Consider the following 121,896-nt stretch of genomic DNA (forward strand, 5'->3'; position numbering starts at 1 on the left):
TATTTATTGAGTGGATTTTTGCTCTGCTATGACTATATTTTAGCAGTACCGCGCCATTAAAGAAAACTACTTAAATTTCACACTTCTCCATTACTTACGGAAGAAAACAATCCATGCTGTCTGTGAAAACAGAACATAATAAGCCTTATTAGCACAAGTATGGTACTACAGGTGGATGGTAAGATGTAAGCTTTTTTACATTTTCATAATACCTTCATAAAAGCACATCACAGCAGTAGTTTCTTTTGATGGAATTTATTCAGTAGTGAGAAACTTTTTAATTCCAATGAGGGAATAAAGATTGTCTGAATCTTTTTGAGATTTAAGTCCCCTCAAAGGGTGTGCTTCAGTGCTGATTATAAAATACTTTTTAGTGCTTTGTATTGTGAAACCAGGACATACAGTAGGGATTTTGACTTCCCAGTGAATGTGTTGAGTATCTCTATGGGTGTTTTCTTAATAGCCAAAAAATCTCCATTTGCATTAAATGTCAAGGAAGCCCTGAAATACACCCCAAAGAGAAATGAGATTGTCTCCACACACAGGGGGATTTTGGAGGAATTGCAGGATTCTGGATATCTTTTAAGGGTGGAGTGAGGTCACTTAAAACAGTGTTTTCAGCGCATGCTCTAGTGTCAATGTATTTGTACTATTGAACTCCTAACTGCACTAAATGGTTCATTCAGCTGTACATTCTTTTCTGTTGAGTACTCTGCATTTCAGAGTTATCTTAAGTTGGCCTCAATGCAATTTGCTTTCAACACAAAGATGCGCTTTTGTGTCAAAGGGGTGAAATGTGTTTTTGCTTCTCATACCGAGTGACCCACCTCCGTTTTCTTCTCATCTGGTGCCAGACAACTTTCAGAACCCTTCAGACATGACTGAAAAGCTCGGGGATCTGTCAATGGTGTTAGTTCCTTCCTTGGCAGTCTCCATGGCATTCAGCAACAGTATTGGAACCAATCTTTCCAGAAAGCCATCTGTTCTGCCCTGATAATGCAAAAACACGAGACTGACTCTTTCACTTTCTCTCTCCTCTCTCTCTCCTTACAGTGCATGGTTTCACACTTCTGCTGAAACAGAGGGTGCTCAAGGAAGAAGCCATGAAATTGACAGGTTTTTTTCCCACGGCAGCGCAGTGATCTGATGGAACGTTCCTTATTCTCTGTGAAACCCTGTGCTTATAAACAGAGAGAGAGGGGGAAAGTGAGAGGAGAGTCATTTTAATCTTTGCATGATCAGGTCAGAGCAGATGGATGCCAAGGAATATAAGAACATACAACGTGTTGCAGATAAGAAGGCTTTACGGCTTGTCTAGCTCATTTGATTACTAATAGCTAAATGTGACGAGGATGTGATACAGCACCAGGGTGCCATGTTCATCAACAGGTCAGAAAGTTTATTCCAGACTCCTACAATCTTCTGTGTAAACCTGTGCCTCAAGTACTCAGTTTTAGATTTTTTCCCCAATATTTCCCATTTGCATCACCCATTTTTATGCATTCCTTCAGTTTTCACTTACTTTTTTATTTTGGCACATCTTTTACCTTGCGTATTTTTCATCAGCATCAATCCTTCTTTAAGGGCGGGAGTATAAGTGATATGCTAAGTGATTTGAACAGGAATGGGCCTAAATGGCCTGACATGCAGTTTGAGTCAATGACAAAGACATGTAGTCTGAAAAATAAAAAAAACAGTTCCACACCTGTTGGGAGAAGCATTGAACAGAAACCCTCCTGAGGTCCTGAGTACTTGGTCATGAGAGGTTCTTCCATGGCACTTTTTGAAGGAGTCTTAAACCTAGTGTCCTGGCTAGATTCCAGTCTGGGTTTGTACAGTCCAGCTTTCCAGACCCCATTGTTCCCCATTGCTTCAGAGGTAGAAGCAGCTTCTCACTTTTCTAACTGAACTACTATGTATTGGGGTTGCTGGTGCATTTCTGGGGTGCTCCTCATTACCCATGTTTTGGGTTGGGTTAGTGGGTCCTGCACTTCAATAGTGGATGAAGTGTGTCTTCTCCTATGTGTAAAATATTTTGACTACTTTCAGGATGAAAACTGCTGTATAAATGCAAGGATGTCTTATTATTCAGGTGAAAAAGGTGATGTTCAGTACATTTGGATGTACATTTCAGGGTGTTACATTACCAAAAATAAAACTTGAGGGCTACAAGTCTCCCAGCACCAGTTCTATGTACGGATGCTGTTTTTAATGAATAACTGTTCACAGATTTATGTTTTTCATTTGTAACTAAGTGAGGGACTCCATAATTGCAGGGCTGAGTGGGCGGCATGCTGCAATGTTTTGACTGTGTTAGAAGACAGAAACAGCGCTGCTATCTCATGCTGTCAGTTTATAGAGTAATAGTGTCTTTTGATGTGTCCACATATGTAGACCAACCATTAACAAATGTTTCGCTCTGGGCCTTTATCCAGACTAGAATGTGTAATTCGGCAGTGTATATTGTATACTTTCTACTTTCCTTCAGCACCACAAGTAAATAAATATTAAAGCAAGACACTGCAGCAATAGCTCTCTCCTCATTTTTATTTTTTTAATTGCAGTCGTTTTCTTATTGGGCAAGAGAACAAGTCCATGTGATTTTGAAGTGTGTGGCTTAGTCATTACTGACTTCAACAGGTCTGTTGTGTGAGTTCTTCTCTCCTCTACCCTTCATTGCAGTATTTTTTTTATTTGAGCATGTACAAAACCTTGTGTTTATTTAATGGAGATAGATTCTGAGCTTAACTCTGTTAGAGTTAAAAGTGTGTTTCATTTCCTAATTGGAGTCCTCTTCCAAGGTATGCTACAGCTTCCCCCCCATAACCTATTTCCCACTCTGATGTAGTCCACAAAGTTAGCTACTAAGCATTAAGAGTAATATGTTTTTTGTCATCATAATTTTGTCATAATTGTGTCAATAAAATAATGATGGTGGAAACTACTACTGCTACTGTATGCTATCGCACTAACTTTATTACAACACGCCTGGCAGACAGTAGTCTATTTTTCATTTTCTCAAAAATATAGACTTAAGGGGTTACTTGCCTACCATGGTACTCAATTTGTACTCAATTTTTACTGTACAATGATGCAGAGTAGCATTAGTTCAAACTGTACTGGAACTGTTAATGAAATATGAGCATTTTAGCACTTGAAAAAGTGCACTGTGACTAGCTATTATTAACTCTCCCCTTGTGCACTAAAGCCTGATAATGAGACCTAATACTGGCAGGTCTCTTGCACCATTGCACTCTGTTACAGCCTAAATCCAGACATGCAGGTTACAAATCCAAATGCATCTGAAGAGAAGCTTTCTGCAGCTCAGAGAACTGTGCACAACTCTGATTATACTGTATTCCAAACAAAAAATAGTTTTTTTTTTCAGGTGGTGTCTGTGTGAGAAGTTAGGTTGTAAGGTATTTTTTAAAAAATCACGTTTGTGAATTTCTAGATATAGAACATTTGGGTATTTACAAAAAATCAGCTGGGTTTTTACAAAAAATGACAACTTGTTTGTGTCAGTTTTTCCACTTCAAAATTTATTGACTCTTCTGGACCCTATCACAAATATTAACCTAGTGCACATAAGCACATAAATTTAAAGATCTATGGCCTCATTTCCAGCCTCTATTGTCCTTAATTCTGAGAGTCTGAATGGCTCATTTCTTCAAAATGAACCGGTTTGCTAGTGAGTGCTAAAATGAAGTTTCAGTGCACTGATAGTTATTGAAATGGCTATAAAGAGGTTCTAAAGAATGAGACTGAAAATGGATATATGCACAAATGCTATAAGAATATAAATGTTGAAATAAGTTTAGGTTAAGCACTGAATGAATCTTGGATATTGAAACAAAAGTGCAATGAATCTTAATTATCTAACGGATCAAACTTCTACATTTTTTAATTTTACCATTTGTTTTCTGAAACTGAAAATACAAAGTAAATCACGGCAATGGAGCTGAATCTGGGGCGGACTATAGGTGGTATAAGTCTTGGAGAAGCTCCGAAAGGAGAGGTCCAGATTTCAAACTGCTTCACCTGGACTTACACTGGAGAACATCACAGTCGGAACAGTTCTGCAAAGATGTTCTGAAAAAGAAGAGATTGTTTTTCACTTTCCTTGGGTTTTAGTTTTCTAGAGCTATCTGCAAGAGAAAATTAAATTCTGAAATTTAATATGTTAACAACATACAGTATGTCCTAAGTGCTGAGTATAAAGTAAATTGGAACTGAGGGGGAGATTTACAGTAAATGTATGTATTACAGTAAATGTATCTGATAATTTAGTTTATGAAACCTTGCCAGATTAATCATTTTATTTTCCATTGAACATGAAGAATATTTTTTAAAATTTGAGTTTGTTTATAAAAATTGAACAACAAACAGCTTGCTGAGAGGTCTTTTTGAATGTACATAAGAATAATATTGACTCTTGTGACCATCGTTTCATTTTTTTTATTTTCAGGATGAGAGTTAAATTTGTCATGCCCAGCTTTTCCACAGGATTTCCTAAATTGATTTCTTTCCAGTTCAGCAAACATCAGCTCAGTAAAATCTCAAGAGCTGCTGCTTCTGACAGACTTTCACAGAAATAAAATGTTCTCTTTTGAAGCAGTCAAGCCAGATAAAGAAACTGATTAGAAAATGTTTATGAGTCTTTGGCAGGCATAGAAATGGCTCATGTAGCCTGGTTCCATAAGTAAGCCTTATTGCTCTGGGACACAGTAGCAGTGGACCCTGCTGTGGTCCACAAAGCTGTCAATTTTCCCTTTACATTGCATTTGTAAACTGTTTGATTTACATTTCTGGGTGTTATTAACTGAAAACGGTTATAATTACAGGATTGTTTGAGCTCATTTTTTATAAAGGTAAACAAAGTTGCAACATAGTAATGCATACTGAGAGGCATGAAAAATGCAACAACTGCTATTGGTCCTAATACTCATTTGTTGTTTCAGTGCCCCTCATAATAATATTAAAAACACCTCTCTCCTTCCCCTTAGAGAGGGGAACAAAACCCTCCATCATACAACACTTTTTAGGGGCATGTCAACAACAATTTGCCACTCACCTCCATGGTTACATTTCAAAGACTACAGTACATTACTTTAAGGCCCACTGTGGGATTTATCGTATAATAACAAAAATTCTGCCATTTACATCAGGACATTGTAAAGGGGGAGAGCACTTGCTTTTCTGAGACATTTTTCACTCTGGAGAGGTAGTTATTCAAGGCTCAATTTGAAGTGATTACCTCATGTCAGCATCAGTCTATGTGGATTGCCCTAGAGAAGATTATTATAATAGAGGGTTCAGGCTGTCACTTAAATTTAGCATCACCCATCATTGTAAGTACACTTGCTTTGTCACTTTATCTTGGCTCAACAATTTAGAGCTGATTAGGGATTGCAGTGCCTGAGAATTCCTAGTGTTTGTATTAATTTATCTAGTTTAATATGGCTGCCTTCTAACAGATTTAGAGCTTGTGCAGCTCTTTAACTTTAACTTAATATAACTAACGCATTAATCATAGTTGAGTTATTTTTGCTTATCAATTTGAATATACTGAGGATTATGAACTCGGGGAAAAAATATTTCTTTTAAAAAAGCTTTGTGCAGCTTCCTTTTGCCATAATCATCATTTAAAAAAAAATGTCCTTATCCCTAGTAGTTACTGTTCCTAGCCAGGGTTTTAAAAAATATGACTATACTTCACATTTGTGACAAACTGAACAGATGTACAGCTGCAAATGGAAAAAAATGGTTTAACTGTTGTGCTAGCAGTCCTGTGCTAGTGTAAACCTGAAAAGGGGTATTTTGACATTTTCAGTTCCTAGCTCACGTTTAATAAAAACATAGTGACATACTGTATCAGTGTTGATGAATATGTGTACACTTGAAGTACACTGAGACGTTTGTTACTGTATTTCTACCCTGCAGTATGATGTTAAAAACTTGAATTCACTGAGAACCTCCATAAGTACGGTATGTTGAGGGGACAGGAGGTTAGAACATACAATGCAGTTGAACTACAGTATATTCATTTTTATAGTTTAATATGACTGCCTGTTAATATATTTTGAAAAGATGCAGATTTTTAAGTAGAACTTTATACTTACATAAAAGTGACTTAAAATATACCTCAATTAACAAGATCATGATCTTCAGAATGAATAGAATTAAATGAAGATTTTTTTAATTTGTACTTCATTAATCGCATGATTACTGATTTTCTCAATTAGAACATGCCATTTTCTTTTATCGTTAAGTCCACTTCTTTACGCTTTATGCCTGTCTTTAATTAGTCAAAGCAGCTTTGGTACATGCTGTAGTACATCTCTCTGCTTTAATTACTGGAACTGCTCCTACTATCTCATTAAACTGCAGTAACTGAAAAGTAGTTCAATAAATTAACTACAAACTCTCTTCAGGTCACTGTAGGCCTTCGAAAACAAAGATTCAGATCCCTCAACTGAACTTTTGGAGCAGGGGTGGCCAGTTCTAAAAGTAGTTTAGAGATTTAATTTCTATAATATTGATTCAATGACAATTATAATGTATTTACTACATTGGTCAAAATGCAATACTTAAGGGTGACTTAAGGGTGACCATGGTCCTCCAGGAACAGGCTGTGTCACTCCTGCTCCACTACCTCATTTCCAGAACCTCTTGTTTAAGTCCTGTTACAGTGGTATCATTCTCTTCTTGATGGTAAATATTATACTACCCTGTAAAAAGATACATGTGTACTTGCTTGAGGTATTGGACGAATTCTGACCTTTGTTTAGTCCATCGCAAGTCCACAGATGTATTTTGTCCATTACCAGTTAGAAACACTGTATTCCAGTCATTGTGGTCCAGACTCTGACTCTGGATTTAAAGTACACTTACGAAGTGTCCCAAGCTCTCCAGAGCATGCGTACCTAACCATGGTCCAGGAGGGCCAGAGTGTCTGTCTGCAGACTTTCTAATGTCTTAAATGTAAAAGCACCTGAAGATCCAGCAGAAGCTGTTTAACTGGTCCCATTAAGCCTAGTTAGACAGAAAACCTATCTATGGCTACACTGTTTTTCCAGGGCCAAGTCTGCAAACCAATCCCTTGTTACAGGAGTGTGAAGGCTGTTCAAGGGTCTAGGAAAATGACATGACTGTAATCTACTCTCATCCTATATGTACACAATATTATCATACTGTATTATTGCTGGTGACAGTGTTAAAAAGATAGGCACTAACCATTAAGCAAAATCAAATGGTAAGCTATCCATGTCTTATTATTTTTGCTTACATTTATAAACACCACTGTCTTTAAAAATTAATGAATATCTATTCATATATTATAATAATACTAACAATTCTACAACAAATATAAATATATCATACATATACAAATTGGAAGGCAACATGAAATAAAAAGTGGTCAAAAGGATTGAATTGGATAAATATTTGAAGACAAGGGAAAGCATCCAACCACACTGTCACATTTTGGACTGTCGACTTCCCATCAAGGAATCTAGTTATATTAAGAAATTAAATATACTGTATATTTTTTTTATAGGTCATACAGATCAAAGTAAAAAAGTAGGATCAAACTCATATATGGTTTTGGGTGCAACAGATTTTTAAAGAGCAACACTACTGTTGTGCAGTATTCTTCACTTTTAGAATTTTTATTTTATTACAGCACACCTCAAAGTAAAAGGAAATTAGCAGTCATTGCATATTCATTAGGTCCCAGTTGAGAAAAAATATTAATTGCCCTCTGGATATAGGATGTTTATTTATCATGATTTTTCATAATTATTTAAACTGATACTGCTGTTTCGCTTATTATACTGTACATTACATGCGTATCCATTCTGTTGAAAGGAAATGTGCAAACATACATTATACACACAATTGACAAACTGCAGGACAGAAAGTTAAAGTTAAATGAGCTCTGGAACTGATCACTGTTGCATGTAAATTGTGCTTAAGGGATAGATTATAAAATATTCACAACAGTTGCAATGTTAAGTGGAGGGGAGTCCCCATTACCTGTAAAGCGCTTTGAGTGGAGAATCCAGAAAAGCGCTATACTGTATAGGTGTAATGAATAATAGTTATTATTAATCTTTACTGCAGTCTACACTCCTTTGCTTCTCATAATATCTCCTCTCACCCCTTATCAAACATCATTATTGTAGGTCAGTTCTTTAAACCTAAGATACCGTAACTACATGAATGAAAATACAGAAATATAGATTTTTAGAATAAAGAATACATAGAAAATTAACCTTTTTTAAGTTTACCTTAAAATACCTAGGTCTGATGAAACAAAATTTGCTTCTACTTTCCTTGTGTTTTAAATGATTTACTCTACCTTTTAAAAACTCTGGCATGTCTACTACCCCCGAAAAAAAGGGCATCTTCCACACCAAAGGAAAGTGTAGAAAGTGTAGACCCCTGGTTAAAAACAAATTATTTAACCAAAGAGCTAAGATGCAATACACACCAGCAGATATGTGGACTAGGATTGGGAACTACTGATTTACTTTTGTTTCCTGCTAAGAAATTTACCATGATTCTGTGAACAGAGACCATTCCTGTCTCAGACAAACATCCACCAGTTCACCAAGGCAGTGTCTCCGCAGTGTAGTGCAGAAATCCCCCGTGATCCTTTTCAGACAAGTTGCCAATCACAGAGAGAACTGAAGAGATGCTCTCTTCTGTACTCAGAGGAGCCTGGAAGCACAGCAAATAACAAATACCCAAGAGCTGGCCCATTTCAGATAAGAAAAGTTTTGATACATTTTTTAAATTTAATTTCTGTAAGTGTACTGTATGTCCACTAAAAGGTATCATTTAAATCCATTCAATGGGGCTGAATGGAATTGCACTCACACCATTTTATCATGAGCAAAACTGAAATGCAATGTCCTAACAGATTGAACTTGAATTTCTATCCCACATTTTTTTTTTTAAATTTAAAAAGGCACAGAGCACATTAACTGTACCAGAAAGCAGCTATTCAAAACGCTACAAGTTCCATGGGTTTTAAGAAGAGAAACTCAAAGATTTGGAGCAGCTTTAGTTTTTTTTTAAATACTTGGTACAGGCGTCCCAGCTTTTTTTAAATGAAACTTGACGTGAGAATTTTATTAATTTCTTTTTTCCGTAAATGGGTGCAGAAAAGGCACAGATCAGACCCCGGAAAAGCCGAGACTAAAAGTCATTACGACAAAAGAAAAGTTAAAAAACGCCGCCATATAAATCACCAAATGTCTACTGTAGGTGACAGAATCACTTGCCTCTGCCCCCCCCATATCAGTGCGGACCCAGCCCGGGTGGATGGCTGTGCACAGGATACCGTCTGCTTCTAAATCAACAGCCAGACAGCGAGTCACCATGTTCAGAGCCGCCTGAAGGACAAAATGAACAAAACTTTTTTTAACACACAGGTGACAGGACACCTGCTAATGTGAATTGTTTGTACATAAAAACGCACTGGTGTTTGCATGTGTGGAGTAAGCTTGGGTTTCAGTTACTCTATGCGCAAGTTAACAATTGCGAAGTGTACAGTAACTGCAGACTCTGTCAAGACAATGAAAATTGAAGTAAAAATAGATACAGCTGTTCCAAACTTGTGGCAATATTTTCTGTAAGACTACCTGCACTCACTTAAAGAGTACTTAAATTCTCTCTTGCAGGTTGAAATGAGAAGTGGACTTTTTAAATTAGTTATATATTGGTCACACTCTTGTGTGGAGGTGGATCATAATGTCTTTTGAGGCAATTAATGCGTACGTCCTGTATCCCAAGCTTCATCAGAAAGGTTTAGGGTTTCTGAGTTCCTGAAGATACTATCCTAGCCTTTCTAGATCCTGCTCTTCATCGTAGACTGGCAGTTCAAAAAGTCACCCCAAAATACACTATAAACATAGACATCACATAAGAACCTTTTCTTCAGTTGTCAAGACAGTGCTCAGTAATTCATCCGCAACTCGAATTCAAGCTCCAATTCATCCGCAAGTCCTAAACTGAAAAAAAAATCTGTATCTAACAAAACATTTGCTGTCATTCGATAACCAAACTTTTTTCTAAGTACAGTATGTGGTGGATGAAGGCTTCTGTCAATGTACTCAGACATGAATACAATTTGTCAGTCATGTTTTCCTATGAACAAGGCATTTACTGTACCTTTTTGCCATGCTGCAATATTCTGACTTTTCAGTAACCTGCTGTTTTTTTTTCTCCCAGAACCACAACAAAACCATAATATCGTGCCTTTGTAACAACAAGAAACACGTACTTTTGATGTTCTGTATGGGTACCACTTAAAGTTATTTGCGTTAGCACCCCAGTTGAGTTCAACAGATCCCAGGAGGGAGGTCATGTTAATGACAGCAGCTCTGTGAATTCCCATTTCAGTGCCGTGAGCTGCAGCTTTCTTCAACAGTGGCAAAAACGTCTGTTAGAAAGAACAGATGTTTTCATGTGGTAAAGCAGTTATTTCTGAAAAGATCAGTTCTACACCATTTTCAAATATTCCTTTATTTGCACGTTAAAATTTAAAGTACAGCTCTAAATTATCATGTAAATAGGCTGGCTGGCTTTTAAATTATGTGTATCTCAAAACCAAAATGAATAATTAATAACAGTGAAATATCTTATTGGGATTAGTGAACACCCCCTTACAATTGCATTTGTAAACTTGCTCAGGTATAACCAATCACCTTACAGATCACACAACAAACAGAACATAACATTCAAGCTATATTTAGTAATCCCGAAACTTGAGGAAAAGCATTAATTCTGCAAGAAATACAGACATTTCTGGATGAAATGTAACAAAGTAAAGGAAAAAATATTTGTGTAGTCTGGAAATGGACAGACACTACCTTGGTGATCATGAGGGGGGCTACAGAGTTGGTTTCGAAATTTTGCATCATCTGCTCTGCCGTCACCTTCTCCAAATTTGCGACGACATTAATTCCAGCGTTATTAATCAGGCAGCTCAGTCCCTCCTCGCCCACAAGAGCTTCCACCTCTTTGGCAGCGTTAGCAATGCTTTCCTGATTTACCACATCTAAAGAGACAAAACCGCCCTTCCTTAAAACAAATAACTTGCAAATGGAATTTCCATTGGCTTGCTGTGTAGCTACTAACACTGTAGCAGAGCACATGGAAAAGTCCTGCCCAGGACTGGGCAGACACTGGTTGAAGTAATTTTCATGTTGACAAATGCTACACAAGTGCTGACAAAAGGGCACATGTTCTGTGCTTCACATGTTCATGTGCAAAGTTATGTCTTTACAAATGGCGGGGAAGCAGGAAAATGTCCACAAAATGCTTTGTCAAAACTGTAGACTTAAAATTAAAATGAAGTCATGTTAATATCGCAGGTGCATTGGAAAGACTTCACTTCAAACTATATGTTCAATTTCTTCACCATATAACAAGAGTAACATAGGTGGAAGGTAACAGGGGAAGAGGCAGGCCTAGAAAGAGATGGATAGATTGTGTGAGAAAAGATATGGAGGTATGTGAAGTGAGTGAGGAAGATGTGCTCGACAGAGACAAGTGGAGAAGGGCAACAAAAGCAGCTGACCCCAGGACAGTCTGGGACTAAGGCTGTGAAAAAGAAGAAGAAGAAGATAACAAGAGTAACATACTGTGAGAGCAGGCCTTCAACAGCGTGGCTGGCTAGCATGTTCCATATTCCCACAACCCTTTAAGAATTGCTTCCTGCTCTCAGTTTGAACTGCACCTCCATGTAGCTTCTGCTTGTCTTCCATTTCAGGGTTCACTGCACATTCGGAAGAAATCTGCTGGGCTGATTTTGTCAATGCTTTTGAGGATTTTGAAGCATTGAATCAGCTCCAATCATAATCTTCCCTGTTCGGGATTAAATTGGTTCACTTCCTTCAGCCTGTTAGTGCAGGACACTCCATTAAGCCCTGGAATCTGTTTTCTGTTCGCAGACTTTTTCCAGACCAGCAATATCTTTTCTATAACCATGTGACCAAAATTCCACATAATATTCTAAAAGAGTACAGCAATATTTCGTTAATCTTCAAAAGATTAACTCTGCAACAACCACTCCTATTCAGTTTAAATTATTGTTTAGTACAAAGTATTACTTTTTTTATTGAAACTTGTCGGGAGACTTACCGAGTGTCACAATATGGATATTTGGGTATTTCTCAACCAAGCACCGCAATTCCTATGGAAGAGACACGTGAGAAATCTGTAGCATACCGTACTGTATGTCTGCATTTGTCGGTAATATACTGTAACGCAACGGGGGCTCAGGCGGGCGCCCTTGCCGCATCTGGTCGGCCCCATCCCGACTGAGGCTCGAACCCGGGACTCCCGCGTCTCTCTGCAGCGATCTAGCCCCGTGAGCTAAAGAGAGAGATCTCGCCCCAGCCCAGTAGCTGTAGTCCTGCTATCACAGGGAAGGGCGGTGACATCACCTGCTCTGGTACGCCAGCTCTTACACAGTGCCTGTCGGCCGTAAGCGTTACAATACTGTACTTTCTATTTCTGTATACCTTAAGAAAATATGGATTATTATGAGTGGAGAAGAGTTCAAATATTAAATCAACAGATTTTTTTGTCCACATTTTCCGCACCGTTTCTAACAACTTTAGAAATACAACTGTTCTGTTTTTTCAGGTTGGTGGTGACATAACGTCTTATAGCACAGTAAAAAGAGGCACATAGTTTGTTCAGAAAAGGCTGTGATAATTTACGTGCCATGCACTCACTACATGAGCTCATGGCCTTTTGACACCACTGCATACTGTACAGCTTTACCTTGGCTCTGCTTGGCTCTCTGGCTGTAGCAATCACTTTTCCCGGACAGTGGCAGCTCTTTGCCAGGCTCTCCACTATTTGCAGACCTAAGCCTCGGCTAGCACCGGTGACCATAACTGAGCGGCAGTTCTGAAAAGCGCTAAACATAGCGAAAAGTTGCCAAAAAAAATCGTTCTGCTAAGCGCGAGTGTGAAATGCGGTTTTCTGTAGCCGTTTATTCGACCCACTTCCTGCGCTAAGAAGGTACAGTCAAGACTTTGAGCCGCTCTGACGTACTCTGAAATAAGCCTGTCACATGAGTTTCAAAGCGTCTGCCACTAACCTGGCTGTAGGTGGTGAAACACAGCCCAGAAATGCGTTCTCTTCAATTTCTAATTATGTAGGTACATCAAATAGATGAGCTCTGTGATGTTTTAACTTTATTACAAGTCTTTCACTTATTTTTTTTTCATACTCCCTTTTGTATTTTTACTAAACCCCATTACAGTATTAATCAGCATAAAACTGAAGTATTAAACGTTCTTGTTAAAATCCAACATCTGAACAAAATAAATTGCATCCTTTTTATGGTATTCCTCCTTCTTTAACCGCCTTGCCTTCATATGACTGCGGAGAAGGCAGGAATATCTTTTACTGAATCTGCCCCAAGCATGAGCTGGCATTTCTATTGCCAGAGTTTCTGGTTTTCTGACTGTTCTCTGGTGACAATTTTTATTTCGCGCCTCTGAAAACACGGGCCTGGGGCTTTGAAAGAAACTCGGGAAAAAAAATAATGGGAAAGTCTTTTGGTGGGGGTTTTGTGTAGTACAGGGTGAATTTATTAACATTTGCTCACGGTGGTACAACTGATTGCAACACTGGGGGTTGGCTTAGCTCTGGCAGGAGGCAGCAGGCACCTTATACAGTAGCTCTCAGCAGGAGCAAAGGTCGATACTTTGGCAGTTACGTAACGGCTCTTGATACAATTGTCCTGAACCATTGACATTATGATTGGGATTGTAATGTCTCAGAAATGCTGCAGTATAATAGTGTGTGAGGCATGTATCACAAGCTGTTAGGACATACCATCTTGAAGAAAACCTATTTATTTACAGTCATTGGATAATCATGGCATCACTGTGGACTGTTCTGACAGACTGTTCTGATTTTTAGGTGGACTGAGTTGTCATCTTTAATAGTAGTTGGCATTGAAGCAAGTGTTATAAATATACTCAGTTCACACATTGCACGGTTACCTTCAGGAATTTGTGCCATGCTTGCAAGTTTTCTGTTGTCGCTCATTTTCACGTGAATTATGTGGTTGCAGTGAATGCAATGTGTGAATCGCAGAAATGTTATGCTGTTTCTTTTTTGGTGGACAGCACACTTCATTTTCTGAGCACAGAATAGCTGTCTCCAGGAAATTTACCACACTATTTTTTTCCCTTATCTGCCCACCTTAAACAATCTCTGTAATTCTCAACTTTTCTCTTACACATTTAGTGAAATAAAAATAAAATAAAGGACACACATCCTTTAAATAGGATGAAAAATGCAAGAAGTGGTGAAAATACCATCGGTGTATACTGTATACTGATCTCCACCTGGGCTGGTAAATCCTTATGTCACCCATACTCAGTTCTAATAAAATGTGACATACACTACTGTATTAGAACAGTAACTCTTCAGTAGCTCTTGGCTACAATTTACATGTGATAAAAGTGCCTACTAAATGCCTATTTTGTGTTTTTTTTTTAAATCTGAGGTGGTGCTTTTTTTGTCAATGTAGACACCAACTTTCAATACACTGTGGCATTCAAAGGGCACCACTCTGTTTGGGACTCTGATGGTACTGTACATGATACGTTTAGACCAAACTTGAACACTCCATGTATTATGTCCTTACATACTATACGTGGTATGCAAGCATGAAAAATGGGGCTTTGAATCATTAAAGTATTTTAAATTCTTTATTTTTTGAGCTTTTGTTTACAGTGAGCCTTGTTACTGTTCTTTCAGTGATATACTTTCTAACCTAACCAAAACTAAAGAGGTTTATTCATGTTTATCATCACCAGGAGTCACCCAAACACAGAATGGTGAAAAATATACCTCTCAAGTTATGAACTCTTGAAAGACAACAGAATCGATTGACAAGACCAAGCATTGGAGTCCACTGTTGACATTAGTGACATTATTTCATTTTTGTTTATCGATGGTCCACAATATTAAATGCATTAAAATCTTTGTCAGTCAACTTAAAAAAATAGTATTAACTTACAAATATGTGCAGTTCCAAGAGCTTGTTGTAAGAGGAGTCTGATTCTAATGATAAGATGCTCAGTGTTCTTCAGGTGTCCAGGCTTTTTCAGCTGGAAGTTCTGGAGAGGATATTTGTGGTCTTTTTGAGCAGGGATAGATGATAGATGCAGGGACAGGGAGACATTAATGACAAGAAGGAACTTTTCTGCCATCATCATCATCATCTCATATGTCTGACAGGATCAGCCCTGGTGGAGATCTCCTTCTGATTAGTCTTCTCATTAGTACACGTCTTGGCTGTCATTTGCTATCATGGATCAAAGGACAATTTGTTCTGTTCCAGACACCAATATTTAATAACCTATTTTTAGTTTAGGGCACTATAAATATAGTAGTTGAACCGGTCCCTCTCTTTTCTAGTTTGGTTCTCATCAACGGATAACGGTATTCTTCAATGTAATTCTTAAGGCTTGAAAGAGTGCTGATCACAACTCCTAATCTTGTCTCACAAGGGCAGATCAAACATCAGGCACAGTAAATCATACACAGCGATGAATATGCATTTAACAAGATCAGTCTTTGTAGCCCATATTTTTTTACCATATTGGTAAAAGAGAGAGAAAAAAATACCTCAGTGGAGTCCGAAATAAAATCATTCATTTAATACTCCAACAGCAAAAAAACGTTTAAAGGATGTACTGTAGTAACATGCATCTGGGAAAATAATTGGAAACTTCAAGCCTTTTCTACATTTAGATTCTTCCTGTTAAGTTCTTATTGAATGAATTATTAATTTTAGCTGTGAAATTGATTGCCCTTTTCACAATTCTACTGCTTATTGTTGTTCAAAAATGCTTAATCTTTAAAAAGAACTATAATATCTTTGTTATTCAAAAAGAGTCTTCCGACTCTTGGAGATACATCTTTTGCTGAGATAAAGGTATATTCTTAGTGTTTATTGATCCAGTATTCTGCAATTGTCTCACTAATAAGACTGTTTTTGAACATGTTGAGACATTTTGCAGCTCTAGCTTGGCTATCATCTCTGAATAGCAGCATGTTGCTATCCTACAGCTTGTGTTCACAGTTTCTAAATATATTGTTTCCCATGTTTGTGGAATAATCAACAGGTCCATGTGAAAAATATTAATCAGAAAGTGTGACAGGTTTAAATATAGGGAAGCAGGCTGTCTTTGCTTGTTACTTTTTCAATGTCACATGTTTTAAAAATCCATGCCCAATGATGTTTTGTTCACTAGCTTTTCGATTTTACATTGTTCCATCTGCCATTACATTTAACCCTTTCTGTCCTCGGATTTTCTCAATTAAATGGGACATAATAAAGTAACAAGACATACAATAAATATTGCAGCAGTTCAGCTGTTCAGCTCAGTTACAGGGACCCTCAACAGAAACAGCTGGTGTGGCATTTAAAGAGTTAAAACAGTGTCACATTTACATTAGCAGGGGGTCAACAATATTGGCATGTTCTCCCTGCTATTTTACTACATTAAATTTTCATATGTGATCAATATAATACCACCACAGGAACACAACAATGTAAAGTCATTTATCCCAGCTTATGAAAGTTAAGGAGCAATGTGGCCCTGCAGGTTCTCCCTTTCTGCTGTGGTAATGAAAATATTTTCAGAACGAAATGAATAAAAATAATTTTCTTCCCGATAGCACTGCTACTGTATAACTTTTCACTGATCATGTACATTGTGATTATTTGAATTGAATATTTTAAATTGCAAATGGATTCTTTTATATCTCACTACACCATTGCTGGGAATAAACATTCCAGGCGGGAAAAGGTCAATACAATGTATGTTTCTTCTGTATTGACTTTGTCTGAAATCTGATTGCATTTTTATACAAAGATGGGTAATTTTAATACAAAGCAGGCTCCCTGTCATAATGTCTCAATAAGAAATGTGTGCAAGGTCATAAAGGGTGTTCTAGCACCATTTCCTTTCAAAAATGAAAGTGTAGACTGTCTTACTTTGCCCTTTTAGCTCAAATATAATTGAATTTAATAAACTATCGACTTTTATGTTAGGTGTGGTTATAATAGTATTAAAGCTGTGGGAGCAGTCATTAAGCATCTAGAAAGAGTGAATGATAAAGTTAAAAAGATGTCATTAGTGAAGTGACTTGGAACACTCTCCATACTTTTAATAAACAGAAGAGGCAATAAAAATGGTCTGGTTTAAAAGGATTTCTAAAGCAGTACAATTTAAGAATGTGTGTACACCAACCACAAATGCCGCGAGTCACCAACACCCCAGGGATGTGTTGAGCTCTTTTGAATTGGCACATCCCAAACTGCCTTTTTGGGTGGCAAGAAGTGTCACAAGTATTGTACATTATGCCACATGTTCCCCCCTTTAGAAATGTTTTTGTTATTTATTTTTCTTTTTTTAAACATAACCTCTTGGGAATGCAACCAAGTGAGGCTGGCTGGTTTTGATACATGCTCGGATCAGACAAGCAGTGAATTGGCTGAGACATTTTCAGACATGTTTATTGAACCCAAAAGTTAACTTTATAAAAATAACTTGGATAAATCATCTATTTTTAGCTGCCTAAACTATTACTTTATCTAAACATCCTAAAATATAATGCTTAGTCTTTCATATGTTTGTTGTAACATATGGTAGTTAGCAAAATAAACTAACAAAAACTGAACATTTGAATTTCTTTTTAATTTGTATATTGAAGATTGAAGTGAGTAATTTGAAAGTTCTTATACGGACTCCAAATTTGCACTCGCTCTATTTCACTAGAAATCTGTAAAAGTGCAGGAACCTGCTAAAATATCCTACAGCCTGAACGCAACAGAAAGTAAAAGAATACCTTTTCAGTTTACAATTTCTTAAAATGTTATGTTTAAATTTCAAAGTGAAAACCAACCCATTGGAGGTAGTACTGTACGTTCGATGCTGTTATAGGCTAAGGTAGACAGTGGAGGTCTCTCTAAGAATCTAGACACAATGGGTAATACAGTACCTACTGTACTGTAACTAGTATCAATATTTCCACTTCCTAGAGAGCTTCAAACCAAGAACAATTTTCTGGTTTACCTTAGTCAATTTAGTTCAAGTGTCAATCAACAGTCCAAAAAAGACACCATATAAGATCAGATCAAGACAGAGAAAAACAAAAGGGAAAAAAAAAACACAGGAAAGAAGGTCAGACTACAAGAGAGAGAGAAGCCAGGATCAGACAGAACTTGAAGCTTATGCCAGGCGAGAATCCCTACTTCATAATTGTCTGAAAAAACCTCATTGGAGCCAAAGCTTGAACCTACATGTATGAACCTTGCTACAGAAAGCTTGTTATTCTGTGTTTTTAGGGAACTTGGATTTCCTGAGGGAAGAATACCTTGGTTAAACATAGCCTTCTTGCTTGGGGTGCAAGGCAGTGGATCATAAATATCTGTATACTGTAGGTGGCATAGCTACATTATAGTGTGGCTGCTTCTGCAGATCCCATAGCTATGTAATTTCATGGAGATAGAAAGTAGTAAAGTGATTCAGGAGAGGATATCACTCCTTGGCAAGTTCCTACTTATTAAAAAGTTATCAGGATGCACTAGGGAAAGGTATTGGAACCCATCCAAAATGAGGTCAATTGGCTCTGCTTTTTAGAAGGATCTGATCAGAAGATATTTAGTCAGATTATCAGATCAATTGCATATAATGTAGATTGTTCTGCATTGTTACCAGTATTTTTCAGTTTCGTTTATATAATGTTTAGATAAGGTACTTTAACCGTTTGCTAAATAAATGCTATTGACTTTTGCATGGTGTCATGTGATTTCGTTATTTTTATGACACACATCCTTCCAGTTTGGTTGATTAGAGTCACTGTTCACAAGGCTCTTGGAGTATGAGAAGTGCTGGCAGGTTAATTTTAATTATCTGTAACAAATTGCAGATTTATAGGGAATCGTTCATTCTTTAAACTTGTCAAAGTATGAAACAAATTATTAGGCTCATGGTTAACCTCCAGTCTTTTGCTTTTTCAGCACTGTCAAAGGCAATACTTTAAGCAGGGTTTGCATCAGATTACAGGTGTTAAAGTGAGTAATTAAAACCATTATTCATTTTTTGTAAGAGGAGATGTAATATAATTGTTACCTCCCAACAGGAAGTCAAGTAATCAATATTCCATAAAGAAGACATAATGGCTGGTGTTAAGGAAATGATGCTCCATGCAGAATAGTGCTGCTCTTTTTTCCCCTAGCATTTTGTCTTGAGCTGTGCTCCCATTAAAGCAGGCCAGAAATAAAAGCCAGATATCCTGTGAGTGATGATACTGATCATTCAGATTGCTACTTAATCCCTTCTAGATGCCTTACTTTATCTGTGACTTCTTAATATGTCACCCTGACAGTTCCAATGGCATTTATTTTATCTCTGTTACCCATTTGCTTGTCTAATTTTCTCATTCTTTAAAATCGTGTAAAAAATTCAAATAGCCTTTTAATTTTCCAAAGGCAGAGCACACTTCCTTAGATCAAAACAGCAAACATTGAAATGTGCTATCAGATAATTACATTCAATGGTTATTATATTTTACTACTTTGTAATGTTTTTCTCTTTGGATTAAATGCATTGCCAATTTACTTTTCTGCTTCCGGGTGTTTGACAGCTGTTTTTTGTCAGGTAAAATAACTGGCTTCACCGTATTGAAAAAACAAAGGACTATGCCCAATTAACTTGCAGGTTACTTTTTGGTGATTTTTATTTTAAGACCCGTACACTTTTCTGCTATGCTGTGAAAGTCCACTGTTTTTCAACTGAAGGAAAAATAAAGTATTCTTCAAAATAATGTTTTTCAGTTGCGGTTTTGTAAGAAACAGATGTGAAAAAGTAAACCATATTGGTGTACTTGTGTATTCATTAATTACTTCTTTTACAAAAGACCTTATTGACTGGGTATTCATCCATCCATCCAGTTCAACCAATTCAGGTCTCAGGGTAGCCGGAGTCTATCCCAGTTAGAAACGAGCACGAGGCAGGAGACACCTTGGGTGGGTCTCCCGTCTATCACAGAGCACACACACCCACACCAGGGCTGATTTTCCCAGAAGCCAATTAACCTGCCAGTATGTTTTTGTACTGTGGTAGGAAGCCCACGGGAGCACATGGAGAGCATGCAAACTCTACACACACAGCACCCCGTGGTCTATAACTGACCCAGGGCCCCAGCACTGCGAGGCAGAAGTGTTCATGCCTGTGCCGTCATGCTGCCCCTGACAGGTATTAAATTGATTACATGTATTTTATGGATGGCAACGTTGCTTGGTTGTCAGTACTGCTGCCTCACATCTCCAGGGTTCTTTGAGTTTGATTTTGGAGCCAGGTGTCGGTTGAGTGAGTTTCCTTAAGCACTCCGTAAAAATACACAGGACAGGAGAATCCCAGGCAATTATTGTGATCGAGGATTTTTCCCCCTAATTGCCTTATCTGATTCAATAAAATGTTGCTAAATTAAAGTACTACAGAGTTTCATTTCAAAGTCCTGATGTTTGTGGAACATCATAGTCACAGCACTGTTTTATGTGCTTTGGATAATTATTTGTCTATGCTAGTACAAGTATAATGCAATACTTATTACAGCAGTAATTACAGCCTTCAGCCTAGAGACACAGTGCTTTGTGTTGCTATGATTAACATGGATTTAGCACCAGCAAATAAGGTGTGGCTGTCTTTGGTAGCAGTACTTTACGTATCTCTGTGAATTGGAGGTCATTTGTTGCAGAGGCTCCTTCAGAATTAGTTTTCATTACTTGCAAAATTCTACAGCTGGCATACAGGAGATAAGATAGATATTTGTGCCTTAATGTGGGTCATGTTATTACGGATTTCATAGTGTCTGTCATACAGTACATCCTATTTAATAGGGAATAAATGTACAAAGACACATTAAAAAGAAAATGATTAAAATTGCATTTAGCCATGGTTATTGGTTCTGAAGAGGATAACAGGACATGTTCAGGCTTAGTTTGTATGGCTTAAGAAGAAAATCAATGAACGGGAAATAGATGCAATTATTTTCACTCTCAAGTTCCAAAATGAAATCAAGTAATGCTAGAAAATCAGATTTTTCAGGCCATCTAGAACTTATAATCTGTTAAGCTTTGTGGTTATTGTTTCCAGTGCAAACTTAATATTATTCAGTGCAGTACAGTGCAGTGATAATTTTAAAAGAGAATCATAAAATTTCAGTCATAGAAGAATGTTGTTTTGCATTTGACTCTCAAGAAAATATAGCCAATTACCTGGACAGGAAATGTTCCAGTGCTTAGTGTAAGTAAAAGGCAGCACTCAACATTTAGATGATGGATACATATTCATAAGCACCAAAATCCTCCAATGAGCTGAGTTTAATCGCTCCGTTGGCAGGACCCATATTGCTTTCTTGGTTGATGACCGTTCACTGCAAACGTCTGTTTTCTTATGTTTCCAAGGAGACTAAAATCCTGATAGTTAAAGGAATTGACATGCTTTAGTAGCATGATGATTATAAGAGTAGAATGTTTTACAGAGCAGAAAATTAGGAAGGCCGTGCAAATCAAAAAGCGTTCGATCCAGCCTGCGTCTTCTGCATGCTTTGAGTGAGTATACAGTTGAGTATACTGTCCAAAATGGTTTGTGAAGCACATACAGTAAATGGTTTTATGGCAGTAGCAAAACAAATTTGCTTAATTCTGGATCACATTCCACCTTTTCCATACCGAGCATTCTTAGGGCACCTTACGTAAATTATACAATAGAAAACAATACAGTAAACTGAAAATACAATAACACAAATACAATAATACAGATATAATTGTGAAATTAAAAGAATTAAGGGCCATCAAAAAGGCAGCAATGCTAACACCTGCACCCCCATGCAGCCCACACTAAGTATAGACAGCTCCAATGTTTTGTCACTTTTTTTACATAGGAAGACACAGTGACAACAGCTGAATATAAACTCTGTCCAAAGGTTCTACCTGTTCTGGTGCAGATGTCACAGCCTTATTCATCATTGAACAACAATTAACGATTCCAGACTGAGACAAACTTAAAACAAAATAAAGGCCCATTCCAAACTGGAGAATATTGACAATCAAATCTTGTTTTTAATTTATATAAGAATTGTGAGAAAATTTAATTTCAGTGCTGTACAAACTTAGAATGCATCTTGCATGTTCATGAGTAAATTTAATGCTTTGCATTCAAAACGAGTGCGAATGTTTTCAAATGGCCTCTAATTTTCTTGTTTTTTTGTATTACCATTAATCTTGAATTTAATTGTGGACAAATGTCTAATGACATCCTAAAATTGTCTCAGAGGTGTCCTAGAGGTTATTAGATATCACACTGACATGTACAGTCAGGAAGATAGGATTTGTGTAACGAACAGTTCTTTCCGGACCCTATGCGGACAACACAATCCGCGGAGTGGGGAAACACTGGGGAAACGTCATGCAGGAAAACGGGGCTGAAGACAGGGGGGCGTGTCCAAGGTGCGCTGGTGCACGGGGGAGGTGTGGCCGAGGCGAACAATCCAAAAGAGAAGTCCTTAGGGAATATCCAAAACACAAGGGTAAGTCCAAAACCAGGAGATCCATCAGAACAAAGAATTAAAAACCACGAAGGCCGGGTCGGAACCGGCGGACGGGGAACGGGAACGGGAACGGGAACGGGAACGGGAACGGGAACAGAGGTTAAAACCTTAACGGGACCAGGCACTTCCAGGTCCCGGACTCGCACGATATGGAAATCAGATGCAGAGCCCGGATGAGCGTCAGCGCCTGGCTTTTAAGGTGGGCTGGGAATGGGAAACAGGTGCACAGAATAAAGTCTTGAGTGAAAGGGCTGGAGCACCCTTAAGGAGGGGGGACTATAATCGTGACAATTTGTCTTTATATGCAGTATAAATGTCTAAATGATCTGTTTATACTTTAAACATACTTTTTAATTTTTACTACCTACAAAACCGCAGTGGAGTGGGATAAAAACCAGATGAAAGTATTGAATGTTCAAAAGGTTGATGTAGCCATCCTGTTTTTATTCAAGGTGCTAAAAGGAGTCAGGTTGCTATAATAATTTTTTAAAACTCATTCATATGCTAATAGTTTTTTTTTTACCTGGTTGTCTGGCTGCAATAATAGAACCTGTCACATCCTTTGTGCCTCTTATCACATTCTGATGAGGGAGCGGGTGGCATCATTGGCAGGCCGGGACAAAGCTGCCAACTGGCACGCTGAAAAGAGAAGCCCTATAACCCACCAGGTTCAGAGTCATGATAACCTGGTCCTGCCACTCAGTCCTCCGACAAAATATTTGGATTCTACCTGTTCATGGGATCTTTATTTCCTTTTTTTTTTACTATTGACACCTTGGTTTTCTATTCTGTCTTTCACATCAACACCCCTGACTGGTGCCCACATGCAGAAAAGCTGAAATTGCAAAACAGTTAAAAAAACGTCACTTGTTTTTTGTCTCAAGCACCATTTCCATTACTGGTAACAAGTAACAAGTCTGCATTCTTAAATAAGCCAGATGTAGAGTGTGTCCAACAGTAAAGGATCTGGCATTGCTTCGTTGATTTCAGACATGTCTCTTTTTGAATTACTGTACGGTGTGTTCTTCTGAGGAGACAGGAATGCACTGTTCAGTTACAGTGTTTTAAATCATCTTGGTAATTTAACATTGTACCATTGATATTCAACCTGGCTTTTTTTCTGGGTTGCTGTGACATTACATTCGTTGCCCAGCCAGTCAAGGAGTGCTTGCCAGTTGATCGCAAGAATGTTCAGCACAAAATAAGTGGGATATTTGACTGCTTTTTTCGATAGCCTAAAAATTCATTCAGATCTGTGCGTGTAATGTCATACAATTTACTGCCCTTGTGTGTGTTTAACAGTTGTTGAATGGGTTGTAAAAGTCTCTTCCCTGAGTGCTGTCTGACACTGAAAAAAAGGCCACAGGAGCTCCGTAGTGTTGTGTGTGCTACCCAAGAACGTCTCTTGGTTGTTGCCGCATGTACCCCACATTCACTACAAAAGGGAAATATAGGGAAATAGAGAAAAACAAAGAGATTTAAAAAACAAACCTTTTTGGCAAGGTTCAGATAGCTGTTGCCTGAAATCAAAATGTTTCTCAGGTTATCTAAACATGGTGAATAAGCTCAATTAGAGGATGACCAGTGCCTTCTGGATTTAGCAATCTTCACAAACTTGGCTGAGCTGCTAAATGAGCTGAATTTCAAGCTGCAGGGACAAAATAAAAGTGCCATCGACATGATCAGCAATGTCAACACGTTCAAAAAAAAATTGCAAGTGCTCTCAAGTAAGCTTCTCAGTGCCAATGCTCACAATAAGGTAGGATATTCTTTTTTCTAAAATGGGGAAAAATACTTGTTCATTGTAGCATGAATCACTTGCTTTTATTTGCTGTTGGTTTAGCGATGGGTATCGTTATTGTATGGATGTTTTTCCTATATCAGAGCTTCACATTTACACTGGTAGATTGCACTGGACTGGCAAATGAAAAAGTAGGTCATACATTAAAAAAGGTGTACACCAATCAGAGTATCTTTTCCTTCTAAATGTTTACTATATAATTTGCATTTTACCAGCCTACTGTAATAAAACAAAATTGCTGTAAAACGGATACGGTTTTGGGTGGAAATGTACATTGGTGTTAAATACTGTAGTGAGATCTCTCAAAAGTGCACAATTACCACAAAGTTACCATGATACATTTAAATAAGCATTGTCACAGGAGATCACAAATGAAATGAATGGTCATTTATTTTCCTGCAGAGCAGTGTGGAGGTACCTTTTAAAAGTCTTTTTTTTATTGATTACCAGAGTTTAGGTCTTTTCTGACTCTTCACCTGCTGGCTGTTTTCTGGTTGCACTGGTTTCTGTTGGAACATCCTGCTTCCTCCCCCGGCTTGTCTTTGGGAAGCTCTTGGTGCGTTGTACATACAATATACTTCTGTCAGCATGGTGAGGATCATGTGCTTGTAGATGTCAAAACGTTTCACTTTGGGCTTTGTTGTGATTAGATAGCTGTGCTGGGTGCTGACCCAATATGCACATTGTATTAACAGTGTCTTGTGTAATATGTTTTTCTATTGGCTATATAAACCAGAGTGTCAGAGTATAACATCTGTGCCACATAGCTTAAAATAAATATTTGTGGGCATGTTGGCTCCCTGCAATCCACTGTTTAAATCTTCAGCAGTGGTTCTAAGACTGTTTCCTCTTTCATGTCTGAGTTTTGTAGATTAGTCCTGCAGGACTGTCTGTCCTGCAGTCAGTCTGTAGTTTCCATTTCACATTAACCTTGCGTTAACTGTAGCCCTTGACACTTGCTGTCCGGCCCCTTTGAAGGTGTTGAACGTAAATCTGTGGTTCTTTCACATTGCAGCTGTCACCTTCACTTTTCGATTTAAATGTAAAACATGATTGCAGAGGTGAATCATTTTGGTTCTGTGCCTTAAAGCATTACCTACAACATTATTATAGTCTTTTGTGTAATATCTTTTCAAATGTATTCATTTCTGTACACTACTATTTACTGTAAGTGCTTATTTGCAAGTGCAGATAAACAACTTCATGGATTTCATTTAGTACTGCATTTTGAAAAGATACACTGCTCACAGGAAAAAAACAGTGTAAAGCGATAGTGCACTACGGTTCACAGTTGTGTTTGATGGAGTTAGTATAATGCCTGCAAAAAACAGAAACATAAGATGACAAGATGAATGGTAATTTATTGAACTATTATGTTTTGTAAAGTGCCTTATGCACATGTAATCCTTCTTGTTCTTAAGACATTGAAGCCCAACCTTTACTTTTGACAGGCTTGGGAACCCTAGACTTGTGAATTAAAGAAAATTGTAATTTAAAAAAATTCTCATTCTCTTCCACTGGAAATGTTTCATGTTGTGAAATCTTGTCAGGTTCCGCATCTCTTCAATATGAGCCCCGTGCAACATCTCAGATGATACACATCACTGGTTCTACAAACAAAATAAATTATTGTTGAGCTCAAAGTTCATGACAGTGTAAACTAATATCTACTGCAGCACATTTTCCACTTCAGTGACAAAGAATTAGTACCACCAGGCAAGATAATTGAAACCTTCATAGTTTTAGAGTTCAGCTGAAGGATTTTACTAGGAAATGGTGAGAAGTAACATTGGACAAGAGTGATTTATTGAGGAAGATTTTGATTTTAAAAATGGATTCAAATATTATTACTTTTTCTAATTAAATAAAATGTAATTCCACAGTTTTGGATAAAGCCAGACAGTGGCATTATGCTTCCAAATATTTTGACCTTGAAACTATAAAGAAGCTGATGTTTCTTCTCGCAATAACATCCTTCCATCAAAGCCCAGTCACTCATGTTTACTCATGACCAAGCTGATATTCCGCTCTGAAGCAGGTTGTACTCTCAGAGAGCAATGTTCAGTTGTCTAGAACCCCACAAACAACATCACATAAGCTTGCTAGAACTATATTTAGATGCACTCATCTTCACTGACCTCCTGTATGTGCTTCTTTGATCAGCAGTAGGCAAGCTGAAGGCTGGTTCCTCAGGAAAGGACTGAAAAAATGTTTCATGTTACATAATAGACTTCATTAAGGTGCACCGCGTCATGTAGTAATTCTAAAGTTGTCTTCTCGTACGTTGACAGTTTCTGTCATTGCATAGGTACAGTGAAACCCTGTGCATATTAACAGATGTTTAGAAGGAACTCAAATGTTAATGTTGCACTTCAACTCCCTTACCTATAAATTCTGCCTTGCTGTACACAACTCTGTGCACATCTTCTCTATCTCCGTCCCTCCACCCCTGCTTCGCCAAGCATTCAAATCCTGGATATCGTTGCCCCTTGTAAATTGAGATTGGACCTACGCAAACATATCTGATTTGTACATATCTGATTCACTCATCTGTTTTAACAGGTGTTAACACAAGATTAACGTGTTTTAGCTGCAGACCCACTTACATTATTGTAATGTTGTTGTGTTGCAATTTCAGCGTGGCTACACCTCATCCTGTTCATGTGTATCATTTATTTTTTCACAAAATAGACAAAATGCTGTCACAGCAGAGCATTTAAGGGAACCTGGGGGAGTATATTCTGATTGCTTTTGTTAAATTAGCAATTTATCATCATCACCCAGGGCTGAAGGCAATTATACTATTTAAAAAACAAGCCCATACCACCTTTCCACAATAGGCTGGTACAGTATATCCCAAAGACTCTGTAGCAGCCAGTGCTCCAGGCACAGTGGGCGTGACTGCTTTTCCCGATGGGGGCGGCCTGAGTGGTTTGTCTTCATGGTATGGAATATCAAACTGCCTTGCAGTTATTATTAGCTGCACTGCTGTAGGTTAGCCAAGCGCCCCATTCGATTTTTCTTTCATGTAGATGTAATTGTACCTCTCTAATTTTGTCTAGTTGAAGCTTTTTGAATTTAAGCGGTAAGATATCTGCACAAAATGAAAAATGATGTAACCTTCAGGTCTGCATATTTTTCAATAAGATATTTATCACTGAAGTAAATCTGTTACTGTACGGTCATGTTTGTTTATTTTCTGATCCACATTTCTTAGGTGCAACATGCAAATATAAACAAATTAGCAGAAAATAGACTGAAAATAGTACAAGTCTAAAACAATATCAGCTTTTTAAATTGAAAATAACACCTGGTGTGCTTAAGTGCTATTTAACTTTCATGAAGAGAGAATCTCATCAGAATCGAAGGAAGCACTGAGGAAATGTGGTCACATGCGAGAATTCAATCAATTGCTTTGTTCTGTGCAGGCAACAGATGGAAAACTTGCTCGATTAAAACCTCAAAATAGCTCTGGGGAGAGGCTCAGAGGAGTTAGGAACTGCTGTATGAAAACCTGTTACTCTGCCATTTCTTCTCGTAGATCTTGTATTCATTTCTTATTTGTTGAAAAAACAATTAACGTGGTTTGTTAACGCAAAACATTGCTACGCTTGTTTGAACACATCCTGTGGTTTTATTGTAGATATGGCAATATTGGGTGTATTCCCAGAAAAAATGTAAAAAATCTAATCCCATACCGTTGACATACAGTATGTAAATTAAAACATTATAATTCATATGTTGCAGGCACACATTGACATTGAATATTGTTTTCAGTCATTCTCCTTTACTGGTGTTTTTCTTCCTTTCATTTATTTATTTTTTATTTATATGGACCTCTTATTGAAGCGATACATCACATGCCTTAAGACCTTTCAAACTTGTTAACAGTTTTTAACCCTCAGTTGGTTTCACATCTTCAGCCATCTGCTTCAAAACTATTGAAGCGGCAGTATACGTAAAGAATGAACCCATTTATACTATATTCCCATTTTCAATTCCTGCTTAGTCCAATACAAGATCACAGCGAGCTGGAGTCAAACCTGGAAGGCAGTGGGCAAAATGCAGGATGTATCCTGAGCAAGACACTGATCCATCACACATGCCTACAGGGAACAAATGAGAAACGTGTGTTTGGGATGTGGGTTGGAAGCTAGAGATCCTGGTAAGAGCCCATTTACAAACCTGGGAATCAGGCCTTATGAAATAGCAACGCTAACTGGCTTCCTCTACATGCCACATGAAATGTCGTGTTTTCTTTCCTCTTTTTTCAGCATGGAATAAACCTATTACTTGTTTATTTTATCTGTACTAGTTTATTATTCAGCTGCATCTTATTTGCTTTAACACATTTTTAGATACATTTTATTTCTCACCACTTTTAAATACTGCAATATTACCTGGTGTATATTTGAACTTCAGTATGTTTATAATGTTTCAGTGTATTTCTTTCCCATTCAGGTTTGTTTGATAACAAGTTATCTCCAGGATTATTTTTAATTGCTGATCAAGCAATAGAAGAGAAACTTGGTACATGCTGGCATGCTTCTTTCCTGGAGTCTCATATTTATCTGCGACATATCTTTTCATGTGTTTTACCATGACTATTTTCTTTATTTATTTCTCTAATCCTAATTCTGACACGGAAAATAAAGTAGAAATGAAGACAATGGAGAATTTTGGATGCGACTTGAATGTACAGTATTTGGACGTAATGACTATACAACGTTATAACTGTGAGATCTGAATGTTACAAATTTAAATAGAAAACGTAAATAGACTCCTTTAAATAGAAAACTGAGTATGATGCAGCAGGCTACATCTTTGCCTGTTTGCTGAACCTGAAAAGCCACTGTCTTGTCACCAAAGACAACTGGGCAATGCCAAGAATTAATAAACCTCAAAGTTGCTGCTGTCTTTAAAGGCTGTTATGAACTTTGCTAGCTATCTCAAAGGTCTGTGGTTTTGTCTGCCTGTTAAAATGTCAGATGTGGAAGATTTCCCCTTAAACATTAAGAATTGGCATTTCCGTTTGACTTTCTGACAGGATCTCTCTTTGATCCAGACAGGGAGGGATGAACTACTTAAGCCCTTTGGCATTTGACTAGTTTTGTCTGAAGTTTGAGTTGATTTTTCAAGAATATAATACCAGGTTTCCTTCAGTATACAACACTAAGAAATAAGAGAAGGAGGCATTTGGGTTTTCTGGTATTCATAAATAGAGTAGATTAAAAAAGGTTAATGGTTGATCTTGCTTTCATAGTGAGCTGTAGCCAGGAATGTTTCATGAAGGATAGAAGATGAGGAGTAAGTTTTAATCAGTATGGCAGCTATACTGAAGTTAAGGAAAATGTTTAACTTACTAAAATAAAAGTAATAATTGGTTCCCTTTATATTTTGCTTTAGTCTGTGGAATATTGAATTAGCTACATACAGTGACAACATAGGAAAATCTGTTATGAATCATGCAGCAGAGTCCTTACTGTCATTACCTTGCCTTAGAAAACACAATGTTGAAAAGGTTGTGTTGATATTTGAGTTTGTCTCTTTGTTATTGAAAAAATTAGGTGTGAATCATTGGTTTCATATAAATATTTCTTTCAGGCTTTTATGCATTACAAACCTGATTTGAAATGTATCTAATGAACCAGAGGCGATTGTTTTCTAAAATTTACAGAGATCAGATACATACAGTACTGCAAGTAATTTTTGAGAATGTGCTAGGAGCAAATGCTAATAATTTATTACCTCTGTACAGCACTTGGTCACCCACAGGTTTCAAACAGAAACCTGTTATACTGACCTCCACAAACTCCAGCTGTGCAATAATGGATTAAACTATCTTTTGCTTGACTTGTACCACTAGTATCTTGTAAACTGTCAGAATGGTATATCAGGCAGGCTAGGAGACTTTGATTCCTGTGACCCATGTCTTATGTTTGTTCTCCAAGAGCAAGAGTTTTTGGGGGCAATATGAGCATACCCCATGTGTTGTAACTGAACACTTACAGCACTGTATGTACTGTAAAACATGCACTTGTGCAACCGTGATGTATAAGTAGTCTCTCTTACGCAACAATAAAATACCGTGCATACCACATGCATACCAGAGCCATGCATACCACACTAAAGGAGAGAGCACACATTCATGAAGTGAATGCACTGATCTGACACAACTGGCAGTGTGTGTCTATCTCTTCTAAACTTGCTTTAAGAAAAGTTAAACAGGTTCAATTTATAATCTTGAACAACTTCCATAACCTAGATGGGATTTCTAACATTTACAAATATGTAATAAAGCAACGCCTTGGTTATGCAGTTCCTCATTATAGCTTGATTTTACTGACTGCCAGTGAATGCCAAAGTGATCACAATCTGTACCTGCAGCAGTATTGCCGTTATTCTCAAGAAGGATAGACATGTGAGGAATTAGAAATGAATTTGAAATCCAATTAAGCTCTGTTTAGATTTTCTAAATTTATTAATTTAATTTATCATTCACACACAGTTTAGGATTGAAGTATGATGGCATTTTATTCATGAAATCTTATTTTCACAAAGGGTGCATCACATTCTGTACCAAAATTATATAGAGTTTACACATGTAGCGTCTGTAACAACATCTTCGGGAGACATTTCTGAAATACAGCATACACGTCTTATCTCAACTGCTATAGAAATGAAGTTGTGAGAAAGGTAGGAATGAACCCACAATTGATGGCAGTGTCATTGTGTGATGAAAACCTTTAAAAGTAGGGGGGGAAACAGAAATACCACAATAAGAAATGGCAGCTTTACAATCTACAGCCAATCTTTGCTCCTCAGACCAAGACTGCATTCAATGGGGATTAAGCATTCTGTTCTGTTGCAATTGTACCAGAAATGAGGAACTACAGTATGTAGGCAAAAACTGTCAAATACTTGATTCAGTGATTAAAATCTTTCTTTAAAATGTATCTGTTCTCATTCTCTCATTCTAATGTTTAAATCTCTTTGTATTGCAATTATTTTTGTGTTGGCACAATTTTTAATTTAAATAATTTTGCTTTGACAGATTTTCGATTGGACCTATTTACTTCAATAAGGTTGGAATGTTTTGCAATATAGATGAAAATATGTTTATTCAAATTTCACTATACCTGACTTACAACACATTTTGCATCATTCTGCCAAGTATTTGTTGTGAACAGAAATCATGGAAGCATGTGTAATGCAGGAGTCCTGTAATAATGACATGTGTCATTTACAAAAATAATGTCCTGAGCTGTGCTCCTGTAGGAGGACCTCACATATGGCGAGTAATTACAGATATCTCCAACACATACAGTACAGTATATCATGTCAGAGATCTTCAATTCATTTGATTGGAGGAAGAGACTGGAGAAAGGGCTCATCAATCCACAATACAGCAGCAGGATGAAAAGTGTGTCTCATTTTTAACATGACCTTTTACGAAAAACATTATTTGGGGAACCTGTTCTCTTTTACATACAGTACAATTAGGTGGTGGAAAAAAATCTTACTTCACAGAGTGGTACATTAATAAATGCATCTTTGTGTATTGTAAGGCTATGGTTCAATAAACCAGGTGATTAACTCACAGCAGAACAAGGTAAAAATCAAGAAAAACAGTTGGAGTTTAATATTGAAAGCGGGCTTCATTACTCTGCATACTGTATATTCATTTCAGAAGACTGAAATTAAATGAGAAAATTGCAATGTGTTTGTAACCTAGGGGAGTAATTGAAGCAAGGGGAAATATTAGCAGACATTTGCATTCTTCATCAATTACAGAATTCAACCTTTCAAACTTTTCCCTCATTTTTTATCGTCTTCTGTAAAAATTCTGAGACAGAAGAAACAAGCGTGGGTGGCATTGGGGTGTCTCACAGCTCTGGGGTCCTGTGTTCAAACCTAGATTAGAACTGTTTAGAAATGTCACGCAGCTCAAGACCTTGTTTTCACAACGAGAATTTTAAAATTACAGTAATTCAGTATTCAATGGGTAGCAAATACGAAGAATATAAAACAGGAGTACAATTTCCTCTATGCTCTAAGCTATTTTCCTCTATGCTCTAAGCTATCTAAGCTCTACCGAACAGAGTATTGCAGTAATCAATCCTAAAAAAGACACTTGTTGTTTTAAAGTAATATCAAAATTTGTCCAAGAATTCAGATGGTTTATCCTTTCCACTGTGTCATAATAGAGTTTTAACATTATGATAGTATAGTTAGGTGTCAAGTTACATGATAACAGTGAAGCTCTTCCTTTGCCTTTTTCACAAAAGCTCATGTGGGATGATAGCAATTACCTGTTACAGATCAGTAATTTAAACTGCCAGATGCTAATTACTCCATATTATCAAATCACTTTATATTACACTGGTTTTTGGAGAGTTTGGTGAAGCTCTTACCTTGGGATTACTAAATCTGAAGTAAATGAGAAGACCTGTGTGGATTCATTGACCTAATCATTTTCCAGTTAAAATGCATGACATTTTACTTACCCTATAATATGTGAAGGAGTTCGGGGGGTAAATGTAAAGTAGAGAAATAAGCATGTCAGGACTTCCATGAGCTCTCCTGTTGTGTGAAAAACAATGGTTTTACCTGGCATACTATACAAAGGATTGTCAGTATAAACTCAGCACCAGGTTACTCAATTTACATCCAATCTGTTAGTTTTTACTCTCGTGTCGCAGATTAACTCCAGATTAACATTAATTAAATCCTCAATTACACTTCAGACAGCGTAATAGATTATTGCAGCATAAAAGAACACAAATGTTACGTTAAAGATGGGATGAACTTTTTTTTTAACTGCAATGTTGCTGCCCATTTTTTCTGAAAAAAAGACACAATATTACTTATTGATGCTTTCAACCTTTTGCTGTTTGCACTACTTTTAATAAAAAAATTCCAAATCTGTTCCTAACTAAAAATATAAAAACAGTCAATGTTAATTTTAATACTGTTTTACAGTCCTGTGATGCTTCCGTATGATGTTACATCTTTAGACTTTTACAATTATATTCAGAAAGTCACCACAAAACTTTGATCTGGAGCCAAAACCATTTTGAAAATCATCCTTTGAGATAAATTGGAAGAAAAAGGGAATATACTTAATCTGAAATATTCCCAGAGTATATAGAATATTTTGTTGTAAATTTAGGTTTGTACCTTTAATATTGCACTCACAACACAGTAATATTTTCTTTTGTTTTTTATTTTAACAGAAAATAGGAGAAAAGGGTTTTCTGGAAATATTCTTGTGTCTTGCATTCTCCATTTGAGCACTTAATGTAGTATTATTATGTAAGATGGGTTTCTCATTTACTTGCACTTAGAAACCAGTTATTTTTAGACCTTTTCTGCTGTATTAGATAGCTCTTGATTGATTATTTACGATCACAATATAGTCCTCAGATCCTGCTGTTTTAAAAAACATTGTTTGGGAGCTCTTACTGGACTACTGACATGAAATTCAAAACACAATAATAATAATAATTAATAATAATTGCTTACACTTATATAGCGCTTTTCTGGACACTCCACTCAAAGCGCTTTACAGGTAATGGGGACTCCCCTCCACCACCACCAATGTGTAGCATCCACCTGGATGATGCGACGGCAGCCATAGTGCGCCAGAACGCTCACCACACATCAGCTATCAGTGGGGAGGAGAGCAGAGTAATGTAGCCAATTCATAGAGGGGGAGTATTAGGAGGCCATGATTGGTAAGGGCCAATTGGAAATTTGGCCAGGACACCGGGGTTACACCCCTACTCTTTTCGAGAAGCGCCCTGGGATTTTTAATGACCACAGAGAGTCAGGACCTCGGTTTTACGTCTCATCCGAAGGACGGCGCCTGTTTACAGTATAGTGTCCCCATCACTATACTGGGGCATTAGGACCCACATGGACCACAGGGTGAGCGCCCCCTGCTGGCCCCACTAACACCTCTTCCAGCAGCAACCTTAGTTTTTCCCAGGAGGTCTCCCATCCAGGTACTGACCAGGCTCACACCTGCTTAGCTTCAGTGGGTTGCCAGTTGTGAGTTGCAGGGTGATATGGCTGCTAAAACACAAGGCATTTTGGAAGAAAGGAAAGCTTAAAAAAGAATATAAATTGCATTTGGAGAGTTTAAAATTGTCAAATGCAGAAGAGAATTGAAAAATAATACAGTAAAAAGGTGAAATAAAATACAGTTTCTGTACAGTACAGTATACCAGCATACAGAATATATCCATTTACTGTCTTCTTTTATAGAAACAAAGGACACAGGAAAAGTAAATGATAAAACAACTTTCATTTATCTTGAATACGATTGTGACAGGTCTTCAGGAAATAATTGATTGCTTTATTTATTGTTGATGACACCTTTCATCAAAAATATCTTGGAAATTATCTGTCTTTTCTTCAAGATCCTGTAAATCCTCTGAGTTGTGTGGTTCCTAAGCCCTCAGTCCCACAGCAAATAAAAAGTTTTTGACATTCTCGGCTGAACCTAGGACAATTTGTAATTGTGAACAGTTCTATGCCAGATGTATCTCGCGGACAAATGGCAGACTGTTTAGAAATAATTACACTATAAGGGCTGTTAAACAAAATGACTCTCATCCTCCATTTGATAAGAACATAATGGAGCTGCAGTTAATATCAAATGATTGGCAGTTTTATCCAGTGTTAGTTGCATATATTGATGTCAATGAAAACTTCCTGAAAGAACTGATTACAATAAAAATAAACCTCTTGAGTATTATACATTTCAAAATTGTTAGAAACACAAAAAAGAAAAAAATCATTCATGAATTCATAGTTTCCACAATCAAATGGGTTTTATACTATTCAAAGTTGTTAACACAAGGCTTAACTTATCCTGCATTAAAATGGATATATCAGTGTTTTTCCTGTGCCCAACTGAGGTTTTTACATAAATTAAGATTAAGATTTGTAATTTGCATTTTGTTGCATTCTTAAAATGTATTAAATTGTTTAATGTCTCATTCAGGGACATTAGTTGCTGTGTTATTCATAGCAGAAATATTGAGGTCTTTTCCTGAGAAAGGTGTAATTAATTCTACAGGAATTCAAGGTCTGAAGGTCTAAAGGTATTCCCTTTATACTAATCAACATATAATAATATAATAATATATCAGGCATAACACTGATATCAATAATATACTATTTCTGTGTAACCTTTTTACTCTAATATCATGCATCACAGAAAAAATCATAGAAGCCTCTTGCAAATATTGTTATTCAAAATATAGCTTGAAAGCGAAATAACTAATATTTATGATGGTACATGTATTTACAGCTTTTATAACATTTAAATCAAATGCTGAATTGCTGTTATTTGTGACTGAGGAATTTGTTTAAATTCGTCTGACTTTTTAAAGACAATAGACAATCTGTTTTTTCTTTTAAGGAATTCTGTAACATAAGGCTAAGAATAACTACAAACAACTACAAACAACTATTTCAAAGCCATTGCAAAACTTTAGATACCCTTCTCAGCCCGGTTACCATTTTCACCATATTTGGTTTTACATTATCTCTTCATCGACCAAAATAAACATTAAATGAATGCACCCAATTAACTGTCTTATGTGAGAGGAATGTAATATAGGGATGGGAATTCTGTAATACCTTAATTCCCACATTTAATTTGATGGAGTATAACCTGGCCACTGACCAAATTAAAAAAAGAATAATTGCAGTTGTCTTTAACTATGTAATTGAACTCTGGTTATCCAGCAATATATATCATTCTTATGTTGGTATTAACCCTTTTATATGTCCAGGCGTTATGAGAAAAAACTGCAAAAAATGTCAATACTATTGATTATGGCCTATCAACAGAAGGCATTCTTCTGAAGAGCTCAAAGGTGCTAGACCTTTTGACCTAAATGCTTTAAAAAGTCACAAACCAATATTAGTGCAATGGTAGTCAGAGGAATCATTTACTGCCACTGTATTACTAGTACAGAATTTGCTAGGATAACAGACAAGCTAACAAAAAAAACAAAACAACGGTTAACAATGGCTTAACATGACATAGGTCCATGATTTATCATTCCTGTTAATTCCAGAGGTGTGTGAGTCTGGGGTCAGCCACAGGGCTGTGGATTTCCAGCATGGTCTTTCCTGAATGACGGTGCTGCTCTCCCAACTTTATGACATGTTCTGCTGTTGGTAGATGTGCACACTTGACCATGCACTTGCCATGCAAGTCCATCAATGCTGACATGATATCTGAGTTGCTTCCATGCCTACAGTAGATCGTAGTGCAGGGCTACTCATCTTGTGACTCCACTCATCTATCTTATTGCCGAATATTGATACAAACAGCACCTTAATTGCAATATCGATCTTGTTGATTAGAAGCCAAATAATTAAGAAGCTATTTTAAGAAAATTCCGGAATGAAGATGAATGTACAGAAGATAGACTGACTTATCAATCTGTCCCATTGTCTTGGATCCACTCTATCTGATGCCATACATTCATTGCAGCTTTTAACAGGCATTCTTAGTAACTCATGGTATTCTGGTTTGAAGCAGAAAGCATTTACAGAGATTTTACACAGTGATTATTTACCCATTAATCAGAATACAAAATGAGATATTAAAGGTTATAACAGTTCAGTTTATTAATTATTGTAAGCGGCTATCTTTCTAGGTATGTAAAACCGAGGGGGCGTACTTTCTCTTTCGGGTGGGCAGGTGCGTTATAGCCACTCACCAGACCGCTTCGTTAGGGCAACACCTGTCCCCCGCCGGCGCCTCCTCACGCTCAGGTGTTGTTATGATGGAGAAGAATAAATGATGGACTCTCTTTCCCTCGGAGAGTAGTTATATTGTCGGCTTTGTCATACGCAGCACAATACCAGCTGCACCAGTGCTTTAAAAATATACCAGAGTTTTAAAATAATTATTTTTAAAACTACAAAATCTTAACATTTACTAAATTATGTCTTACGTTATTTAAGAAATTAAAGCCCAGATATTGAGTGATGACCCCATCAGTTGAAAAACATTGGAATCACAAAGTCGATTGAAGTGTTGAATTTCTGGTAAGAGGATCTAAGACAGATCCACTAGTACACAGGATTACCTACAGTATACTGTATATGAAACCTTGCTTTCAAGATGACCTACCATGTCTGCAAGAGAAAGCAAGCATTTGTGTTATTTGTCAGGATAACAGGCAAACTAACAAAAAAACAACCGTTGACAATGTTTGGTTGTCAGAGTCTACAACCAAAACGCAAAATGGCAAAATGTTATACCCCAGAACAAAGCAACAGGTTTGGTTTCACTCTCTCTGGAGAACTGTTGCCAAGACAAACGTACAGCATATAGTTTATCCACTGGCCTATTTTATATCTGTCAATCTGTGTAAAAGAATTATGGTATCGAGTTAAAAATATTTCATCCAGAAATCAAAATGCTTCTAATTTTGACATGACAACCACATAAAACACATACAGGGACCCCTGTCTGGTTGCAGTGCTGTGAAGGGGAATTTGAAAGTTGTTCATTCCTCTGTGAGATTAATGGTACATTTGATCCTCCTTTGTTCTCATATATGTAACAAAGTGCCTTCAAGGATGAACTGTGTATAAATCAATGGCTTTCTTTTAAGCTCCCAAATTAACAAATGAAACAGAGGAGGCCTGTTTAACTTCAATGGCCTTCTGGGTCACAGATCGATGTGACATGAGGACCTGTATTAAATTATGTAGAACCTCCCTAGGGGATAGGAGGATAGGCGAATGAATCCCACAGATAATCTGGAATAACATGAGATCTACCTTTTATCACTAAATCTATTTCTAAAAAATGATTTTTTATTGATAATGAACATCTATTGCAATTGGTTACTGTCAAGGTCGTCCAAAGGGTCTAACCGTGGGGAGCAGGAGAGCGGAAAAAGACCCATATGCGTAGCGGCGAGACGGGAAAAAGGCCCGGGCTCATTAGTGCAAAGAGTTCAGGAATGCCGTATAGAAACCTATGCCCTCGGGGAGCGGACGTGGGGCGCCCTGGTGCTAGGCGGGTCTCAGGACATCCGAACGTCAATGCTGAGCCAGGACAGAGTGCAAGACCCAGAAATATATAGCCCAAGGGAAAGAGAGGGACAGGAAGGACAGCAGACCGGAAACTAGGGACAGGACAGAGAAGGAGCGCCCTTACACCAAGGAAATTGAGAATGTCCTAAATGTCCTTTCTCCAGTTACTCCTGAGCCTAATTACACACAGATCAGATCAGTGTGTTAATATCATGAGATGCCTACTTATAGCAAACATGATCTATCACATAAATACAACCAAGCTGCAGCTGCAGACTAAAAGAATCATTTGTACATCATTTAAACTTTTTAGTTGAATGTTAAATTACTTACGGGTTGTTTCTTGCAGACAATTTAGTGTATATTAAACATTGATACAAGATCTGTATTCTAGACTAGTACTCAGTGTGTAAGCCGGCTCCCATGAAGTATAGTTCAGGACCCTATGCAGATGGTATAATCTGGAAGTAAGTGGAGAAGGACAACAGGGAAAACACGTAGAGGATCAGGACGGGCAGACAGACAGGAGGGCGTGACGACGGTGATCCGGTGCTCGGGGGGCGTGGCGAAGGCAAACGAGTCCAAACAGTCCAAGGGGGAATCTGGGGCGCAGTCCAGGGTCCAGGAACCGGGAGATCTATCCGAGACGAGACAAACAAGGTTACAATCTGGAACGGGATCCAGAACAGGGACAGGGAATGAAACCAGGATAACGAGGCCAGGTGCTCTGAGCCCCGGACTTAGATGGTCAAGACGCCGTGATGAAGCCTGTGCCATCGGGTCTCTCCTGGACCCACTGGTAGGTGGGCTTCTGGGCGTCCATCTCCCAATGCTGTGCCAGGAAGAGCTAGAGTGCCAGGCTTAAATAATGAGAGACGAACAGAGGGTAGGTGCACATAATCAACTAAATATGAAAGGATTGGAGCGCCCTTAAGAGGAGGGATGAGGATCGTGACACAGTGAGTCTCATTTACGCTCTTCTAGAACCATTTTATGTTACATTACGTCATTTACTTTTTCAGCCTCAACACACAAAGCGATAGGATGCTGTCTAGGTTCCCAGGTTATTTTTTTAAATAAAAAATATTTTAAAAAGGCCCTCTCCACACACAATCTTAGAAACTGAAATTCCTTTCCAGAGAATGTGGAATAATATTTGCAAGAAGTTGCATGCTACTGTAGGTTTTCTGAGAACAGCTTTTGAATAATGCAGTCCTGTGTATTTGAAATGCATGACTTAGTTCTGAAAAGGTGGTTCTCTCCATTATGTTTGAATATCAGGTTTTACCACATTTTTTGAGCGAAATCCCTTGTGACCTTCCCAAGAAAAAAAAATCATATTAGGCTGAGTGACAGGCTTGGACTGAAGTGTACTGTCTCCTGAAATTCACGCCATCCCCTGTCCCTCCTCTGCCTGAATCAAAAAAGTTGCCAGTCTGCAAAATTCCAGCGCTGTGTTGACAAGTCACAATATGATCAAATACAAAATCAGTAACTCTTTATTTAGAAAGCAAATGCCACAAAATGCTACCATGATTATGTAGATCTTATTTTATCTTATTCTTCTAAAATATTGAGACAGATATAGTCTAAGCCTCTGTTCAAACACAGGCAAGCATCTGCAAGATTGCTAACTTTTGTGGCTTGCAGACAGAAGGAAGTACCAGGATATGGGATTTAATCGTGAATAGCAGCCTGTGGACTTAATGTCCTCAAGCATGAGGTTAGACTTATACATGTTTGACGTGATGCTCATTTAGTTATTGGTTATTGAAAACCTGTAGATCAATTGTTGGTTGCTTCATTGAAGGTGTAATTATAGCTTGCATGGGAGGCAAAAGGCACCTATACAAGCTATACCAATGTCAGAAAGCAATTAATAATAATTTGATAAGAGTATAGTAATAACAATATAATGAACATAATAGAGATGCAGGCAAGTGCTCCAGATTGCAAGTGGTAGGCCTCACTTGTAACATCACCTCAATCGCGCCAGTGGAAACAGCAGGAAATTTACACAAGAATTCATTGGCTCTGTGTGTGGAATTTCCGTATACAGTTCAGTAGTTTGATGTGTACGGAGTATGCTATTAATAGTTTCAAATAGCCTTGGGGTTGTTCCAGCGCTTTTTAATCCGCTTAGAAAACAACAAAAGACCCAGTTTAGGAAGGCCCTTGCTACATCCTGAAAAATGTTTTTTAGATCCAATATAAAAAAAAGTTATGGTGAAGAACAGTCTGACCAGCAGAGTGGATGATCAGGTGACTGGCTGCCTTCATCTTTGTACTACTAAGAAGAACACCTTTGTGTGGCTCTACTGTTTTATTACAATACATTAAAAATAAAAAATTCATCCATTTTGTAACCGCTTCTTTCAATTCAGGGTCACGGGGGAGCTGGAGCCTGTCATAGCAAGCAACAGGCACAGGGAGGGGTACAACCAGGACAGGACGCCAGTCCACCACACAAAGATAAATATATAAACATACTGTAAATATAGGTTTTATAGCTTACACAACCCACAACCAAATTCTAGCTAATTTATTAAATTAGCTATTAAACACACAGCCCTTCTTTCTACTTTAAAAAGTGTTCTTGGTGTTAGTGCACCTTTAACAATTTGTAACAATGTTAAACAAAATGTGTGTTGTCATTAAATTCAATTTTGCTGAACATTTAATTATCCTAGATAATTTTTCACAAAATGGTGGCTGGAATTGGTTCATCTTTAAATTTAAACTTGCAGAGTCTGGAGGCCCAAATTCCTCTGGGTTGTTTTCTGGAAAACCATTGAGCTGCTCAAATTCACAGGCTGGTGCTTGAGATTGAAACATGTGCTCAGTATAAATGAGGAGCATGGTGTCTGCATGGGAGGTCCAGTAGCTAACTGTGAGAGAAATGAAGGTGGGCTGAAAAACACTTAAAGCATTTATGTAAGGCACCTTTCTGCAAATTGGTTTACCTCCAATTCAGAGCACTGTTAGCTCTAAGAGAACAAAACCAGATATGTCAGGTGGAAAAAATCACATTATGCACTGTTTATTAAATGTCAGGATGAAGACTGCTTTCTGTTTTTGCTGTATGAAATGCTCCCCAGCTACAGTATGTATGCTAACATCTGTCATGGTTGGTACCATTTTAAAATGAACTTGATTGTAATATTGCTTTGTTAGAGGTTTCCAAGTCTCTCCTGATGATGTCTTAAATGTTAGATGTAACTCACAGGGCAAATCACCTCTGCCTGTGACGTACTTTTTCATTACCTGAGGGAATCCTGCCCTTGCATGACAAGCAGCATGCGCTGTTTCCTGAGAGAACCACCAACATATTTTGCACATTCATTTGCATTTCAGATGCCATTTTCCTGCAGCAAAATTAACAAATTCACACATTTATCTATGTGCCTCTTAAAATACAGTTTATGTTTAATAACACAATCTGAACTGTCTAAAATGGTACAAAAATATCTGATTCCACATGAAGGTTCTCTTCCTTTTATTAAGCGAGACTTTTGAATATGTAACTCCAACTGGAATGATTTGTAAAGCTTTTTTCTTTTTTTAATCGTCTCTGTATCAGATTTCACCTCACCCCAGGCACATTGAATCTCTAAATAAAGACATTATTGTTTTACGCAATGCACAGTCCAAAGGAAAGACCTGTGATAAACACTGTGTAACTAATTAAATTTTATTTCCCTAAATACCTCATATGTAAATAGCTAACAAAATAGTCCAATACAGATTAGTGGTGTGACTTCATCACTTTTTAATACTGAAATGCCTTTCATACAAAGCTGATTTCCGTTTCAGAGTGAAAGGAGATTTTAAAGATTGTGTTTGAAAGAAAAGACCCATTGTAAGGGCTGTGGCTCTGCAACTAAACAGAGTATAAATTAAATCATTGGGAAAATGTTCATTCTTATCCTGCACCATAATAACCTTGAAACTATTTATGTACGTATTTTAAAGAGGCATTTGGCACTTGCATCCTTAAGGAGTCAAATGTGTGTTCTGTATATCCTTGGGAAATGCTTGAGATATTTCATAATTTCCTGCATCTTAGAACTGCAAAACAGAGAGCTGTGTTGCTCTGTCAGTAAGTGCTGCAGTCTTACAGCTCTTGGGATCTGCATTCAAAGCTGGTCTGGAGTGCTTTCTCTCTGGAGGTTGCATATTCCCCCACAGATTGTGTGCATTTTCACCAGGTACTGCCTGTGCCCTGAGATGTCTGCTTCCTACCTTGTACACACTACCTGCTGGGTTAGGCTGCACATCTACAGTAATGTACAGTATGTTGGATCAATTGGTAATTGAAAATGGATGGATAGATAAGACTATAAAATATCACGGAAGATTGTCACAGGAAAATACCACCTCAAAGAAATTAGAAGACTGGTCATATTGCAAAATGTGAGCAACTAAGGATGGGACTGAATTACTGTAAATGGCTCATGTCAGGTTTTGAAACTTTTCAATCGTGTTAAAAAAGACGTTGTTGGCGCCCCTTTGATGTAAATTCAAAATGACACTTTCCAAAGGATTTTTGCTGTTCTGTAATCTAAAGTGTGTTTTTAAAATGTTAAGTGAAAAATGTGTTGTTTCAGAGGTTAACCAGAATTATTAGAATTATTGTTCTCTGTTTGCAGCATCCCACATACCACTGGGATTCCACTGCATCCCACAGTGTTGAATCTGTAGTGCTATTTTCTACTATTGCTGCAGTTTTAATTCTGCTATGGCTTCCTAGGGTTACCATTCCACTCCACTCCACTCCACTCCGCTTTGCCAAGACCATGATTTTCAGAGGAATGCTTTCTACTGTGTACTATCGATTGTTGAATTTACCATTGTAAATGGTCATAACAAATTATACAGTGTATCAAAAGCCAAATAATATTGTATTTAGTTTAAAGACTCTTCATCAGAAAATTGTCTTTTTTTGTGATTTCCACGTTGTTGTTTTCCTTGGTATAGAGTCCCCTAGTAATAACTAGAGCACTAAGACGAATGTGCAGCAAAGACAGTGCAAGACACACATCTCAGTCAGTGGAGCATGTCCTGCTGTTCCATTCATGACAATGAATTTGGGGCATCAGAAGAGATCACACAAGGGAACTACTTGATCTTTGTCAGGAAAACTAAGCAAAATTAACAAAGAATTTCAATTTAACAAAAAACACAGAGCTATCAAGTTTGGAATTGCGAACCATGTTGCAGAAACTGTTTTCTTTCAACTTTATAACATGAAACTGTATCAGAAGACATTTCAGAAAAGAAATCTTAAAATGTAATTTCAATATGAGTGATTTTCCTTGCTTGTACAATTAACATTTACTTTGTCTTCTTCAAATGAATTTCAGGAGCTTCCTTCAGAATCTATTTACAATTGATGAAAAGGGCAATTACTAGCTTCTTAGATCTCCATACAAAATAGATCAAAATCCTGTTGGCACCAAAGTAGGACAAAGTGTGCTAAAATGTGCCAGGTTTTCTCCTAAATGATCAGGCCCCAGTGTTGCAAGGCAGCAATACTGACCACTGCGACATCTGGCTGCTCGCAAAGCCATTTCTCCAAGGCACCTATGGAGTCAGCGTCAACAGTGTAGCTAAGGATCTGAGGATCTCCTGTCTGGCTTGTGTTGCTTTAGTCAGCAGTCATGTCACCCTGCAACTCACAACTGGCAACCCACTGAAGCTAAGTATTTGTGAGCCTTGTCAGTACCTGGAGGGGAGACCTCCTGCGAAAAACTAAGGCTGCTGCTGGAAGTGGTGTTAGTGGGACCTGTAGGGGGCACTCACCCTGTGGTCTGTGTGGGTCCTAATGCCCCAATGTAGTAATTGGAACACTATACTGTAAAAAGGTGCTCCCCTTGGGATGAGATGTAACTGACTCTCTGTGATCATTAAAAATTTCAGGGTGTTCCTCAAAAAGAGTAGGGGTGTAACCCTGGCGTCCTGGCCAAATTTTCCATTGGCCTTTACCAATCATGGCCTCCTAATAATCCTCATCTATGAATTGACTTCATCACTCTTTTTCTCCCCACTTTTAGCTTGTGTGTTGGGAGCGTCCTGGTGCGCTATGGCTGCAGTATCATCATCAAGGTGGGGCTGCACACTGGTGGTGGTGGAGGGGATGCCCATTACCTGTAAAGCGCTTTGTGTGGACTGTCCAGAAAAGCGCTATATAAGTGTAAGCAATTATTATTATTATCACCTTGTCCACAGCTCTCTGTGTAAAGAAATCACTCTTGTGTTCTGTCTACAGTTCTCCTAAAATTAATTTTCACTTGTAGAACATGTTTCATGTATTATTTTTTATCCTGAACATAAGAGGTTATAACTGAGAGAGAACAATTTTATCATCTAGCTTGTCCATTAAGTGAAGATATTTCCTGGATGGGTTCAGTCAATTTTAATATCTGATTCAAATTCCCATATAATCTTCTCAGTTTGGGGGGTTAAAAAGATTCATTTCCCTTAATCTGTCTGAGACAGACATCCTCTGTGGACGGGATCTAGTCTGGCTGGTCTACTTAACAGTTCCAAGAGAGCAACAGTTTTTCTTTTATAATGAGGTGTCTAAACGGAACACGTTCCATAGGACATATGGATACAGCATTGTCTAATTTTAACATGAGGTTCCTTAATTTGCTTTCTAAACTAACTTTCATTATCATCTCCCACTGAAGTACAGACCCCTGTCTGCACCTGCCTCTCACTTGCATAGCAGAGAAAGAGGAGAACTGAGACAGTATTTAGCCAATTAAACTGCTGAGGGACATTCAGATCAGACAGAGGGAGAGAGCCTGAACTCTTTTGAATACTGCTGTGGGACCTTTATTAACCACAAGTAGTCAGGACCTTGGTTAAATGCCTCATCTGCAATTGTGGAGTTGCTGTTAAATTGATGTACTCCAAATATCATTAGCAGCTCTCAAAGAAAATTCATCACAGCAGTCTCAATTAAGAATCCTTTATTATCTAAAAATCAAGCCACACGCCAGCCTCCTATGCAGCTCTTGAGTGCTTCTAGCCAATTTGTGGTTGTGTCGAACATTATAATATTTCACTGGTGAAAGAAGTTTAATCCCAAGCATTTACATAGGAAATCAATGCAGTTTGATTTTTCAAATACAGTAGATGGCATTTTGGAGTACATGGTCTCGCGGATACAAGATTGAATGAAAACGAATGAATCTGTGGGAGGCGACAAAGCACTCAGTGAGGGAAAATAAAATATGGCTGGAGTACAAAAGTGTTGGTTTTCTCTAGAAAGCCATTATAGAAGAACTTCCGTCAAGTCAAGCTCAGACAACATCCGATCATTCTGTGAGAGGTACTGTACCTATCCCCAATTAACCCATAATGTGCAGAAAAAGTTTAGAGATATCCTTTATTTTATAGCCAATGATAATCATTTCCTGCAAACTACACGGCAATCCTTTATGTAATGAAATTGCCTTTGTTGTCTAAATTTACACAACACGCTCCGAATAGGACCTGTAAGGAAAAAAAAGCTGTGTTGTCGCAGACATGTGCCCAGGCCAGGGTGTGGTGGACACTGTGACACCAGTGTGGGGAGACTTGTGATGGTGTCAACATGTTCAAGATGGCAAAGAGGGAGGGCTTACTGAGGGAATTAAAGGCGTGGCCTCAGGGGGCAGGGGTTTTTCAGCATCAAACTCCCATGAAGAAGTATGTCCTGTGTCATCTTTTTCTGCCACTGTACGAAGTCTACAATGGGGGTCTGGTTGTCAGAGTGCTGCAAGAGTTACTTTTATCACTGTTCATTTCTGTTCAAGCACCTGCTCCGCATTAGTGCCTTGTTATCCTTGAGCCCATCCACTGTGTCTTTAACTGTGAGTTAGTCTTCTAGTTCTGACATGAGCTGTTTCACAGTGCAAGCTTTGGATTTGGCTATTTGCTTATTAGGTGGCTGAATTATATATTTTTTTTGCAGTTATATAATTCTAAATAACTATATCATTTAAAACAAATATGAAACTAACAAAAGCCAGACATGCACACTGAAAGTGCAGGCTAATACAATGTGTTACTGTGCCTAGAGTAAGCATAAGAAAATTGTGATTAAGGGCTAAATTGATGCTTGTATTTTTTATTTGAACTTTACCAAGGACCTGGTTACAGTCTTCTCTCAGAGTGCCTTTCTCTCTCTGTTCTGTGAAATCTTTTTAAATAGGTTCAACATTATAAAGTCAGATTTATGTTGGGAGGAAATTTCACTTGACTTGGTTTTATTCTACTGTTATTCTTTACCATTTCAAATGCTCTGAGTAATCTTATAAGGAGAAATACTGTATTTCTCTCATTCCAATCTTTTATGTGAATGTTAGTCATCTCAGTAGAGTAGATCATGCTCAATGTCAGGAGACAGTTGTACCTCAAAGGAAGTGGTGACAGGCAGATTCTACACTGTGCAGATAGTTTTACATACTTACTAATGTATACTGTATATAGTATGTAATAGGTATTAGATGCTTTACAATTTCCTTTTCTTCTTGCTCTATGTTTTGTTACAGGCTGAAATGCTTTGGGTAGTTTTACCTTAGGCCAACATTACTGTTATCTGTAGGAAAATGAGGAGAGAAGGTGGATTGAGAATAAATGAAAGACATTGGGCACACTTTGTGAATAGGAGGCTTGTCTCGGCACAAGCTGTGAACAGTGTGCACATAGGCTTTCTGTGCAGAGGTGAGACAGCAGTTTGCAGTCTACAGGTTTGACTTGGACAGGCACTCTTTCTTCTTCACTACCAATCCCCCACTGTGATATTTAATGTTAGTTTCAGCTGAGAGGAAACGTTTCACAGTATCCAGAAAAAACCCCAACAAACTATTATTCAAGGTGCAAACTCAATTTGAGTCTGTAGAGATGTTTGTTTTCACTGGGGATGTTTATCTTTTATTGTTTTTATATCTGATACTTAGGCAGGGAAATGTGAAAATATGAGAACATTCTGTAACATGTTCCATCTGTTTAAAAGTAGCTCTAAATCATCCTTCTTCAGCAGGGAAAAGGAAATCATGTTAAATGTGGGTGTTCTGAATTATTTTGTAAAATATGCCAGAACGATTTTCTATGGCACTTGTATACTATTACAACCTCTGTACCTCCATGCCTACTGCTGCTACTACAGTTTTTCATTTTTACATAAGAAATAAGAACTGGATTCTACACATAAAATAGATATGCTATCAGAAAATTTGCATTTTGATATTTCTGTATCTTTCCTTCTGTTTTTATAGTCATGTACAGTATGAATTAATCCAGATGGAACTGTATCTCCATCTCTTTCAGAGGTTGTTAAATGCTTCACATCCATGGCTATCCTTTTATTTTTAAATAAAAACTGGAAAGGCAGCTTAGTCTGTGTCTGAGAATCTAGATGTTGTTATTCTTACAATGTGCTCTTCTAGAAAGCACAGCCAGGAGAGACAGCTGTGTATCAAATGTGTACTATGTGAACCAGAGGCATATTTTTCTACAAAGAATGTGTCCTGTTCCTCTACACAGGATGAAAGGCCAATGTATATAAAAAGCCATTAAAAACAGGCTGGGCCACTAAGCTCTCATGCCCAGGTCAAACCTACCTAGAGGGAAAAGATCTTTGGGCCTTCTAAAAACTGAACTGTTCAATGGGAAATGAACCTCACGACCTATTAAAAATCAAGAGTGCAACTAACTAACCCAACCATAACAGCAGTGATCTTAGGAAAACAATCATTACCAATCCAGTCCAGTTTTGCTGTGAAGATGAACCCTTTTCACCACAGCAGTTTGCTTGGGAAAAAGCTGTATTATCTTTCCTCTCAGCCCATGTTGGATTTCTGCTTTCTTATTAATCACACCTAATTATATGCCATTTCGTTCATGACATCCGGAGGCCCGCATTTCAATTTGCCAGAAAGGAAATGATTCCTTTCAAGAAATGTTCATCCCTCTTTCTACAACTAGGATTGTTATTTTACTTTTAAATTGACAGACAATGTTAATAATTCCATTACTTTTTTACTTACTCTAATGGACTGTCACTGTGATGGGATAATATTGATGGACAGAGTGGAAGATGGGCTTTTCCTTTCTTCAAAAACTAAAATCATATCTCACTGAGTGATTCACGCACAAAATTAATCTCTGATAAAATTATCAATGTGTTTGCTTCCAATGTACATAACTAACTACCTTCTCTTTCCTTTCCTTCCCTCTCTCTGTATATTTTCAGGTTACAGATCATAGCATTCTTCAGACTCCCCTGAATATTTATTTTGAAGAGAAGAAGAATAACAAAAAGACAACTAAAATATTTAAACTCCTGTTAAAATTTCATTGCAACTTGTTCTTTTGCATAATTTAAAGGAGGGTTTTATATGCACTGCATGCTGGCATGCCCAGGGACTGAAAGGGATGCAGAATGCTTTAATTAGCTCCAGTATATAGGAATGTATGCAGCTATTTGTTCATGTAGTTCTGAAAGAGGTCTAGTGATGTTTTCTCTCACTCTGTGAAGCTGGAGGCTGATTGGCAATGAAGACCAGCAAAGCTGCAGGAGAAAACAGGGTGTCTGAAATGTCTGCGTGGGTGAAAATTAAGCAGGCTTCTTACTGCAGAATTAGGTACTGTTAGGCTCCAAGCTTCCTCTGAATACCATCAAAGCCATTCATTTAAACAGTTTCACCAGGATAACAAACGGCATGCTCTGGCTGTTTCTTGTGCGTGTAGTGTGAAGTCTTTTCTGATGAAAATTGTGTGGCAGTATGTCTCTATTAATGCATTGAAAGTAATGTAAAATGTCTTTCTCCCCTGTTTTTGCCTTTATACAATATTAACAGTCGCATGTCAAGCAAAAAAAAAGGTAATTTATCAAATTTAGGATCATCTTTCTAAAGATTTTGATAAGCTGCAGATTTTCTGTTAGAGTAATGATGATTCTAACCAAGCCGGTTAAATTCTCCATAAACAATCTGAACAAGTAGGCAAGGAGAAGCTACCTGTCCACTTATTTGTTTCTAATCACCAAAGCGAAGGAAAGCAACAAAGAATTTTCTTGTGAGCTGATCATCCCCTTCTATAAAAAAGACAATTGGCAATAAACAATCCCAAAATAATACTGGACAACAAATGTGGATAGTGGTAATGTGCATGCTGTGAGTCAATCCATTCCAAGTTATCAAGTATATTAATTATGATTTTAGTAGAAGTACTGTAACAGCCACGCACTGCAGCTTCTTCCTAATTCCCCATGCAGATATTTCCTGAGGAAGAGTATCCGTCAGTGATGGAAACTAAATATAATCTACCCCATATACAGTAGAATGCACAGTTTTAATGAGCAGCAATCCTATTTCAGCCTTCTTGAACAATTGTTTTTTTAGAACAGTCTTGATAGCAATGACAGTTCCTACATGTTTAGTTCCCATGGTACATTCTAAGATTTAAGATTCTGTTTTTGCAGCTGTGTTTCATTCATAAACTCAGAGTTACATGTTAGCTGAGTCCTGTGTAATAGACCTCTCTGGAATATGCTTCTTAACGTTACAGAACATAAGGGACAGAAATAAAAGGGCGTCGGAGCGCTGAAGACATATAAATGCATTGAAAAATGTTTGACAAAGGACGCCAGTAAGTCCATACTGTTTTCTGCACGTTTTATTGCTCGGCCTGTCTTATATAATATTAACAATACTGTCTTCGCGCTTTGCGTGAAAAAGGAAATGTACATTCTTACTCCGCTTCTGGGATCATGCTTTTCAACGAAAAATACAAATCGCGGCCTCATTATTGCAAAAAGAATAGTTATTCAGCGCAGTTCACTGTCCAATGTGTTATTGATAAACTGATAAACGATACGGCACGAAAACAGTTAATTTTTCGATTTAGCCTAATTGCTATTTTTAGCAAGATGCACCAATGGCCAAAATTAAAACAAAGTCTTTCTGTATAGTGCTGAGTGGTGCGTAAATGAGGTAAAGGAACTTTAAGAATGCGTATCATGGTGTGCATACTGTATGTACAATACTCAGTGGTTTCTATTTGCAAAAATGAGTTTTTTACTCTGAAGTGATGATAAAAATTGCGAAATATAACATCCATAAATACGAGAGAATGTATTGTCTTTGAAAAGTTCTAAGGACGTTGTATAGGCGATGAGTTACGGTAGTGGAGCAGTCTACTGTAGCTGTTTCATGTAAATTACGGTAAATGTGTGGGTTTTCTGTCGGATTCTCTGATGTGTTTGCTAAACCAAAGCAAAGCGATGTAAATATATGAGCCACAAGCCTTTCACTTACAGACCGAACACGCAGGAGATACAGAGAAGGCATTGGGATAGCTTGCTGTAAGCCTGTAAGTACACACTTTATCCGTTTTCAATCGTTATGCTTTTTGTAGGGTTGTGACAGTTTTTTTAAAGATGATAGCAAGTATTTTTATAGGCATGGGTAGCTCCGCCGAAGAATCTGCTTTTGATGAGCTTGATAATATTCGATATAGTTTATTTATACTGATGGTAGTGCACCTGTGTACGTTATAGTTGTACAAACGTTTGTGCGAAATTTCACCCATTTTAGCTTTCACCTTCATCTGAATGCTTCAGAGAAAACGTTTCTCCCCCAATATCATTCACTAAAGATGTAAGCATGGAACACGCTAAAAGTTGGCATTTATGTCGAGGCTGTTCCATTTGAAAACCTTGAAGACTGAATAGCAAATAAACGTAGTTTGACGGAAAATAGGAGCGGACTTAAGATGTTTTGCTTAAGGGGACGTGAATAGTTATGAAATCTTGTAATACCATTAAGCTTCAGAGAGTCACTGGATTTTTCAAAAATTACGTCTGCTTCCTTAAAACGACTCTGCAATTTCAGACGGGAATTAGCTCTTCATTTGTTACACCTGAGCTGCACAGGTTTACAAAACTTGGTTACTTAGTGTCGTGAGCGAATTTAATAACATGGGTTTGATTCAAATGCTCTATGAATGGCGCAAGCAGGCGTTTATCCGCCTTCTTGATAAATACCGATGTAGAAAGATTTGCGGACTTTCATTTCTGAACGTGCACATGATTCTCGGCTTTGACTATTCAAACCGTGTAGGTTTATATCGTTCAGTCAGGCTATAGATTTTACTTTTTTAACACTTAAGAATTGTTCCTCGTTTGAAACGCTTGCCTTTTATCTGAAGTATATTCTTTCCCCGAGAAGAGACAACAGGTTTGAGATACAGTACGTTGCTGTTTACCGGTTCCAGTGTGTAAAGCAAAGGCTTGTAAAACGAAGAGTACGAAAACAGGAAACCGATTACAGCATTATATTTCACAACCCGTGAGTCTGTTCTTTTGTTTAAAATAGTAGTTATTGGTAGAGACACTTTGCAAGTTTGTGTTCCATAGTTCTGCGCATAATACTGTCTGCGGTCTATATGTGATTTGCTGCTTTTGTGACTGATCAGTGTACGCTACTGTAGATGCTTTTTTGAAGGCTACTTCAAAGTGAAGACCGCTTGTTTTTTTTATTGCTTTCTTGTTTTCTTTCGCCCTTTATGCTTATCAATGAACCAGAGTAATGCGTCAAGCGCTGGCTTCTAGACGGATTCATAATGAATTCACAGCCCATTACAAGCCCTGCACTTTATTTCATAGCTATGCATAATGTATCAGTCCGTAACCCCAGGTTATCTTTAAAACCTAATATTTTAAAGAATTTGTATATGAATCCTGTGTGCACCCATTCAGCATGAAAAGTTTTAGAAGACCTTAAACCGACATCAAAACTGTTCTTGATAATTCCAGTTGTTTCAAGGAACCTAGCTTTCGACACTCTCTAATATTACAGTCAAGGAAACGTCTGACTCGGTGTACTAAGTCATAATAAAAGCTAATTAGCCGATATTCGCGAACGCGACCGTTTGTAGATATGTTTACAGTAAGTTTAAATTTAGATGCGAATCGGATGTTCCTTCAAACGTTGTTATTTTTTAAAGCTGTATAGTTACTCTGTTTCATACGGTACGTAGCTGTTTGTGGTTAAAATATCGCGTTTTAGGAAACACATCTATTTTTTTGTCCACATGTGTAAAGCAATGTGCACTCTGCTTGGTGGAAGCATATTGAACTCCATAGTTTTGGAAGAAGTAACTGTAAATACAGGTATCAGTCTTCAGGTGCTATTTTTTTCTCAAGCTCAGGAATATTGTTTTTGTCCTTTCAGGTTGCCAGCTATTTCAAAAGTGTCATATACACTGGGATAATTTGAACCTTTGCTTGCAGATTGATTTGAGCAGGACTAAATCTTCTTTAGAGATCTTTTCAAACCCTTGTTCCCCTGTGTTTGTGAAAGTATATCAACCTGTGAAGAACTTATTTGGCTTCCCTTCTTAACGGTAAAGACGCGTTTAAGAATTAGTGTATGTACAGAAATGTTATAGTCCATTTTTTAAAGACTGATAGAAATGGATTCTCCAACACAAAACCTTTTATTCCGCTGAAAACCAATGTTCTGAATTATGTTTTCATTGTTATCTGAACAAAATAACATGGTGCTCATAGATCCATGTGTATTCTACACTGAAAAAGCAGAATGAATAATTCCTGTTTTCCCTTTTGATTGATGTAGTCCTAGGTCCTATTACCTGTACATGCATTCCCTGTGTTAGTCTCTCCTTCATCACACACAAGTCACATCCTGGGATTCTGTGCCAGTGTTGCCTTTTCATCTTTTTATCCTCAGATCTAGTGCAATTCCTAATTATTTTCTATGAAAACCATGTGCTTTGTAGCTGTTGAGACTGCTGTATCATCTGGAAAGAACACATTTGTCAATATGAAGGATGTTATGTTGGTACGAGGGAGGTAATGACTTAATGTTGTGTGACACATACAGTATACTGGTAATCCTTCCTGTGTTTTGTGTTCTGTACTCTGAGGGTTTAGATAAAATGTACACAAAATAACAGAGTGCCAGATCTGATAAGCAATGAATCCTACAGTAAAGCACATGGGAAATTAAGTTTCCCACTGTAGGAAATGCGATAGTGCATACAATTAATATTTGTGTTTTGCTTTATACAAATATAGATCTAAATACACAATACTTTTAAAATGTATGAACACATGTTGTGTAAAATATATACTTGAATTTGACCAAATGATTTTCAAATACAATTAACCACATCCCTGTTTTCATGGTTTAAAGCAAGTATGAGTGCTAACAATATACTCAAAAATAGAGTGCAACAAATTTTATGTCAGTAGTAATTCTGTTTTGTGTAGCATGTCAAGTCATCTCAAAGCCATTTACAGTGGAGGTAACATTAGAATAATAATAATAATAATAATAATAATTGCTTACACTTATATAGCGCTTTTCTGGACACTCCACTCAAAGCGCTTTACAGGTAATGGGGTCTCCCCTCCACCACACCAAAGAATGAATACAGTATGTTGGTACACACAAAGAAAAATAGCACTTCTGTATGACAACTTGCTAGAAATGCCTTACTGAAGAAATGTTTTTTAAAATGGCCTTTGAAGACAGCATGGAAAGGCTCACACAGTCTCAGGCAGATTTAGGTGTAAATCCATGGAAAGCCCTGTCCCCCAGTCTGATGTCTTGTCATGGGGGCCCACCCCAAGTCAGAATTGTAAGAACTGTTAAGGTGTAGAGTAAAAGTGAGGTAGGAATGAGTCTTGATTGAGCTGATTTAGTGCTTTGGAGGTCAAGAGAAGGGTTTTGAAATTGGTTGTATATCAAGCTACCTAAGGAGCAGCATTGAAACACAAAGTTGTGGGACCAAAATGCCTTCTTATAAAGGAAACAGTGTGCTAGCATGTAAGATCAATAGAAATATAATATTTTTTTGCTTATTGAGTTGTGGCAGCACAGTTGAGGTTGAGTTTGTTTTCCAGCTGCATCAAATTCTTAGACAATGAAAGGTTGAGAAAACACTTCCCACAGGTCAGGCTGGGGGATATAGTTGTCTGCTCATGGCTGTGAAGACCATTTCAACAACCACAGACTCTCTTTGCAGACCCCACAAGAATTGGTTAACGAAAGGCTAGACCTTTCAGTCTCTTTTCCTCCACTTTCTGCCATTTGTCTGCCTCCAGGGCTAGAACATGATGTCACTGCCTCACATCTTAATGTTCTCTGTGATGGAGTGCATCCTTGAACCATTTCCTTTGGCCCTATTACCTCATTTCCTTATTAACCTACAGCCTGAATCTTTCTTTGAGGTAAGTTGAAGACAATGTGTTACACCTTTGCTAGCCCTAAAAACAATCTCATCTGGTTTTTGCTAAGAGCAGAACTGTAGGGGATAGATAATTTAATATTTGTATTAAAACTGTACACACTACAGCAGCTGTCCACACAATGTGGAATTGCCACTTGTGTGTTTCTCATGTCTCAGCTTATGAAATCTCACATGAAGGATAATGAGGAAGAGTAGGCAGATGTTTCTGACCCAACCATCTTTGAGCCACTTGCCATTTTATAGTGGCTGGCAGTGCATCGCTGGGCAGGAGGTTCAGAGTCGATTGGAGGTGAGGCGTGTTCCTCACCTCCAGCACCACCGGCCTGCAAGCACCCAGGGAGCTTCAGAATCGCTTTGTCACCAGGGGCCAAGAGACCCATGGAAGATACTCTCACCTCAGCTTTGTTGGCAATTTGTGTGTTGATATCGAGAGGATCCTGATCATAGCTGGCTATTGACATGACCCACACACCCCAGATCCCGCAACACCTGGATCATGGAGTTCACCCTGTGCTTGGGAGAGCACCTCAGGAGCCCACTTTACCCAGATATGACCTTTATTCAGGACAGTCCTACAGTAGATGTTCCCTTCTCCAGAACAAGTCTCTGTCTTCCCTCTTCGCAGCAAAGGTTTGTCCACCCTTCTCTTATTTCTTTTTTAAATGTGTGAATGTGTGAAGGTCGGAAGTTCTGCCTGTATTAATGTACAGTAGCTGACCCTTACAGTCTTTTTAAATTGTGACTTACAGATTTTAAATTGTGGCCACAGTGGGCAGTATACATTTGTATTCTAATCTGCCGAATGTCCTGGGGAGCTTAATGTGAAAAACATCCATCATATTGTGTGGAACCATGGAGCTAAATGGTGATAATAACTGAGCATAGTACTGGAGGGACCTGGAAAATGCTGGTTTTGTTTAGCCATGTGCCAGTGTCCTCAGAAAAACTGGATGTACCATAACTTAGCAGCTAAGTGGAGAACAAGGACTTTAATTGCTTATATGAAGGTATTTGGTGCTAGGCAGCTGAGCAGCGCTACTCTGTTCTGAGTTTCTTACTCAGCTGTAGACAGTTATGGATGTTACAGTATATGCAATAAAGTCAATTCATGTTTAATATCCTCAACATGCTAATCTCTTGATTATAAATTAATATTAAATTGCATTTATGAAGTACTTTTCATTCAAAAACATCTTAAAACTATATAATGTCATATCAGCTTTTAATCTCTTGTAATGTTGTAATGCAGTGCCAACATGAGGAGAACCACAAAGACACATTTCGTTACATGTTCTGAAAAGCAACAGAATCCTCTGCTGAATAAAAGCAGCAATGAATTGGCTATTTTTTAACCCGAAGCTCATGCTTGACTTGTGGCTGTGGCCTATAGGATTTTTTAACCCAAGGGGGTTGTGATTTGTTCTCTCTAAACCACACATTTCTTTTCTGACCTTTGTTCTACCCAAGCTCACCAGTTGCTCTTGTAGGTTACTCTGAAACACCGATTTGTTTTTAGATCGAGAACACGTGTAAGCAGCAGATAAATTAAGGCAGTAGTTTGTTCAATTAAAGGAACTATGGGCATCGGGGTCTGAATGGTTTTGAGTATTTGGTACCACTCTAAATTGGTCATCACAGTGGAGCAACGGTTAGCATTGCTGTCTAGTGGCGCTGGGGTCCTGGGTCCGATTCCTGGGTTGCTATCTGCGTGGGTTTACCATGTCCTTCCCTTGTTCATATGAGTTTCCTCCCATAGTCTAAATACATACTGTACTGGTAAGGTAATTTGACTTCTGGGAAAAATAGTGCTTGTGTGCCCTGCGTGTGTGCCCGTGTGTTCCCTGCCGGTGCCCTGCGATGGACTGGTCTGTCTGATCCAGGATCTGTCATGCTTTGTTCCCGTTGTGTGTTGAGATAGGTTCCAGCTCCTTGCAAACCTGCACTGGATAAAGTGGTTAGAACATTGATGAACTGCAAAAAAATAACCGGTTTAACAGATTAGAGTAATAATGTACCAGGTCGTTAGATATTAATGATTTAATGGCAACCTATAAAACCTGCTGGGTAGGACATTTCTGGGAGCAGGGATAGAGACAAATTAAAATAAATTTATTGCAGAATTGTAATGCTGCACTTATGACCAGATTCTGAGGTATTTACTGATAACTGGTAGCGTTATGGAAGTCACTGCTTTAAGTCAAGAAAATCTATCCTGTATTTGTCTAACTTATACAATAATTCTGTTAATTACTTAATTTACTGCTCAGCTAAAAAGGAAAATAAAGGCCTCTCAGAACAGAGACCTCTTCTCTCACCTGTAGAGCTCAGAAGAGGACAGAAAGAAGATTATTGGGTTGTCCCTTATTTTGATGTTTTCTTTGATAGTAGAGTTTATCAGACCTGACATTGTTCTCGTCAATACTGCTGACTAGTTTAGCCTAAAAGCATACAGTTGTTGCACAAATGCCCTGAAATAGTGATATTTCTATTATTTTTTTTTATTTCAGTCTTCGCTGTTACTTTTACCATGAAAAGACTAAATGAAATATTTATTCTCAGTATATTATTTGTTAAACAAATCTTATTAATTTGGTCCTGATGTTACAGATAACTACAGAAATTGGCCCTGCTTTTGCTGGATGCTCAGGTTATTGTTCCCTAAAATGCATTATTTATATTTTATTTTCCTGACAAAATGCAATGTTCCAGAAGAAGTCTGTGAACAGAATAATAAATCTTGTGACTGCTGTATTGATCTGAAAGGTTGCCCTGCTGTTTTAGATCCTGGAAAATATCATCGACGAACAGAGACACTGTCTATGCAGTATGACTGCTGGATAAGTGCAGGGCTCTTCATGTATTCTCACTGGACCCACTGCTTTGTCTTGACAGATGGCTCTGCAGAGTTCTTGGAAGTGTGCTGTGACTATATTGTTTTGCACCTAATTTAAAAGAGATGGCTGTCACCCTTGACTGGAAGAGATGTGAAATTAGTACTACTGCCTGGAGGGTTTTACTTAGAGACCACTTGTTTCCAAAGAAAAACAGTCTTGTAATTGCTGAGACTTCGTGTAATCTGCTAAACCCAGTTGAATTGTTTGTTTTGTTCATGGTCAATAGTGATGGAGGGAAGGTGATGGAGCAGTTTATTGGGATACAATATGTTTTTAGAAGGTACAGTGCTAATGATATTTTCTGTCATACCATGAAAATATATCCAGTAGACTATGATTTATCTTAAAACCAGAGTATTGAAATACAGTATACCTGTATCTTATCAATGCCTTAGATATCAGTGTTTCATTTCCAATAATCTATATTTATTCCACTGTCTATCATTGTATATTTAAGTTTAAAATATGCAGTGATTTGAGGGTTGCGAAATCAATCATGAGTGATCATTGGGCTTTCAGGTCTTAGAGTACAAGGAAAGAGAGACAAGCTGTTTTTCATTGTTGCATTGGTGATCTCTGAACTTTAATGATCATCTTGTATCTTGAGCAATAATTAGCACAGTACCTTCCCTCCTAATCCAAGAATTAAATACATTTTGTGGCTTAAAGTCGGAGCCCTCTAGAGTTTCTTTTAGTGATTCAGAGCATTCCCACAAAGTTCTTTCCCAATAATCTAATGCACCTTTATTTAATATTAATGAAGTACAGTAGGTACATTTTATGCAGAATAATAAGTCTTCTGTGGACTGTGCTCATGATGGAATCCATTAAGAGTTTTTGTCGTAATGTACTGTGTACATTTTCAGAAAAGGTTTTATCAAGGCAATTGTAATTCCAGTTATTCCACTTGCCAGCAAACAGGTTATAATTAAAGTTATCACTATACAGGTGACTAAGGACATCCTTCGGAAACCACATTGGAATGGGATCTAAACCATAATAACTGATCTGTTTTATAATCATGATAAGATCTTCTGCAACAATATTGACACTTTGGTTGACTGCTTTCATGCTTCTAGGTTTATTATTTCTCTGTGGATGAATTCATTAATAATTTCTAGTTCACATGGCACAGGCACTGCATGTCTGATGCATTGGCTTTCTGGATTTAAGGGGTGTTGTCTTGGGGGTCCTTAGAGAAGACACAGCAGGTTGTGATGGATTCTCGCAGTTAAAGCAGATGGTGGCCTACTTATTGTTATTATTTTTTAATCAGTAATCTATCATGAGAAATGTCTCTATGAATAAAGTACCCCATATTCATCCTCCAGATTGTCCTGTTTTTCACAGTTGAACCGATACGTACTGTATGGAGGTTTGCAAATTACATGGACAAGACTACATCATAGGGGAACTTCCTTTCACTAAATGAAGTCTTCATCCAGAATGGCTTTTTTATGTTTTTTGAATTTTTCTATAATAGGAAGCTTTGTGTTTGATAAACCCTGCCTTAAAAAGAAGTGTGTGCACTTCAATTTCAATTTTCTGCATAGCTATTGACAGAGAGGGAGAAAAAAATTAATTCGATGAATTGTATTAAAATAAACAATCTGGCATGAGGTTGAAATTTTGTACGGTTTTATATAAATATTGTATACTGTGAAGAGAAAACACGCGAACACATACATCTTCAAAGGGAGGCAGCCAGTGAAAAGTTATATACTCTTGACTTTCTCTCGAAAAAGTTCAGAAAATAACTGGAAAATGTGTGTTTGGGGCATGGCTGTTCATTTTGGTATTGGTATTGGCTACCTCGATGTTTCCGCTGGAAATCTCTCCATGGATGGTGTTAGCTCCTCACAGCATCGAAGGAGTGTTTATGGAAATCTTTGTGATTTAATGATTTAATGTTCAAGGCGGTTATTTTGTAGATTTATATGCCGTAGGTGGGAGAGTATGTAATGTGCTGCCGTTTCCCTCTTTTAGAACTGACTTGAACATGCAATGCCAAAATGGAGTGATATCACAGAAATGACAGCTAGTTAGATTCTGAAAGAAATTTATCAGACAGTGTAAAAGAGTCTTACACGTGTAATGTATTTCCAAAAGGCAGATCAGCATTGTGATGCTCTCATTTCAGTTTCAAACTTCGAAGAGAATGAAGTGTCTTCAATATAGCTCTTACGCTTATTGCTCTGTGGTATACACTATGTAATTTTCCCTAATTTCATTACAGTTGATCGCTGATTATGAAGAACTGTAAAAGGGGGTATTTACTGTACATGCCTGATTCCTTCAATTAAAGAACCTTGACCATACAAATGTCCATTGGGTTGGCATGTGTTCCAAAACCCCAAAAGAGTCCAAAGCCTTGATCAGAACTGTCTTTTGTAACTCACTGGCCATCAGTGGCTGCTTGAATTTTTTAAAAAAGAAACACTTTAATCTGCAGTTTGCAGTTGTCAGCACATAGTGGTTTGGCAGTGCAAGATTAAATTGCTTATCTGTAATGGGGGTTTCTTCTAAGATCAGAAACATTGAGCATTTGCATTCTATTTATCATATTGAATGTATTGGCCATTTTGTGTGGGTTGATATGTTACTTTTTTATAGAAGGAAAAGTTAAAGTACAATAAATCAGAATGAATGAAGGTCTTTGTTGCTGCCATCTGATCTTGAAATTGTATGATTGCTGGAGTAGTGAATGGGATTTGGTTGGATTTGAACATTATTTTAAAACAGGCCAGACTTTCTTTTCTGTGATGGTAGTTTATGGCCTCTCAAACAATATCCATACATGGTCCTGTAACGGGGCAAAACAACCTGCTATAAAACATTTCCTCACCAAGTTAGTGTTATAACGTTCAAGAAGAGTGCCTTTCCTTATGCAAGTCGGTAATCTCTTTTCTTCCTGCTCTGTTGAAGTCTCATTGTCTTAAATTTAAGACCTTATTTTGTTTTGCATTTCTTGTTAATCCTGTATGAAATGAACATTGTACAATAACAAGTGCATGATAGTCACAGAAAAATGAATAGTTTTTAAATATTTTGGTATTGTTTAATGGGAAAAAAATAAGACTAGAAGTTGAAAAATAATTAATTGAAAGCTATGTATGAAATACAAGAAAATAGTTTTTGTAAATGTGATCATGACATGATTCTAAAGTCCAAAATCTTTAAATCGGAAAATAAATCTAAGAATTAATGTAAAAGAATTACATTCCTGGTTACTGTTGGTATTCCTTTGTAAATCTTTTTATCTTTGTAAAATTACAAATTGCCCTTCAGTTAAATATACTGTTACAATGGATTTTCCCCATTGTTATGACTTTCGTACATGACTGCTGACTTTCAAAGACAAGGCACATATTGTGTAGCTCCTGAATTCAGTGTAGTCTAAATAAGAATAAGTTAGACATATTCTCCAAATTTATTTCCACTGATGAAATAAGAAGGGTGAGCATCAATGTAGTCTGGAAAATTATAGTACCGTCCAGATTTATTTATTCACTTGATGATATAGGAACAAATGCTATTATGTTTAAATTATAACACTATTAGAATTTATAATTAGGATTAGTGAGACAATTTATCCGATTTTGTCCTCATTCTGCTAAATGGTGTGTTTTGTTCCTGGTTCTTTGGGAGCATGATTAAATCTGGAGGACACTGTAAATGTGTCGAGGAACTGGTGATGCCCAAAAAAGGTCATTGAACGCCTTTCACTGTCTGACTACATTGCATGGCCTCTTCCAATAAATACATAAATAAAAGATGTTTTGTTCCTCTTTCTCTGGGATTATGATTAAGCCTGGAGGACACTGTAAATGTCTCATCTTGTGTCCTGTGCTCCCAGATATAAGTTACCGTGCCTCCTCCCAGACAAGGTAAGAAAGGATGCTCTCTTTCACTTAAAGAACTTTAATATTTTTAATTGTTCGTTTAAAAATATCACACTAATATTTACCAAAGATGAAACAGCTAATTGCCCTCTCAAAGGGCTACGATCATTTGGAGGACTCCCGAGTGGCTAAAACCGTAAAGGTGCTCACTTGAAGCACCGGCTGAGCTCTCTAATCCACACACCGAGAGTTGGAGGTCACTGTCTGACTGGGATTCCCTCAGTGGCAGCCAGACGCCACCATGCTAGTGTTCGGATTAGCTGGCCAGCACTCTTGGCTTGCTGACAATCGGTGACTCCTGTGATGGAAACAGGTGGCTTCAGGCTTGCAGTAATGTTGGGAAAAGATGTAATGGTCCTCTGTGTGGTGCTAGATCTCCTGTCAGGCACTGGGGATCTTGTAGCTACACTGAAGTGAGGAGGTGAATGACTGAAGAAGGCGGGTATAAAATCAGATCAGAATTTTCTGTGGGTGTCGTTCTCATAGAGTTAAAACAGTGGGCAAATGCATTTTGGGTGAGTATAAAGTCTATATTGTGTATATAAAGTAAAAAGGAACAAAATGGTTATTAAACGCCTTCCATTGTGTGATTAAATTAGATGACCTCTTGCAATAAATACTGACTAGAGGGAACTTTATTCTGCATAAATTATGTAGGGAAAAATTATTGAAGATCTTCATGTAGCTCACACTTAAACATGTACCAATGACAGTAATAGCTACAAGCAAATTAAACAAAAGACCAAAGAACCTTTGGTGTGCTTTCTCTTAGGTTAGGTAACCTTTTTTTTTTCTATAAAACATTCCTGATTTGTTTTAGTACCATAGCCCAAGGAAGCCATTTCCGAAATTCAGGACATAAGAGTACCATGGTCCTACTCTATATTAAAGAATATGTGCAAACAGTTGGTTTGATACGTTAGCACATATTCCAAAACAGATCTTTCAAGGATATTGGCACTATAATAAAGAAGGTTTTTTTATTGCTGCATTATGAGATGATCAGTTCTTTCCAGTGTGTCTGTAATGCCTCATGCCTCCAGAAATGAAGAACTGACCTTTTGGAGTGGGTTAGTCCCTGACCAAATTACTTTATAGCAGCCTCTTTCTGTAACTCTTTTCTGTTGTGCAGTTGTTCTCTGAATTATTCACTACTGCTTTTCTTCTGCCTGTTATTGGCCAATCTTACTGATTCCTCCTTCAAAGTATATATGTTTTATAAATAAAAAATGCTTGTCAGAGCTGAAGAAGAAAAGAATGGGCTGCCAAATAAAACCACGGCTACTTATCCCCTAATATTACTACATGGATTTCCAAAGACCATTTTTTTTTTAATACGCCTCCTGGAATTTGTTTTTTGTTCTCTCCCCGAATTGCTGGCTAAAATGTCAAACCGAAATCAAATCAGAAATGGCAATTCCTGCTATGTAACAGAGTGTATCTACAGCAATGATTAATTTAAAATCAATGTAATTTGCATTGCTAGAACCCATCCCCAAGATCTAAGAAAGCTGTTGTACTCCTCTTGCTCATTTATTTGCAAAGATAAATTAAAATGGGAGATACGTTTAAAAAAAAAACAGAAGAAATGTATGCTTTCTCCCCTGTATCCTGTCTTTTATGGAGTGTTTCAATTCTAATGATACTTTGTGGGAAAACTGAAGCCATACACACAATAGTACATTGTGTGTGTTGGACATTTTTAGACATGACGTTATATGTCCACTAGTAAAGAGGACCTTTCTTTTCAATATACTGTAAATTCCCTTTCACATTCGCAAACAATATGCACAGTATATTCATTGTGATAGGATTGTCATGCCAATTTCTTTCTGAAGTCAAACAAAATTATTTTAGGCTTCTTTTTTATTACATTTTAAACTCAACCTAATCATACACATAGTACAACAAAATGAAATGATTCTTCCTCTGAATTGCTTCTTGCATAATACTGTATATTCCTGAGGGCTTTTCTGTAAGGATGGCAGGGTTGCATGTTATGCTGTGCACTGTGAAATAACATTAAAGAAGCAATCATAGACATCCAAAGGCATTTTGAGTGCAAACACTACGTTCAGCAAGGTTAAATTACTACAGTAAGGAATTCATGCATAACATCTCAAACGGTTATTCCCGGACAGGCTGAAAGATTTATTTGTAAGGTTTTGGACCATAACCCTTGAGTATTTTAAAATCCAGTTGTGAACTCATTTATCCCCTTAGATGTTCCATTTTAAAAAGCTTTTATTCTAATGCTAGTTGTAGATTTTGTCAGGGGCTTTCCCTGCCTCCCCACTAATTTTTAATCTTATTGATCAAAACGAAGTATCTGGGAGAGACTCTTATTTTGACCTCACATGAGCGCGTTTATTCCTCTTAGGAAATAGGAATTGTGAAAATAAACCTGTACTGTACATACTGTATGTGTAGTATACTGTGATAATGTTATGCTGTTGGTTTGTGCAATGTGGTGTTCTGATTGCTTTAAGATTCCCGTTTCACGTTCTTAATACTTTGCTGTTTTCAGACAAAGACTGATTGCTACTGCAAACTGCACTGCAACTTTTCGAACTGTATCGGTTATTGACTTACTGTATGATATGTTGCAGAATGCTCGTAGGGTTAGCACTTTGGTGTACTATAACTGTTGCAACTTGAACAATGATGCTTTTGAAGAACCATTGTTAATATACAGTATACAGTATGGTTGCTTTTTCCTGATTTAATGCTGTTTTGTCTTTCTTTTGTAAACTGTTCCTTGGTTTGACAGTACTAAAGGCCTGCTTTGTAAACCAGAAGGTGCCTGTCCTTTAGAGTATAGTTCCCCTGTCTGTTTCTCCAGCAGGGAAATGTGCAGTATGTCTATGTTGAGTATGAAAAGCTTGCTTCATGTCTGTCTGAGAGAACGATACAAATCGTTCCCATTCTCAGATAGCATTGACAGTATTCTTTATTCCTTATTGTATTTTGAATTTACCTACTCATGGTAAACACCTATACTTTATTGACCATTGCTTTTTACTTTTAATTGTTAACATAAATTATGCCAATGGTAATATTTTGTGTGCCTAAATGGTACGAACAGTCACAAAGTCAGATTAGGTGGTTTTATAAAAATGCAGTTAAGGCACTTAAGCAATTAACAGACCAAATTAAAAGGGATGAATGTGCTCCAGTTTTCCCAGTGGATTTAAACTTTGACACTTAGATTTTTGTGGCAATTAAAGAGCGGTTAATTCATTTCCGATGCATACTGTCTCGTAACAGTTTAATTAAAATGCTGTTACTTCTGTCTAGAAATACTCATTATCTTGTCGTGCACTTAACATAGCCAATCCCACACACTCTGGGTTTTACTCTTTTCTAAATTTAATTAAAAGTTTTTAGAATTTCATGATAATAATTGGCACAGGATAACCCAAGAATGCCCTTTAAGAAACAAGAGCAACCTGTATAATCACATGTTACTGCACGAAGCAGTAGTTAATACATTTACATTTGTATCTTTAATTTTATCATGGCTTTTTCCTAACTGAATGTCTAGTTATGTGTACTCTGTGGATTTTTTTTTCTCTTGAGGATTAAAACATCTTTAAATTGCCTTGGTGAACCCACGTTCCAGTAAAAACACAATGAACTGCATAGACCCAGTTACGCTGAGTGCAGTTTTCCAGTTAAGTGCGCCTACAGTACAAGAACAGTTTAATGTGGTATCTGATTCCCTTCCTTATATGTAGAGAAGTTTGCTAAAAAAAAACCTTGCACATGTTTTGATCTTGTTCATGTTGGTTATACACAATTGCAGTCCTTAATGGGCTGAACGTCTTGACCAAGCACAGTGTAAAGAAGTAATATCAGGATAACAAATAGACAGTTTAGTGCTCTGGCACTCAATGGCGGAGTATTGTGCAGCAAAACGTAAATGACACAAATTTTTCCCTACCTCATTTCATCATGTGTACCCTTAAGGAATCATTTTTATGACTAAATGAATTAGAATTTGTCATCATAATAGCAGAAAAAGCAAAAGAGAAACCCTAAAGACAATTTTAGACAATGCAATAAACATGATTTCCCTGTGTGTTGCTCTGTGTCTTGCTTCACAAAGGCTTTTCTGAAAGTATACTGGGAAGGTATTCCTATAAAGTTAGTTTTGCGTTTATGTTCAATATCCCATTGAATACCACATTAACATTTATGGTACATCATAAAGTGAATTAAAGGTTTGATAAAACCTAAAGATTTGTTTTCTGGTCGAGTAGTGAGCTACAATAATATGTTCTTGGATGCATGCTGTGCAGAAGGCCTATGCTTTTGTGATCACTCATTCCATAGTGCTTACTATTCTGTTCTTTAATGCAAATCAATACTTTTGAAGTGCAATAATGAAAATACAGTTCCTGCCTAGTTCTGTTGTTTAGCCTTTATCCACAAAATATGTGCTATTAAAGATCTGTATTTCTTGTTGTTCATTATGCTAAGTAATCAGTCCTTCTTATATATCTAACAAACATTCATTCTCACTACTTTGCTGTGATGTGCACCGTCTGTGAATTTGTGAGGCAGATTAGGTTGCTTTTTAATGTGGCTGTTTGATTTTTAGCTATGAATGTGTTTGTTTGATGGTCTGCCAGAATGACTTTCAGCAAAAGCTTGTCATTTGTTCTCTATTTCTAGATAAGTTTATTTCATGAAAGACTAAGTAATGTATTTTTTAAATTTAGCAAGTTTAAGCCTCAGTATAGCACATTTACACTAAATATATGGAAAGTACCAACCTATTTTTGTTATCCATAAAACTGTGACTATTATAACCATATTGCCTTGGAATATCAACTACTCATACTGGTAAGCTTGTTGACAATTTTTTATGTATAGCACACTGAGATTCATAACTATATGAAATGTTTATTGTTGTTGTGATTGTTATTAAAGTGATCTAGGTATTTTTAATTAAATATACACATTTTGTTTGTGTATATTCTCCTAAAATATTTTAAATACTAAGATAAGGGGACTTAATTGTCATAAAGAGCAATAATTAAGTTTACAGAGTTCTCCAAAATTAGATGCAAAGTTATCCAGAAACTGATTATTTCTTCACTGTGTAATCTACTTTTTGGTCCTCTGTTGTACTTAATTTCTTAGAGTAGCAATTTATTTTTCTTTCAAACTTTTGACATTTTACAGTCTTATCTTCATCACAATTCTCAGTTTTGATTGTAAATATTGTCTTTATCTTCCCACAAAAATTCACAGGTATGTATTACCATCAGTCTGCTTCATGGTATCCGCCTCTGTGCTCACACCCAGCAGAAAACACTGTAAATCATTGTCCTGGTGAAGTCATGATCCTAATTCCAGATTCTGTCAGGTTATTCCTAAGAAAATCTTAGGATTTCCAAGACCGAAGACCTATTCTGCATGCGGTATATGCAGAATAGATGATACAGTCCTAGTGAGACTCTGCAAATTTACCTTAAGCTCTTCAGGACCATTTAAAAAATTGGTGCCAGTCTAGCCCATTGGAAATAAATGTGACCAAGACTAAAGAGCTTCTCTTCAGTGTTTAAACTGACTGTGTGTACAGATGGCTTATAACAGCCTTGTTGAGAGTGTTTTGGCATTTAATATGACAGTGTGCTTTGAACATCTGGGGTTGAAAGGTAAAATCTATCTATATAGAATTGTGAGAATGGCAGGAAACATAAACGAGAAACAGCAGACCCAGGCTGGTGATTTATACCACAATTCAGCAGCATAGCCTATCCCACCCATCCATCAGGGACGTGGTTTAGGGGACCGAAGTCAAGTCCTTTGTTCCCTGTGTAAAAACTACTGAAGGAAGGTAATTAAATTGGTTCTCCCCACTTCACCCAATTTATTTGCTGATTTATCTGTCCTGTGCTGTTATGATTTTATGCATCTGTGTGTGATTTTATGTGACTATTTTGTGATTTTTATGTTTTCCTTTGTGTGCACCTAATGTTTAAAGTACTTCTTAGGGAGAACCAAAGACACATTTCCTCAAGAGTGTAAATTAAGCACTTCATCTAGCTATATGGTGCTTTTTTGTGGTGTGTTGAGTGCTATTATAGGTTGAAAGTTGATTAATTCATAATGCTTAGCTCCTACAGAGATTCAGTTTGTTGTAGTAATTTGCGTGCTCAGCAGGGATGTTTTCCACATGAGATGTCTTAGCAGTTCTCTTGACTTTACAAGTCAAGGCCATGCCAAATGTTCTGTATGCACACCTGTAAGGAATGATATACAGTTATTCCCCTCAGAGCTGTTTTCCTCTGTACGCTATCATCAGGTTGACATACTAGAATCCTGCCTCTTGTTGTCTTGTGGCTGACAGATCTCCACCAGAAAAAACATATGTTCTTTTGATTATTTTGATTCCAGAATGTTTTGCAAAAGGAGAAGATAGCAGTACTCTGTGCATTGAGTGCAGAACAGTGGTAAAATAGAACATTTGGCAATATGAAGGAAATAATGGCTAATAAACAATGAGTAATTTGTAAAATGAGAGAGAAAAGTCTGGATTGCAGAATAATTCCAATCCATTAAATACCCCTCTTCAAGTGTGCAGTAATCCATCTCTTCCCCTGGACAGATCAGTGTCCTCTAGCAAAACGTTTTGATTTTTTTGAAAGACTAGATCTTAAAGAATAAATATGTAAGGCATCACGGTGGCAGTAAAGGAGTCTTGTTAATTAATATTTATGTGATACATGTATATTTATACGGGTGGCATAATAAAAGTGTTGAAGCTGCAAGGGATAGCATTGACAAGTGTTTAATTTCAGAATTGCTGTCATAGGAGCGGTCCAATTTGAAAGTCTTATTTTTGTCTTTGAAATATGTGCAGGTGATAAAATTACATTAAGCACAGAGTTCATAAATAAGTGTGTTAAAAAATGCAGATAAAATGTCTAATATAAACAGAACTTCTATCTCAATAACAAACTACGTTAACAGAATTTTCATTCATTATTCAATCATATTTTATGTACTTTTTTTGTAGTTGGCAGTCAATTCTTGTGCAAGACTCAGAGAATTCTTTGGGTTTGCGAATGTGTGTAGTAATGTAAGGATCCGGATCTTCTGGGTTGACATTATTCTTTTAAGACAGCGCCTTTCTGAGCACAGTCATTTGCCCTAATAGTTACCTATCTGCTTATTATCATCTGCTGCAGCATTTTGCAAATTACTTTTACACCAGAAACAAGCAGCATACTAGACTTTCTTCAGCAGCAGAAGAGGAGATATTAAATCGGAGTGGGATGTGAATGAAATGAAAACATCAGTCCCGTTTTTAACTAAATTAGATTTTAATTGTTACATCAATCCGCACCTGACATTTAGGACCTGGTGATGGCAAATTCATAATGCCTTTTGAGTGCCATCATGAATTTGGCCAGCAGGGTACCAGTGAGAATTTATTTGCATCATATTTCAGCCACTGTCTCTGACAGGGAAAGAAAGTAAATCAATAGAGTCTGAAAGCTGATGTGCTTACTGAAGCCTTTTCATGGGCACAATATGGAATTGTAGTATACAGTATTTTTAATGGAAGTATAATAGATTACTAAAAGCTAATGTAGAGTACTTAATGGATCACACTACTGAAATTGTGAATTGTGTATTTGAAGTACTCTATGCAGTATTTAAATTCACATTGACAGAAGAGTGGAAAGTTTAACTGTTTATTTGTAACATCTTTAAACACCTGGTGGGATGTCAGTATATTATGCTGTGCTGTTGCTGACCATGCACAGTTCCTATAAATTACAAACAGCTGGGTTTCCCTGTTACCCTGCCCTGTGTGCTGAGGTCCACAACCTGATTCTTAACGAGATCCTTCCAAATCTGCTGCATAAATAGCATGTAGCGAATAATCCTGCCCCCCTCCCCCCCCCAGTCAACTCTCAGCTATCATGACGTCGTTAAAAATACGGTGCCAGGAAGAGTTGCCTTCCTGCTTTTGCTTCAGCATCCACAACCCCTGACGTGCAAGTGTGAAGTGTCAACAGGATGTGTTGCGGATAAAACCGTAAGCTAAACCGAGCATCAAAAGAAACACCGCTATTTATGGGGTTTTTATTTGAAAAATTCAAATATTTTAGATATTGATTGTATGTTTTGGTGTCATTTTGATTAATTAATCAGTCATGTCTGACTGTGATAGACTTGGTTAACTTGGAATGTTGCATGAACATTAAATCTCATGTGTTGAGTGTCAATCTTCACAGTGAGAGTGTTGACTGGTCACGGGTGAAGATGTTTAATGTTAACTGTGATGAGAATCAAGAAAGCATGGAACCAATATTCCCTGTTTATCAAGAGAACAACACCTTTGTGTCATTGTTTTGTTGGAGCAGTATCTCGGGTGGACTTACCAGGAATAGATCCAAGATGTCATTGGCGAACTGAACTGTCGTGTGGACCACCCTGATAAATGACCGTAGTGCAAACGTGTACCAGTGTCGGTCATAATGGAAAAACTCAAAGACCAAATGGACATAATTGGCTTGAGCTATGATAAATAATACTAGATTTAAGAAAATCCTTTTTGCCTTATTAATGGGGCAAGTGTTGAATGAAGTCAAATATAGACAACTGCTGTAAAATTAAATTCAAGTATTGCAATATAAATTAGGAATAAATAGTTGCTTTTAATGAAGGGTCAGCCAAGCCCTAGTGAGGCTTTTTTTCCTTTTAACGATTAGATTTGATTGAATCACTACATAAACGCACTGTGTAGTTTTCCTTGTCTCTTACAGTGGAAGCTCTTCGGTTCTGAAGCAGAATTGGTTATCAAGCTGAACTTTAGAAGTCAAACCCTAGTATCTGTTCATATTTCAGAATTGTTGGAATTGGAAAGGGCAGGCTGTTGAGTGCTGCTTGCTTGGAGATGAAGAGAATTCTGAAGTGCTTTTTCAAGCTGATTGTGAATAAAATACGTAATAGAGCTCAATGATGGGTCACAAGTGCTGCTCAGCAGAAGGCTTATTGACATTACCAGACAATGAGATTCCGTTATCATTCACTATATCACAGTCGGCTGAAATTATTCCAATGATACCTATGAAAAGGCTGAAACAGAAATGACCTTGCAGTTTTTTTTAACTTGCTGAAAGTACAACCTCACATTTTTTTCTGTTTTTTTGTCAGGCTGTTTTCTACTAGGTGTGGTTTTAAAATCTGCTTCTCACACTTGGAGGATTCTAGAATTTTAAAGAGCCGATTTCCATTTCCATTTTCCCTGTTTGATGTGTTATCCTTTCCTGTTATTTCATAAATCAATCACTTTCTCTGTAAACGAGCTGTTTCATTTAAAACATGTCTGATTAAAAGGATTTATTGTAAAACAAAGTGTGCAAATGGCAAAAAATAGCATTATTTACTGTGCTGAAAGGCTGTTCTACATCAGTCTGTTTTCATCTGTAGAGGTAAAGAGAGGTGCGCAGTTCTGTAGGACTGTTCTTATATCTGCAGTGTCAGTTTAATGCAGACAAGAATTTACCATGCCAGTACAGTGCCTCTGAGGGATGTTTCTGTTTTCAAAATAGAAGAAGAGAGAAAAACATTTAAAAAGTGAGGATCTGAAACAGAATGGAGCATCATTGCTGGGAGGAAAAAAAACATTTAACATCAGTTAACAAAATATTTTGTCTTTCATCTGCTTTAATGCCAGACTTTGATCAGCAAACCAATCACAACATGTTCTCCAACAGAATACAAGATCAAGAAAAGATTCAATGTTTGCTTAAAAATGACATTTTAACGAAGGTTGACAGTAGTCATTAAGCATGATAATACCAAATGTTTTTCTTGCTTTCAAGTACGTGGACTATTCAGATATTTGTGATTGATATTTGTGTGGGTTTTATTTGTCGCTGAAAAGCATGTTATTGGTTATGGATTTTGCCTGGTACTTTAATGTTGTACACAACAATCTTTACTTTTTAATAAGATGTTATTGCCTATTTTCATTTTAAAAAGTATGTAAAAGCCTTTGAGGAATTAATGTTTTTAAAACGATGCCCTTACGTTTTTCTGATAATGTTAAATCATATCTGTAATGTTACCAAGGCAAAAAAATAGCAGGAGGCAGAACTCCTGCTACAGTGTGATAAAGTGTATAGACAATGACTGAAAATATGAGATGCTGTATTATTTGAGGGAATACATAAAATTAGTCAGCCATTATACATCTTTATGTTAGAGCACATTGAGGCATTCAAACTTTTCTTTATAAAGTCTGTACAAGAACCCTGACAAAACAGAAGCAACAATAGGCAAAAATAGGTTTCTTATCCATCCAAATGGATAGGCATAGGCTTTTGGGCTAAATTCTGAACACTTTTCCAAGGAAAAAAAACCTAGTTGTTGTTTTTGGAGTATTGTATCCAGCTAACAAAAACCTTTGTGCTGATGAAAGATTGGATGATCTTTACAAAGAAAACCCAGTATCCTTTCTCTATAAAAATATTTTATTTTATTTCTGCAGTGGTATATCTTAATACAAAACATTTTTTAAGAGTGGGTCTCAATTACTTTCCAGTGCCTGCTCATTCAGCAAGTTTTTCACATTTTGCTTCAAGGCCCTAATAGCATAGAATGAAGACTTGGAAGGTTATGAATAAATGCATAGACATAAATTAATTAGTATGTTATGTATGAAGGAATTAAAATGTGCTTTAAAAATTATAATTAAATATGGTAAATGTACTAAACTGTGGTTAATTAAGCAGAACTGCATTAGATAAATTACTCCTCAAATAGACTATAGCTTTGAGTTAAACAAAACTATGAATTTTATTAATTTATGTGCAGACTTGTCATGCTTGATTTCCATAGTAATTGACCTAGACTTTGTAAGATTTTATAAACATGTTTTGACTACATGGGGTTAGGAAGCTATCTTTGTAAATTCCATGGATGTAGACATTTGGGACCATGTTTCTCAGAGTTAAGCAACCTCCTGTTATACACTTTAACTGTGTTTTCTAGGATAGGGAAAAGAAGCCAAAATAAACATGAAATCTACTGTAGAAATGTTTGCTTTTTATTTAATTTTGTTTCTGATAAATGGGGGATTTGCTTTATAATAGTCAATAACACAGAAAATGTTTTCAAGCAAATATGTAATTAAACGTAACACACCCAATGCAAAACCACATTTTTGAAACCACATTATTGGTATGTTTATTTTTAGGTCTATATTATAGTGTAAAGGGTTGTTTTTTAAACTGTTTTGTTGTGGATGACAATGTTGACTAAAACATGCAGAACCTGGCGAATTTATGAGCTTTTTCTGATTTTGGTTTCTGCATGATCAGACACAGCTGTGCTTTGTACTTTTTTTCTTAATTTACATTTTCCGAATGATTACTTAATATCACTCCATATGTTTTCCTTAAGTTTAAAGTGTAGGAAACTTGTGTGGAAAAGTCAGCTCCTTTAGGGATACAGTCATGATGAGCCAGTATTTGATTAGGGAGTTGTACAGCACCCAAGAGTAACTCTGGATTGCAACATAATGCATTTCACAATCATGTCCTGATTATCCTAGGTATCTCATGCAGTGCACAGCAGAGTTCCATTGATCTTCACACGTTAAGTGGTCTTCAGCAGGAAACTTAAAAGGGTGAATGTACTGTAGTGCAAATCGAAAATCAATCCTATAAACTGTATCGCACTGCCGTTCAGAATGTATTAGGTCATTGTATCGTAAAGGCATGCTCTGAAACATGTCTGTAAAGACACCTGCTGTATAAAACAGCACGTGGACAAAGTAGTTTTGTACGTCACTAGGTGGCAATATCCCATATTCACAAATGTAATCTCGGTCCTCCATCCTTGGCTATTGAGTACTGTATGGGTACCTTTATACCTTCTATGTGTGTATAAATATGTATCAGAAGTAAATAAGATGAATAACAATAGTGACGGGTAATTCAGGCAACGCCTTGTGCTGGGAGCACGGAAGTATGGAAATGAGTGAAACAGCTCAGTGCAGTTTTGCCCCAAGCTATTCAGAGCTGGAAACTGTTTCCACACAGACTGTCCAAGGATGCTACCTGCAGCAGTGACGTCATTTGCCTGTGTGGCAGTACAAACATTTGTGATCAATAATAACATCCTTTATATAGTGCCTTTCATGGCATTGATGCCTTTATATACTCAAAACTGTATCATGGTGTATTTCTTTGTTTTGCACTGGATTTTCCCTTTTTTATTTTCCAGCATTCTATGAAAGCTGCTGTCATCTTGCATTGTCTATAGCGTACAGTATATTAGCGGTTTGGAAAAGTTACAGATTTACAGGCACATGGCTAAATTTTGCCTCTTTCTCAGCATATTTACATCAGTTTTCCCCTGTAGTCATTAGTAAATGCATTATTTGCTACCACTAACAATAATAATTTTCTTCCCTGTTACTGTTTCTTTAAATTACAGGTAATTTATTAAATGTTACAGTTGACCGGTTTGTGCTTTTGAGTGACAGTTCTGTTTTCATTATATGATTCCGATATTGGGTTTTACAGCTACAGTATATAACATTATTGAGTTATACATATTATTTATAGTTTCTGTGGTAAGTATGGTAAGATATTTTCACTTTTTGGTCTTATTTTTTAAAAATAAATAAAATATTTTTTTGGTCTATGATTTTAAAATTATTAATGTTTCCCTTAGGAAAAATCTAAGCAATGTATATCAGGTGCTTAAGCACTGGTTCACTTACTGCCAGCTAGATATAAAATAGCTGCAAAACCTTTACTGTCCAGTATTAAACAGTATTGGGTGAGAACATATTCTTTAAGTTCTTTTTGGTTAATGACTCAAGCTTTTCTAAAGGTCAAAATGTCTCGCTGTACACAGCTCGACAGATGTATTTTTCTCTTAGCATACTGCACTGGTTTTCATAATGTAAATTCACTTAATTTAGTTTCTAAGCACTTTACACAGTGTTTGCAGGCTTTGTGGGAAGAACTGGCAGGAAGAAATATCTGCAGCTTAACTAAAAACCTTGTGTGAAGTGTACTCATACTGTACTGTGAAGTACTGTAAGCATTCTAAAGCTACTTCATGTATGCCAGAACTTTTAAAGGGTATTGCATAATTTATTTTCAGGAAAGTGCCTAATTTTTAAGCATTTTATTCCTTGATTTGTACCAAAAAGTTTGTTTCCAAAAATACAAATACATACAATTTTATGTAAGGAATCCAATGTTATTTTTTTTTTAATTGTTGGTGTTAGTTTTAGGTAAACTGCAGTGCCGAAGCTCTTAATATTTATGAAAGTTCCTCTCCTAAATCAATTTCAGAGTCCTGAGCCTAATACTACAGTGTTTTAGTTCGTGTTTTTTCTTTGCACTTGCCAAAAAAACAACTTCGTAGGGAGAGTAAAGCCGACAGTTCAGTTGCAACTGGTCCAGTCTGACTTGTCACCAACAACAGCGAATCAGTTCCATGAGCCTCAGCAATATGACTCAATGGAATGAGTGGGTGGGCATTTCTTGACTTTCAGCACAGGTTTTGAGACAAAGGTATACCTGTTCAGTGTGTGCCAATTCCTTATGATTTCGAAAGGCTGCTATGTTGATTTAAAATATCTTTATTCTAGTAGTGTAATTTGTGAGAAAAAAAATGCAAGTGGGGATATGTTTAAAGAATCTTGTATTCATCTCTATTACATAACTCAGACAGTGCGTCAGTCTTGTTAAGATTTCTTCTTATTGAGTTCTGAGAGCTTGTGTGATCTTGAGGAAACATTCTCAGAAAATAATTGTGATAATTACAGAGCTAATAAAAAATATATATTGTTAAAAACGTTCCACAACTAACTCATGTAATGTTTCATGTATGAGACGGCGCGGTGGTTCTGTGGCTCAGGATCTGCACCTGTGGCTGGAAGGTTGCCGGTTCGTATCTCGCGGCCAACAGAGGAATCCTACTCCGTTGGGCCCCTGAGCAAGGCCCTTAACCCCAACTGCTACAGGGGTGCCGTATAAATGGCTGACCCTGTGCTTTGACCCCAAGCTTCTCTCTCCCTGTCTGTGTCTCATGGAGGGCAAGTTGGGGTCTGCGAAAAGACAAATTCCTAAAGTGATCTTATAAAAAGCAGAAATGGGCAACTGCTTGAAAAATAAAACCACATTTAACATCTAACTGATTCAAACAGAAACAAACCCTCAAACACATACGAGACTGTCAAAGTCAAGATCAACAAACCCCTTCGATTCAGTTAGGCTTCCTTATCTGTGGTTTCCCTTCATGTGAAATTTCTCACCAGCATGTTTGTTACTTGCAGAAATCTCTTTTAAATCTCTTTTACCATGTTTTTTTCCTATATTACAGGAAAATATATAGAAAATATATACTGTATTTCTTAAGGGAAAAAAAATAAAAAACATGGTAAGTAGTCGACCATGTGTGATTGATTTAATACACATTTTTAATACCTTTTAAAAACTTTGATCTCATTACTGGAGCCAATTTCTAACTATTGTACTGTATAACTCTCATAAACACACATACAGTATACACTGCTAATAATTGATTGAATGCATTTGTACAGCACTTTTCCCAAATGCCGTGGGGAAAAGACCCACTGAAGTGCAGTGCCCAACTAGATAACTCGCAGCTCCTGCATGTACCAACAGAAGACAGAAAAAGGTCAGGGAAGGAGGAAAAAGTACTTCACGGGGTGAGTTTAGGAAGAACTTTAAGAAGGCAACACTAAAGCAAGCAAATGGGTCTCTCCTCCTGGTATCGTGTTCAGAGGGAGGAGCTGCACCTTCTGGTCTCCCAACATCACTGACGGTAGCAATCTGCTTCTCCTTAAGAGGTCTCCCATTATAGGACTGACTGCTTCAAATCTTGCTTAGCGCTCCCGAGATCTGTCATTTTTTAATTTCAGCGCTGATATTTACGTAGGTCTGGTCCCAGAGCACAGAAGACGTGTTTGTTACAGCCCAGGTTTTGTGATGGGTATCTATGATTCCCCATACTGTAGTGGACGTTTAACAAAGCAATGAATGCTCCTTTATGATAAGGATAGGATTCCTCTGCCAGCCGTGGGATCTGAACTGGCAACCTTCCAGTCACAGGCGCAGATCCTGAGCCACAGAGCCACCGCCCCGCCCACCTCCACTTTCAAGTAACTGTAGTGCAGTCTTAGGATACTCAGTGAACGTATAAAAATAGATACATTTTTAAGGTCTGTAGCATTAATTTGTTCTTTGTTTATACTGTTTTTTATATATAATTTATGATAATTGGACAATTGTGTGTCCATTGATAGTCCAATATTAAGAGATGTTTCTGAATTTTTTTTTTTACTGTTCCAGTTGCCAGAGAATGCTGGCAAAGATTCTTCCATTTAAAAACATGACCTTTATTTAATAAAACAGATAGTTTTGAGTTCCTTTTTCTTGTTGCAGACTTGTTTTAAGTTATTTTTTGGGCTATGCACATTATTGTATTTGTGTACAGATGTACTTTAACAGAATACAAGAATACAATTTCTTTTTCTTCCTGAGAGCATTGAAATTGTTGCTTGGTTTCATGCCTGGTATAATGATTTGTGTCGTTCGACATAATTGACAGATGATCGCAGTGGACAGTACTGACTATTAAAGGTTGTTGAAAAACAGTGAGTTGTAACTTTAATAATTAATTCAATTTACCAAGGGAAAGGTAATGTCATTATTACTGTACTGTATATACTGGAGTTCTATAAACATTAAGAATAACATACTTTTCTCCTGACAGCTTAAAGAATCGTATTCAAAGGTTTCAAGCAGTCTCTTGCATAATAAATTGGATTATTATTTAGACAGTTCTCCAGAGTTTCTAAGAGACAGTCAAGAAATGGCTAATAGAAGGACAGATGATTAATTGTATTCTTAAAGATTTAATGCTTTGCTTGAATACTGTAATGAGATCTGGTTTTCCTTGTACTTTTCTTAATTTCAGATGTTTCACTTCACATACAGTATAGCAGTGGAAAAGGCAGTAGAAAGGCTTTGTGTTGGTGCAGTGCTGCACCCTGTAATTTCCAAGCAATTGACAGGACCTGGAGAAAGTAGTAGCCCACTGTTTGCTTAATAAATTTAATTTAGGGAGAAAAGAAATTCCCATCTGTGGTCATTATTGCTTGATTCTTAGGGAACATTAAAAAGCTGTACATAGCACACACAAAGAGGTATGAAATTCTCATCCTGTTGTGAAGCTGTAAGTGCTTTGGGACTTTCTGCCTTTTAAACATAAACACTTTTGTTGTAGTGCTTGTGCTGTCATAACAACATTTAAAACTCAGATGGGTTAAGAGCTTCTGTAATCAGAATGAATACGAACTTGAGAGCATCCAATTGAATTTCTTTCAAAACAGTTAATAAGAGTGGATAGTAACTCAAATTTGAAGGTACTCCAACTCTGGTCTGAAATAACATGCAGAAGGTTTGAAGCATTCTGCCATAAGGCCTATTCTTTCATAACTGAGATCTGATCTTCCAAGGTTCAGGGGACAAAGCATGTTATAGTTAAAAAGATGCTGTCAGCCCTGCATACTGAATGTTGGCAGATAAAGTTCAGTGCTGCTATCTGTGCTTCTCATTGTGGACATCTCTGCTCAAGGGCAGACCTGGTAAAAAAGGATTTGGGGTAAAAAATCACTTTGCAGTGAAGCAGAACTGACATTTCCCCCTTTTGGAGTTCCAACTAAAGCAGCTCAGACCCTGTCACAGTAAATTGGTCACTGCTGACAGTAATTCCTCAAATCATGCTTTAATCACATTATTACAGGTCTGGAATATGTTTGCCGTTCAATATCAAGACTGGCTCATTGATAGGGGGCTTCAAGGTTTTTTGTATTGAGATCTTAGTTTATTGTTATATCGCAATTTGTTTCGACTTCTGTGAGAACGTTTCAGCCATAAGCCTAGTCTTCTGATAGCATTGGAGAGCATTTGAAAGAAGCTGGTTGTGAAACAGACTGCTGTGTGTCAAGTGCATGGAAAATCAAACACAAATTCATTTGTGCACAAGATGTTTTCTTGTACAGTTGCTGCTGCATATTTGTCTCGTGTGGGTGCATTTGTTCTGTTAATGGGTGAGTTTACTGTATGATTCTTTTATGTTTTATGCAGTATTATAGTTATCCTTTAGTTTTGTACTGTATGCTGTTGTTTATTGAGTTCTTTTCTTGTTTTGGATGTTCTTACCTAATGGCATCAGATGTATATCCATCCATCCAGTTTCTAAACACTTCATCCAATACAGGGTCATGGGGGAGCTGGAGCCTATCCCGGCAAGCAGCGTGCACACAACAGGATTCACCCAGGACAGATTCCAGTCCATTACAGGGCGCACACAGACACAAACACGCATGCACTCACACTAAGGCCAGTTTTCCCAGAAGCCAGTTAACCTACCAGTATGTCTTTGGATTGTGGGAGGAATCCAGAGCACCTGTCAAAAACCTATGTGAGCAAGAGGAGAACATGCACATTCCTTGCAGATAGCCTCTGAAGCCCAGAATTAAACCCAGGGCCCCAGGGGAGGGAGGGAGCAGTACTAACCACGGCACCAACATAATGCCACCCCTGTAAGATGTATGTAATATACCTTTTACACTTTATTTGTTCATGTTGTGTGTGTGTGTGTTGTTTGTGGTGTTAATCTTGAATCACGGATCATTGCCTGTCTTTGTCTGACTGTAGCTGACCCATCGTGCCAGGTTAGGAGTTGCTGGTAATGGTATGATGGCATGACGTTTTTGCTCTCTTTATGGTGTCTCTGATGGTGTCTGTTTGTTATTTTCTGTGTTTCTCTCTCTCTCTCTCTCTCTCTCTCTGATTTTCTCACTGAACATGTGACTGTCAGTCATAAATGACCAATTAATAAAATCATGGGGAAAAAAACATTTAATCAAAATTAAAAGTCCTCGAATGCTTTATTTTTGTAAAAATATCCAGAAATATATTTTTTAAAAATAAAGTATTTTGGTGCTTTGTATACATATCTAGAACATGTGAAAAGAACATTTCCTTCTACCATACTTTTCTTAAGAAATCATTTTGTGTAGGAAGAGGCAAAATTACTGCTTGTGTATGGTTCTTAAAAACTGGTTTGTGAATCCATACCAGGCATCATTATACAGTACATGTACCAGAAAGGATGTTAATAGGCTGAGAGAGCTCTACTAAACTGAGCTATTTCATTACTCTGCCTTTAGAAACTCTGTTGACATGATTTATTTCCTGCAAATAAACTCGTCTGTTGCTCCCTAGCTGGTTAATAGTACATTTTTTGTACAGAACATTAGTTATAGCTCTGCCAATACCAACAAAATGAAACTGAAAAACTAAGCCTATATAAATTACAGAACAGTGGTACAATGTTGCAAGGAAAAGGTAGCAACCAGAACGATGTGAATGACTTAATGTTCACAGGGAATAGAAAGCATGAAGTATAAAGACATAGTCAGAGTACTTAATGGAGGAGAAGAAAGTGTAAGTCCTTTAAATCCAATCTAAATGAGACCGCTAATGAGTTTGGTTTCTTTTAAGTTGGTAGTAATTCCACTGTAATTCAGGTTCAGGTCTGTAATGAAGACGTACACTACATGCAAATGAATTCAGTAATATCGTTCTGCAAAGGGCTTTGGTTTGCTGGCGAAAAGTGAGTCGGGAGCAAAGACTCAAGAGAACCATAAATTAAGATGTTAAAACCCAATCTGTGTTTTTAGTGACTTTGTACAAACATCAGTTCTGTTCTGCTGAAATGTAGAGACTGTTTTCAGATTGTATTTTTACAGTCATTCGAACCAATGCACAGACTCTATGAACCTTTAAGCATATTTTTGTGAGGTGTATAAAGCCCACATCACAGTCACTGAAGTGCTGTTTGTACACAACACATGGCTTTTCAACATGTACAGTATGTTACTTCTCTGAAAAGGCTATGAGGAATTGGAATATAAAGATATAGGAAATGATTAAGAACAGTAGAGAGTGAGTCTTCTTTATAAACATCACCAAAGAGTCCAGAAACCTTGAAAATAGAAAAGTGCTCATTTATTTTAAGAAACTCCCAGTGCAGCAAAATTTCTCAGTCCTATGTGAAAAAGTCTGGAATATAAACAGTTTGTGACAGACCTCTGAACTTGGATCCAAGTCTGAGGGTTGTAGAGAAAACATTTGGATCATTTATAATCCTGACCTCTAAGCCAGGTTTTGTCATGTCTGTTGGAACAGGCAAAATTACTACTCATGTCTGATTCTTAAAAAATAGATTATGAATCCATAACAGGCACCTTGGTTTCAGTGGTCAAAGACTGTGCTACTAAACTGAGCTATTTCATTGATCTACATTTACAGATGAAGTACAATATAACAAATTTATTGAAGAGCCTCTGTTACGACCCCCGGTGTCTAGGGGTAAAGGGGTGTAACATTTAGGATGGGTTTGGAGGCAGATGGGTTTCTGGTAAGAAAGGGATTTTAAAAGTGAATCAGTGACTGGTACAGTACGTACACAGGACACAATAACGCTAAGGGAAAAGGAAGTTGAGCAGTGCCAAAGGAAAGAAAATAAAACCAAACGGATCTAGCTAATATAGTGAGGACTAACGTAAATAACCCAAACAAACAAAAATCATCTTCATGCGTCTAACTTCCCTAGACTGAACTAACCAGAACCAAAACACACGAGTGGCACACGCCCCTAACCTAGTGTGTCTAGACAAAACAAACCTACATGTGCACAATGTAACCCGACAACCTTACCTGTACCTTTTCCCCTGGTGTACAGCAAGTTCACAGTTAACAATAACACGACACAAGTGAACCAACTGCACGATTATGGGGAAAATGGGTAATACCGAAGAAAATGGACGAGCAAGGAACAGGGTAACAAATGAGCACAAGCAAGGTAAAAAGGAAAGTAACCAGTGCGGGCAAGGTAATAACAAAATACAGGTAATCAAAACAAACAGATGAACGCAAACTGAAGTTGAGCCGAAAAGCTGACCGAGGTCAGAACTTCTTCGGTATTTAAGCTGTAGATCTAGTTGCTGATTGGTCAGGAGTTTTTGATGATGACATCACAACTGCAATGATGGTGTAGTGATGGACCAGTGGGGGAGGGGGGTACCTGAATACAGGGCGTGGAAAAAACAAAACGAAAACACGGACACTCTCGGGGAAAAGCCGTAAACTCTTCTCTTCCAAACTGCAAAGTAACACTTCATTGAGGTATTGATCCTCATTTTCTTACTTCTGTACCACCTTTTGATAAAAGCTGAAAATGCATTTAATACTGGTCATAACCAGTAGCACATTCAAGGAACGTACCATAATGTAAGTCACCAATACCTTGTGTATTCTTTTGGCCGAACATCCAGAAAGCATGGCATTGCACACAGACCAGATGGATGTCCCCCTCCTTGCAATGTAAGAAGCATCTGGGCAACCAGCAGGGCTATTTGGCAGTAGTTGACTTTGACTGTCCACCCCGGTCATCTCTATGGGAGTTCAGTAGGGTTAAGATCCTGCAAAACAACCCTGCCTGCCCACAGGAAATGTTTTACTTGATAATTATTCAGCTCCTGGGATGCAGTCCTTGATCCCTGGCAAAACATATAGAGGTTTAAGGCTTTCCTTTTAGGCCATAAAATGTTTTTTGGTTGTAGAAATAAATCTTTCAAAATTACTCTGACCTGTTTGTGCTGTTTTTTTTTGCTGATCTGTGTCTCAATTTGTTGATTCACAGAATTACTTGCCCTTTCATGTTCAAGCTTGATGCAGGTTTTTCCGTTTTCTTGGGAAGACCATATTTGTTAAAAAATCGCTTTAGCTTTTAGTTTTTTCTACTTACCTTTTTAATGGTAGAGTCACAGAGTTCTTACACACAGAATTCTTCTGGATTTGGTGCAGCTTTATGCACTGATTTTAATTTGGTTTCTTCTAAGAACATTATGTCCTGTGATTAAGAATTTTTGGCAAAATTACACCCCCATGACGGGCATCTTTTCTCAATTTTTAATATATATATAACCTGCTTTGGACCTTTTTGAGGCAATTTAATACCCTAAATAAAGACCTCTGACGCAAAGCAAGTGATTTATTGATTTCCGTCACTTTGACATGCCCTCTTCCTAATGCTGTTCTCTGGCTATCACAACCAGGGATGATTGCCTAGCAACCAGGTAAACATGCACTGGAGGAAGATGGGTAGAGTGTGCATGTGAGGCGAAGTGAAGCCCCCTTCCATTAAGCTTCTCTTGCTACATTCTAAATCAACTCAAGCTTAAGAGGTTCACAGAAATGCATGAAATAAGCCTTTTACAAAGAAATGCACTTGGATAGTGGTCTGTGCGTTCCTGCACAATGGTTAGGTTCTTGAGGTCCGTGGAAGATGTCACCTTTCACTAGAATGTTTTTAGATCAGCATGTGTTCCGTTTCAGCATGCTCCCCTACAGGGGTGTGGTAAAGCCCTTTTTTCATCAGGGTTGAATCTTTGGCTTGCATAGTTAACCAACCTTTTCTCCCTAAGGCATCGCTGAATTGTAAAAAGATAAAACAAGCATTCATGCATTCACAAATACCACAGTATCCAGTACATAACAGAAATGTTTTAAATCATTTAATAATTTAATATAACTCAATGTATGCTTCAAGCTACAGAAGTGATTTAGGAAAAAACATGGAGATTGGTGTTTCCTTTTGGTGATTTGTGATTTGGTGGGGCTTTTCCTTAAAAATGAATCTGACTTTGTGGTAGCATTTTGTAGATTTGCACTCAGTCTTTTCTCCCCTTCCTATTTCATTTCCCATTACAACTGCAGTGGAACTGGCTTCCTGAAGATATTTTCTTTAAACCTTTTGCCTCGAGGTCTGGAGAGCTGATTCCTGTGGTGTGTATCATTGCAAAGTGGCTGCTGTCTGCAAATCAAATCCTCCCATCTCCCTCAGTGACAGCATGCTTTAGAGTCCAGACCTCTAGGGGGTGAAGCGGGGAGATGTGTGACATTGACCATCTCACCCATTAGGAACTAAATTCTAGTCACTTTTCAACCAATTCCCACCCATTCATGTTAATTGGCAGCTGTTGAGAATGACTTGAGTTGACATAAAGCATAACACTGACATTTGCTTTGATTATTGCCAGCCAATCTAAGATCATAGGGAGTGTTTGTTTTCAGTGTTGTTGAGATTTGTACTCTGCTGCAAGTACATGTCAGATTGCAATGGATGTTTGAGAAATAACATTCCAAAACTGTGACATAAGGCTGAGTCACATGAAATAAGATACCTTGTCCCCAGCTAAATTACCTTTTGTCCAGTGAGGGCTGTGTAGCTGCATAGCACGAAAAAGTGAGGTTTTAGTCTGAACTGAAGTCAGTGTTCTATATTTTTGCCAGGCATTGTAGAGATTTAAAGTGTGGCAGATTCTACTGTAGTCCAGGTCGGAGAACAATTAGATAAATGTGCCATGTAATCAGCAAAAGCTGAAAAATCCTGAAAAGTCCTGTTTTTGCAATGTACTTGCTGTTGGTTTGTAGGGGACAGAGAATGGAGTCAGTATGATGATAAGGAACGCGAAGAGGTTATCGAATCTGTTAAGAAACAAGCCATGCATGATAAAGATTACAACTTAGAAGTGGCATATGTAATTACTGTATGGAGAACAGGCTTATATCAACATTGTTGGTTGTCACATCCGAAATGCTTGGCTTTGTAGAAATCATTCATGGGCTTTGATTTCCTGCGCAGGCTGTTTTCATGGATTATTTTAGTACGACATCCTCTTCTATTAGTCTGGATTGACCCAAATCATGCCTTTTATAATACAAATTCTAGGCAGATGCCTTCTTTAACAGGATCTAAAGGCTCTTATTAAAGTTTATTTGGTGGTTTTTATCTAAAATTACATATTGTGAACTGTGGTATATTTATTATTCCTTTATTTGTTGAAGATAAATAAAATCCCAGCTGTAAAGAAAATATATTTTATATTTCTTTCATGAAAATAAATGTTTGGCTGTTCAAATAAGATATACTGTAGGATGAGAAATCTGCCATGATTATAACACCTTTTTGGAAAAACAACAACAAACCTATTGAGGGATAAAATAAAATACCTACTTTATAGAGGATCATTTATCCTGAAAGATTTCCATTACACTTTAAATCTTTGTGCTGTTTTCATATTGTGTTATACAAGCAAAGATTGTTTTAGGAATGTGTCCCCCACTTGCAGTTTGTAGACCTGAAGATTTAGCATGAATTGGAAAATACGGGTTTACATCAGGCTGGAACAGGTTTTTTCTGAAACTGCAACCACCTCTTCTGTTATTGTCTTTGGGCTGTTTTGCTCTCCCTGTGCTGCTTATGAGCCATCTCTGAGATTGAAGGATAGGAAGCGTTTCATTATTTCATTTTGTACTGTACATACTGTTTTTTTGCATGCCATTCAAACATAATGATGGCTTGTACATTCTCAAGAACTTACCGCTTAATGAAAAGGAAAGCTAAAACTAAATGGAATTCTGAAGGAAGGCCCTGCTTTTGCATAGTTACTGTGAAGTACAGTTTTGCCTATTTGATTGGTTTATGAGATTGGTATTTGATAAGTTTATAAGCTCTTTTGCACTTTGCAGGAATCCTATAGACATAAGGAGAGGAATTGACATGAGTATGACATAAAAAAAACATTTTTTCAGAGAAAATATTTATACACTTTCATTTATTTTATTGTCATTTTGAAGTTGGATAAAAAGCATAGCCTTGATATAATCTCCTCAATGACATCAGGACCTACAGCAATTCTGAAATCTAAATGAAACTAAAGAAAATAGCAGTATAGTGGGTATGAAGATAGAGTCCCATCATGCTGCTTCCATACTAACAGCTACTGTATAATCCTTTGCTCCCCTGGAAAACAGGTCTTTCACCAAGCAGTATGAAATGTATCAATGCATCAGAACCAGAAGTAAACTGAACTGTCCTTCTGCATGCATGTCAGATTGTCTGCTTTTGAAACCTAAGTAGTTTTTTTGACAGTTAAACTTCTCACACACAAAAATAAAGCTTTAAAGAAGAAGTCATCTCTAAAAAATGTGAAGTGTCTGTATGTGGCTTATACAGCACTTCTCATTGGAGGTCTTAAACCTGTAAGAAACAATTTTAATCTCAGGGAAAAATGTACAGAGGCCCCTGGAGCACTGATGTGTCAGCTCTGTGGCAGCAACAGAAGAGGTTTCCAAGGTCTGAAGTATTTGCTGTTAATTTAGAGAAGAAATACAATGGAGTGTGATTCACCTTTCCTCCAGGTTTGCTGGAGCTGTGCAGCAGAGAGCAGCCGAGACGCAGCTGCTAAGGGCTAGGAGCATTAGCCCAGTTTGTGCTTGCTGTTCAGCCAGGTTTAATTGCCTGTCAGTCTGTTTAAGTCAATGTGACAGAGCTTGAAATTGTGACTGTCAAGCATTGCAGTAGGAACCGTCTCTCTTCCTTACCACAGTGCTTGGCAACCCCTGACAGTTACAGTATCTATTGGCGAATGGAACGTGGTTTAGACAAATCTGAATCCAAAGATTTTGATCAATCCAGTTCAAAATACTTTATTCATTCTCAAGTTTGGTAGCGGGGAGGGGGGGTTGGGAATTAAAGTTAGGAATATTTGCTGTACCTAGCAAGTGGGTGGCTTTGAACTTAATAAAAGTACTACTAATTACCATGGGTCAACTTTGCTTGGGATTTAGGAAAAAAAAAGGCTTGTGTTATTTTTTATCAGAGTAAAATGTAAATTGTATTTGTCCCAGTTCTTGTGTAAAGTGTTGTTCCATGTTTTATGTCTTTGTGCTAAAGCATTCTTGCAATCATCACCTCCTATGCTCACAATATGTCACCACTGATGATAAAAGAATGTGTGCCTTTAAGTCCTGTGTGATTTGTGATGACCTTTTGGAGATTGTCAAGAAACTGTTGCTATGGTACATACTGTACGTGGATACAGCATCACATTGGTAGATCACCATGTGATCTGGATTAGGTGACTAGAAATGAGATACTTCTGCCTTTGCTGGTTTTTCCAGGGTGGACTTGTGTACCTGTCACTTACTGGACTTTTCATTTAAGTCCAGGTAAAACTATGAAGTTGAAACCAGTTAACCTCAGTTTTTAGCACAATCTTTTCTTTAAATGGCAGGAAGAACGTAATGACTGTTTTACTGCGAAGGTGCTTTACTGAAGGTCATGAGGCCCGTAATACACAGCCAAGTTACCTAGCAACAAACTGAAAAGGCGTAGCGTGTTTATCCAGTTTGATGTCATCGTGCGAGTTGGATGTACGGAAAGTGGCCTGTTGAATGATAGCTCTGACATTTGAAACTTTGTAATTTTCTCTGCGTTTATGTAATGTGAGGTCTTGGTCTTAAAAATAAAATCATATCATTTTCAAAATAAGGTCAATCAACATGTGGAATTATATATATTCACATTTAGGTTAGATTTTACACCCCTATAAATACTGACCATTTAAAATGTGCAAGCATTGAAACTTTGTTGGCTGTCAGTAAACTTTAATTGAGTTTTCTACCAGTCATCTAGAGAGCTTAATTCTCAGGGCACACTGAGCACTTCAGCACTGATGTCTCCATTCCAGGTCACAGGTTACCATCAGCTCAGTGATTCTGCAAATATCTAAGACCAAATTCATTTAAATTAAAACAATTTAAACTGATGTATTATTGTTTAAATATTGCCTCTGTTTTTACTGAAGGGCCACTGAGGTGTTGCACCTTAGTTTCTTTTTTATTGTTGTTAGGAAAACATTTTTTTATAACAATTGTACTGCTACTCACAAAACCTACAAGTATCTCAGTGTCACTATTGCTGGAATGCTTTCGGGTTGAAGCAAATATTTTGTGAAAGACGCCAAGGTTTCTATAAATGACCTGAGCAAGTAGACTTTCATGCAAGTAGGCCATTGGTTTTGATTTCTATCCTAGATGATTACTTTGTGTGCCTCCTGTTCTCAGTTTTGAATGCACTTCTCCATTTCTTCCATTTGTGTTTCATGGATGGTTCTCAAGCCGTGGATTTTGAATAGTTGACTCAGATTCCCTTGTAGTCTTCTCTCTTCAAGACTAAAAAGAATCGTCTCTTTTAGCCTGTCAGTTTAGGGCATTCCCTTAAGCCTGCAAATGTATCTTGTTGCTCTTCTCTGCACAATTCCAAAGCAGCAATGTCTTTTTTGTATCTTGGTGGCCATACAGTATAAAGTCTTCCTAGCGCATTGTAATAATTTTAATATAACATCCATTGATTTCAGTTCTAACTATATGTGTTAACATTCTGTTTGGTTTTACAGTATATTACATTAAAACTACTGAAACAACATTTATTTACAGTGTGTCATCTATTTCAGACTCTAGTTGAGATTTAAATAGCAACAAAACATCATAGAAACGTACCGTGAATTTATCATAGATCACCTCTTTCATCACATTATGCCTGGAGGCTAGTACAGTATATTCATATTGAATTGCTTATTTTTCTGCAAAGGAGCTGCTTTAAGATGTAACAAGATTGATAAGAAATACAGAAAAGACAAGCTAAGTCGATGTCACTGCTTTAATTCCCATGCGAAAAAGAACCACTCCACATTTCAATTCTTCTTGTCCACACTTTGAACTACCGCGTTATCTACTGGGCTCAGGGTTGCTGTTTACTTTGAGCTCTAAAGAGAAGGTGCTGTGGCTTATCCAAGACTTCCCTGCTTTGACAAATACCATCATTCCTCATAATAGAAGTTTAGCATCTTTGTTACTCAGACACTAATTTGCCGCTAGACTAAATACAGCTCAAGCATGGCACCAGACGTAAAGTTCTGCAGTATCACTCACTTCAGAGTAATTGAATGTATTTAAAATTAATCTGTTGTATGTTATTATCTCATACAGCATTGAAAGGGGCAATGACATTTTTGTTTTGATTCTACTGCCTTTTTAAAACACTTTACAGATTTTCATTTCACATAAGTCTTTGCTTTCCCTAAGAAGTTATTCAATTCCAGAGTGAGACCTAATAAGCTCTTTCACTTCTCTTCGGCAGTTTACGTGGTGAAATGCAAATTGATGAGGTGAAATTAGCACAACTCTGGCTATTTTTAGCGCTCATCTGGCAGAGTAGGTGTTAGTTCACGTGAAAACGGTTTCAGTCATCTTGGAGAAGGGTGGGGGTAGTGACCCAGCGAAAAAACAGCTTAATGTTTAGAAGACATATTTGGGTGTCTTCTTTTCTTGTTGGAAACTCCCTTTGCAGTATTTTCTACCAAAGACTAGACCTATGAACTAAAATGTGTTTTCTTTATTCATATATGAGCAATGGTTCCAAAATCTGTGAAATCCTGCATTGCGATTTTCGTGGTCCAATACATCACAGATACATAAAGACACATGCACTTCTAGTTATATTTGTACTGTACAATTGACATGTACTGTATAGTGCCTGTTACATACCTTTTTGATGCGTAGTACTTTTACAGTATGCTGTTACACTAGTGGTATTAAAAACTTTGTATTGAATAGTTTTTACCTGACTGCAGTGCAAATTAAATAATAGTCCAAGTACAAGAATGTTTAGACTGGTAAAATAGAGCAGTGGCATTTCCAGGAAAGGTCTGTTCAGGGACAGAACTATGTACGCTGAAAGAAAACCCCGTCCGCATTGGTGATCTTCAGCCACAGTTTTTCAAGCACAGCGCAGAGCAAGCCAGTGCTTCTCTGTGAAGCCGAGGAGCACAGTGCTCCATTAAACCTGCCAGGCACTGGCCCAGGGATTTCCTCCAGTCCTGCCCAGGCGCAGCAGGAAACTGATTGCAGAGCGTGACACTGTAGTGCCTTTGTGGCTCTGCTTTCACGTTCCAATGGACATGTGCCAGACAGTGAGGCCGCTGGATGCAGCTGAATGTAATGATCACGTCTGCAGACAAAGTCAGCTCTGGAAGAGGCGACGTGTGGGCAAGGGGGATTGGGAGCTTTGTGCCTCCTTTTAGATGGACGGGGTGTTTGGGTGTGTAGTAAATGATCTTCTTGCTGATGTATTGCGGCCGCTGGCTATTTTTGGAGGTACTGTAGCTGCTTCTCAGTCGTAAGATGAGAGAAATTCTGCCAAAAAGATTTTGACTACTGTGGCTCCAGTGGCATTCTATGCGGTGTAACTAATCTGTATTTATAGGGTAGCATTTCATGAAAGACCTTTAGAAAGATCCCTTTTTGTGTCTATACAGTTTCAGTAGGTTTAAGTGTGCAATTCATTACTCTTTATGTCAAATACAGTAGAAATAAACTTCTGGTGGTTGTCATACGTCGAATGTGCATGCATGCAGCTGTATACCAATATTAGTATAAGTATAAAACTGAAGTATAAAACTGGAAGTGTAATTCTTGTCTGTTTAACTTTTTAGATTTTTGTTTTTAGATTGATCCCAAGGGAGAAGAAATTAGCTGCAAACACAAATAGAAATAATTGAATACTCCATGCTTTTCCCTCACTAGAATCTTTGGTTTATTTTATTTAATAATAACAAATGGTGATTTCCTACCCCAGGGTACTGCTACTGTAGGGAGAATTTGAGCTGAGCAATTTACGTCCAGGAACCTAAGTCCAGAATTGAATCTGCCACTCAAGGACTGTGAGACAGCAGTACTCATTTCCATGCCACCTTTCGCCATCTTCTTAGTTACCAGTTTTTCTTTATAAAAGGAATATAGGCAATACTCATAATTAAAAGAAACAATGTTTATGTTAATTATGCTAGCACATCTCTAATTGGGGAAAAAAATACATTAATCTAAAGCTCATGTTCTGATGTTTGAGAGTTTGTTGCATCTTCTCACTAATGGGAGGTAGGGTTGCTAGGCAACATGAGCTCCAACATATTACTGTTGAGGAAGACTTTATAGAGATGTAACAGCATTTTCAATTTATATAAAAGGCTGAAGTTTCAGATCATCAACTACCTTCTTTAGTACAGATTTCTGGATTTCCTTTGGTTAGAAGAGGCGGGCTTAAAATTAATGGTTTATCAAATAAGAAATCTTAATTTACAAGATATATAGAACCACATAATTATTGGTAAATTTATTGCAATGAGAGTACAATAGTGAAGGTGGTAGGTGGTGATATCCAATCCTACAATCAAGAAGAACAATGTATCTTATTGTATTCCTTGTAATCCTTTTGAAGTAGTGTACGTCAGTATAAGAACACTTTTTTTCCCTAAATCTGCATATGTTATACAAGAATGGATGTTCATGATTATTTTTATTTTCTATTTGTATTTTTTTCTCTTCATTTTTTAACGTGGTTCTTAAATTAATGCTTAACATTCACATATAATTGTCATTTGTAATCAGCTTAGTTCATTGGCTGTATATTGCTTTTCACCCTGTCCAACATCTATTGCATTCTCTTTCTCCCTATTAGTACATCACTGTAATGGACTAAATTATACCGGTAATTGGACTAGTGTCCAGTATTTAGGTTGGTATAGGTAGGTCTTTTTTTTGCTGTCACCACTCAAACAGGCTTGACCATATCCATGCTTGACCCTCAGAGCCATTTACTGTACAGGACAGTGCTCTCAGAAAACACGTCCCATTTCCCCTTTCTTATCACCTGACAATGCTGAGCAGTAGCTGCAGGATAAATGGAATATACAGTAGCACAAGTGAGTTTCTGATTGTGAGCTCATAATTTACGTCTTGGAGATAAAATACTTCCTAGTGAAAGGTGCATTGTAAATTTGCTGCTTGAGTCTCATCGGGTGTTCTCTGGGAAGCAGAATATGAAGAATCATAATTGAATACTATTTTCCCCTCTATGTCAAGACCAGTGAAAAGGTTTTTCCAGCATTTGAATGCAGGTGACATGCTGACACTGAGCTTGTGTGCAGTGTGTGTAAAATAAGAAAAGGTGGTAGGAGTGACAGCAGCTTGGAATAGTGGCTTTCAGCTGAGGACTAGAGGTTATGGGATCAAGTCGACACTGCAGAATAAAAGTCAGGCAAATCAATGAAAAAAATTGCTTACTAAACCCCATATCATTTCATTTTGCAAAACTTAATATTTTTTTCATCATTTTAAATACAGGAACCTTAAATGACAATGTAGCAAGTAAAGACTGGAGAGTTTGTAGCACAAACATTTGTATGTGACACTGATGTTACTGTATGATGCAAGGGACTAAAATTGCAATAGACTGAATACACAGCACCTTTGTCAAACAGGAAATACCCAACTAGATCTCAAGAAACAAAACGGAAGGTTACTTAGATGCCCAAATTCAATCAAGAGCCTGGCAGGAGTGTTGTGAATGTGGATATCTGGAGACACAATCTGTAGAAGAATTTTGGGAAGGTCAAGTGGCTTGACAAACAGGTGGTATGTACAGTATCTACTTTATATACATATATATACTGTAGGCGACTGGCAACACCTTCATACCTGCATACAGTATAGCTTTATACAGATTGAAAGTACTTCTGCACACAATTATTTCCCCCCCAGTTAAAGCACAGTATCTGGAATTTTAAATATATTTTCTTTCTTCATCTTTTTAAATACTGTTTTTTCACCATGAAGGTAATCTTGAAGACTGATTTCTGAATTGTTTGACCCTCACCTAGTAATTTGGCTGTCAAATGCCGCTTCTGTATTCATGAACTCACATCCACTGGTTATTCAGGTATCTGATAACTGAATAGGTATCTGGTTTTGTATAGTCCTCCTTTCACAGTCTCTAAACCCTTTTTTGCCTTAATTGTCTCCTGTTGACTGTTCAGCATATAGAACATACTGTTCTGTATGTGTCTCTGTGCCTTAATTAACTTCCACTCAGCGGTTCTGATCTCTACTATAGCATCTTATTATACTTAGGTTCACCACAACATTGACATTAGAACAGACATCAGATGGTCAGTTGGTCACATCTCGCTATTTTCCTGGTCCACCAACATGGTTTCTGGTATCAGACTTTTTTTCTTAAAGGTCTCTCATCCCTGTACTGGAAAGGCTGAACCTTGTGCAGCTTCTGAGATCCTGTCTTTTTTCTGTGCTTTACTAGTATGAACTCATTATATATTTTTTCCCTGTTGTTTTACATTTGTGACATATTCCATACCAATCCATTAATCCATTCTTCTCAATTAAGATTACTTAAATCAATTTCTGTATTAACAGGATGAAATTGAATCAGTTTTTGTTTGCCTGACTTTATCTTTGTAGTGCTTAGAAGTGGTATTTCATGTGTGAAATGCTCAGATACATTTGATGTCCTGAAGAAAAATTGTACATAATTTAGATTAAAATTACACTGTATATTTCAGTTTAGTTGAAAGTTTAGCATTAATAATGATAGAGGATGGAGCTGCATCATTGAGTGAGCTTCAAAGAAAGAGGCCGAGGTTAATTCCAGGCTGCAAAGTAAAATGGAAGAAGAAAAACAACCTTTTGGCTTTTAGCCTTCAAACCCAAAGAAGGTTTCACGGCTGAAATCCTTTTTTTTTCTTTTTACATTTCAGTGAGGAATTAATATCTACTTGTTCCATTTATAATGTTATGCCTTTGTAACTATATCTCTGCCTTTCTAATCCAATCAAGCAGCTTCCTGTACAGCTGTCTGTTAATGGAATGTGCTTGAGAAAGGATTAGTACTTTCATTACACCTTAAAATCCTGTTCACTTTACAACAAATCTGATATTTTAACACTGAATTCTGTTTTCTGTTGTGGACTGTTTTCATTAGTCTACACCAGTGCTATGCTAGGTGTAACAGTTCTAGCAACTGATTGACATGCCACTGATGCAGGTGTAATGCTATTGGCTGCTAAGCCACACAGAAATGTGTGTCAACCCTTGAGAGACACGGGTCTAAAACATTTTCATGCACTTCTGAAAGAAAATAGCACGTCAACTACCTCTCTATTTAATCATTTAAAACCAGCTACCTCTGCTAGTGTGCTCTCGGTCTCTGGTCATGTGTCCATGTGATTCAAGGAGCTGCAGTGCAAACAAACAGCAGCAAGGACCCCCTGCTCACTAGAGCCCTGTGGTTAGCAGGTGTCACTGACCTCAGTGTGTATTTCCTGCAGTTTCAATACATCTCAAGTCGAGGATTACCATAAACATAATCTGGAAGGAACGTATCTTGATGCAATTTAGAAGCAATTCACATAAAAGGGATAAAACATTTATTACTCATTATTTTAAATGCTAAAATACTTTATATTTTGCAAAAGGACTAAAACGGTAAGCTAGCATGGGAGAAGAATGGCTTGGCACCTGAAATAAATACAACTAATCAAGCAAAAAACATAATTCTAACAGTTTTGTCTTTATTTAACAGTTCATGCAGGCGTGTGATTTTGCTTCTTAGAATAACAGATTTTTTTAGAAGCAGCTAAGCAGTTAACAATAGAAATGAAGATGTATTGAATTTTTTTTAGCAGAAGTGAAATACAGTATATTGTAAATTTGATCACTGCCCTTTAACCACCTGTAGAATTCACAGGAGATGAATATAATTTAGTTAATGCCTTCTGCTGTTCACATGAATGCATGATGGCATTACTATACCTAATCCTGTAAATGCCTTTTGAAGCTTCAAGTTTTTGCAGAGGCATATCTTGTTTGCATTTTGAATTGAGCATTTGTCCCAGATGTGTAGATAAATTCATCTGGACTACAGAGTATAGGCCAATAGGGGTAACAGGGTGAAAAGAGTGCAGTAGGTGAAAATGTGCACTGTGTACTGTAACAGATTAAATACATTTCTGCATTAAAATATGTGGTTTTCAAATGTACAAAGACTTCCATGTGAAGGAAGGCTGATTTTTATATCTTCTTTTGTATGTTTTTCTTGGTGGTACCTATCATTTCAAATACATGCATTTCTAATTACCAGGATCTGCCTACCACTTTGACATAGCCAGTACAGTTGCAGCAAACAGTTACTTAGCAATTCATCCAAGTAAAAGGGTAATGGATTTAATGTGAGCTGTTGGGAGTAGTGCATTTGTTCTTTAAGCTGCAGCTTAGACAAACACCAAAGGAGTTATGGGCTGGCCTGTCACTAAGTCTCATATGAGAAAAATGTCTGGTTTCTATAAGAGCCAATCTCAGACACGCATATCTGAGAGCAGACATCGAGACATGAACACAGGTGTTTAGACCAGGATGGTCCCGAGATTAGACAAAGACATTGACTTAAGGTCTCTGATGTCCCAGAGGTCTTTGTCATTTGTGCTACTCCTATAGGTAAAATTTGAAATGGGTTACCAGTTACCAGTCAAGGGTTTCCAGTTAAATTGGTTTTGTTTAGCATTTCATGCAGCTATTGTTGAATGGACATCACTTTGAGTTTACAGAATAAGCACTATAGTGTTCAGCAGGATTTTCTGCTTTATAAATAGTTTGCTTTCTTGTTTTGGTTCAATAGCTAAAATGAATTTATTTCTGGCCTGTCTTTGTGTAGACTTTTAAGGAATTTGTGCATGTCTGCTAGGGTGAGCATGAGAGAGTTATTTTTGATGACCCTTGTGAGCTGTGAGCTGTTTGACAATAATAAGATGACCATATTGTTTGTTGGTGCTGTTCATTAAAGTAGAGTGTAAATAGTCATATCTAAATTGTAATTAGACTGAGTTTGTTTCCCAACAGGCTTTTCAGCCACTGGCTTGAAATGTGCAGTAGTCAACTCACCCATAAATTCAGAATTATTAATGTGGTGGAAACTAATTAAACAGAATAGAGGTCAGTAGGAAAGTACTGTACTGTCAGTTATGCCTTAAAGCTTTGGTACTATTGTAGTTGCAAATGTCGTTCTAGTGCAAGTAAATGTCTTGTCAGAGAGTTTTTTGTCCATAGCTTATCACTTCATGAATAAAAGCATGTTTTGTGTTGTCTTTGTAAGTCAAAGCTACAAACTTCAGATTTTTCAAAAGATTAAATATTAATATTATTAAATATAGAAAATGTATTTTCTCTTTACAGTCCATGACTGATCATTTTATAAAACCAATATGAATGTACAGCAAACATTTATAAAACGGGGTAATGATTAAGTCTTTAATACAAAGATTAATGGCCTAGCTGCAGCCTGTTAGAAATTTCACCATGCATTGTGTTTGACAGACAGCTACACTGGCAGTACACAAAAGATGAATGTGGCTAAGCTCTTGAAGTGAAACATGGAAGGATAAATGCTTTTCTGCTTGAACACTTTATGTATCAGTGTTTGTTATAAATACACAGTATTGTGTACTTTGTGTGCAAACCTACAAGGCTCTCTGAAATACATTAAATATTTCAGTTATGATCAAATTGGTACTTCATATTCAGCTGAACAGCAACAGCAGTACAGACAGTAGCTTTATAATGCCTCACTGTTGTTTCACATCTTTATTTAGTTTGGCATTAAACTGTATTATTGCCCTTTAAAGCAACAAAGATCTCCATTACACTGTCACTTACAGAAATTGTGAAAAGCTCTTACTGTAGTGCTGGGAAATTAATTGTCTTAATATTTCTTAAAATATTGAACCAGCTCTTCCTTTTGTTTCCTCAAGCATTGTAAAGGACTGTGTCAGCAGCAGTTTAATACTCTTCAGAGCGTCACAAAGGAGATACATGCTTTTCATAAATAAAGCTTTTAGAGATAATTAACAAATGGAGGTATAGACTTGTAGAGATTCTGCACATAGAACTCAACCATATATTGTATTAGCAGTAGCCTACAAATATTATTCTTAAATACCTGTATAAGGTACTTTTTCTTTGTTACCTGCACATAAGTCATCAGATCTGGGAAATATGACCACCCCTAACCATAGCATCCTGCTTTGTAAAATATGTTAAAAAACATGAGACTTTAAAGACTTTCCTGATGGCCTAGTTGCATATCACCAACTGCAGAATAGGCATTAACAGTATTTTACTGATTGGTACTTTCTTGGCTCAACTGGGGGGTTTTTGTGGTTTATCTTACATCACACAGCACAAGAAGACGACTTGGAAGTTTGTTGTCTATTGCTAATTGAATAATTTTGTTAATTTGTGTTTGGCACAAATGTGTTAGGTATTATGTTTAATAGGAGTAGGTTATGGTTAGCTGCAACAGGTCTTGGGGGCATTTGCCTTTCAATACTGTCGTTTCTAAATTTAGAAATGTGCTTAGCGGTTTCTAAAAACTTTTCGGGTTTTAAATGAGACGAGGAGTACTGTAAATCAAGACCGAGAGGCAGTTTTTTTTTTGGTACCGAAGAGGCGCTTTCTGCTGCGGTTTCCGGGGGGAGGAGGGAGGAGGGAGGAGGGGGAGACGGAGCCCGAGCGGGAGAGGCGGGTGCGCGTGTGCTCTCCCGGTCCCGAGCGCACGGGACAGATTTCACCGCGGCTGGTGTGCGCGCAGCCGCTTATGGGAGGGAAGCAGGAGATCTGATCCTTGTGCAGCTCGACTTCTCTTTGCACCATTTTTGTTCAATTTTCCGATGTTTCAGCTTTAGCAAGGGAACAATGTCGTCATTATGGTGTCCTAGGCCATGTTTTCCCATGCCGTGATTTATTACCCCACTTGAAATGTTTTATTGCTCAAGACATGCCTGCACATTTGAAATGTCCCACACCTACAGATTTCAGACGTTCCTGTTGATGTGTAGTTGTTTGTTGGTTATAGTTTCTACTTATTAAGTATAAGTAGAAATTGTTTGCATTTACAGTAAGTGTTGGGTCATCCGCTTCTGTGTGGTGCATGCCTGGTTTTACCAAAGAGAGAAGACAATATTTGGAAATATGTGACACTTGTTTTTGTGTGCGAGGTGCTGGTCTCTAGGGACATTGACTTACGAATGTTTATATATGTCATGGATTTACAGGGCCTGTGCTGTGTCAGAAAGTGCACGGTTCAAAGCACATAATTGATGTTTTGGGCGAAGCCTCTGTGTGTGTGTGCGCACCAGACTGCGCTGATCTCAGAGGTGGAAGCTGGTGATTATGATTGGTGTGGCTTGAAGCTGAAATGCATGCCGGGCACTCAGCCTGGCTCGGTGTCTCACTGGGTTTTACTGACTGGAGGTTCTGTACCTGCTCTCCATGGTGTTTCATCTCTCCCAATTCCTCCCGCCTACCTCAAAATCCATTCACATTTCTCACAACAGCTCCACGCTGGAGATGCACTTAACAGCTGGGCCCTACTCTTACATGTGCAACTGTGCATTATGTTAGGAACCCTCACTGTTTTGCTGTAAATAATTGAATGCATTCCTATATTACTTATTTCCATACCTTTTTAAATTTTGGGTTTTGAATTAATAAGTGTGTTTTCTAAAACTGGCCCTCTTTTCTGTTGTAATCATCTGGGAGGACTTCTGGAAACATCCTTTGAAGAGGCAACATTATAAGTCTGATCTCTGTAAGAAATCCCCAGGTGCATGCTGGTACAGTGTGTGCGGTGCTCTTAGTGAAACTATGCAATATTGTTTTCTGCCAAGAGGCAGAAGGCTTTTCTTCACAGAGCAGGTCTTTCAGAGCATCTCGGAGAGCAAGTAATTCTTCCCTTCTTATCGCAGAAATGCACTCTTTCCCCCCCACAGTAGCCGCCTGGCTTCTATTAAAAAAGTTGGGGAAGGAAATAGCAGCACCTGCTGCACATAAATTTACACAATATTTTGGTCTAAAGCCACAAAGACTAATAGATTCTTCACTTGTTCTAAGATAGGTTTCAACCACTAAAATCTTCCCCTCCTGAGTAAGTAGATGTAAAAGATACTTTTTTTTTTCTTGAGACAAGTTACATGCGTTGAACCAACAAAGTAGAATATGGAAATAAAATATGCACTCATTGCACTTTTAATATCCTGGAATCTTAAGTGTTCTTGTCATCTGTAAGTCATGTTTTATTGCCAACCTTTCGTGGAACATCTAGAAATTCAGCGTATTTCTGTATTTTCTATATTCTGTACGTGCAGGACATTGAATGCAGTACGTAGGATATGAGTTGTATTTTTGATGACATTATACCTCTGAGTTTAGCAGAGTTTTAAGATCAGCATGGTAATGTTACAAAAAATGTAACTAGTCTCCTAGAAAAAGTATTTTCGTGATTCTGAGGCTTTTCATAGGCCACTGTCCATACAGTACGTATTCTAAGTGTGGAAATATTTTAAGATCTTCAATGTTTTTTGTGCAGAGGCTGTAGCATTTGAATAGATTTTTTTTTTTATTGGATGTTGGTGGTGGTTGTTTCCTCACATCGCAGGGATGTCTAGGAACTGGAACATTCATAGGTGGGCAGTGAAGCGTGGGGCTGTTGTGTCAGTGACACTGCCTTCTGTGTCCCCAGAGTCTCTGGATTGCTGGTCAGCAGCGACATACATGGCTACCAAATCTCACCCCCCCTTGATGAAGAAGCACAGCCAGACGGACCTGGTCAGCCGCCTGAAAACCCGCAAAATCCTGGGAGTCGGAGGAGAAGACGATGATGGAGAAGTACACAGGTCTAAGGTCAGGGGACCCTGCTGTCTTTTGTGAGAGTTAAAATTGCTGTTAAAAAACAGTAAAACAGTAAAACGTCCACTGCATAGCGGTTTGAGCTATTTACACTCGAGCAGAAGGCACATGTGTAAATCTGAGCTGACCAAACAGAAAAACAATGTTTTGCTTAGTAATTGTATTCAGTATAAGATAAGGAAACCAAACTGTCCAGTGTGTAGTTTTAAATAAGCAACTGCAGCTTAGAAAACAGGGCGTATTTGTCTTCCAGTAAAAGAAGTTTAGAAGGTTTTACTTTAGTATACAATAATCAAGGCCTAGAACCTATAGCTGGAACCTTTTTTCCCCTTTATAAATGACTTGAGCATGTTTGTATATATAAAATTCAATTTATAAACACTGTTGTTGTAATCTGAAAATATCAAAAACACAAAGAATGCCTTTTCAAGCTTGCTACATACTGTAACCAAAACTATTACTTCTAACTAATGCTTTAATAATATAGTATATCAAGATGCTGGCTGGCAATCAAATGGGGGAAAATGACCAAAAAAAGCATTACGCTGTAGTGGTTTAGAACTAAAATATTCCACTTAAAACGTTTAAGAGAAGGTTAAGTGTATCCACACTGTGTTGATTTTTTTTTTAAATTATTCGCTGTATTATTTGGATTGGAAGGATAATCACACGTGAGTCAATAGTAGCAGCAATTCTGAATCAATGTGATTTTTACCTGAGTGATACCTGAGTGACTACATTTCAAGCCAATACGTGCTCTACTGAGGAACTGAATGAGAAGTTTGATTTCATCTGCCACACTTCAGAGGGTTTTGGAGAAATTGACTGTAACCTTGTAGAATGTCATACAACACAGCAAAAGTGACATCTCTTTTTACGAAATATCATTTTAAGACAAAATTATTCAAATCCATATTTAGTCAAAAATCAAACAAAGAGCATGTTTCTTGGCTGCATTTTGGCTCGTCCCCTCCCCTTGAATAAAGAGTACAGCAATAGACCCAGTTAGCTTTTATCATCTCGGTGGAAGGTACAGTATATAACATAATGAAGTCCAGCGACAGCATCAAAGAGTTTGACCAGGTGTCTGACCGCAATCACAAGTGAAGTTGCACTGTTAGTCAACTCTGCTAAATGTGTAGAAGTAATTCTGGAAGTAATTGTAGAAGTAATTGTCAAAGGCTGTGTGAGCTGTTGTGAAGAAATTCTGCATGACTGTAAAAACATTGAAGTAGCTCGCGTCCAATATATTTTTTAAAGAAGAAAATCAGACTAACTTATCACCAAGTAACACCATCTGAACTGATGTTGCTTAACTCAGACTTCCTAATTACTGGAATATGTTCTGTGTTTTAAACCTAGTTATAGAAGGGCATCACCTTTTTTGAATGAATCTTTGGTAAAGGCTAATGTGCGTCATATTTATGTAAATACTCCCTACTGCCTACAGCGCGGATATTGTAGCTCTGCTACACAGAAAGACCAGACCTTTGGTAGAGTTTCACACTGTCTAGCTTTCAGAGGGGGTGACACCCACAATGTAAATCTCTTGGTGCCTTAGCCCTGGTGGGTGTACATGTGCTTCTCTTCTCAGCTTCAAAAATTAAAATACTCCTTCCAGCACATGCTGATTATTCTCTAATTTGGATGACGAGATGTATGTCCCCAGAGATAAGAGCAAAAGGGATTTCAACAATACAGCGAAGAAGGATATTTTGAAAATCAGTGTGCCGCAATACATTTTCTAATACTTGCAATTCTAAAATACAGCAGATACTGCATGGTGTAGGAGTTGTGTGAATTTATTGGCACAATTTATATGTTGTAACAGTAAATTGCGTGAGCTTTTCTTTGCTATTAGTAATCAATCAGCTGAATAACAGACAGTCTGCACACTACAGATTCAAAATACACAGAATGCATTTAATACCACATGTGTACATAAAAACAATCAATGGAAATACATGAAACAGTCTGCCTAGATACAAACAGCAGATCATTCACTTGAGGGTTACCAAGATATAATGGATGTCAAGATTACAAAGAGATACAAACACAAGGATTACGCATTTGGTATAAAATTGATTATGTTCAAGTAGGTAACTGCGTCAGCATGCATAGGCTGCAAGGGAACAGGTATCGGGTTTATTCCGTGCTGAGAAGAAAAGAAAGGAAACACAACACTTCAGCTGTGGAGCCTTCTTCGGGTGTGAGAAAGACGGGGTAGACGACAGATTAAATAGCACAGGAGAACAAAAGCTGGAAAAGTGGAGGAGAGTGGATGAGAGGCCACTCAGGAAGTGCAAAGTGGAGAGGGGTGGAGAAAGGTGTGGAGTCAAAACCTGCATGAGAATAGAGAAGATCACACGAAAATAAGTCTGTCATTGAGAGAAGGGGGGAGGTGTGAACCCAGTTTCAGGATGAGTTTCGTTTCTGTTGTCTTTCAGCTGTGGGAGTTGAGAAACCCTTCTTTGAAAACAGAGGCAGAGAGATCAGCGTGATCATGGCTGTCTGAGGTGAAATGAGAAACTACGGGCTTGGAGAAATTGATTATACTAACTTATTAGTATCATAAGAAGACTCTTCATGCAAATACTCATAAGTAAATACTGTTATTTAGATATATTAAATTGATATCAAACATTTGAATTGTCTAAATCGATAATGTTGAATAGTGAAATACTCATCCAACAGTCATGCACTCTTAACGCCCATGCAGAAGGAGAAGGGAGGAACTGAAAGGGCCTGTCTAACTGATGTCCAATCAGTGCTCTGCAGGCCCAGTACCAACCAGTCCTGGTGCAGCATCCGAATGTTAGAGAGAAAGAGAAGCTGGGGCTGTAGCCTCATGTTCTCTTCAGGAGGCTAGCTTTGAGCTGAACTAGGAAAACATTTGTAGACAAGGGTGACTGCCTTTTTAATTGGGGAAAATAAGGTAAGAGGTTGGCCAAGTGGTCACCAGGTGGAGTGGCTGTTTACACCCTGTAGAGCCCTGATTCGTCTGTCTTCTTTTGGGCGATTGACCGTGACTTGTGTCTTAAAGGCCATCGTCCAGATGTGCCCATAACTCTCTGCTACACACCCAGGTTCCAGGTGTGGACATCCATCATGGGAAGCACTGCCCTGGGTTCAGTGACTCTCCTGAGAGATGCTTGTTATCAATCAAGCTCATCTCCCCTGCATTCCTGCATGCAAGGATCAATAGGCTATTCTGTAGCTCAGACCACAGGGTGGGGCCTGACTGAAAATCCACAGCAGCACTTAATTCTGTGGTTCATTCATTAGCATTGAACACGGCATCACATAATTTTTGGTAATCTTTATGATACAATATGCGTCCCTCAGATTGCAACCTCAACAGACAGCACCAATGAGTTTAAATGTACGGTACTTGGAATCCTTTCTTCTGAGCACATTCAGGGAGCATTGATCATGTTTCCTGAACCCTGAACAGTTTGAGGTTATACAGTAGTTGGTTTTACTAATAGTGGTTTCTGTCTCCCTGAGCTGTTATCAGTTTTGGTTTGTACAGTACATTAGCCTTTGAGTTTGTTTGAGTTTACCTTCTGATGAAAGATTTCAAGATTGCAGTGCCTGTAAACAAGTGAAGGACGGTCTCACATTTATATCATTATATCATATCTACTGATATTTGTGATTCTCTGTGAATAAGTTTGGTGTAGGAAAGAAATGATTAAATTTGCTAAATCGTTTGAGTTAGATGTTCTGTACGTGTGTGCATACCAGATCTACAGATACCGTTTGGTAACATTGTTTGAGACCAACAGAAGGGCAATCCTCAAGAGCTTGTGTTTGTTAAATTTGAGAAACCTGGATGTCCACACACAGCTGTAGTAGCTATGTGTTTGGAGAGTCACATCAGTGAAGCTTTCATCTCACTTTTGTAGATAAGGAACAGCCGCCAATGGTGTAGTATCTTCTAATTTTTAAGTGGTGAGATAATTCCCCTGCCAGAGCTGGAGCATAGTAAGTCCAAGTCTCACGCTTTGCATTCTAAAATGTATGTTCTGATGTTTTATTATCCTGAATCATTCATGGGCATGAAACCTAATCTAAATGACTTGAGATACAGGGAGAGGACAGAGGTCTCCTCCTGAGTTTCACCCCGCTCTTGATTTTAAACCAGGTGTAGGAGTAGCCCTGGACATTTTAGGGCCCGGAAACAGACGCACAACGTAATACACATGCCTGGGCTGGTTGAGATTCTAAAATGCTGAAATGTGATCCGCTGAATTACATTTTAAGCCTAAAATATCAATATGGTAGGTAAGAGCAGAATGGACCAAGGTTGCCCAGAAAGGGAAGGGGGAAGAGAGCCGTCTGATGAAAGATTTGAGTGATAAATTGCAGTTCCTGTAAACAAATGAAGGAAACAGTCTAACAAGCCTTCCCCTTCACTTTTCCTGCAAGGTGGCTTCCTGCTTTTCCCTCTGAGCATCCTAAGAATTGAAACTCCTGATTTCCCCCCTGACAAAAGAAATAGACGTCCTTTCCTTCCTCACTGCAGCTGCGTGCAAGTTTGTTTCCCAGCAGGGCAGAAGGCGAAGTGCAGGGGTATTTTTGGTGTGACTCAATGGACAGTTTTATTGTTCCACCTTAGCTACGTACAGTATATACTCCCACGCCTCCCTCACACAAATATATGAAGACACATGTACACACAGCTCCGGGCCTGGAAAATTCCTCTCTCTCTCATTCTCTCTGTGCCCACTCCTTGTTATTTAGAGCAGCCTCATTGAAACGTCAATAAACGGATGCTGAAACGTGTGTCAGTAGATTTGGGGCTGAATATTGAATCCCTTTCTTTTCTCCCAAAACCACATTTTACCTGTGGTCATTCCATTGTGCATAATATATGTATATACACAGGCACTGCAGCTATTCCCACAACAACTAATATGTGAAAGATTCGGAACAGTACGAGGAAAATTCCATTGCTCAATGCACAAAGGATTGTAAGTGTAAGCGCTGAGGAAAAAGTTTTCTGCTGCGTGCCAGAAGGATATCTTCACCGATGTATGGTTTGTAATGGAATACTACTGCTAGTGAAGTTCTGTATACCACCTCTGCAGTCCAAACCTACAAAAAAAAGAAGTTACAGTATTATAGTGTACCTTAGAAGCAAGGAAAAAAAAACTTCTAAGAAAGCTTCTCTTTTAGTAAGCAAAACTAAAAAAAAAATTATATGTAAAAAAACATATAAAGAATAAAATCCATTCTTTTAGCATTGAGGGACGTGTATTATCTTAATTTACTATGAAGTGATTTTGTGCAAGGAGTAATTTGGGATGTGGGAAAGGAAAGTTACATTATGGTGGCATGACTGGTCCACCAAGTGGATTCTCTGTCCATTCACCCATCTTCAATCCACTTTTCCTGGGAGGCTCACAGCCGAGGGGATAGATTTTAAATAGCTGTTATACTACATTACATTTCTAATCAGTTACAATTTAATAGATCCAAATAAATTAGAATTTATTCAATTATAATTTGTCATTTGGAAATCAAATTTACTTTCCTAATAGCCATGCTATACAGTAGCAAAATCATTAGCTTTGATTTCATTAGGTTGAGGCTCATTCACATAAAGCCTCTGTATTGTTGAACACATTATCACACCTGTTTCTTTCCAGTGTGTTTTGAAGGGGTTGAAGTGGGACTAAAAGGTCTTTGTTCATCTTTGTTCTTCTTGTCTCTTTTGACAGTATTCTACAAGCCTTGTATGAAATGTATTTTAGCAATCCTGAAAGCAGTACTTGGTACATTTGGAATAATCAATGCCTTAGGATGAAAACCTAAATCAACTTCTTGAGTGTGTCAAGTCCAAGTGGAAGGGTGTTGCAGTTAAAAAAAATACAAAAGAACAATATAAGTTTTTGGAACAAAATGCTAATTATTCTACCCTGAAGGTTGGAGAGCTGTGAGACCTTCTTTCCTTCTTTGTTTTATGTTAACTGCTAGAAAAAATGAAGATAAAAGCTTGAAATAGTGTTTATCAAAGGTTATGCTGCTTATTTCGTGTCAGAGATGGATTTTGGGCATGTTAGACTGGGTTCAACATTTCCCCTGCACTCAGCTACCAGCTAATCTCATTTTCACACTTCCATGTAATCTGTCCTTTACCTTTTTACCTAATTAACCCCTTTACCCACCCCCACCCCCCCTTCCTCACCTCTTCACTGTTTTGTCTTTCTCTCCTCTGTCTGCTGTCTCCTTGTGCTCTGTACAAACCTGAAGAAAGGCTCCAGAGCCAAAACACATGAACATAAGGTTTGTGAAAAATAGGAAGTGGTTTGTTACATCTATGTATTTTTTTGGGGGGGGGGTTAGTATCTGATTGATCAAAGGAACCCATCCAGTCATTTCTCAAAAATTCTGAAGAGTCGGCTTCAAAGCTATTGCTCTGAGGTTTGTTCCGAATTCTCACAAGCCTTTCTGTGAAGACTATTCCCATGTCTTTAACAAGGCTTTAAAATGCTAATTTACTACAATCTTCACTTTATATTTTAGACCTGTACTATAGAGGCAGTTAGTATTATAAGTTTAAATGGCAAAAGTATGAATTTCAAATAAAAATGAATTAGGCTTCATTAATTTTTTTCAAGTGCTACTGCTACCCAAAACAAGCCAAATGTTTATGGTAATTGTAATATTTACACTTATGCAATCCCTAAACTGGAAAGCTGTATTTGTCAATAAGCCCAAAGCTGGGGTGACGATTAGCTTTACCATTAAATTATACATCCTTTATCAGCATTTTTTAAATGTTTCCATGTCTGTAAACAGGGTTTTCATGTGAATTTAGTCCCATCTTCACTTTTTTAAGACCTACTGTATATTGCAATTACAGTTAATGTTCTACTAATCATTGGCAGTTCTTCTGTGATACATTAAAAGTGTGGATTTTAAATCAAAACTGAAATGCAAATGAAATACCCTTAATTAAGTTGTTGAAAGCACTGCCACTGCCCAAGAACAAGTTACTGTGATATTTATGTTGATTGTAACATTTACCCTTGTGCAAACCCTTAGCTGGAAAGATGTATGTTATTAAGGCCCTGGCTGAGGTAAGGGTTAGCCGTCCCAATAACCAAGGCATCCTTTAACATTATTTTTGGATTTTTATATCTCAATCAGGAGAGAACTGCCTGCAGTGCTGTTTTTCTGTTCTTGAAGAAATCCATGGGTTTTCACTTTGTGAATGCTTTGAAGATAGCGTATGCTTGAATCAGGTCCCTTTATTGTGTTATACATTCAACACTAAATATAATTTTCTAGCCTCTCAACCCAAAGAATATAACTGGTTGCTCTTATCTGGACTGCTTCCAGATCACCAACATCAAGTTTTGTACCATGGTGACCAGAATGGTAAACAGTCTAATAAATGAGCTATTACATTTGCTTTATACAATTTATATAGAACATCTTGATTTACAATTTACACTGTTAACTATATATCCTAACATTGTTAGTGTTTTCCTTCTTCACATTATCTAGAAAATGAAAAGAATGTAGATAGACACCTTATTTCATGAGCAGCTTCTTGAAGCTTGGTGTTTTCCACCATATACTGTATTTATAGTTTGTTTTTGCTACCAGGATGCAACACACTGCACTGCGTACATAAAATACCATCTGCCATCTGTATGCCCAGTGCTGAATCTAAACCTTTTTAAATTTCCTTTGCGGGCCCTACAATGTTTGTTAATGCTCCTCTTTTGGTATTTCATCTTCCAATTTGTGTCGCGTTAGGAAAGGCAATGGTTCTCAAACAGATCACAGTGGTACTGTATTCCACTTGTAACCCCAATATGAACATTCACCCCTCATTTTTGCTTTTTTCTATTCTTTAACCAGTTCAGAATATCCATGTCCCTGAATGCCTACCACCTGCAAGTTGAGAATGATAATTTTTTGTGTGTGGAAAATAATCAAAATCTTTTGGAAAATCTAAAGAGATGCTCTCTGTCACACCCAGGCTGGGAGCAGATCCGGTCCTGCCGTTGCCAGGGGTGACCAGCACATTCATAAGGGATTCAGCCTTCCGCCAGCCCCGTGCAAACGGGATCTCAATTAGACCAATTACTTATCAATCTCGGGCATCAGTCCACCGACCAGTCATCCCATTAACTGGGCTGATGGGGTCTAATGGAGGCAGGGCTCTCCACTAGTACTGGCACTCTGACATTTGACCTCTAACTGCGTTCAGGCCACTGCTTACACGTGTGACGGTTCTGGGGGTGCCCGCCCTTGCCACTCCTGCCCTGCCAGTTCGCCCCTCACTGCCTGGGCTTGAACCCGGGTCTCCGGCGTCACGCAACAGGGAACTTGCCGGCTGAGCTGAAGGAGAACTCCCCCAGCCCAGGCGGCTGAGATCCCGGTTATACGCAGGGGTATAATTCCTTTCACACGCCTCTTTAAACCCCAGATTTTTCCCTTAATATTCAGCAAGCTAACACAATTTTCTGCTCTAACCCTTTCAGTAATATGTCTCACTAACCCAAGGAAAGACATCTGTTGTTTGAGTGTGGAAACTCTGCCATTCTCTGTGCAGTGGGTGTTGGTCAAAAGAAACAGTAACCAGAGAGCACTGCTGAAAACCATGTTGAAGTGCATTTAAAACCAGGAACTGGAGGTTATTTTTTACCCAAAGGACTTTGGGAGTGTAGAACAAGCTGCCCAGCCATGTTGTTGAAGCCAGTATCCCAATTTCAATCAAGAAATAATTGGATGGGATGTTTGCATAACCTGCTCTGACCACCTCTCATTTGTAACCTTTCTTAGGTTCTTAGCAGTGGCGATCCCAAACACATTCTCTTCAGAAATATCCCTGCCTGTCACAAGACACAGTTCTCTTCCCTGTTCTCAAACACTGTCAGCTGTGCAGTGCTTTACTATTCTGATCCAATGGGTTTTCTGAATAACAGATGCATTTATCCCCTGAGGCAAATTTTCAAGCACTCCAGAAACTTTAACACTAAATTTAATTTTTTCTTAGACCTTCTAGGCTTTTGGCGACAGTGATTCCTTTGTTTATTTGGAACTGGAATCCTTGTGTATCTCCTTTGATACTGTGGTGATTTCTCTTAGGATTATGACAGGTTTGGAGTAACAGTCATGATGAAATATGTGACCTTTTTGCTAAAATGTGTGCTATCTGTATATGTTACTGTTAGTCTCCCTTCCTCATACACTGATGCCTGTTGGTGTCGTAAAGAATTTAACAGTTAAACACACGAGAGCATGCAGCACACACTTAGTCTACCTTGTAATGAGAAAAACAAAGTGAAGTTGCAGAGGCTCTGAACAACTTAACAAGCCTGAGTTTATTTATTTCAAATAGAATTTGTTGGCATAATGCATTATATGCAGAAACAACATAGATCAGGCATGGTCTATTGTCTATCATCAGGTCATGAAGTCAATGTTGAAGCACTATAGCTGGATGTTATGCTGTTCTGATTAGAATATGAACTACCTTAAATATATAATAGCATCAACATCAGTTTCAATGTATCAACAGTGTGCTAAGATTAAGATAAATTCACTATTACGTATATAGGTAGAATCACAAGTGACTGGCTGTTGTGTCTCTTTGATGTACAGCACTGTATCAAGACAATGTGCTACAAAATAAAATTGGCTTGCTAAAAATAGTTTCCTATTAACAAAGCTCTCTGATGGAAGACCTTGTTAATTTAATGACTGCATAAATGTTAATTGTGATGCATGAATAAGTTAATGTCCCAAAATTAAAATCTCTTTTATAGTTACGTGCTTCTTATTCTCAGTTATAAGCCCTGCACTGAGAGATATTGAAAGCTGCAGTCTTGGATGCAGAAGACGAAAGTGCTTACTTCTAATTGGGGAAAATGCATTATTATTATTATTATTATTATTATTATTATTATTATTATTATTATTCGTGTTTGTTTTGCAGATCAGTCAAGTCCTGGGAAATGAAATAAAATTTGCAGTTCGTGAACCTTTGGGTCTCAGGTGAGAGAATCCATTTGCTTTCGGACAGTTGCACATTTGAAACATCGAGATATTAACACTGAAGACCTTGATTCTTGTGTTGCTTACTTTCTTCATTTGTTCCATGTGCTTTTCTGTACCATAGATCCTGGGTCTAGAGCTGTAGGCTCAAACCTCATGTCTTGCCAGGCTGTATGAATGACTGCCTTCATTACTGGAAGGGTTAACCCATGGTGGACTAGAAATAGTATCTCATCCAGTGGAAGTCTTTCTTTCTCAGTTTGCTTGACACTACAGAACATGGCATAGGCTCTACTGATGGCTATTTTAGGAAAATTTAGTCAAGTGAAGGTTTTATTTCTAATGAAAAGTCATATAGCATTTCAATATTGATTAAACAGTAAAGATAAATCTGGGAGATCCTGTCAGTTTTCCTGTTGGTTCATGTCTCTGGTAGTCTTGAGGTCACCTAAAATGTGTCTAGGAGTTTTGAACAGAGAAAGTACAGCCTTTTCAATTGAACTTGGTTGTGTGGTATTGTTTTTTATTACAGGGTTTGGCTGCTTGTTTCAGCAGTATTGTTCACAGCTGTGGCTTTAATGGTAAGTTACCTAAATAATATGGATATATTTCTTTCTTGTAACTCTACATTGACCCCTGTTGGCTGAAACCCAGAGTAATAGGTTCCTAGTACTGGAAAACATAGTTCTTAATTTGGCAGCCCAAAATGCCTGACCTATTAGATGTTTTGTTAAAATGGGAAATTCATATTGTAGTGAAAAGTTTAGCATACAATGAGGAGCAGGCACTCAGACACATACCAATCTAATTAGCCAGTGTGGGATTGCAGTGCGTCCAGAATAATCATAGCTCACTCCCCCGCTGTCTCATTAGGTTAACAGCTTTGACACACAAGCAACTGCAAATATGAGCTGAGCTGCCAATGCAATTGTCTGGAAGGACCACAGAAGGACTCTTCTTTCAGGGGGTCTCCATTCTTTGAGAACTACTATCTGAGCTGATAGCTCTCTGACAGATGAAGTACCAAAATAATCAATTATATTACACTTTTCCTATTACTGTATATACAGTATATTAATAACAGTATGAATTCATTGATACAGGAAATTGAAAATACAACTTTGAGCACTTCATTGGCTATAAGCAGTCATTTTTCATTACACCTATGAGAAAAGCTTACTTTAAAAAAATAGAAAAGTTTTAAAAGGTTTTATGATGGTTTACAACTGAAAAAAGTCTTATTTTTAAATTTGGGATACTTAACATATTTTATTAGTTAACGATTGTTATATATGTATATAGTTAAATATTTTCTCTCCAAATTTAAGCCACCCTAAATCATAATCTTTAGAATCATTCAGAAATGGTTACTGAAACACTTTAAAGACATCAAATGCTACTGTGATTTTGTTTATCTTTTTTCTCTTACAAGGTGCAGTTAGTGTAAACAGATATGCTAAACTGGCACAGCTCTGCATTTCTGTCGAACATTTTTCCCGATCACTCCTTTCTTGCAATGTGCAGAGGAGAAGACTGAATTTCTCTGTTCTAGAGCTTTTCTCACTCTTGACTTGCAAGTTGTTTGATAGTCTTTAGCGTCTGGGTCTAAACTGGGTAGGAAGTATAGTGTGAAGTTAAGAGAGGGAGGTATAGTAAGGTTGCTAGTTATATGTGAGACTTAATTGGCTGCTCTAAATTGACTTTGATGAGTCATCTCAAGATAGTATGAAAATGGATTACGCGCTTCTATAGGATGGTGATAGACAATAATCTGGATTTGATTTTAGACCTTTAGTGCTGCAGCAACTAAGGAGCTAAGGAATCAACTAGTCAGATCTTAGTTTATAGAGTTCTCTTCTATAGTATGCACCATCAAAACAGAATTTAACAAAACTCTACTGTTTCACATTTTAGGAGAGGAATAACCAGATATAGTTACAACATTGTTTACAAGAAATGGGCGGCCTGGGGGGTTTATGTGGATGAAAAGTGGATTGAAGCTTAAAAAAAAGAACACTTAATGATCACCATCCATCCCAAATTAGTTGTGAGACTAAATTGAAAATCGCTGTTGGGTTTCTGTGGAACATGGAAAACATTCCTGCTTCTACGTTTAATGTGGAGCAAGGAGGGAAATTTGAACGATTAGGTTTGTGGGAGCACAGGATAAACAAAATGTTTTTCAGCAACAGCATTATTCTATAAGTAATCCAGATTATTCTGCATCGCTCCATAACAGTGATTAAGAGCTGTTTCTGTCAGGATTCATGATGGTGATTGCCAGGAGATGCTGTCTGGAGAAGCAGATTGGCAGTTTCTGTGAATCAGAGATCCCTAACAGGCTCTTTTTTGTCCACCTGTGCAGGCTCTCACATTCCCCAACCAGCTGTATGATGCGGTGTTTGACGAGGAGCTGTCTGGCACAAAGATGTCAATTAGACTGTACGGAGGTGCACTTCTCAGTAAGGGCTTTTTTCAAAGTTATTTTTTATGTCTTTCTCATTGTTGGTAGAGTTTCCATTTACAATGGAAAGGTGTTAAAGGTAAGTGAATTGATGTAATGTGTTCCTCTAGGCTTGTGCTTGTATTACGTTGTTATTGTGAAGACAAATTTATTGAGTAAATGTGTATTACGGATTGTGTCTTTCACCCCCTCCACTGCAAATTCATACTTCTCCTGTCTGGGGCACGCCTCTGTGCCGCCAGGTGCAATACTTATAGACACAGGAAATCTTTCATTCTCACTGCAATATCTCTTTGCAAACAGTGTATTTTACGGTAACTATCTTCTCCTTTATCTTACTGTAATGCTGTTTTACTGACTTAAAAATGTTGTCTGTCATTGTGTTGTTATGTTGGGAGTGTGCTGTAAAACAAATTTCCCCAATGGGACAATAAAGCTTGCATTGAATTAAACAACTAGAAATGTTATTTCGGAAGGCCTCTGGTGAAAGAAACATTGCTTTTGACTTTTTATGAAGGAGGAAAGGAGGTAAATTGAAATGCTTGTTATGAAATATTTTTTCTATTTTTGAAGTCTCTTTCATTTTTAATGAAATAGTCAATAGGCTCTTGATGCTTTAGTTCAAACCCATTTTTATCATGAGATTCATTATAAGGCGGTTACTCTTGACCTGTAATTGACTACTCTTGAAAAACTAGCTAGGTCACCACTTTGGCCAGGTGAACATCTATCTAAGCATCTAAACATCTGTCACATTCATCTAAAGCTTTTCTGGGATGTCAAGTGTTGACACCTTTTCCATTTTCATGCAGATATCTGATGTTTACCATTGGTGCTTTTAATTTTAAAAATTAGATATAAATGCTGCTAGTTCTGTGAGTTTTCAAAGTGCAAACTAGGATGGAAAAAGATTTAAGACACGCACATTCTGAGACTTGCTATCAGTCGTGTTTCTGAAAGCTTTTATATTGTTGATGTGCTTTCCAGCTTGAACTTATTCTGTGTTCCAGCCTGAGTCATGTCACTAGCTGACATTGGCCAGGAATCTCCAAATGGAGGCTGAAATTAGTTGTCCTTGATTTTCAGCAATAAAGTAACTCCTGTAAGCACTTACAGGTGCTTACAGGGCTGACAGTGATGTCACTGTGAGACGCAAACTCACCCGTCAGCTGCTGTGGAACTAGCAACAGGCCACAAAACAAAATGGTGCTGGAAGGAGAGCCTGTTGAATCTCTGTCATCTGTCATTCTCCCAATGCAGTTATTGAAAAGATTAGTCTTAAATTGACAGATTGGGTGGGTATGTGCTGTAATTAAAAATAAGATACAGATACAAATAAAAAAGAGGTTAACATATAAACATATAAAACATATAAACATTTTCAAAATTCAAAATTCTTTGTGAAAAAGGCTCATTTCTAAATAATTCCATATCATACTATAATAATATGGTCTCCTACACATGTTTTTTTTTACATGACATGGTTATTTTGTGTGGATTGTAGTACTACCTGTGAGGTACAATGTGTCCAGCCATCTGTCTCCTACAGACTTAGATCATGCGTGCTGGATTACAGTGGCCCATAGTGTTTACATGCCTGTTCTCTCTTTCCTGTTTCTGGGACCTCCCGTAGTGCTGAGCTGGACGATTCAGATTCCCATCAGGCTTTGTAACATGAGCCCCTTTTTTAATCAATTGCAAACCAGATGGTGAGCACAGGTAGAGATTTGTGATAATCCACCACACAGATGGTACCTGCTAGGAGGAAGGATTCTGTATCAAGTGATGCCGCTTCCCCAGAAGCTCCTGAAGCCTGCAAACACGTTAACACATTGTGCCAGAAAAGCGCGTGCTTCATAAATCATCTTGCCCACCTTCCCATCTGGACTGCTGAGGACTCATCAAAAATGCATCCTGTAACATGGAAGAGCCTGCATAGAAGCTAGAACCTGGGAAGGGATGGCCACGTGTTGCAGGATGCATGACAGGAACTGTGTTAGAAACCTGGTTTCTGAAAAGAAAGTGAATTCCTCCATTTTTTCTCAATGCTAAAAAAGTACTAGAGGTTTCTCTTAACCAACATTTCCCTTAGTCTTTGCAAGTTCATCTGGATATTATGGGCATAATACAGCAGGACATGGTCAGGCACACACAGCAGAAGATCAAAGCACAGTTTGGTTGTCTGGAGAGACTGATGTCGGTAGACTGTAGTACATACACATGACATCTTTCTGCTTTTGTGGACCAGATGTGTGACCTTTGTGTCTTTGAAAAACTTTTTTTTTGTTGCTTTGTTTTTAAGTCTTGATCCACCTGCTGAGATCAATCAATGGTAAAATTAGTAACATTAACGCACTTGAAAACCTTACCTTGTGACGTCTCTTGCTACTGCTCTGCTGCCTCTACGGTTCTTGCCCCTCTGTTGGTCTGCATGTTCCACCCCTGACAGCAGCCATGATAGTCTTTCTTCAGGGTTTCTCAGCGACAGATTGCAGAGATTAGGTGGCCTTTTGCTTTGGCCCACATGGCATGTTTGATAGTAGGTTTACGATTCAAAGGTAACATCCAGCTCCTTCTGGATGACCAGGACTTCATCATCAACAACGTGATGTTCCAGATTTAGTGTAAACCACATACCCCTTGCTCTTTTAAACCTGGGATCCCACTTGATTTCACGTATCAGACATCAGTCTTTTTTATGACATGTTAACTAAACTTCTACCTGAGATTCTAAACAGTGTTTTACTGGTTCATCGTACACATTTGAGGAACGGGACAGAATCTCACAAGACTGCACTGGCAACCTGATGCAAAAAGTGTTGCAAATGTGCAGCTTGAATCGCTTCCAGCAGCGGCCAAACATTCTTCACAGTAGACTTCCTGCTGGTTATTAACATGAATGTGGGTTAATCATCAACATTATACTGAACATATGATCAGTACAATGAATGTACTTAAGTATGTCAGTGCCCCTGCTTTAAAAAAAAGATTTTCCTCATGAAAATGGTGAATTATCATGAAGAAAATCTTTTTTATAGCAGGGTTATTATTTATAACATTGTGAATATTTTGCATTTGCAAGTGATAATTTACTTTTGTAAAATTTTATTTAGCTTCCATTAATTTCTTTTGTCTCTGTCTTAATCTTTCCAATATATTTTTGATCTTGTGCTGTGAACTGTGTTGCAGTTGATTACGCACTTTTTTTAAACAAATGTTGTTGTTTTTTAACATACAATTTAGTTTTTCTTAATGTATTCTATATCCAATATCAAAGCATTTGCATGGATGTTTTCTATTTTTGTATGTGGCTTACTTTTGGGATAAAGTTGTTCTGTGCTTCAAGGAAACATTTTTAAGCTGTGGCTTTCTAATCTCAACTGATTCAATTCTTTCATTCATAGTCTATTCCTGAAATTCTACACTTTTATATTGCATTCTTTCATTTTTCTCAAATATTATTCCTCATTCTATCTTGTAGTCTTTTCTATCTTTACCTGTTGAAGGTACTGACACACTGAGTAAGAAAGTAGCTGTTAGTCAGGTCAACCATTTCAGATATACTGTACCTTCTGACATCCCTGATTGGGTTTCCCAAGTATTTGTGAGGAAAATTAAAATCTCCCATAATAACCACTTCTACCATTTCACAGTTTATGTAGGCCTGAACTGTAATTGAATCCTGACTGATACTGTGGTATGAAGCACACCGCTAAATACTGTACCTTGTGATCTTTTAATTAATTTTAATGGGAAAGGGTAATTCTATTTGCCAGCGCAAACAATTCCTGATTTTTGCAACTCATTTTTGCTCTGCTCAGCTCTGTCTGCTTGATTCCCCTAAGGCTCATGTGACCCTGTGTGTCTTCTGCTCCCCACAGGTATCTCACTAATCATGTGGAATGGGCTGTACACAGCCGAGAAGGTGATTATTCAGTGGACCCTGTTGACAGAGGCCTGCTATTTCGGGGTGCAGTTTTTAGGTAGGTGTGGAAAAAAAGTTACCTCAGCACCAGCAGGGATACCTTAGTCACAACTAATACACCATGATTCCTGATATTCTATAAATGTTTGTCTGAATGACGCATAAGTGTCTGCAAAAAGCTCTAAAAGAGAGGATAGCTTTGGCCCCTTTTGCTTATTTTAAACATTATTCTCATCGGGACTCAAACTGACAATTATCTGCTTCTACAAACTGCAACCAGATAACTGCAGACTTACTGCAAAAGGAAACACATTTCTGTAAGCTTTTTAAATTTCAAGATATAATTAAACACATATTAAAATGTATGTTATCTACATTTATAGTTAACAGCTATTTTCATAGATTAGATACTTGATGTGAGTATAAGACACTGCAGGCTCTGGCCTTCACATTCACTAGACTTCATCTGCTTTGCCAATTGGTTGGACGCGTTGACCAACACTCCCCTCTTGTGGTTGGGTCTTGTAAAATATAACTCTGACATTTGCTTTTTGAGACTAGCAGTTTGTTTTGTTTCCCTTGGCTTGCAGAAGTTTCTTTGCTTTTGAAGATAAAAGGGTGTCAGAAGGTTCCACAGCATGTGATGGATAGAAAAATACATACTTAATATTCCATGCTTTTTTAAACAAACTGATTTTACCCTTAGTTAATAAAATGATTGTTTCTGCCATGTGCAAAGGAGTTGTTCAAGTCAGTGTGACCCCAGTCTCTTATGCTTTATGCTTTTTCTTGCCTTTGTTCCAAGTTGTCTTTTATTACAAGAAGACTGTCATTTAAAAAAAAATAGATCAAGTTAACAACTACAGACAACTTTTTTAACCAATGGTTTTCCTTATTTTGACATTCATTTTGTTTTCAATATTCAGTATCTTCCCTCACTTGACCCATTGCTAACTGCGCAGTGATAAAATTACTTGAATGAATACATTCACAGGCATCTAGCTTAACTAGCCTTTGACCTCATTCATTTTAAAGTTAAAATGTGCAATTAATTTTATTATCGCTTAAAATTTAGCAAACCTTTGTTTCACTGTTTTAATGGTCATTTATTTTTATTCACCTTTCAGTTTTTATTTAATGAATTACCTGTTTATTCCTCAACAGGGCATAAAAGGTCTTCACAGCAGATACTTAAAAGCATATGTTTACATACACAAAACAAATGACCATAGTTATTTATGGAATAAGTTCAATCATGGTTATATTCCATCCATTTACTTAACTATATATAAAACTGAAAAGAATACAACTTGCACTTAAAAAAAAATTGAATTAGAGAAAGCTCAAGTCCCACTGTAATCTGTTTTTGCTGCAGTTCATTTAATATTTGTAAGGCTTTTTAATTGATAATGCCCTATTAATGCTATAACTATAACTGCACTGCAACTATAGCTCTGTCAGATACAGTACTAGCCTGAATGATATTCTGCATGTAATTTATCTGACATCTCTGAAAAATGTTGACAATGTCAGTGCTTTGGCATCAGATGAAAAAAGTATTAAATCACCCAGAATTGACTTCATACAATGTCTTTCAGATATGACAACTTAGAGCACTTAATAATGAGATGAATTGCAAGGAAATGTACAAAAAATAGCATAGAGGTGTTCAGACTGTCTTTGTAAAACACAATGTGCTAAGATTTACACTTGTAAAGAAAGCCCTCCTGTGCCAATCAGCCTGTCCTCCCCTCTGTCAGCACAGAACCAAGATGAGTGATGGTGAGTTTGTTTCCCTTCAGTAAGGAGCTGTGGCCTGTGTCGTTGCAGTGACAGCCATCACTCTGGTGGAGAATGGGTCGGTGTCTAACGGCGCGATCCTCCTCCTCCTCAGTCGAGTTCTCTTCATTGTCATCAGCCTTGCTTACTACCACCACCTGGGGCGCCGGGCCAAGAAGATCTGAGAGGACCTTCGGGGGCAGGGGGAGGGAGGGCCTCACCCCTCTTCTTGCGAGGGGTCCTGGTGCAGCACACAACCCTCACATCCCCAGCCCCACGATCTAAATTCAGCCCCCCATCGTGACTTGGGAAGGCCAGCTTCTACCAACGATCTCCAGAGGAGGGCTATTACCTGCCTATATAGTTGGTGTAAATTAAGCCATTGGACCCAGACTGGGCAGAGACCAGTTCCTCTCTCTGCAAAAAAAAAGCTATGGTATAGTTAAATGATAAAGAGCAAACTATTGCAGTTTCCTGCAATGTGTAGAGCATTAATAATTTATAGCGTGTTGCTTTAGCAGTTACTGCAGAGTAGGTGTGGGGTCCTAGGAAATTAGACAAGTCCTGTGGCTCAGTTTACACCTGGTGTAGAAGTACATTGTGGGACCAGGATAAAAAATTGTTCTTAAATATGCTGGCATAGTAATTTTAAATCTTTCAGTATTGATTGTGTACTTTATGCAGTGTAGGTTGGCATTTATTGTACACAGTTTCTGAGAACATCACTTTCTGTTTCTCACTAGACAAAGTGTGATTGAAGGAATTCTGCTTTTTTTGCTGATGTTGTATTTTTCACTTCTGTATATTAAAATGACATGCTTATCCTGTCTTATTTATTTAATGAAAACTGGAACAGCTACTCTGGTATAGCATCCCAATTCTGGAGTTTCAAAGAACATACAGAGGCTGTTCCACTGTAAACGTGTTCAAAACAATTTACAATAGGAAAGATCCAGGGCAAATGTATAAAACTAGTTTCCAAATTGTTCAAAGAGTACTCATCATAAAAGCAGCTATGGAAATACAGAAAGTCTTGGATTGTAATTGGTTCTGAACTGCTCTAAAAATGTAGTGTACAATCTGTTTAATTTACTGCAGTGACCCCATTGAATTGACAGTAGGCTGTTTGGGGAGTGTCTAAATTGTGAAAACTGACGGCTGTGTAACATTAATATTTACATATTTAGAGTGTCTTTTACCTTGGATAATATCAGCTCTGGTTCTTCCCGATTCTAGACATTAACAGTTTTGCCTGTGGAGGGGTCTGTTATTCAAAGAATTTATTTCTCTGTATACAATTTGAAAGGAGTGACAGCTTTAAAAATCTTTGGCGGCTATAAACCGTGAGTGAAAACAGAAGTGTGTTTGAAATAGCTGTTTATATGCTGTATCTACTTCTATTTACTTTAAATGGAATTTAAGTCTGAACCAGAAAACGGGGAAAAATGGCCAATTTAGTCTGGGGGGTTTTGGCAAAAAGGAAGACAATGACAAACTTTCTATTGTGAGGATGGCTGAATGACATGCAGTGGAGGGTAATATAAGCTGCCATAGCTGGTAAAGCTGTTTTCACAAAAATAAAGCAATTAAAAAAACTGCTAAATGCTAATCACGAATCACTACTTTTAAAGTACAGATCCATAATGTGCATGCTTCAGATAACCACAGAGGTCTGCCTACAATTTTAAGTTTGGTGTGATACAATATCGTGTTACGTGCTTAACCATAACATAACTTATCTATCACTGTAAAGTATATAAACTTATTGCATAGCAGATGGCTGGTGCATTTCATTAAAATATCTTCATTTGCTTCACTTGATTTTTACAAGATACATGTAGCAGAATTTAAAAACAAAACATATCCTCAGACTTGCCTTAAATCTGAAAAAGAGAACAGCACAAAGCTCAAGTTCGACAGTTCTTCATTAGAATGTACATAAGGTTTTCTTTGCCACGGTGGTACTTTTATTTGTATAGACCAGACTTCAAATTGTTTTGTTGTGCTTCGACTTTATGAGCTGAAAACGAGCACGTTTGTGGGTGGCCAAAGCAAAAAAATGAGTCTTTCCAGTTGTTACCCTAGTGTAGTCACGTGATTGAACGGACTTTTTGCTTGGCAGCAATGTCTTGTTTTTGCGTTTAAGCTTTTTGAGATTCTGTAATAGCGTCGTTTATTTCACCAACCATTTTCTTTTCTTGATTATAGTATTTTGTAGCAAAAGTTTGTTCCTGCTGTTTTTTTTACTGAGCATTTCATCCTCCTGATCCCATGGCATCCACACTGTAATATTCACAATTGTATTGCCTGTCTCCTGCAAATTAACCCAGTTTATATAAAATACACCTGGGGCTACAAGGACAGATCTGTCTGTTAAAGATACACTTTTTCAGGTATGTAATGAATGGTTAGTAACTAAAAGAAGTTGTGTAAAAGATTATTGATTTTTAGAAACAGTTTGTTGGAAAACTAATTTTATTTCTTAGTGTGTGTGTGTGGTGTAGACTTATTATACATATGTGAGTGTTTATATTCGAAATGCTGATAGTATTGCCATGTTTTGTTTTTTAGCTACCGCTGTTCTGAAATGCTGCAAACTTCCCCGGGCTGGTTTGTATCAACAGTCTTCCCAAACAGTTTTAGTTCCCTAAACCCAAGTTGAAGAGCCAAACTATGTTATCCAGTTGTCAGACTTTAAGCTTTTACCCCATTTTACATGGTGTGGTTTCATACTGAAAAGACAGAGGTCTCTTCAAAAACGAGAACTGCAGGTTTTGTTCAGTTATATCCTGGATGTTGGTAGAATCAACAGACTAGTTTTTGTAAATTACGGGTAGAGAAGTGTCCTTATCTTTTTTGTTTTTGTTTTTTAAAAGTGATCTACAATACGTATCCAGGAAAAGAGCATTATTGTGGCATTAGTTGGTTTCATGTGCTTTCTGCTTCTAGAGCTTTTATCTTTCTGAAAAAAGCAGCTTATTAAACGAGTGCATTTTGATTTTCGTGTGGGTAGGACTGCAAATGTGACAAAATGGTTAACAGTTAAGAAGGAAGAAGAGCGTTTTTTTCCAGGAAATGCTGTGTCAAATGCACTCTCCTCTGTAGCATGTTCCTTCCAGTTTTAAAACATAATGCCAGTAAAGGCTTTGTATTTATTTTTGAGTGTGCAGAACTATGGTTGGTGTAGTATACTGGTAGACACCTGTACTCTAACCACATAGACATAATGAAATAGCTTAAGCATCCGGAGTTAAGCCTATTTGTTCCTTATTAAAATTGCACATTTTTATTACTGGTCCTTATTCATTTGTTTCAAAAGTTCTAATTTTTTCTATTTTTTTTTGTTATATTCTGATGGTAAATTGCAACTATATTATACAGTAGTAGAAAAAAATAAAGCCATCTCAGTGAAGCAATCTCATGCTGGGTTAGTAATCTGTTTGTGTTATGGGCTGTTTCATTTAACGTAGCAGAAGCTATGTTAATTGAAGAGGAGCTTTGCGTGACTAGCTGTTTGACGGGGTTGACGGAGAATATTGAACAGTTATGATGAGTGTCTAGATCTGTAAGAATTAGGAAACTGTCTGTGCTTGCTGAGTTGTGCAGTTATTCTCATTTGTAAGAAAAGACATACTGCTTCTTAACCGTTGTTTCCCAGCAGTGTTCAAATTGCTGTCATTATCATCTTTGCAGTGTTAATTTAAAGAAATGCATGATTCAGTATGTCTGACATACTGTTGTATATTGTGCTGCTGTATTAGAACTGTCATTTTGTAGCTTAGCATTATAATTGCAGTGTATTCTGAATTTTCTGGAAAAATTACCCCATTTTATAAAAGAATTTTAGTGCAGAGGTCAATTCCTTTCATGGGTATACTTGGGTATATTTCATGGGGTTGGGTTAGAATTTTTTTTTGTGTCTTAAACATTCGTGAAGAAAGAACAGAAACATTGCTTTAACAATCAAATGTTTTTTTAAAAACATTTTACTTGAAAGGAAAATGGTTGTTACAGACATTCATTTTGTTTTCTTAGCTTTGGAAAATATTTACTTTTGGAAACTCCAGATGGAATATTGTGTGTGCATTCCTTAAAAATAAATGTTTGTTTTTTTCAAGCTGTGAGATTGTCTTTTTTTTCTACATGAAATGTGTCAACATCTTGGCATGACTTTCACATTGCGTATCATTAGTGGAGGCAACAAGTTTTCTCAGGGTTTTATACCTGACATGTCATTCTAGATTTGAACTGAGGGGGTCCCTGTTGCTCAAAAGTGAGCACCATGCTTTTTTTGACTTGTGCTTAGATTACCTACGTAAATCTTACACCTGCTGTGTGCAATGAAAGACATGTTTTATCATATATGCAAAAACATTAGAAAAGGTAATACGGAGATGTATTCAAGTAAATTACCCTTTGTCTTCAGCTAAACACTTTCATCTTGGTAATTAAACAATTAAAAACATTGTCACTGCTAATGCAAATTTGAAAAAAAAATTCACAATA

At 37.5% G+C, this 121,896-nt stretch overlaps 2 protein-coding genes across 7 annotated transcripts; one reads left to right on the forward strand and one right to left on the reverse strand.

The window, feature by feature from the left end:
- Positions 1-2,529: 2,529 nt before the first annotated feature.
- Positions 2,530-13,082, reverse strand: LOC148645526 (uncharacterized). Of its 3 annotated transcripts, none has more exons than XR_015928081.1 (7): positions 12,802-13,080; positions 12,154-12,205; positions 10,881-11,068; positions 10,292-10,450; positions 9,291-9,401; positions 8,560-8,724; positions 2,530-4,092 (listed from the first exon to the last, which is right to left on the reverse strand). XR_015928081.1 is itself a non-coding variant. In XM_088611212.1 (7 exons), the coding sequence occupies exons 1-6, from the start codon at positions 12,946-12,948 to the stop codon at positions 8,611-8,613; spliced, it is 771 nt and encodes a 256-aa protein (XP_088467338.1). In that variant the 5' UTR covers positions 12,949-13,080; the 3' UTR covers positions 2,530-4,092; positions 8,581-8,610. The 3 variants fall into 3 exon arrangements, 1 of the variants encoding a protein (XP_088467338.1); XM_088611212.1 differs by having other exon boundaries at positions 8,581-8,724; XR_015928082.1 differs by lacking the exon at positions 10,292-10,450 and having other exon boundaries at positions 12,802-13,082.
- A 36,941-nt stretch (positions 13,083-50,023) lies between these two features.
- tp53i11a (tumor protein p53 inducible protein 11a) lies at positions 50,024-121,507 on the forward strand. Of its 4 annotated transcripts, none has more exons than XM_088611061.1 (7): positions 50,024-50,188; positions 99,036-99,196; positions 109,164-109,222; positions 109,755-109,803; positions 111,588-111,684; positions 115,568-115,669; positions 117,442-121,507. In XM_088611061.1, exons 2-7 carry the CDS (start codon positions 99,068-99,070, stop codon positions 117,573-117,575), a joined length of 570 nt encoding a protein of 189 aa, XP_088467187.1. In that variant the 5' UTR covers positions 50,024-50,188; positions 99,036-99,067; the 3' UTR covers positions 117,576-121,507. The 4 variants fall into 4 exon arrangements, with proteins under 4 accessions (XP_088467187.1, XP_088467185.1, XP_088467186.1 ...); XM_088611059.1 differs by lacking the exon at positions 50,024-50,188 and adding an exon at positions 50,735-50,911; XM_088611060.1 differs by lacking the exon at positions 50,024-50,188 and adding an exon at positions 51,638-51,888.
- Positions 121,508-121,896: the final 389 nt, after the last annotated feature.

This window comes from Lepisosteus platostomus, chromosome 18 (assembly GCF_059453375.1).
Source record: "Lepisosteus platostomus isolate fLepPlt1 chromosome 18, fLepPlt1.hap1, whole genome shotgun sequence".
NCBI lineage: Eukaryota > Metazoa > Chordata > Actinopteri > Semionotiformes > Lepisosteidae > Lepisosteus > Lepisosteus platostomus.

What these genes read in the sequence shown, in the direction of transcription:
- LOC148645526 (XM_088611212.1), bottom strand. Translation starts at nt 12,948, where the DNA reads ATGTTTAGCGCTTTTCAGAACTGCCGCTCAGTTATGGTCACCGGTGCT. An exon ending in GAGAGCCAAGCAGAGCCAAG is followed by an intron (nt 12,206 to 12,801) that starts GTAAAGCTGTAC and finishes TCTCTTCCATAG; the next exon opens with GAATTGCGGTGCTTGGTTGA. An exon ending in ACCCATACAGAACATCAAAA is followed by an intron (nt 9,402 to 10,291) that starts GTACGTGTTTCT and finishes TTTGTCCTTCAG; the next exon opens with GCGGCTCTGAACATGGTGAC.
- tp53i11a (XM_088611061.1), top strand. Translation starts at nt 99,068, where the DNA reads ATGGCTACCAAATCTCACCCCCCCTTGATGAAGAAGCACAGCCAGACG. An exon ending in CGTGAACCTTTGGGTCTCAG is followed by an intron (nt 109,223 to 109,754) that starts GTGAGAGAATCC and finishes TTTTTATTACAG; the next exon opens with GGTTTGGCTGCTTGTTTCAG. An exon ending in TTTCGGGGTGCAGTTTTTAG is followed by an intron (nt 115,670 to 117,441) that starts GTAGGTGTGGAA and finishes GTGTCGTTGCAG; the next exon opens with TGACAGCCATCACTCTGGTG.